The sequence below is a fragment of the Theropithecus gelada genome, chromosome 10, assembly GCF_003255815.1.
Source record: "Theropithecus gelada isolate Dixy chromosome 10, Tgel_1.0, whole genome shotgun sequence".
In the NCBI taxonomy this organism is placed as follows: domain Eukaryota; kingdom Metazoa; phylum Chordata; class Mammalia; order Primates; family Cercopithecidae; genus Theropithecus; species Theropithecus gelada.
Genome location: NC_037678.1, coordinates 82,279,522 through 82,423,700, shown reverse-complemented (window position 1 = coordinate 82,423,700; position 144,179 = coordinate 82,279,522).

The following is a 144,179-nucleotide window of genomic DNA, read 5'->3' as shown; positions in this document are numbered from 1 at the left end:
GTCTTCAATCTGAAGGCTCCTGTGCATACACATTAAATAAATTTGCATGTTTTTTCTCCTGTTAAAAAATAAAGAACAAAGTGAGTTTGATTTATGCAACTTACACCACTCATCTCAAAGAGACTCAAATTTGGGAGATCTCTTCGGGTTTTGGAAACAATACATAACACATTTGGGTGTGTTGCTCTGTACCATATATTTGATAACCCATAAGACTGCCAGTTTTGAATGGGACTCAGAGTACAAAAGATATTCTATAGTAGTAGAGGTTTTGGTATAAGCTTCTGTGTCTATGACACAGAAGAATCAATAATGATTGATTTGTCTGTGGTAGGCAGGACTGCTGAATGGCTTGTTTGGCATGTCCCAAGTAGAAAATCATCTACAGATGTCTAGGATTTGGCAGGATATACTCTCCTTTGCTGATAATTATTTTCTATTTGGAATGCTGCATTTAGATTGCTAGTAGGTCCATATACAAATTGGATATGGAGGCTGTGAATCAACAGCATAGTTTTTCTCTCATCAAGGCTGACCTGGCTACTACTATTGCTGTATGCAGCCAATAACAGAAGCAAATGCTGATAATCCCAGATTGTACAATTTCCTGCCAAACCCGGTCAGCCATCTGGTGGCAGTTGACTACATTGAGGAAAGAGATAACAGCCTCAAAATATACTATACTCATATAGACATATATTCAGGATACTGGTTTTACTTTCCTGCCCACAGTGCTTTCCCCTGTGTATATTTTTGTCGACTTTTCTGTAGCAGTATTCAAAATAGCAAAGTCATGGAATCTAAGTGTCTACCAACAGAGGAGTGGATAAAGAAAATGTGATATATATATATATATATATATATATATATATATATATATATATTTGTGTGGAATATTACTCAGTCATAAAAATGAATGAAATCATGTCTTTTGCAGCAACATAGATGGAGCTGGAGGCCATTATCCTAAGTGAAATGAATCAGAAGCAGAAAGTCAAATACCTCATACTCTCGCTTATAAGTGGAAGCTAAACAATGGGTACACGTGGACTTAGAAAAGGGAATAATGGATACCGGAGACTAAAAAATGTGAGAGGTAGGAGTTGAAAAATTACCTGTAGGGTACAATGTTCACTATTTGAGTGATGAGTACACTAAAAACCCAGACTTCCCTGCGATGCTATATATCCATGTAAAAAAAACACTGCACTTGTATCCCCTACATCTTTAAAAATAAATAAATCGCATATAACATAACACAACACAACATCAATGTGATCACAACACTTGCTTATTAAAACTCTTCCAAAAGCTAAAGGCTTCCTAATTTACTCAGATTAAAGACCAAAGTCCTTTCTGATCATGTAGGCCCATAAGGCCCTACGTGATCCCCCTCCCTGCCTCCTACTCTTCTCACCTTCTTTCACTCTGCCCAGATTGTGGGAGTTCTTGCATATGCCAGCTGCTTTCACATGAAAATCTTGTCCCAGTAATCTGCATGGCCCCTCCCTCACTTCTTCATGCCCTGACTCAAATACCTGGTTCACTCTTCTCTCTGTGACCTTTCTTGACCACAGTATCTAAAATTGCAATACTTCTCTAATGTGATCTATCCTCTCTTCACATTTTCTCCTAATCTATTCTTTTATGGTATTTATTTATTCTATTTATCTGTTTTCCTCTTTCCTTCTAGGATGTAAACATGGAACATGCAAAGATTTTGTACAGAACATTTTTGTGCTCAACATCTAGAAGTGTGCCTGTCACATATTAGGCACTCAACCAGTATTGGTTGAATTCATTCATTCATTCATTCCCAGTTCACTCAGAGTAAAAGACAACTTTTTTTGCTCAACTATTGATTGAACACCTAATCAATCTAAATTAGTTTGTGAAGCATCCAAGTTGTGAGCCATGGAAGAAACACACAGGCACTTACCTCTTTTTTAAAGAAAATTAGCCTTACTCAATTTGATAACCTACATTAGGGACCAGACTTCACATTCAATCATCTATCTATTTTTCAAAGGTCAAATCTGCCTCCCAGAAGATGATTTGTGTCAAGTTTAGGCTGAGACAAATAATCACGTTTAGGCTGAGATAAATAATCACACCTGAGACAAAATATGATTTCATAAAAGGAAGCCAAGATTGTTTTAAGCAATGGCAACATCCTCTACTTTTATGTAAAGTCCCTACACCATCAATTTTGAATGATAACACAAGTTTATAAGTGAAATGAAAAAATAAGACTCATTATTCTACTATAAAGTGTTTTAAATACCAAAATCTTATAAGTTAATTTAAAGTATATGTCTTTAATCTGTTCTTGAATTAAACTTGATTTAGAGACAGATGAAGACTTGTACTGTCATGAAGATTTCCCTTGTTCTATTAAAGAAAACCTGCAAAAAATTCTCACAAAAATAAATTGATTTTCAGAAATGTGTGGATAGCAAATATCCAAAACTGAAAGGTTTAATTTAAAAACACCATTTTATAGTCTATTCCTGTTATTAAAAGGCCTATCATTAGTAAAATATAATTCTGTAAAACTTGTGCTTACTAATAATGGCAGCAAAGGTTTATGACATCAAGGTTGTCGAATATTTCATGTTTGCATAAGACTAGCTGCAGAAGGAAAAATATGCTTTTGCAAGAACTAGATAGTTGGGTTACTGACCATGACTTTATGAAAACAACACATCTATAAAGTGAAGGTTGTAATTTTACCCACAACTTTCTCCCTCTTTGACTGAATTCACATCACTGGGAACTTTTTGTTAAAAAAGGAATAACTTATCTTTATACTCAGAAGAAAACCACGAAGTAAATATATCAGTCCATCAAACACTTCCTGAAAGTGTAATACATTAGAAATAGAGCGCATTTTAAATACTGAACTCATGACATTTACTCTATTATGTGGGCCATATCCTTTTGCTGTTTAGTGTTTTCCTAGCATTATGAGAGAGTTATGTGTATTTTCAATGGCCTTTTTCAACTAAATGGTTTTATTTACAAGGTGACCTTTAGAATAGGGAAATGACCATACCACAGATTGAACTATTCACATGTCACAGATACTCAGTGAGCCTGGGAGAGTTGACAGTTCCAGGGGACTTTAAGAAAGGATTTCAGTCTAACAAATAGAAATATATTCTTTGCTAAAAACACATCACAGCACATATCAGGAATTTTGTCAGTGTAATATGGAAAGTGCTAATGTCTGAGATGTTATATTCAATTCGGTTATAATTCACAGCAAATTGTCAGTTTAAAAAGGTAGCAGTCATCCATGAAACGTTTGTTAAAAATGGATACACTTTTGACTTTGTGATTCAGAAATGATAAGAGAATTTTATATAGAGTGGGTTGTATAAGTCCCTGAACCATTAATCAATGCTTTTCAACACAACATCATTGTACTTAAGGCATAGATTTCTAAGACCCCTACAAAGAGGACATAGACATCTAACAGTGCTTTGTTGTTGAAGGCACATTGAATTTTCAATTTGATGTAACAATATGATTATCCTAGACTTTATAGCTGGTGACGCAGTGCCAAATGTAATACAGTGTAAAGATGGGCCAAGTACTAAACATTCTTTCAATTGCCATTAAAGCACTCTACCAGTTAAGACACATGTCAGTACTCATTATTAGAGCCACTATAATGAGAAAGTTTATTGGCAAGCACTTTGGAAATCTATAGTACTTTAGAAAAATAAGATACTTCACAGGTTTTAAAAAATCCTTTGCCTTAATAATACTGTACATTTACAGTTCTGGATTTTCCTTTTCAGGCACTTTCCAATACTCAACCCAAACCCTTTATAGCTGTCTCTTGGGGTGGTAGGTTAGGCTTTGGGATAAGAGGCCCTGGAGGTGTGGGGAGGAGAGGGAGGAGAGATGACTTCCCAGAAGATCCTATGGTGGCATTTGTCCAAAAAAAGGTGGAGAAGAAAAAGAAATGCTTCCTTTGAAAACTAAAGATAAGAAACTTAATGTTGTGACTGAGCAGAGCTCTATTTTAAAATATCTACTGTCGATACCTTGTGCAAAGATGAAACAATGCTTAGGCGTTCTCAGGAAGTTGGATAAAGGGGTTTTCCCAACTCCTCCCCCATGACCCTGCCCCATATTTAGATATTAACAGTACCTTTGTTTCCCAGATCCAAACTACAGACCTTAATATTTATGCTTTATTTACTATCAATCTCTGGTTCAAAGGTCTTTTTAACTTTCTCACACACATAAAAAAATTCTCAAAGGATTTCACAACTGTTAAATTGATCTTTAAAATGGCAATTTTCAGTTTAGTGTAAAGAAATCAGAAGCAGATGGATTAATTTTGCCTTCAAATATATATGGTTTAAAATACTCTAGGAAAAAATAACGTATTTGTTCAAATGTGTTTATGTTTTGCTAAAAGATGTATATTTGATAAATATTTGAAAACCCGGTGTCTTTCCATACCAGATAATTACCCCCTCCCTCCACCATGGAAAAATGGAAAATAATTTTTAAAAGAAACTACAGAAAATGCTAATATTTTACAGCTTTTTATGTTTTAAAATTAAAAATATAAGTTTTAATCAAATATATTATATCTACATTGTACAGGAAAAACTGGTAGACATCCATGTTGAACCCAGGTTTAAGAGACATAAATCAAGAGATAAGCACCACACTACTCACTGTATATCAATATGGCTAGAACTCAAATCCTACCTTTGAGGCAATTTTAATTTCACAGATTTTAAAAATACAGTCCATGTCCAAATCTTATCCGTCTCTCAACCCCTAATTGTCAGAAGCATTTACAAACCAGTTACTCCAAAATGTTGATCTGATTATGATTGTTAATTATTTCAAATTAGAAAAGTCATTAGAATTACTCAAGGCAGCTATTGTCATAGGAAAATAAAGAATTGATGCTCTCTCTGGATAATTCAGTCTAGGAACCACTTTTTAAAAAATATACATTCAAGAACTGAGGCAAATATGGTCGTCTCTGTGTAAGTAGGTCTGGGGCTCAGTAAGACTTTGAAGACTGGCTTCACTGCTCCAACTACATTCAAGTATTCACAATAGCAAAAAAAAAATAAATAAATAAATGAAAATCTGAAAGCACCCAGAGCAGTGGTTCTCCAACTTCCATGAGTAACAGAATTACCTCAAGAGCTAATACAGAAGACAGAGAACCAGGTTCTCTGAAATGAGATGAAGCCTAGGTCTTTAAGAATCACTGACCTAGGCCGGGCACTTTGGGAGGCCGAGACAGGAGAATCATGAGGTCAGGAGATCGAGACTATCCTGGCTAACACGGTGAAACCCCGTCTCTACTAAAAAAATACAAAAAACTAGCCGGGCGAGGTGGCGGGCCCCTGTAGTCCCAGCTACTCGGGAGGCTGAGGCAGGAGAATGGCGTAAATCCGGGAGGCGGAGCTTGCAGTGAGCTGAGATCCGGCCACTGCGCTCCAGCTTGGGCGACAGAGCAAGACTCCGTCTCAAAAAAACAAAACAAAAAAAAGAATCACTGACCTAGAGTTGAAATTTATCCCCAGGTTTAAATCAGGTTCAAATATTTTATACATATTATCTGTAATGATATCCATATAAGAATTGAACATAAGAAATGAAAAATTGTATCTATACTGATATTCACATAAGAATTGAATAATTGAAATAATTATTTTAGAAACAACCTGGGGATTTAACTGATCACAAACTTAGCAGGAGGTAATACTGCAGCATCTCTGCTCAGGAGAAGACAAAAATAATGGAGTTGTCTACCACAGTAAAAGACATCCAATGTATTTAAGAACTTAAAATCTGATACAGGAAATGGCTCATAACATTGAGTAAGGGATAGAATAGTCAATAAACAATCTTGAGGAAACTAGCTTTTCGTGGAAGAATATATCACTTTAGAGCCACACTTTCCAGTATTGCATAAAATAAATTCCAGATGTATTTTTTTAAATATATAAAAGAAAGAAATAAAAAAAGTCAAAGGAATAGAAATATGGAAATACATGTGAATAAGATTGCGATGAAAAATAACCGCAAAAACTCAAAAGACATGACGTTGAAAGAATTAAAACTTTAGTGAATTTTTTTAAAAACACTATTAGAAAAATTAAAGACCATCAATAAATAAAATAGGTGATGGGTTCCTATGCTTCCTTAATACCACCCCCTCCCCAAACTATCATTTTGTACTTTTTTTTTTTTTCTGACAAACTTTCTGGAAGGGCAAGCTACTCTTTTTGACCTTACTTCTTTCAAACCCAAGCCTCAGAAAAGCCTTCCTTCTTCTTAGTCACACTCAAGAAGTGGTTCTTAAATATTAGCTTGCATAACAATCTCCAGGAGGGTTTCTACGACAGATCTTGGGCTCCAATTCCTGAATTTCTGACACGGTAAGTCTGGAATGGGCTTAAGATTCTGCATTTTTAACGGGCTTCTGGACGATGTTGACATATGTGTCACACTTTGAAAATCACTGTCTTACAGAATATTCTATCACTATTGTAACAGAGCTTTAGTCACTGATAAATCCTGTGGTCCAATTCCAATTTTCATTTTATTTATTCTCTCAGCATAATTTGTCATACTTTTCTACCCCCTCCTTTTTGAAACTCTCTCCTCCCTGGGTTTCCATGGCACTGATTTTGAATTGTGTTGTATACACCTCAAAACTCTCACTTATATACCTGGTATAGAATTCCTTCTGGGATCTAAGCCCTGATTATTACATAGCCTTAGCTTTTATCACTTTCAATTCCCAATCTTTATGCTATACCCACACTAGCTTTCCTCCAAAATTTGACAATTGATATGGTATTATATCTCTGTTCCTTTGGATAGCTTATTTTTCCCCCTTCTCTGCCTAATACATTTTTTATTTACCCGTCAAACTCTGCTTACATGACAGTCCCATTGAGAGGGATCCTGCCAGATGAAGTTTGGTTTCTCTAACTTTTCCCAGCACTTTATAGATAACTTACAATAACATTCAATGCATTTAAGTCTAATTTTTTGTTGTTGATCAATCCCCTTAAAATATGAACTCATCCCAGCACTATTTCATATACAAGAGCCTAGCACAGGGTTGACTCAAGGACATGCCAATGTTTATGGAATAAATCAATGGGCCAAAAGCACCAAGGCAGTAGTGGTAAGAATACATTGCTTAGATCCAATGTTTAGGGCAGAACTGTTTTCAGACTTACCCTGTTGCTGTGCTACAAAACACATTTTTGTAAACTGATTATAGGATCTGATCATCAGGCCGTGACTGATTAAGTCATTTTGCAATGTACCTGGCACAACAATGCCCATAAGAAGGTATTTAATGAATTCATATGAGATGAGAATGAGACAATCTTTTCCTCTTAATTTGTCACCATATTCACACTATTAAATTCACATCAATATTAATTTCTAACAGGCCAAAATGAGAAAGTAGGAGGGTAAAATTAAGAGATACTTATAACTCAGATACATTACACATTTTGGAAAAGAAATTAATCTGATACAATTTTCTAGAAGAGCAATTCTATTTAATTTTACAAAATGTTCAAAAAGTTGTTTCAAACATCCTAACCTTGAAGGAATTGAAACATATTTAATGGTTCCACAGAAGTATATAAAATAATAATAATTTTAAAATCTCAAATTTCTTCATAACTGATCTGTCTAAATTTTAAAAAACTTTCTGGAAGTGTCAGTTTAAAATACATGACACTTATTAATGAGAGAAGTTAATTAAAACTATTATATTGAAAAAAATGACAAAGTTTCTGGGAAAACAGTAAAACAACATTTGAAGTTTTACTGCAGATATAGAAATGAATGATTGTCTTTTAAAATGCAGACAAAAGCTGTTTCCAAAATTTGGTTAGAGGAGTATTCTTGTAAACTATCACTTTTTTCCAAATATTTTTGTGTTTATTGTGTTTTTTTTAAAAAAAACTTTATTATTAGACAAAAATGTTGATTCAAAAGCTCACATTTAAAGCTATTTTCATTTCGGTTAGGATTCAATTTGTAGCATTTGTTCTTTGGCATTCATTATTTACAAGATTTCAGAAAGATATCAGCATAGATAAGTGAGAAAATATTTTCATACCAACATGTTTAGAAGAAGTTAATTTAGTTGGGAAACTTTGGGCTACTTCTATTATCAGGGAAACACATTCCTAATTTCAAAATAAGGATTTGAAAAGAGCCCATCAGACAACCAGCAAAGGATAGTTATACTCTGACAAATGACATATGGTCATAGCTACTCACTTTTTTAAATATGGTGACATCTTCCATTTTTAATTCAAATGTTTTGGGTAGGGAGTTCCACACTGACTTCTCACACTGTACAAAATATCTTGCTGTGGTTACCTAGATATAGATGGAGAATACTTCTGTTCCTGTTCTTAATACTTGCTTCTATTTTCACAAGCTTAATGAACTTATTGAACAAAACTGACTTTTCTTAGTTCTATTCCAGCATGCAGTAACTGAAGTTTATTTCCTGATTGTTTTTACATTTTTGTGGATCCATGAATCATTTAGATGCCATAACCCTAATTTTATGTTTGCTTTTAAATTTTTTTATTTATATTTTAAGTTCTGGGATACATGTGAAGAACATGCAGGTTTGTTACGTAGGTATATACGTGCCGTGGTAGTTTGCTGCACCCATCAACCCATCAACTACATTAGTTATTTCTCCTAATGCTATCCCTCTCCTATCCCCTCACCCACAAACAGGCCCCAGTGTGTGATGTTCCTCTCCCTGTGTCCATGTATTCTCACTGTTCAACTCCCAGTTAGGAATGAGAACATGTGGTGTTTGGTTTTCTGTTCCTGTGTTAGTTTGCTGAGAATGATGGTTTCCAGCATCATCCTTATCCCTGCAAAGGACGTGAACTCATCCTTTTTATGGCTGCATAGTATTCCATGGTGTATATGTGCCACATTTTCTTTATCCAGTCTATCATTGATGGGCATTTGGGTTGGTTCCAAGTCTTTGCTATTGTGAATAGTGCTGCAATATACATACGTGTGCATGTGTCTTTATAGCAGAATGATTTATAATCCTTTTGATATATACCCAGTGATGGGATGGCAGGGTCAAATGGTATTTCTAGATCCTTAAGGAATTACCACACTGTCTTTCACAATGGTTGGACTAATTTATACTCCCACCAACAGTGTAAAAGCGTACCTATTTCTCCACATCCTCTCCAGCATTTGTTGTTTTCTGACTCTTTAATGATCGCCATTCTAACTGGCATGAGATGGTATCTCATTGTGGTTTTGATTTGCATTTCTCTAATGATCAGTGATGATGAGCTTTTATTCATATGTTCATTGGCCGCATAAATGTCTTCCTCTGAGAAGTGTCTGTTCTTATCATTCACCCACTTTTTGATGGGGCTGTTTTTTTCTTGTAAATTTGTTAAAGTTCCTTGTAGATTCTGGATATTAGCCCTTTGTCAGATGGATAGATTGCAAAAATTTTCTCCCATTCTGTAGGTTGCCTGTTCATTCTGCTGATAGTTTCTTTTGCTGTGCAGAAGCTCTTTCGTTTAATTAGAACCCATTTGTCAATTTTGGCTTTTGTTGCCATTGCTTTAGTCATGAAGTCTTCACCCATGCCTATGTCCTGAATGGTATTGCCTAGGTTTTCTTCTAGGGTTTTTATGGTTTTAGGTCTTAGGTTTAAATCTTTAACCCATTTTGAGTTAATTTTTGTAAAAGGTATAAGGAAGGGGTTCAGTTTCAGTTTTCTGCATACAGCTAGCCAGTTTTCCCAAAACCATTTATTAAATAGGAAATCCTTTCCCCATTGCTTGTTTTTGTCAGGTTTGTCAAAGATCTTATGGTTGTAGATGTGTGGCATTATTTCTGAGGCCTCTGTTCTGTTCCATTGGTCTATACAGCTGTTTAAATTCTTTTAGTGTTGTATTTCTCTCCATTGTATTTTTTTTCTTCAGTTCTGTTTATTGATTATCTTTTCTTAATGGTTCTAGTTGTTTTTACTGGCTGCACCCACTGTCTATCCCAGACTCACCCACCTCTGCATGTTTATTTGGCTAGACTCTCAAAAAGACCAAATAATCAAGCAAGAAAACTGAATTCTCTCACTTTCACTTCTTTGAGGGATTGCCATAGTTTGGATGTTTGTTCCCCTAAACCTCACGTTTAAATTTGATCTCCATTGTTGGAAGTGAGGCTTACATGAGGCGGGGGAGGATTTGGGTCATGGGGTAGGATGCCTCATGAATGGCTTGTTGCTGTCCTCTGGATATTGAGTGAGTTCTCACTCTATTTGTTCCTAAGAGAGTTGGTTGTAAACAAGAGCCTGGCATCTCCCCCTTTCTCTTGCTTTCTCTTTTGTCATGTTATCTCTGCACACACATGGGCTCCCCTTTACCTTCCGCCATGAGTGCAAGCAGCTTGAGGTTCTCATCAGATGTGAGTGCGGGGTGCCATGCTTTTTGCATAGTTTGCAAAAATCTTCTTTTCTGTATAAATTTCCCAGCTTCAGGTACCCCTTTATAGCAACACCAATGAACTAAGGCAATCAGTATCTCTTAAGACATTCACCTATAGAAAACCAAGTCTTTCCGTGGGCTTCTTGTTTCCCAAGCAAGAAATTGAATAAGAGTTCCGTTGATTCTGTGAGGAACTTTGTTCTCTGTTAACTCTCTTATGACTCTACAGACCTCAGGATCCCCTTTCTATCCATGTTAGCTGGGAAACACTAGAGATTTGTGTTTGCTCCTTGCCCCCATATTTTATTGATCTATGGCAGCTAAACCAGAAAAAGGGATTGCCAGAGGGGAAGGCCTGGAGGCTGTGTTCAATCTAGTGATTTTCAATAACTGCTAATTTGTCAAAAATTACCCCCACCTCCCTTTATCTGGCATTGGCTACACACATAATTGCCCTGTCTACACTCCAAGACCATCTGCACTGACTTTGATCATTAAGTCACTCTTTAGCCTTGTCTTTTGTCATTCTTAGCAACTGTTCCATGGTAAATTGATAAACAAATATGTCTCATTATTGTCTGTTTAATGATATGAGTGTAAATACCAGCCAGCATTATTTTATTTCCTCCAAGAAAATTTTAAATGGCCAGACTTTTAGTGCTTAACAAATTTCTTTCATCTCATTATTTAAATCCTTGCTGCAGCATCAGCTTGTGCTGGTCTCTTGTGCTAACCCAGTAATAGTGCCTACATCTTTTTTTTTTTTTTTTTTTTTCTGGAAGCCCTTTTAAAATTGTATTTCCCAAAGTGATTTTTTGCTGATTCCAGTATGTCTTCCTGGCTTCAAATATTTGGCAATGTATTCCCTTTCTCCTGTGGCCTTAGCAGCGCTTCTCAAACTATGCTCCAAATCAACACATATTTAAGGTGCTAATTTAAAATGCATTAGACCATGACGTGGCCCACTGCCGTGAGCTGGATTGAGAATCTCTAAAGACAAAGAAAAAGGATCTTTCTTGTAGTAAACAGGACCAATAAATCTCATATACTTCAATGCCAGTTAAAAACTACCTTTAGGGAATCAATAGGCAGCATACCTGGAATTGTCTTTCTTGGGCAGTTGCTGTTCTCTTGCTTGCTGATTCTTCCATCCTTTCTCCTTTCCCTATCAACTCACAGGAAATAAACTCACAATGGTTTTCCAAAAATAGTAAATAATAAATAAAGTTGCATCTTTACTCATTTTCTTCCATGCACTATTCATCCATTTCTACTTCTTACCTTAGAGTTTTCAATTTTTCTCTTCTTTTATTACTCTGTTACATACATACTCTGTGAATTTCTCTCTGATCTCCCAGGTTCACATGGCCACAGGGTTTACAATAAGGTCCATGGCAGCCGGTGAGGATTACCTCATTTCACAGCAAGAGAAAATGGATTCAGGTAGATAAATTGCTGAAAAATCAGCCAATTGGCTTTTTTCAAAAGAAAATCTAACTGCACGAACATCTCATTTTGTTTATATTATATCCTATAAACCTCTGAATCAGGAATATCACCATCACCTGGGAGCTTGTTATAAATGCAGAATCTCTGGCCTCACTCCAGACCCACTGAATTAGACCTAGATTTTAATAAGACTCCCCATGAGAACAATAATTGTGCACATATAAAAGTTTGAGAAGGATTTATAATACATAGCACCATCAAGGTTAACAGAATTAAATCATCTGTTTGTGGACAAATTAACAAAATTTAAACAAAGACAAGGTTTTTTTATTTGTATTGGATTCCAATAATTGAATAAGGATGCAATTATCTTTGATATGCTGTAGCTGAAGCTGCTATGTTTCAATTCAGCAGGTTGAACCATCTTTTTAATTGTGTTGAAATATATAGAGAAAATATTTTCATTTTAAAGTGATATTAATCATTTTGATAGGTGCTTTTCCCAGGTCTAACTCCCGAATTGACTGAATCTATAATGAAAGGCATTTATGGTAATTTGGAGTTAGGATATTAATTATTAAACTTAATAATAAAAGGATCTTAACAGTCATACAAATCCAGATATCTCTTTTTTTTTTTTTTTTTTTTTTTGAGACAGAGTCTCACTCTGTCACCCAGCCTGGAGTGCAGTGGCACGATCTCAGCTCACTGTAACCTCTGCCTCCTGGGTTCAAGTGATTCTTGTGCCTCAGCCTCCCAAGTAGCTGGGATTACAGGTGCCCGCCACCACTCCCAGCTAAATTTTGTATTTTTAGTAGAGACAGCATTTCACCATGTTGAGTAGTCTGGTTTTGAATTCCTGGTCTCAGGTGATCCACCTGCCTTAGCCTCCCAAAGTGTTGGAATTGCAGGCATGAGCCAGGCCAGATTCCTCATTTTTTTAATGTGGGAACTCTTTATTGGATTCCTGATACCTCTATTCAACCCTCTAGTAGCAATATGTTCCTAGATAGTCTCTGACAGGTCACACCAAACCTCTTACCCTGAGCTCATCATACGGTCCCACCTCGCCTTTCTTCTGCCCTTTGGTGCCATTATAAACCAGGTCACTCAAGTCAAAATAGTAGGCTCACCCTTCAGTTTCACCCTCTAGCAATCAAATCAGCTTCCAGCTCCATTATACTGCAGCCCATACATATCTGTAGATTTTGTCCGTTTGATACATTTCCACTGTTCACGTGGATTATCACAACCTCTTCCTAAGAGATCTGCTAGTCTCCAGCCTCTTATTCCTCCAAAACACCATTATCACACTACTGTCCAAACCTTTCACCTTTCCTCTCCTCCTCCTCCTTCTTCTTATTCTTTTCTTCCTCTTCCCCTTCCCCTTCCCTTTCTCCTTCTCCTCCTCCTCCTCCTTCTTCTTCTCCTCCTCCTCCTCCTCCCTCTTCTTCCTCTTTAGAGAAAAGTCTTGCTCTGTCACTGGCTGGAGTGAAGTCATGCCATTATGTCTCACTGCAACCTTGAATTCCTGTGCTCAAGTTATCCTCCCATCTAAGCCTCCTTCATAGCTGAGACTACAGGCATGAGTCACCATGCCTGGCTAACTTTTAAATTTTTTGCACAGACGGGAGTCTCATTATGTTGCCCAGGCTGGCCTTGAACTCCTCAGCTCAAGTTGTCCTCCTGCCTTGGCCTCCCAAAGTGCTAAGTTTACAAGATAGCTTGGGTCTGCTGGGACCGGGTGCAGTGGGTCACACCTCAACCTACCATATGTCTCTTCTAAGATACCTCCTTCACTTAGAATCCTGATGAAGCTCGTAGTTGATGCTATCGATGCTCCACCCCACATCCATCTGATCCATCTCTGTTTTTATCTGAGTGTGGGAGAGTACCCACAACAAGCTGACACCTCTTCTCTCTGCAGGCACTGTGTCCTCTACTTGCTGCCTGAAGGCTTTCCCCAAGTCTCTCTTTCCACTGGGTAGAGGAATCTTGAAAAGCCTCACGCAGCAGAAGCTTGGAAAAGCCAGGGATTACCCAGTGATTAAATTCTTCATGGGCAAACCAATAAGGGAAGTGAGTCAGTGCAAAGTAACCCAACGGTTTACTAGTGCTTAGTGAGCAATTCTGGGATGCATTCTACATGGTTCTTTCAATAGTCTCCAATAGGATCAAGCACTTCTTGCCCACTGTGCCCACACTCTTTGTGGGCATTTCCCTCTTCCCTGTCTCACTTCCTCACTCTCTCATATGTTCTTCCTGAAATCACCTCTCAAAGTATAAAAAAAAATGTATATGTGTGTATGTGTAGACCTGTCTATGTATATGTGTATGTGTTTGTTTATAAATTATATACAAATACTAGTATATCATACATATGTATCACATAGTCTTCTTGATCACCTCTAATTTTCTGCTTTTTTGGACCTACTTCTTGCCATACTTATTAATTTCATTGTTTATAACATCATGATATGATTAATGAAGAAATTACCCTAAGAGTAGGATTAAAGTCAGTGTAATGGCACTGCTGTTTTCTCATCATTGCTTCATTGGTATTCTCTTCATGATCATGGTTCTTTGCAGAAATCCTTTTCAAAGCATTTGTCCAGTTTGTGAGAAGAAGTTCAATGAAAACCAATAATTAAATCAAAGTTTCCACCTAACCAAGTGCACTTAACCAACAACACATCAAAATAGGCTCTGTGGGTGAATACGGAGGGTGTTTCTCGTGGCCACATCACCCTGGGATTCTCCCACCCTTTCCACAAGCTCCCTGTTAGTCATATGTGGCACCTAACTCTGGGGTGCCTCAACTGAAGAAAAGTGCTGTAGTTCAGCCATATATTACATAGTTGTCAGACTCAGTTTCTTTCCTTTTAAGATCAAAAATAGATATTTAAGAAATTCCACTTAGGATAACATTGACTTAGACTCTGAGTTCCAGAAAAATAAAACTTAAACTCCATAGAATGACTCTGAGGCTATTCACGATTTGTCTTCTGCTTATGATATACACCTTTGTCTGGACTCGCCAGTTTACCCATCCTGTGCTCCAACATCGGAGACTTGCTTAAATTTATGAAGTCACCCTTGCTCTTTCATGTCATTGAGACTTTGTAAATGCTCTTCTCTGTGTCCATTTCAATCTTTTGTCTACCAACAGACACAGGATTCACCACCCTCTACAGCAAATGCTTCTGGTGCTTCTGCCCCTACCCATGGCTCAACGCCCAGGGCAGCTGAATATGCATTGGAGATTTCCCAGTGAATTCAGACCTACCTATTCCCCATGTGGTCCAACCTCAAGGATGCAAGCATGTGTCTTTTACCTCTCTGCCCCAGGATATTCCCTACTGCTGGCTTTCAGGTGTATGCACAGCCCCTAGAGGAAACTCTCCAACAATGGGGATGGCAGCCAGTGGAAAGCACTCCAGTTTTCTGTCTTTCATGTGAACAGTTCTGGAAGGAATTATGTCCATTTCTCAGGAAGTCCTTGTGGAATCAAGTCTCACTGCCTACAGAGGAAACCTAGACAAGACACATTTACATTGTCTTTTTCTCTTCCCTGTCTTCCCTGCAGTCATTAATATTTGGGACCTACTGCCAAATAAATCAACTTTCACTCAAATCCTTTCCTTGGTTCTGCTTTCAGTAGAAAACAAACTGAGAAATTGAATTGCCTTTTTTTTGTAAAACTATCCCTGGGACCTTCAAGTTCCCTCCTTCCATCCCCGCAAATAGACTGAGGTATTTTGGGGGATTTTTTGCTACCATCCCAACTTTGTGTATGTCTTAACTTGATCAGTCCCTACAAACAGACACAAGTGTTGGTTATCACATGCATTCTCAGGCCTCTTATCCAGCCCCCTACAAAGCTGACCACGTAGAATATCACACATGCTTGCCCATTTCTGTTCCCCTTGGCTCCTCTGTCACTCACCCGATGTGGTATGGTGGGGACCTTGATGTCACTGTGCGTCCTGGGCACTGTGGATTCCGCTGACACTGACATTGACTCAAGTCTACCCCTACAGGCACAGCTGCACTGCCAGGCTTAGTGCTCTTTCACATTGCTTGCCAGGCAGAGCAGTCCTGGCTGGTACCCATGCCTGGTCCCCAAAGCATCTTCTTCACTCAATGGACCTACAGGATGCCACAGCACCAAGACAGGGGATTGCTTAAGCCCCATAAGTTCTTCCCATTTGGCAAAACAGTTGCTCAGCTTTAATTTCTCTAACACATTCTCATTTGTTCTAAGAGTTAGACAAGGGCTATGTTTGTTCAATAGCTACTCTTCTCTGTTTACAATCACTACTCTCCTTAATGTCCTTAAATGACATACTTTCTCACAAAGATAAATTCAGTATTGCCCCCAACCCACCTTCACCCCCAATAACCTGTGTGGCTTAGTCAAGTCACTTAACTTCTCCAAACCTTGGGGTTCATTTGTAAAATGAGAATAGTTACCTGCTTACTAGAAGACAATGGACACAATTAGATTGTCTCTTGAATTTTCTTAGAACTCTTGGCTAAGGTATATTATTATCATCACTTAACTGTATAGCTTCAAGCTATTATTCTAGTGTTATATCATACACATGCAATCTTCTATTGACTAATTCAAGAGAAGATAGACTTCCCTCGTCTAATTCCCATTCTTAACTAGTGCTGCCATTCTTTGAAGGATATTTCGGCTAAATGCCTAAGATAGATGCATGAATATAATTGCTGACATCAATTTATTCCCCAAAAAAACCTATCACAATGGTGCAAGTACATAGCTCCTAATAAAGGATGTGACAATTACGGATATAAATTCAGGCCTTGGCAGGCATGCCAGAGTTAGAGCATCCTCATATTTAGACATCAAACAAGACTTCCCCGTTGTATAAAGCAAAGGAAGAGGAAAACATAGACCACTCAGCATGACTGCACTGGCTCCAGCGGGTCAGGAGGCTGCTTCTTCAGAGGATGAAAATACTCTGTGCTTCCTGTGTTTCAGGAAGAACCTGGATCCATCTTGGCAGCATAAAGCTCTGTGGTGCTTAAAAACAAGCATGTCTCATATCCACATCATCAGTTCTGAGACTGGGGAAAAGACAAAATCCTTGGATTCGAATAGGAAAAAGAGATATCAAGAAAATTAAATCCTGACTATTAAAACATTAAAAGTTAGGGAGCAGGAATTAAGGTGTTTCATTTATTGATCCTGGTTTATTTACTCTTCCTGGTTCATTTACTCATCTGGGTTTATTTACTCTTCCTCGTTCATTTACTCATTCATGTTTTGGGATCCTTTTGCTCTCAAATCATGGGGAAAAGAAAGCCTTATTCTAACCTTGAATTCAGGGCTAAAACATTGGTTTAACAGAATGGCTTTGTGTTCAGTTTACTTTGAAGGAGATCGTCAGCATATAACAATAAAGCACAAAAGAAATTCTAAAAAAATAAAGATAGGGATTTGATAGGGTAGAATAATAATTATTTACTTACACATTTTTACTGCAAACATTTCAAATATACCAAATAAATGTAAAATGAACCACCACGCTCTATGTCTTCACAGCCTCAACAATTATCAGCCTAGTGTGAATTGTAGATAGTTAGGCCATACATAGCTTAGCCAAGCCTGACAGAAACGTGTTTGGTATTTTTTAGCTTATGACTTTTTTTCCTGCCCTTTGTAGCCACTATAAATGCACTAAAGGGAAAACTGGGCCAAAGTTATGTGAGTGTGTGGGTGTTTTCCCATGCACTCTATTTGTTTATTCACATAGTCCGGTCCCCAGGGAAATTAAAAAAAAAAAAATGTTAGTTTCACTGTAGAAGATCCAAAGAACTCAACATTTTACAAGCTTTGGGTTGTTAATCCTTATAGCTATTTCCCTATTATGTCAATAAGTGGGAAGTGTTATTATCCCCATTTCACAGATGAAGAAACTGAGGACTTTCATAATTATATGTCTCATTCAGAGCCAAACTGTGCTGGCAAGAAAATCAAGGACTTCCAATAAAGTCCATTTATTTCACCTTTAGAACCAGCACTGTCCAATACAAATATGACATTAACAACATATGTGATTTTCCAGTAGATATATAATAATAATAATAAACAGGTGAATGCTTATTAATAATATGCCTGAAAACCAATATATCAGAAAGATTATTGCAATGAGTAAGAATTTTTAAAAATTATTCATTATTGAAATAGTCTATGTTTTTTTTTCATACCAAATCTTCAAAATCAGTGCATATTTGACACTTATAGCATATCTCAATTTGGACTTGCCACAGTTCAAGTGTCCTATAGCCAGGTGTGGCTAGTGGTTCCCATCATGGGCAGCACAGCCATAGATTATATGTTCTCTTCTCATAAGGCCATACTTCCTCCCACTAGACAGTGTCACCAAGACATGCCTCTGCCTTTTGCTACCTGTTTGAGATGCCTCTGATTTTGCTTTAATATTACTTTGATTTGGGCTAATGAAACAAGCCCAAATTACAGATATGGATTAAAGTCATTGGAAAGTAACGTAAAGTCCAACTCTAGGAAAAAAAGGACAAAACAATCGAACAAATGGAAACAACTCACACATATACAAAAAGAATATAAGACAAATTGAATTCAACTTTCTCCAGTTGAAAGAGTTTTGTAAAACTGGGAATGAACCTCTGATTAGCAAGCAAATAAACTTATTCTTGTATGAAAGTTGTGAAGCTATGATTTTTGACATCAGTTAATAGGCTAATATTAAAAAACCTTTTTCTGTTGACAGTTCAATAAATTACACAAGTTATAAAAGAGACATAGTCATAGAACAACATGATGGGGGGGAGTGTAACTTACATTTGTCTCAGTCCTTAATGTCTATACAAATAGGGAGATATTTGCCTTTTATGTAATTAGAGCATACTTGAATTCCTCCATGGACGGTGGAGAGTTGACTTTTATGTACCACAGAAAACCAAAATCAGATTCATCTGAATCTCTAATTTATGTCACTGGAAGGTCCTAAATTTGCTGGTGCCATCAAACAAAAGATTTAAAGTCTCAAAGTATTTCACCAAACCCCAAATCCATGACAATCTAAATAAGGCTGAACATCCAGGTTAGAGGTGGATAGCGCCACATTTCCACAATAAAAAAATGTGAGTACAGCCTGCATTCTACAAGTGTGAGGAACCATGGCTTGAAGTGAGACAAGTCAAGTTTGCAATAATCAAAAACATATGACTTATTAGTGAGTGAATTTAGGGTTAAGGGAACCATTACACAACAAGAAATTAAAGGCTTACAAGGTAAAGTCAACCACACGTTTAGAACTATGTGTGATGGCAAACCATCAAAGTAACTAAATATTAGGACATACATTAAAATCTTCAATTATTTCAGAGACCTTTCTGATAGGGGAAAGAGTCTGAACCAAAGACATGTGATTGATATTTGCTATGGTTTAAATATTTGTCCCCTCTGAAGCTCATGTTGAAACTTAATCCCCAATGTGGCAGTACTGAGAAGTGTGCCCTTTAAGGGGGGATTGCATCATGAGGCCTCTGCTTTATAGAATGGGTTAATCCATTCATGAATTAATGGGTTAATGGATTAATGGGATATCCCAGGGGTAGGACAGGTAGCTTTGTAAGAAGACAAAGAGAGACCTGAGCTAACATAGTCCATCGCCTTACCATGTGATGCCCTGTACCACTTCAGACTTCTGCAGCAAGTCCCCACCAGCAAGAAGGACCTAATCAAATGCAGTCCCTCAGTTTCAGACTTCTCAGCCTCCACGACTGTAAGAAATAAATTCCTCTTTAAAACTTCATTACCCAGTTTAAGATATTATGTTATAAACAAGAGAAAATGAACTAAGATAATATGATATGTGAAAGGGGTGGCCAATTTAGAAGCATTGCTCCTATAAATGTATTATAATAAAACTCAACAAAGGTATTTCACTATATTTATGTATCTATCTATCCATCCATTTTATCAACCTATGAATGTTTATTCCCAAAGAAATAAATCATAAAAATAAACTGGAAGGCAAATGAATAGTAAAGGAAAAATAATAATATATGTTAGTAAAAACAAAAATAAAATGTCCCATTTGTTGAATAAAGGCCCATTTGAGAGACGAATATTCAAAAGAGCCTTATTTGGGAGAAGACTATTTTTTAAATTGATCATATACTCCTTTTATTAAAAACGCTTTTGGAAAAATAGCTCCAGAAATTTAAAGATCTATGTGAAAGTTCTGGTAGTGAATTATATAACTACACACTTACTTGAAAGTTCCCATCAAAGGCTGAAGCAAGGATTTTACAATTTTGTTTCCAGGATTCAATCACATATCATCGCTTTGGTTCTAATTCCTCAGACTGCTCCCAAAAACCTTCTTCCTAAGTGAAGACCTTCTTGTTCCAAACAAATTGTTTGGAATTTACAAGAACTCTGGCATGCAGTGGAATACATATACATACCCAAAAGAAGCATGAAAAACATGCATTTGCCCACACTGTCCCTGAACCTGAATAGATCATTAAGCCAAGTAGTGAATGCCAATGAAAACATAAACTCTCCTAGGAGAGCATCAGCCAGTGAGACAAAGAATAAATGATTTTTACCTATGTCATTCTTGATTTCCTCTCAGAAAATTAGATCATCCAAGCTTTAAAACGGTCTCTGTGGGAGTTTCTCTGACTCTCATTTGGACAAACTCTGGCACCTCAGTGACTACCTTAGAAAGCACTTGATAAATAACTTCACAGTTAAAGATTGCTCCTTTCCAGATTAACACACTAGGAAGAGTAATAAATTACCACATCATCAGGTTATGCATTTAACATTTAACAGGTTATGTTTGATTGCGCCTTGTTAAAAAAAAAAAAAAAGGAAAACATGTAATATTTATTTAGCATTTTGTCATTATAAACCAATTCATTGTTTTCTTTGGGCACGGATGTAAGTATAAGGGTTTGCACATTTTAAAGCGTTCTGTACTTACCAGGTATATGGAATCTGACAATGACAAATTAAAGATTTCTAAATGGTAAAGAAATTTTCCACCAATGAAAATTTTGCTTCCGTAGGAGCTTCCTTTTTTTTCAAAGACATTTCATAATCTGAGGATGAGAAGTAAAGGGGTCATTTGATGAGGTCAGGATATCAAACAGACAGGCTCTCTAACCCTTAGGCAGTTTACTTGGTGGCCCAACATCACATCTGGGATGCAAATCTCCCTCCAGCATAACCCATATTCGGGCCACCAGGTTTACACAAAGAGACCGCCCAGCTGCTAGCTGGTAAAAGGCTCCCAGGGTCTCACATAGCCCCCGAGAGCTGCGTAATTCAGTACAGAACCCGTCTATGCAATTACATGTCCCTGTAGATTACACTGTAATTACACTGAGGAGACAGAAAAATAATTGCTTGTAACTTACACTGTGGTTGAGAAGGCATAAATAATCACGTATGCACGATGTAATGATGTGTGATCACTTAGCCACTACTGTGTCACAGCTACCACATGTTTAGAAGACCAGCAGTGACCATAGAAGAAAAAAGCACTAGTGGGTTATTTGCAAACCGAAATGTAAAGGCAGCTACACCTTGCTTTTCCAGAGGACTGCCTTGGGAAAAATTTTATAAGACTCCCAGCCTGCATTCTCATCAGGAATAAAAAGTGAGTACTGTGTGAAGTGTTGCTTGATTTGCACATTTTAATTTGGCTTGTGTCATCTGACCCTTATTTCCCACTCCCTGATATTCGATCTCTAGAAAGATATAGATAAAACTATGCAAGCTGTTAAAAATTCAACCTGATGCAGAATTGATATCTGAGAGATTATTCTTAATTTTTAAACCATTTACATGCTTAATTCATAGTGTCCTAGATATTATTTGCTATGATTAAATCTTAATTCATGGCAGCAGCAATTCCTTAGACTCATTTATTTGTTTAAATAAAGAAAAGAAATATTCTATGTCCAAACAACAACATATAGTTTTAAGGTACCTTGTTATATATATATGGATATTATGCATAATTCACAAACAACTACAAATTAATTCATGTAAGAATAAAGTAAAAAAAAAGTACATGTTCGTATATTTTCTTCCAGATTTAAGAGTAATCTCTTTGCATCAGCAAATCTTGACCAATAATTGATGACGTTTGGGAATAATTCCAGCATTAAATTAGAAAAAGCTTTAGAATTTTAAAGTACATTTTGAAAAAATATTAAATTTATTTTTTAAAAAAATAATGACTTTTCCTTTCCATTGGAGAAAACAACTTGTTTTTTTTTGAGACAGCGTCTCACTCTGTGGCAGGGCTAGAATGCAGTGGTGTGATTATAGCTCACTGCGGCCTCAGTCTCCCAGGTTCAAGAGATCCTCTTGCCTCAGCTTTGTTAGCAGCTGGGACTACAAGCACATGCTACCATGCCTAGCAAATTGTTTTGATTTTTAGTAGAGAGAAGGTCTCATATATTGCCCAGGCTAGTCTTGAACTCCTAAGCTCAGGCTATTCTCCCAACTCAGCCTTCCAAAGCACTGGGATTACAGGCATAAGCCACCATGCCTGGACAAAAACAACATTCTATTATTTTAGAAGCGGTAATAAAAATGTCTACAAAAAAATAAGCTCTCTTTCTAATGGAGGCTGCTAGAGAAAACCAATGTCAATGAGAATAATAGCTTGAATTAAGAAGAAAACACTATCAAAACTAGTTTCAAAGGTGCATAGTTGGAAAGAATTTTTTTAAATAGCCATAAACAAAAGTCAAACATCTTAAGGTATTATTTAGTGTGGAAATCTGTGTCCTTTTTTATGCCATAAGTCTTTTGGCAAACTGTTGAAGCCTAAGACCCTTCACGAAAATAATATTTTCTCAAGCATAAGATAAAATACATAGGAATTCTAAGAAGGTCCATTCTTTAAATGCAATTTTGAAAAACATATTTGTGTGATGTAGTAAAAAGAATATCTTATATTAGTAAATTAATGAGTACCTAATAAGTTTAAGTGAATCTGTTAACTACCATGCTATTGCAACAACTGTCATTCAATATGAAGATATCTCTGTCCTGGTACTGCGGTTTGTGCTCACTTTCATTACTGAAAGAAATGTTCTGTTTGGGATGAACATTGTGAAATAAAATTTATAAGAGGGCATTGGTTTGGACGGAGCTGCTAAGCACACCAGACCAAACCAAAATGGAGCTACTATGCTAAAGTTCCACCCCACCCAAGCAAAACAATGTTGTTTATCTGTCCTTACAAAAAAATCAGGAGAAAGAAAGATCATTGCCAAGTCCCCCAATAGGCCAGCTTTAGCAGGCATAATAATGAAGTCCTGTCTGCTTTAACCTGCACAAGGAGTGTAATTTTGAAATGACCAATCCACTTTTTGTTCTCTGTTTCTGCTTTCCTGTACAAAGCCAGCCTCCTCTGTTTAGCTCATAGAAATACTCCTTGTATTTTATAGAATAAGGTGTTGCTTGATTCTAGAATCAGAAATAGAAAACAATTGAAATCTTTAAACTAAATTCGTTGTAATTTTGTCTTTTGGCAGAATAAAAGTGTAATTTTTTCCCATCTTAACCCACAGATCCCCTGGATTCTATTCATAGATTCTGGGAAGGTGAGCACTGGGAAGCAGGGTTGGGAGAGTGAGGCAGTTGTTGCTAGGTTAAAGGCCCCTGATTTCATACTGGCTTCTAAAAGATATTAAATGCATAATTGTTTATGGTGTCATTTCATTCTTACCATCCCTGGGATTGAAAGAAAGGGCAAAACTACTTATTTGTTTAAGAAAGATATTAGACATGAAAAAAACACTACTAAATGATCAATCAATAGAACCCTTCTGTGATTCAAAGAAAGGTGTTATCTGACATAGAAAGCCTATTTTTCACTATTATAAATTGTAGATTAGGTGACAAAATAGTACAAGTAATAACTTACTTTTTTCATCACACTTCCATTCTCCTGTCTACAAAACGAGGAAGTTGGGCTAGATGACCCTTATTTGATAAACTAATCTTAAATCTATGCTAATTTGAAACTAAGACTACCATGAAATAATTCCCCAATTCCTACCTTCCCTGTACCATCAGTCTGTTTCTTTAAACACATTTGTGTTTTTTTTCTACCTTCCAACAGTTTATAAAATAGTTACAGATATTCCTAATCTAATTTTCATCATTGCAGGCATACAACTGCAATGCCAGCATTTGAAGTTTCCACACCTGCTGAAAGATATAAAATACTGTCTGGTCATGTAGCCAAGTTTGTTGGCAGGTAGGGGAAAATTCCTATTCTCATGTATAAATACCCCCTCCCAGGGGATATTTTCTCCTGAAACTTCTAAGTGTCCATCTCTCAATTATGATGCTATTATTATTTATTGAGCTGTGAGAAGTGGTTTTCAGTACACACAGCAAAGAGGAACAAGCTTGCAACTTTAATAAGGTCCACAAGATAATTAAGACATACAATTTTTTCTTCTAATGCTAGGCCAGGAGGGCTTTTCAGCCTGTAATATGAATGACTAAATGCTTTCATGTTTGAATTTATATGTGACTATAAAATATATTTTGACTTTTTATTAACTCAGCCCTTTCATTTGTCTTTATTTCTTCAGGCACATGAATGAAACATCTCGCATCATGTTCCATTAAAAAATTGGGAAGTTCAAGCTGGCTGCAGCTTCATCTATTTCTTTTTTCAAATGTGCCCTGAACACTATGTGCCTAGTCATTCATCTGCTCAGGAAAAAATAAAACTAAATGGCATCCCAGAATAGCTCCATAAATTTATGTAATCCTGCCTCCAAATAAGGCATACCCATGTCCCTGTGAGGTAAGCAAGGGTAAGAATAACTAATGTCGTTTTATAGCTTCAGTCTTGTAGTCAACATAATTTTGGAGATCCTACAATGATGGGCTCACTGAGAAACCTATCATCTTGATAGAAACCCCCTTTTCTCAAGGCAGATGCATCCAGTCTGGGACCTAACACTCACATAGAAATGAATGCGATGCGAGTGGCTCTGTTAAAAAGGAACTGATCTTATTTATTTATTTATTTATTTTTTATTTTTTTTTTTTTTGAGACGGAGTCTCGCTCTGTCGCCCAGGCTGGAGTGCAGTGGCCAGATCTCAGCTCACTGCAAGCTCCGCCTCCCGGGTTAACGCCACTCTCCTGCCTCAGCCTCCCGAGCAGCTGGGACTACAGGCGCCCACCACCGCGCCCAGCTAGTTTTTTTTTGTATTTTTAGTAGAGACGGGGTTTCACCATGTTAGCCAGGAAGGTCTCAATCTCCTGACCTCATGATCCGCCCGTCTCCGCCTCCCAAAGTGCTGGGATTACAGGCTTGAGCCACCGCGCCCGCCCTTTTTTTTTTTTCTTTTTTGACAAGAGTCTCACACTCTGTCCCCCAGGCGGGAGTGCAGTGGCGCGATCTCGGCTCACTGCAACCTCCGCCTCCCGGGTTCACGCCATTCTCCTGCCTCAGACTCCCAAGTAGCTGGGACTACAGTCTCATGCCACCAAGCCCGGCTAATTTTTTGTATTTTTAGTAGAGACGGGGTTTCACCGTGTTGACCAGGATGGTCTCCATCTCCTGAACTCGTGATCCGCCCGCCTCGGCCTCCCAAAATGCTGGGATTACAGGCATGAGCGACCACGCCCGGTGGAACTGATCTTAAAAAGTGCTAGGAGGAAGCATGAGAAGGGAGATACAACTTCTGTTTTGAGGCATAAAAACACTCCATGGAGATCATTAAATTTGAAGAAGTCTTTGAAAATAAGGAGAACTTCATGAGGCAGGTACTGGGAATGGGCATTTCAAGAAGGGGGAGTTGCATAAGCCAGATTGGAGAGGGGAAGAGGCAATGTGCATTTAAAGAGTTTAAAGTTATCTAGTTAAGTTTAGCCTTATTATTCACTAGGCGCATTTGCTTAGATCATGGAGGAACTTAAGTACTAGAATTAGGAGTTTAAAGTTTAGTCGTAAGGTCTTAGAGAGTCATTGAATATCTTAGAGCCAGAGAAAGTTGTGCCTTGGTGGGTTTCAGCGAGACTTCTGAAAGCAGGGAAGTCTGTTGGGAGCTGACCTAACTCTAGCTCTAAAGAGGAGATGAGGACTTGAATAAAGTGGTATTGGGAGTGGAAAGGAATGAATACTCCCAAAATACACAAAAGACATAAAAAAGGAGTCCAAAAGATGTTAAAGGAAATGGGTAAGATTACATAGCTGTGATTGACCCAGGAATTACACTTAGAGACCTTAAACCAGTGATTTTCATTGACCCTCTTAGTGGACCATTTCCCTGCATATGGAATCAAGATAACTAAATAATAATCAAAATGTAGATCTCATTTAGAAGCTGCATTATCAACTGATGCAAATTAACACTCATAGCAAACTTAGAACTGTTGTAAACCTTAGAGTGGAAGAAAGGACTGGTAGCACAAAAGGCAAAAAAAAAAAAAAAGAAGTTTCTCAAGAGTATCCATTATAGCAACTACCTGAGGAAATGTAAAATATAATTTTGAAAAATAAAAGTATCTAGTGTTATCATAATCAATACACAAATTTATAATACTAACCACAGAGACAGTTAGTTTGTACCAGAATAAATGGCCTCAGTGGAGTCACAGTGTGCATCTTCCATGGATAAAATAGGTTTTAATTTTAATCTTCAAGAAGATTGGGTGATAGGGTGTATAATTCTCTCAATGAGAAAAATCAAAGGCAAGTAATAACTACAGGAGAAAAAGAAAATATTTATCTAAACAGGAAAGCAAACCAAATGTTTTTCATGGGACGGCATAGGCTACAGCCCTCAATTTAGAATTAAAAGGGAAATTGTATTTGCTCTTGGCACTAGACACTTTCTCCAAATAGCAATTCCAAATGAGTTTAAGACCTTGTACCAGTAGAAAACAACTGTAATTATAACTCACTACTTGACTCTACAATGAACAATAATTACATTATAATCATGTGTTATTAGTTTTCACCTGTGAGACTCAACTTACAGAAAGGGCAGGAAAGATTTGACTATAGTAAGAGAACAGAATATAAATGTTATCAAAGTTGACAACTATCACCCAGGAGATAGACAGTAGAAATGGGGAAAAGAGGTGTCAGAAAGAGTAAGGACGAAAGGTAACATAATATACATAGAGAGAATCAAAGAAATATTCAAATGATTAAAAGAAAGAACTTTAAAAATATAAATTAAAGATATATGCAGTAATTCAATAGAATAAAATAAAAATTAAAAATCTATTAAAATTGGGAATAAGTGGGGTGGCAAGACTCAGGTGTTATATAGGAGTTATCCCTCATCTTTCATACAAAAAAGTAGTATGACAATATTATTTAAAATTATGGAGGTAACCACCAGAAACCCTTGAACAGAAATCTTAAAAGAGATAGTCTGTAAGGGAATGGAACTAGTAGAGCTCATTGTGGGGGTGGGAGCCATTTATTTTCATGATGAAGTCTCCTACTTGCTTATCACTATGAAATATGTTAAAATTAATTATAAATTAATTCTAATAAGAGTTTTAAATTAAGGAATGAGGAAGGATGAAGGAAAGAACTCCAAAGAGAGAAAAATAACCATTCAGCTAGAGGCATAAGGGATTATGTGGGAAGAGAGTGAAGGAAAGATATATAAGAAGATGTGATAATTTTTTGTCAACAGAATGACCTTTTCTGCCAAGGGAAAAAAATTAAAGTGAGGCCAAGGAATGAGGTGGTGGAAGGGAAAAATATAATGAGAATTACCTAAATATGAATCTGAGAGAAAGCACTTGAAATTACAAGGTTTGTAAATCTAAAATTATTTGGTTAAAGATAGAAATATATTCCCGATGACAGCATAGGATTTAAAAACTCAAAACATGATGCTTAGAGGGGTCTCAAAAGATTGGCATATTACTACATAGACATCCTAATAAGCATTTATCGTGTTCTTTTAAGTCTTCAGATTATATTTCCTCATATAAATAGAGTGCAAGAACTAAAGTAGGAATCTTTTTCGGATTTTTTTTTTTTTTTTTTGATGGAGTCTAGCTCTGTCGCCCAGCCTGGAGTGCAGTGGTGCGATCTCGGTTCACTGCAAGCTCCACCTCCCGGGTTCATGTCATTCTCCTGCCTCAGCCTCCAGAGTAGCTGGGACTACAGGCGCCCGCCACCTCGCCCGGCTAATTTTTGTATTTTTTTGGTAGAGATGCAGTTTCACAGTGTTAGCCAGGATGCTTTCGATCTCCTGACCTCATGATCCGCCCACCTCGGCCTCCCAAAGTGCTGGGATTACATGCGTGAGCCACTGCACTCGGCTCTCTTTCCGATTTTTTTTTTTTAATCATTTATTAGATCAACAAAATTGGGTGGTGGCAGAGGAGCCAAAGGCTTCTTAAGAGAAATTAATCTCAGTTCCAAGCCTCAACTTGAAATGTACCAAACTGTCAGGTAGTAGATTTATTTGATAGAAAGCAAAAAGAGAATATATATTGAAAAAATGATTCCAAATAAAATAAAAATAATTTCCAGCGAAGATTAATATTATTGCTCTTAGAACTTAAGGTATGGGAAATTTTTTAAAAAACAGATTTCATACTCAGAAATATTCTCATAGCAAGAAAGTTTTCTAGAATCATATTAGAAAATTTCCTGAATATTATAGTAGTGAGTAACTTCATTTTCTTTTTTTTTTTTTTTTTTACTATTATACTTTAAGTTCTAGGGTACATGTGCATAACGTGCAGGTTTGTTACATATGTATGCTTGTGCCATGTTGGTGTACTCACCCATCAACTTGTCAGCACCCATCAACTCATCATTTACATCAGGTATAACTCCCAATGCAATCCCTCCCCTCTCCCTACTCCCCATAATAGGCCCCGGTGTGTGATGTTCCCCTTCCCGAGTCCAAGTGATCTCATTGTTCAGTTCCCACCTATGAGTGAGAACATGCGGTGTTTGGTTTTCTGTTCTTGCGATAGTTTGCTGAGAATGATGGTTTCCAGCTGCACCCATGTCCCTACAAAGGACACAAACTCATCCTTTTTTATGGCTGCATAGTATTCCATGGTGTATATGTGCCACATTTTCTTAATCCAGTCTGTCACTGATAGACATTTGGGTTGATTCCAAGTCTTTGCTATTGTGAATAGTGCTGCAGTAAACATACGTGTGCATGTGTGTTTATAGCAGCATGATTTATAATCCTTTGGGTATATCCCCAGTGATGGGATGGCTGGGTCATATGGTACTTCTAGGTCTAGATCCTTGAGGAATCCCCATACTGTTTTCCATAATGGTTGAACTAGTTTACAATCCCACCAACAGTGTAAAAGTGTTCCTATTTCTCCACATCCTCTCCAGCACCTGTTGTTTCCTGACTTTTTAATGATTGCCATTCTAACTGGTGTGAGATGGTATCTCATTGTGGTTTTGATTTGCATTTCTCTGATGGCCAGTGATGACGAGCATTTTTTCATGTGTCTGTTGGCTGTATGCATGTCTTCTTTTAAGAAATGTCTGTTCATATCCCTTGCCCACTTTTTGATGGGGTTGTTTGTTTTTTTCTTGTAAATTTGTTTGAGTTCCTTGTAGGTTCTGGATATTAGCCCTTTGTCAGATGAGTAGATTGCAAAAATTTTCTCCCATTCTGTAGATTGCCTGTTCACTCTGATGGTAGTTTCTTTTGCTGTGCAGAAGCTCTTTAGTTAGGAGCAAGATGGCCTCTTTCCGATTTTTAACCCAAACATCATTGAAACCTGTAGGGAAAAGAGAATCTCTTCCCAGAAGTGGATTTCTTGGGTTAAGGAGAACCAGCATTTGTAATTTGGATATCTATTGCCAAATGTATCTCCATATAACAATTTACAATTCCTCTTTCAAGGCAAAAAAAAAAAAAGGTGCTTATCAGTTTTATCAATACACATTTTGATTTTTGGAGACTATTCATTTCCACATTGTAATTTAGAAATGTTGGAGGCATTCTAAATGTTCAATAATATGAAAATGGTAAAAATGGTAATATATCATATAATGGAATGATATACAACTATAAAAAAGAATGACGAATATTTATATCTACTGAGGTGGAATGTTCTTGAGGCTATATTGCTAATGAGAAAGCAAGGTGCAGGAAATTTGCATACCCTTCTATCTGTCGTGTAAAAGGGAGAATCTTTATTCATATTTGTCTGTACACGTGTATACACATGGGAAGGTTATACAAAAACTGAAAGCAGTGGTACCTGTGAAAAGGCCAAGAGTGAGCTCTGAAAAGACAGGGGAGAGGAGGAAATGAGACTTTCATTATGTATCTTTAATTTTTTAAATTTTTGAATCTTATAAATGTACTAAAAATAATATAAAAAAAGAAAAAGAAAGAAGCAACAATATTTTATAAAGCTACATTATTTTTATATAGTAAATAATATAGTTGATGTTTCTGTTGATAAAATATTCACTCAAAAAAAATGATTTTGCTACAACTTAATAAAAGTGTAATCCAAAATGACTTGGTACAGATTTTGTCAAGCACAGGCAAGTTTTCAAAAGTCAAATACTGTGAGTTAATATTATATATAATTACATTCCAACTTTTAAAAAGAAGTCACTAATTTTAATGAATGTATAATGAATATAATTCACCATACTAATAGTTCTAAAAATAAAAAATACCACATTAAAAATCAACACAACCTAAAATCTCTTCTGATAAATGCATTCAACAAGATAGCAATAGGTTGATACTTTTCTAACCTAATAAAATATATTATCTCAACATTATGCTTAATACAGTATCACTGGGGACATTCCCAAAAATACCAGAAAAAAATACAGTGATGTCTGCTATTACCACTAGAGTTAACATTCTACTAGAGGTACTAGTCAATATAATTAGACAAGAGAAAAATGAGCAGTATAAAAATTCAGAGAAAAGGGATAGAAAGTTATCACAATTATCAAATATTGTGACATTTGAAAGATTCCCCAAAGATTCAACAGAAAATTTAATTGAGTAAGACAACTACTTGTTATTTGGAACATGATACTTCCATATTCATAAATAACAACCATATAGGAAATACAATGGAAAAATCCTATGGAAAACAACAATAGAAAGGCAAGTTACTTAGGAAAAAAATTTAAGAAATTTAAGAAACATGGTTTTTAAAAATTATGAAGAATTTATTTTTATATTCATTTTTCTAATTTTTAAGATTCTATTATTTATTTTATTTACAAATCAGAACCAATCATACGCATATGAGTTTGGCAAATAAAATCAATACACAGATGAGAGTTATTATTTGGCATAAAGGGTACTTCTGATATTACAGGAACAAAAAAAAATAAATTTTGATGGAATGACCTTATTTAAGGTAGTAAAAATTATTTAAAACCAATAGAGAGAGCTGAAAAATATTCTTGAAATTTGAATGGAAGGGATGGAAATTGGAAAGAACATAATTGTTCTTATCCATGAAGTTTCAAGCTTTTTTAATGCAACTTTGTCTTATCTGTCTTATGAACACATAAGAGTTTATGTTTAACTAGATGAAATTGATAAATAGCAATAATAGCATCTACTATCAACTATTAGGCAATGTCATGTACCAAGACCAAGTGTTCCTAAAGATTCTATGTACATTTTCTCATAAGATATTTACAATACCCAATGTAAATACCACAAACCATTATTTCCGCTTTGCAGATGAACTCTAAGAAAGAGACTCTGACAGGTAAATCAATCTCTTGCTAAAACCGTAAACCTGATACAAGGCACAGTCTGTTTCCCAATCCCAGTCTCAGCCTTAGAGAGGACACTTGTGTTCCTTCCACATTAGTATGCTGCTTTCCATTTTAAGCAACATCTAATCACTCCTTCACACATCCACTTTTTTTTTTTTTTTAACCCAGATAGATGTTTCAAAGTAAAGGGAGTCAGTTTAAGGTTTTCTCATAGCCTTCTAGGAAATGTTGTTAATGAGTGTAAGACCCTGCAAACATATGAAAGGCCTGGAAACTCTGTAACCGCGAGAGTAATTCCCACTGACAGTAATAGTAATAATATTTCCTACATCTTCTCACATTAACAATAAAAATGAAGGAAATCACACACACATTGATTGCTTTCATCTTACAAAAATATTGGGGAACCCTTTGTAGCCTGTTGGTTCCATGAACTAGGTACATCTTTGTTGGTAATAATATTTTTTGCATAATTACTTGTTCTTGGGAAATGTTATTTATGTTGAAATAACTCATCTTTATCTTAAATAGAAAAAGTGATCTAAAAATCACTCTATTTTTCTTTTGTGAAAGAAAGAATCCCCATCATATCAATAGCATGACAGGCATATCTTAAACCAAAGGAAGCCTTTTGGATGAAAGCCAAACATACCTTTCCAAGAAAACTTCTTTGATCATTAGGAAATGAAAATTTGTGCTTTAATATTTTTCTTATATAAAATTGTACTGAATTGAGCTGAACTCTGTAAAGCATTTACTGACTATGTTTATAGGTAGTGTGTTTAATACGCAATAATATTTGATTTGCTTTTTATCCTGCTCAGCCCCTTTAACCTCTAGACTATAATGACTTCCATATGACTAGCCAAGTCTATTTTTAGACTGTTAATTATATGTCCCTATTTTTAGCCTTCTTCTGCCTTTGGGTTGCGGATTATTGTAAGGCCTAAAGTGCCTTCTCAAATTTTAATGATGTTGTTGTTCTGTCAGATTGGAGACCAATTCTGTCATTGAATACTAGACTTTCTCTCCTGATACCAATCTCTTCCACTTTTCTTTTTCTCCCAGCAAATCAGCTGGGACAATAAGATTCAATGTATTTGTCAAAGAACTTTAAGTCATATAATATGTTAGATAAATATCAAGCATGATACCCATTTTCAAAAGGATTTCAGCCATGTGGCTACCATTAAGTTGAGGAATAGTAAATTTGCCTGTTAAAATACTTTTGAAATTTCAATTGAAAAATTAAGTTTTGCACATGTAAAGCAACTTGTTTAGAACTTCCATTCCTTGCCCTAGACAGATTTTTCTTATTTTAGCATACAAATGTGTAAAAAGAGATGCATTTAATATCAAAAAGATGCTCCAATTTCAGTCTTTAGAGACCTTGGCTCTTTCCTTTGAAAATTCCCAAGTATAATAACATCACAAATTGGCTAGCTTTAATCTGTTCTTCATCATAAGAAATTGTCAGGTTTTTTTTTTTCCTTTCTTGCTGCACTTGTGTGTTTATATATTTGTGTATGTATTTAAAGAACAATGTAGACTAAAACACTTAGAAATTTTTGCAAATAAAGTTAAAATCCAACATTTCTTCTTTTGTGTGCCTACTACAGATAGGAAATTAAAAGAGAGCAAAATTTTAAGAGTTATGTCATAGCTTAATCAATTAGATTTTTGTGTTTGTTTGTTTGTTTGTTTTTTAGAAATTAGTCTATACTCAAACAGGAAAATGGTAAGGAAATAGATCCCGCCCTAAACCCATGCTATGTTACATTGCAACCTTAAATTTCTCTCGTCAAACCTAACTCCAAATATCTAGAAGTGACATTCTCTCTGTTGGAAAGGATGAAGGAGGGGTTGGAGGACATTACGGAAACAACTGTGAAAGTGGGGAATTAGGCATCACTGTGGTTTATGTGAAACACTTGTGTTGACTTTTTTGGTTATTGCATTTAATGTTTTTAAGCTAAATATCATATTCCCTAAAATGTGAAAGTAATTCACCAAACACCTTAACAAAGGTCAAGTGAATGAAAATGCTTCATAAACTCTAAAACAACTTACAAATGGAAGGAGTTACTTTTTGTCCCTTCAGTGTTATAAGAATTAGAAATTACAGTACATTGACAAAGAGTATTTAAACATAAAGACATACTGATGGCCAAATTTTGAAATAAGAATGTGTTCGTTCCTGCAGTTGTCTAATTCATTCTTGGACTCTTGGAGGAATATGTTTCAATGAACCAAAATAATCATGAGGCTCTGTATCCTTTTTATAAAATATTCATCCCAAGAGAGGATGTCCCTTCAAGAAAGGTACTGAGTGATTATGTGGTCGTACATGCCTATGAGGCACAATTCAGGTTGCATGGACTACAATATAAATTTTGTGTTTCTTTTAAGAACATTCTCCAAATAAATCTTCATATGAAAAATCATATAACACACATCAAGATCACAACTTGCATGTCTCCTGGCAAAACGTTCTTTCCAAGCCTGGTCTATATTAAAGCCTGACAAGGCATTAATGCAAAAAAAGAAGAAAAAAAAGGTTTTGGAATTCTGTCTTTGTTGTTTGACATTGATATGGGAGACAGAGTCCTTATTTTGTAAATTTAAGATTTCTCGTAAGAAATATTTTAGAATAAAAAATTGTATTACAATATATTATACAAAGGAAAAGTTAAATCTGCCTCTCAACAAAATCCCTAAGAGATGATTGAGATTTAAAACAGGAAAGTTTATTACTGGATTCCCACCCTATATGTCTGTTAAAAAATAATTAACATAAGAAACATTGCATTTGGGTCTAAAACAAAATGCAGAGATGAGTCTTTTTTCTATTTTAATTTCTCTGTCTATACAACAAGGATAAAATGTACTGATTTTTATTTTCATGGCACAGAATATGATCTCACTGTCAGTTATATCTTCTTTGGTGTCTCACTGTCTGACATCCCCAGTTAGAAGACTATTAACTCATGCATTTACTTATTTAGCAAATTCATACAATTTCAGAAGAAGATTGAGGAAGATTTCAGAGCAATATTCTGTTACTAATAAGAAGTGGAGGAGTACTGTAGAGTAACAATAATTATACCAGCAACTATTTCTTGAATAGTTTCCCTGTCCTTGACATTTTATCATTATCTTTGATGTGTACAATAACTCTGTAAGATATATATTATTATTCAGTTTTTACAGTAGTAACACTGATGTACAGAATTTAGTAAGCCCAATAAAGTACAGTGACAGGATTTAAATTTGGGACTGAGTGTCCCTAAGTTGGTGCCTTTGCCGTCACACAATACTATTCCTCTAAAAATAAATGTGTTCTGTTTTCTCAGTCACATGCTCTGTGTTAGACATTCTACTAAGTGCTTTAGTTATTTCATCTTGTCTAATTCTTCCAACAACTCTGTGAGTTAGGTGCCATTATCACCATGCCCATAATTATTAAGTGATGAAACAGAAGCATGGAGACGTTAAGAAACCAAGGTCGTTAGGAAGCAATGAAGTTAAGATTTAAACACAGGCATAAGTCTACAAAATCCCTCTTTACGCTGCTTTTTCAACAATGGACATGATAAATCTAACAGCCCTATGAAAATGCCAGTGTAAACTTGGAAGAGTGATTTTGGCTTGCTAAATTCTCTTACAAGAAATAGGGGTTTCTCTGTGCCTTCTCCTGGAATGACATAGTACCATCTAATTGCTTGACATGTCAAACCCAAATGCATCTATGTAGTATGTGAAGTTCTCCCCCATTCCCATGCCCCATCCCCAGTCCTTGCTAAATTTTGCAGGACTGCTTGTTGTCTTCCAGAATTTTCCAAAATCCACTTTCTAGAATACCAATGTGCCTCAAGATGATTGAACAACATCCCAATGCAAAAGATGTCATAGTCACAATAGTTTTGAAAATGCTCACTTCCAAAGACTTAGTTTTCTGGGGATTTATTTTTTTCATGGCAGTACTTCTCAGGGATATTTAATGTGGCAATGTGTGCTGAGAATCTCTGAATTCCGAATGTAATATGCAACTTTTCTCAAATTTATTTTATTCCAAAAGTTTATTTTTTGTAGAACAATTATCCTTTGTCAACCATTCATAGGATGCCACTTTCTGTAGGACCTGAGTCAGGGAAGAGTGTCTCTATGCATCCGTACTTAGGTATCCACAGTCTAGAACTGAAAGCCTTCTCTCTCCCCATTCTCTGTCCATGCAATGCCTTTCTCTTTTTCCTCTGTCAGTCCAGGCCTTTTGCTTCATGTTAAATCTCATTCAAAATATCTGGAGAAACCCTGCCCTGGTGGGCTTTAACTTTTGGCTTCCTTTTTGATTTCCGCAGCACCAAATTGCTTTCTATAAAAGGTTATTTATAGTGTCCTGCGACAAACACAGGTATAACATCTTTAACCGAAGGAATTATATGTGAATTTCAGATATATCATTTGGCTGCTTTTGAAAACAATTTGTTGAGCTTCTATAATGAAATATCCAAAGAGGATAAACACTAGACAGCAGTGGTCTCTTCTCTTCCAACATCGTATCCCTCAGTCCCAGCAGAGAGTTTGTCATAAAGCAGTGGCTGACCATATTTGTCCCCAATGTTAAGAACCAAATTTTTTTCTTAGGAAAGATAAATCTATACTTAATTACCATAATATGAGGCAGCAAATCACATTAGAAGGAAGATCACTTAGGGTTTCATTTTTATTCATTTTGTTTTAGATCAAGTTCTCCTGGAAAGCAGAGTCTGAGACTAGAGCTTTGGGCAAATTGTGCATTGAGGAAATGATACCAAGAATAGGAACAGAAGACTGGGAAATCCTGATTCACAGTGCATTTAGTCCACAACTCTGACCAACTGGACTCAACACCATTGGGAAATGTTGAAAAGTCCTATAGAATAAGCTCTAGAATCATCTGCCTAAATGATGTTCTAACTCCTGTCTGCCACTGGTTAAGCATTGCTCTGGTGATTCTAACCCTTTGGCATTTCCACGCTATGCATATTTTAAATGCCCTGAGATTATTGCCCAAAGGCAGGAAGCAAGAATTACAGAATACAGCTGAGGTTAGCACCATCAGATTAAACCTGTACAAAGCCAGACGCTTCAGAAATGAACACTGAAAAAAGTGAACAGAGGAAGAGACAGAGCCCAGGAGGTGGCTGGACTTACTTCAAGTTCATTTTCACTCAACAAGGTGTTGTTGCCTTTTTGAAAGCCCTCCCTTCCATATGGCCCAGGTAGCAGGAAGAGTCAAGAGGTAGAAGAGCATTGAATGCCAAACCTCTGAGAAAGAGAAACAGGATTTCAGGGTGACATTTGGCAAACAATTTCAGCAAAGTGATTGGCAGAGGCAAAGACTTATGTATCATTGATTCCACTTTGTGTAACAGCCAATCTATTTTTGAAAAAGTGCATGATCACATGGAGATCTTTTGTGGTCAAGAAAAATCCTAAAAGCAAATACAGCCCTCACGGCTATTTGCACAAAATTATACATCAATTAATTTAAAAATAAGGTTTTCTACCAAAGGACCTGAGCAAATAGAGAAATTACCATGAACTTGATTGCATAATGTAGATGCTAGTAACTTACCTAACAAAGAAAGAAATGGCAGAGACTCCCGAGTTTAGACTCTCTCTGCATATCAGAAAATATATAGTACTATTGTAAGAGTCTCAGTCTGAATACCGTTTTGCTCTCTATATTTTGTCCCCTATTTCATATCTCCAAGTGGGGAAACGGTGAAAAAAACACAAACAATTTCCATATAAAAGGCCAAAGATAATGAAAGTGAGAAATATACAAGAAGAGAAACACTAGAGAAATAGATGCAAGTAAAGGTCTCAAAAGTGAGAGAGAGAGAAAAAAAGAAAACTTGCTGCTTATCCTTAATCACAAGTGACTTATTTAAATAGACAAAATGACAGGCTGACCTCCATCTATTTTAACTGCCAAATCCTATCAGCGGGGTGTGATTACCGCCCAAGACCACCTTGCGGGGAGGGGGTGATTTTCAACCTGCCCTGAGAATCCCTGACATTCTTTCCTCCATCCAGAAATCCGGAATTCTTCTAAGGAAACATTTGTGGCCATTAAACCAATTGGAGTTGAACTCATGTCCTAGAGGTTGACAGGACAATTTATGAATGTGCTCTATAACGAAGTCTGGATTAAAAAAGAAAATCATGCACAATTTTTTTCTTCTTTCTTCTTTTTTTAAAGTTTTACAAATTAATATCCTTAGATCTATATCTGAGGAAAACTAGCAGTTTCTGGCCTAGAATTTCCTGTTCCTAATTTAAAGAAATTAATCTTTTATATCAAAAACAAAAGTGAGAAAGACTTAAGCCTCAGGAAAAGTTAACTAAAATTGTGTGTCATGAGTTAAAAAGAGAGCTACAAACAATCTAAAATATTAGACATAGTTTTTGCAGCTATATAACTTTTTGTTTCCTTGCTTACTTAATGGAATATGTTTCCAGGTAAAATGAACTAACGTGTGTGTGTGTGTGTGTGTGCACACGCACGTGTGTATGTGTATTTTCTTACCTGGAAGAATAAAGTTTAATGTAATTCACTTTTACTTTTTTCCAAAAATTAGATTGGGATGACAAACATAAATATCTACGGAGAATTAAAATTAAATAAAACTAATACTCATTAAATACATAAAATTTTGTTCTATGCATTCAGCCTCAGCAACTTCCACTGCAAAATTCAAACCAAGACAAATAATTTTATATATTAATGCATATTTATAGAGACTTACATATGGATCTCAGAGGCGCTTTGAGTTAAATTTCCAAAATGTTTGCTCTGAAAATCAGAAATTCATTTTCTTAACATCAAACCTTAGTGCCTAAATTTCTCTGTAAATGCAATGCTAGTATTCCCAGGCATTAACTGGATAATTGAAATCTCTTAAGTCGGTGACTTAAGCTACCTTTATGTTTACAGCTGTTCTCCAGAGGGGAAAATCTCTTAGACTATGATAGAATGCCACTCTGTTGCTTTAGTCCCACCTAAAATATATTACCCATGGACCATCATGATTTCTCCCTTAAGTACACACTTTAGCATTCCAAGCATTAATCTCTGTTGGATTAACAAAGAAAACAATCCATGTTAAAGCAATGAAAAGTTGTTTTTGTTCAAAATGATGAAAAGGAAATTTTTCAATATTTTAACTTTTCATGTCCCTGGTTGGAAAAGAAAACATCCAGGATAAAATGACATTTCAATTATCATAAGTAAAAAAAGAAAAAGGGAACACGCACACACACACACAAACACACGGGAAACCACAATATATTCTATGTAGATCTGATGGTGTTTTCTTTGTTCTTTTTAGTTCAAGATGAAACAGCTGTTCATTGTTTAAAATAGCATCTCACATTTAGATCTTTTTCGCGTCAAAAGGAAGCCATCTTATCCTTCCAGTTTGCTAACATTAGAGAGGGGTAAACACTCATTTCCTACTTATATTATTTATAATGCAGACTCGTGAACTTTCGCATCCAGTGTCAGACTGACCCCTCTCCTACGAGGTTTTGAACCTTCCTTCCCCTGACCCCATCAACAGACCAGAGTAACCTGAAGGTCATATTTTCCTTTAATTCATCTTTTAAACACACATTTCCTTATTACAATCCAGCAGCTCTGGCTAATCCAAGGGTTGCTCTTATAAAAGGTGGGGATGGCAGTTATTTTATGACATTTTATCAGTGGGCTGATACCAGCGTCTCGAAAGAAACTTCTTAATGGTGGTAAGATCTTTATAAGAGTCTCATGTTTCCACTCCTTCGCTCAGAGCCATGGTTCTGTAAGTATCTGCCAATTTGATTTGAAAACCACATCTTAGTTCTTGACCAAAAAAAAAAAAAAAAAAATCTTTTATAACTAGGAGTTCTCAAGCTGTTTAATCTAAGTAGCTTGAAGCATGCCTGCAGGCCCATAAGGCAGAAAAGCAGAAAGATATATCTCTTTCAAAGGAGTCCTTTAAAACAAATTCTCTGCCTTTAATTTAGGGGACATTTTGGAACCTGTCACACTAAAACTCACTGGTCCACTCAGGTTCAATGCCAGGTCCATCCTGCCCAATTCCTTTCCCGATAAAAAAGTAAGCTGCCATTACATTAAAATGTTAAAAACTCTAGAAACTCTAAATATAGTTAGCAGCTAATGAGAAACCCAGGAATTTTTCTTCTTACACATACTTAGATAGTATTGCCAAAAGATTATAATGGGACTATTTTACATATAATTTTTAGAAATACAAATAGTTCCAAGACCTGCATTCAAATTATAAAACCCCTTTACTGAAATGTTGAAGGTGGAAAACGTTACATAATTCAAGGAACAAAATTTGGAAATCAAATAGTCACACACCATTAATTTGTAGATAAGGAAACTGAGGTCCCGAGAGACTAAATGTCTGGTTTATTGTAGATTAATAAGATTTTGTTTGTATTCATCAAACGAAGTGCATGATTACTCTATCACTCTCTTGCATAAGAGAGAGCCTGGGACACTGGCAATAAGCCTGCCCATCACAAATGTCAATTCAACTATTAAAAAAGTAACACTGAGACTGAACTGGTCATTTATCCCAACCTAGTTAAAACCATAACTGCTAGATGATACGTTTTTTATTTGTTTTTCAATTAGTTATTTTGAATTCTTGTAGGAGGTCCTCAAACTTCATGCAATTCTCCACAGTATTAAAGAAATGCTTGTCCATTATTCAACGTTTATTGCCCGTCTTTGAGTATTTATTCATTCAAATGTAGCTTTCATGTCCTCTAAGCTCCTCTAAAAAGCCATTTCTTTTTATAACAAATGATCTGAATTTTATCTCCAGACGGTTTTGGAGCTTATGAAACATGAATATGACAATAGTCAAAAAAGAATGGGAAATTCATTTCACAAATGATTTGTAACCTTTCCCTCTTTCTCATCTGTAAATACCACTGTTCTCTTCTTCCTACTGGTACCGAGTATTTATTCTCTATTTCTCATTTTGCCCACTAAGAAAATGGTGAAGAATCTAAAAGAATGGGCCATGTCTGAGATCCGGCTGGTTCCCACCCTATCGAGACCTTGTCTCGCCCACGCAAGTGGCACTCCATAACCTTATTTCCACTGACATTTTTTTTTTTTTGCATCTTAGAAAAACTGGGCACTAGGAAGTATGTACACCCCCAGGATCTTGAATTTACCCAATCAGACCTTACTCAGCAGCTCAGTGTCTTAATGACTCTGGCAAAATGACATGGGTCATATTTTCACATGGATGAACTATTCCTGAACAATTTCTCCAGTGTGTAAGGCACAAATAGGCTTTTCTTCAACATCAGGCATGCATGTCTTCCCCGCCTCTTGCTTTTTAACAAACATATGTATTGTGGACAGTGCAAGAGAAATTCTATTCCCCATTAATGTTTGAGTTTCTCTCCTACCCACCCGCTTTTTCTGTGCCTTTCAGATGTTTCTCTCTTTCTTGACATTTCAAGATATTTAAAAGGTGGAGGAACTCTGTCTTTTTTTTTTTTTTTTTTGCCTGTGGAGATAGATAAAATTGGGTGGCCAATGTATCTCCCACTTTACTCTTTCTACATAGGAATCTGGGGCAAAGAGTATCAATTATCATAGTCATCTTGACACTCCAGAATCTCTACTTTCCTCCTCCCTGGAAATGGTATTCATTCATTCTATTTCATGAGATGCCAAGTTTGGGACTGGAAGTGGGAACCATTGCAAATTAAAACCCTGGATGTAACTGTCAGTTCATTTGTGCTGCTATAATAAGATACCTAACACTCGGTGATTTTTGACTAATAGAACTTTATTTCTCACAGTTCTAGGGGCTGTAAAGTTCAAGATAAAGGTAGCATCAGGCTCAGTGTCTTGTGAGGGCTCTGGTCTCCAATTCCAAGATGCTGCCTTGTTGCTACCTCCTCCAGAGGGGCACACACTGTGTCCTCACATGGCTAAAGGCAGAAGAGCAAAAGGGGCAGAAGAGGTAAATAGCTCCCTTACACTTCTTTCATAAAAGCACGATTTCATTCATAAGGGCTCTGCCCTCATGACTTAATCACCTTCCAAAGGCCCTATCTTTTATTATTGTCACATTGGCAGTTATGTTTCAATATATGAATCTGGGGGATACATTCAGACCATAGCAATAACTATACCACAATTGTTGCTAGTTCTACTTCCACAACAGAATGGAATCATCATAGAACGTCTGCATCCACTACTTGTTATCTAAGTAAGATACTATACTATGTTGCACTTTAACTTGGTAGGCAATCGATAAATATTGTTGAATGAATGAATAAATGAACGAAGAATCAGAGTAGAAGGAATTTCATTTTTCTTATTTTTTTCCAATCATACCCTCTGATTATTCCTCATAAAATCAAACGACTATAAAGCAGTGGTTTCAGGGGGGAAAAAAAAGTGCTTCTTTATAGAGAAAGATAGTGCAAAGTATTTCCCAAGGAATCAGGTTGTTTACTCCTAAAAGCAATAAAAATGAAAATTTTCCCATGATGTCACACAATGTGTTGCAAAACATCATCAATCAGGCACTGACCGAGTGCACATTCTTGATGTTATGACTTGGCTGTAATTCAGTAGCTCTGTTCACAAACTTTTCTCCCATCTTTAAAGTCCTTCTAATGTCAACGTGATCAATAGTAAGAAATGGGTCTACAGAATCATTCATCTGAATGAAAAGGAAAAAGACCATTGTCAACCATATGAAATAAGTTATCAATTCCTTCTCCAAAGTCACTTCTATGAAAGATTGAAGGATAACACGGGTCATCTCTCAAAAGAAATAACCAAAGTGCAAAATTCAAGTGATGATATCAGGAAAACAATTTTAAGAAATATGCTTTCTCTCTTTTGAGGTTATACTACACCTATCGGTGTGTCCTGTGTGAACTGTGTCTGGGGTTTATCTTCCGAATACAGACATATGCCTCTGTTTTAAAATAATTCCCAGTTTGGTTTCCCAGCATCACTTTAATGACAGAAATTGTATGACTCTCTGGGGACCTGGAATATTGGGTGGTGCTTTAATATAAGTTATGAAAAAAGGAGAAAATATCACATTTTTGTTGGCTTAAAACAAACCAAAAAATGCCTTAATGGGACATACTTTTTTCTCAATACCAGCCCTACCAATGAGAGACTTTCTGACTTCTCCAGAATAAGTGTGAGCACAATCTAATTCTTTCTTAATGATAAAAACAAAATAATTGTTGGAAGACAAGATAGTGACTGGACCACTCAAAAAGCCAACAAGTTATTTACCACACTTTTCACAGCAAAGGGGTACAGTCTATCTGGGGAACCGTGTAAAAGAATCTAAGAACATTTCAGGTGTCTGTCCTGAAATATACAGATCAGAGAAAAGTTAACTTCAATATTCATTTTAGTTCTAATTGTTGGTTAGATGCTTTCTTTTATTAATAACATGAATTTGGGGCTTGACTTCACTCAACCAGACAGTTATAGATTGCCATAGGAGTTAGAGGTTTTGTGATTGTAATAACTGCATGATTATATCTCTGAACTAGACATCTCATAACCAAGTTGGTCAGAACATTGACGTTGAATCAATGAAAGCAGGCAGCAGTAGTTTTTATAAGAGCAGCTAAAGTCATAAAGAAAGGTACCACAGGTGCTTTGTGTCACTCTGCCTTTCTCCATTAACCTCAAAATGTCCCCAGAGGACTGCTTGCCATGTGAAAGGGAAACTGCTCACTGCCTGAGATCACTGCTCTCCAATTCTCCAACACAGTCACACAGGCCATCGTGTAGTGGCTTTCTATAGTTTTGCGTATTGTTGGCGAAATTGCCAACAATGACTTCTCATGGCAAGGCAGAGTAAACAGGTGCTTGGGCCTGTTTTCCATAATGTCTGCAGTAAGCACTCACTGGGATGCCAGAATAACACAGAAGCATCTCTTGAGAAAGTCACTCTGCAGTCCTATCTCCTGATCTGTAAGATGATGTCCTGATGTAAAATAATGTAAAATGATGCCAGGTTATAAATGCAGAGTAGCTTTTGTGTAGCATCACCAGCAGCAGGAATTTATGTACTATATAGTTTTATTTCCTCTAAAAAGTCACAAGTGAGTATATATCAAGCAAGTCTGGAAAATAATCTGGCTGGCGTCTTAAAAACATTGACAACCTTAAATATTTTAGCAAGAGATTTATTTAAAGGCATCACTCTGAGAGATTACAACATATTATGTCTGTTAATACAAAAACTTGAGAAATTCCTGTTCAGGTATTGGGACACTTTCTTCTATATGCTGTGTATTAGTGAGTCTGTGAGTATGGATTTGGCTTTTGGAAGTGACCAGTCATCATTAAGTATCAATTGTATAAATGAGATGGGTGATGAAAGTGGGCAGTGTGAATTTAGATCAAAAATGAAGTGTGACTATAAATATAACAAGACTGATTTTCCTCCACCAGTCACAAGTCAAACCTGAGGGCAATTCCAAGGCTGAAGCTATGGATGAGAGGGTGATGTGACAGGGACAGCTGTCATCAGTCATCCTGTTGACCTTCGAGGTTAATTCACCTGATCTGGTTGGCTGACTGAGGGTCATCTCCATCCGCCCTCACCACCTCATGGGCATAGCTTTTGAAACTCTTTGAATGATAATAAAAATAAGGAGAAGAGAGACCTTCTTTTACCAGGAATGGCTATCCATTCTTTCAAAAAGTGTCTATTGAGCTTCTTTTAAATATCAAACATTGTCTAGGATATGCTGGAAAACAAGACAGATCAGACTCCTATGCTCAGAGTTAGGACATACAGAATTTTTAAGATTAAATCAATGATAATTGTAAGTGCTGATAAATATAATGAAGAAAAAAATGGGGCCATCAGACGAAGAAAGCCATTACATCAGGAAGTTGGAGCAAGTCTCACTCTGAGAAGGTACTGTTTCTGCTGAGACCTGAATGATGAAAAGTTGCCAGCCATGAGGAAATCATGGGGAGAATTTGCAGGCTGAGGGAGGAGCAAGCCTAAGAGTTCTACTACAGGATGAGCCAGGTGGTTTATAGCACTTGGTGGAGTCAAGTGCCCTGTTCTTGAGTATAATATGAGCAAGGTCCATTATATATTCAAGCGGTTGTATTCTACCACAAGCGTCAAATTCAGGAGTTCCTAAAATGTTTTGGACAAAGCAGCATCCAAGCAGCAATAGGTATGGACTTTCCCATGGTGACTCCTTGGAAAGGGACAACACTCCCATGGTCACAAACGTTCTCAGGTGTTAGAATGAAAATGAGGTATTTCTTAAGAGTTATATCAATGGAAATTTCACACATTTTTAAAGATGATTTTGGCCAGTATTTAATTTGGGATTTTTTTTTTTTCTAGGTCTAAACATTTGCTTCCTGCTCAGGCAAGCTTGAGGAGACAGGATCAAGGGAGTTTTGTGGTCCAGTGAGCAAAGGATGGGAAAATCAGAAAGATTTTGAGTTATAATCCCAGTTGAGCTACCAGGTGACCTTTAGGCAAGTCATTCGACCTCCCTGTGCCTCATGCTCCCAGCTGGAAAATTGGATAAGACCAGCAGGATATCAGTGAAAACCAGATGCTACACCGAACTCAAGCTTTCCCAGCTCAATAAATTACCACCGAAGGGGCGGGGGTGGGGAGGGGCAATCTATCAGCCCATGTGAAATGCCCAATTAATGACATTAGGTTACTCTTTATATTTAAAAGTTATTAATTTCTCCCATATTCATCAAAACAAACTAATAAAATGAGTAATTCAAACATGAGTACTATTTCCTGAGATATTTAGAAGTGTCACTCTGGCTTGCCTTGACTTTACCATAGCGTATTTGTAGGTTAATAATTGTTACAATCCCAGTCTTGCCTCATTACACCTTCCCATGGCAAGTCACGCCAGTGTCAATGACACACAGCTAGAACAACAAAGAGAAGGTCAAAACAGGAGTTTATTTCCCCATGTTTCAAACAAAATAAACTTGCAGTTTCTGTATGAAACAGGACAATAATGTTTTGTGATAGATATTAACATGATATTTAGATGGAGAGTAAAAATTCCATCACTCATTAGAATGTTTTGTCTCTGTCAATAATGAACAACTTCTTGCCTACAAAGACTAATTCAGAAAACAAAAAAGAAAAATGAAACCACAGTTTTTCTTTAGTTTAAATTAAAATATCTTTATCAGCCTCATGGAAAAAAGTATATTAATTCAAGTTAAATAATCTACCTGACCAACTAGAAGGATGTTCATGATGAAACTGACATTGCTTTTCCCCATGATAGAGTTAACCTGTGAGTATATTTGAGAAGTAGCAGCTTTCTAATTTTTTATTAATTAATTTTTAATTTACAAATAATTATTTATATCTATTGGGTACAATGTGATGTTTTGATCTATGTATACATTATAGAAAGATTCATTAAAGCTAATTAACATATCCATCACATCACCAACATACTTTTTTGTGGTGAGGACATTGGAAATCTCTTCTTTTAGCAATTTTGAAATATATGATACAATGTTATTAGCTGTGGTCCCCATGCAGCGCTATCCATCACTACAACTTATTCCTCCAGTCTGACAGAAACTTTGTACCCTTTGATCAATATCTCCCCTTACCCCTTCTCTTCCTCTTTCCCCAGCCTCTACTACCTTTACTACTCTCTGCTTCTATGAGATGAACTTATTTACATTCCACATATGAGATCATACTTAAAATTGAGTCACAGATAGTAGCACAAGACTACAAACACAATTGATGGGTAGATGGGCTCCAAATAGGTTTAGGTCCATCTATGTGTACTAAATATCTGGATATTCAGCAGTATCCTGGTGTCTGGCTTAGTGGAACATTTTTAATGTTATATTAGTGTTTATTAGTAGATATTGATGTGCAACATGTATTTTCAACATATGTTGAAAGAAAATTAATTAAGCAAGCCGAAGACATTAAAATATTACTGTGGGTGCCAGTATATGCCTAACATTACTCCAAAGGATTATGCACAGAGAATGCATGTGGCATGAAAATTCATTTATGAAAATTTCCTTAAGTGCTCTCTTCTCTACTCGCAAATGTAACACACAACAGTTTCTTTCCTCTGAGCGACTTGGGTGGAAGCATGGATGCCTTCTTGTAGTGCAATACCTGTGAATAAGTCAGCTTTTGTGTGGCCGATTTTCTTTTTAGCTCAGTGAAGTGATGTTCCAGGCAGATATGATGGTTGTTTTTTGTTTGTTTTTTAATTAGATGTTGCCAGCTATTTTTTTTGGCCTTAACTCTGATAAAAGTATTTCTGCCTAAGCGAAAGTTTTTATTTTCTTAAAGATTCATTGACAGTATAGATAGGGAATGGGTGGCTGACATATATGTAATTGAGTGATCTTGGTAACAGCTATGTAACTAATGACTCATGAACTCACTCTCACTCACCTGTAAAATAGAGAAGGTAATAATAACTATCTTGAAAAGCTATGATAGGCCAGGTGCGGTGGCCCACGCCTGTAATCCCAGCACTTTGGGAGGTCGAGGCGGGTGCATCATGAGGTCAGGAGATCAAGACCATCCTGGCTAACACAGTGAAACCCCGTCTCTACTGAAAATACAAAAAATCAGCCAGGCGTGGTGGCGGGTGCCTGTAGTCCCAGCTACTCGGTAGGCTGAGGCAGGAGAATGGCGTGAACCCAGGAGGGAGAGCTTGCAGTGAGCTGAGATCGCGCCACTGCACTCCAGCCTGGGCAACAAAGAGAGACACAGTCTCCCCCCCCCAAAAAAAAGAATGACTATGATAATGATCAACAAAATAAAGATGTTTTGTGAATTACATGATGCTATAGGAATGTAACTTATGGTTTGAGACAGTTGGTTATCCTCATGAGTGTGTCTTAGGGAGTTACCCATCCAGGTAGCCGTCATCCCTTTCTATGGATAACCAAGTAGTTCCCTGACTGGACCTGAATCAGTTACTCCAGGTGAGCCATTTCCTAAGATGCCCCAGTCTTGGACAGCCAACTGAGGGACCACAGGGACCACATGGAGTCACAGCAGCCTTTGCATGTGTTAGCCACATCCCCTCTCTCCTCAATCTGTAATTATCAATTCCCTAAGTGGGAATCATCCTCCTTTCAGGAAACATAGCAATAAGTAATTGGTATTATTTACCACGTGCAAAAACAAGTTGTGCCACTTTTCCCTTACTTCTTTTCAGCTGAGTATCATCTGTTTGGTTCTCAAGCATGGATAAAGATTTGGAACAAATCCGTGCCCGTCCCCGCCAAAAAATGATGATAATAAGGGAGAAGGAGACAAAGAGACGTTGAGAGAGTGTGGTAATTTTTGGAAGAAGAAAGTGTAGGGAAAGAGAAAAGCTCACCTCAGCAAAATCATGAACATGTACGCAAAGGGCACATTTGGAAGCATAAATGGAAATACATAAATCAATATTAATCATCTTCAGAAATCAAAGACACTAACTGTCATTGTCATTGTCTATTAATGGTGCTTTAGGATAGAGAAGCATTACGATGTAACCAACACTCTTTATAGAAAAATAAGTTTTTTAAAGATCTTTTGAACGGAGGCTATAAAGGAAAAAGTACATGTTGCACATCAATATCTACTAATAAACACTAATATACGTTTTTAACAACCAGAAATTTAGTTAAGGCCCCAAAGGAAAAAAACATGTGTATGTTGTACTTAATCATTAAGTTACATGATCTTTTACGTCATTTTTCTTTTTTTATATTAAGGTTTTTAAAAAATTTTTTATAGTTTATTCTCTTGGGGCTAAACTCATTATTATCATGCAGTTGTGTATGTTAGCTAGGCTTAGAGCTATGGTAAATAATGCTAAACACATAACTTACTTTTAATGGATGATTGTTAAAGTAAGGGGACTATGGGAATGTCATTATAATGGAAATTTCTGTATAACACATGGATTTTAAAATCTCAGTCTGGCAACATTTAATAGATTATAGCTTCAGTAGAGTGAAGAGATGTGGATATTTCTTTGAAACATGTCAGTGTGGATACTGGTGTGCAACATGTATTTTTTTCAGGTATTATGTTCATATGCTCCTTAAATAACTGGCTTAAAACTGCATTAAACCAGGTATTTAACATCACTTAAAGGATTAAATCAATCTTTTCTTTCTCTTTTATAACGAATAATTCTTAAAACTAGTTTGCACATATAGACAGCCCTAGTCATAGGGTTACCCATAAAAAGATATGATAGAATTTGGAAAATTCCCATCGCACTGTGTTCAGTTAGGTTCAAAAGCCCTTAAGGGGTTCTCCCATCCCCTACTCACTCCCATGGGGTGGTGATAAAGAATAATGTTTTCCAGTTGGCATGTCTACAAACTTCTGGCATTTAGCTGAGAGTACATCACATTTTTTTACTATATAAAACAATTTTGATGAGACAGTACGAAGTATTTCAATGTTGCTCATAACAGCTTCTTAGGTTAATAATACACATTTAAGGCCTTCCAAAATAATAGTTGACATTTTATGCAATAGACAATAATGGCTGTAAAAGCCTGCACCGATTGAATTAATATGAAGGATATTTGCAAAACAAAAGCAACTGATTTTCTTTAGTAAAAATTTGTGTTAGCTGGTTTATGTCTAATACATCCTTAATTATTAATGTAAGCCTACAATGCCAAGTTGATCACTCATTAATTCAAAATAAGTATTCAAATAAGTCAGATAAAGTCATAAATGCAAGGCACCTATAATTAAAATGTGTGATGAAGATAAATGGAAAGAAACACAGCTTTAGCCTGTAAAACTTGGGCAGCTTTAATGGCAAAACTTCTAAAACTACTTTATTTCACAAGCAGACTACTAACTAGGTAACCAGAATCAGCAGTATATATTAGCTGATATCATGATACTCAAAACACAGCCTCCAATTTTGCCTATGATATAGTACAGCATCTTGCATTTTCTAAAGCAATTCGTTTAATATTTGGGTGCTTGCCAAGTTCTCTGAACTTTACTTAGTAGTTAAATGTGGCTTTTAACCATCACTTACATTCCTTAATACAATTTCAAAATTTACTTTTTTGGCTTCTGCTCTCTCTGGTAATAACTGCTCATTTGTGCTGACTCATATTAAATATTTGGTGCATAGTGGCTAATATTATTTTCTTACTTAAAAGAAGATCAATTATTCGTCATGGTATATTTGTCTACTTGTTTATTAAAATGTTTCCCTAATTTCTAAAATTCTTTAAGGTAATATGTTTTTCTAGATTTTCATCTTCACTTCATTTCTGGTCCCATTTGCCAAGAAGAGGAAATCTGCCCTTTTTTGCCCACCACATCCCCTGGCTCCCCTATGCACAACTTCTGACAAAAGCAACTAGAGAGCTTTCTATTTGTGGTGAAAGGGAATTGGCCTGGATTCTGCCATTACCAAGAGATTCATTATATATTTCAAGCTTATGATACCATTAATTTCAGCCATTCAGGGCAGCAATGAAAAAGGCAGTCCACTGTGCAATCCATATTCCCAATCTCGTCTCCAGGCCCAGTTATTTAACAACCTGGACGTCTCCACTGGATGTCCCAATGGAACTTCAAACTCAAACATCTGAAACTGATCCTTCACATCCTCAGTAAATTTGCCCACTTGCTATTTGCTGCTCCTCAGCAAAAGACACCACCAGCTACTGGTTGTATCAGATGGTGTAAAGTTTTATAGTCACAACTTCACTTTCCAAATCTGAAACTTTGGGATCAGTTGCATGATAGAAGAAATAGGCAGGAGCCTCTACTACATTATTTAAAGGAGTCTGTCAAAGTTTCCACCTGTTGACAAATGTCCAAGTGCTAATTATCTTCTGTTTGTGCCTAGAGACTTAGATTCCACCCTTCTCCATGCTGTGATACGTATAGTCCTTTGTCCACCAACTTTCATCTGGGTTCACCCAGTGGGAACCCCAAGAGGAAAGGGAAAGGAAGAGGGAACACAAGACAAGGTATTTTGTCTTCAGGCTGCCTCCCTGCAAAGTCACCTGAGGTAGGTTGTTTCTTTAAGATGAAGATTTATGCCCCTATCAAGACAGCCTCTTCTATATGGTCCACTCCTTGTGGGATCGTCTGATAATGACTCTTTTTCCCAATTCCTTCAAGTGTAAGGGTAGCTATGATGTAATAACTGATCACTAACCCCAGGTTACTTCACTTTACCTGGTGGCTAACCTCCACCCATCCACAGCTTTGTAAATGTCCCTCTGTAAATACAACTTCTTCAAACTCTTGTTCATTTGATTAAGTGTTCTGTCTTCTGTTTCCCACTGGGAGTCTGACTGATGGACCATCCTTCTTCTTAGTCTTTAAATGGCTCTTTATTTTATTAATGACATCATATGAATTATGCTTCTAGATTAAGGCAATAATGCTAAGGGGAAGAAGGCAAAATGTGAGGGGCGGGGGTGTGTATTAACTCCCTAGGATCCACTGATTGTATTAATAGATGTGCTATATTTCCTGGGAAAAATCTGATTATTTACAATGAAGAAGGAAGCATACAGATTGCTCCTGCCTTAGGTAGAAGGTACTAGGGAATTGAGTGGCTGCAGAGGGGTACTGGGAATTTAGGATGGAAGAGGATTATAGAAGAAGCAGACAAATCAAAAGTTGTGTGTATGTGTGTGTATTGAGCAGTTACCAACCTGTGTCTGAGTTGACTCTACTGCGTACATACTATGTAAGCTTTCCCCACCCCAAGTCTGCAACTGGTGCAGCCATTTCTGTGTCCCTGGTGTTCTGCACACTCAGTGAGTCTCTTTGAGACCTCAGATGGTTTATCTACCCTCAAAGGGACAGCCCTGGCCTGGGGTGAAAGATAGAGTTTTCCAAATTGTAGAAGCTTCAGTTTGCTTTGGCCGGACAGAGCAGTTTAAGTGTGAACTTCTATCTCTGTCCTACTTTCAGGAATAAAATCTGATCTGATCTCACTCTAGACTTGACTGGAAGCTCCTTGTGGCAAGAATCAGGCTGTGTATAGCATCATGTTTCCAACAAAACACCTTCGGGCTGATCCTCAAGAACATTTAGCCAAATAAATTATGATCTAAATGGTTTAATTGTTTAAAATTTTGCTTTTCGTCTAAGAAAATTGTCCTTATTTTTAATTGGGGAAGAAAGGAAAGAAGGGAAAGAGAGTGGTTGCAGGAGGGAAGGAAGAATGCTTAATAGGAGGATTTTAAAAACTGAATTCTAGACCTAATTCTGTTTATTATTTGATATTAGTCAAATGTACTTAAACTCTTCTTTTGTAAAATAAAATAATAACTCCCTTATAGGAGTTGTTTTATTAGATGTTGATATCTTCCTTTCTATTTTAAGCATTCTTCTAACTCTAAAATTCAAAGTACCCTTTTTAAGAAAGGTTATTTCTCATTGTTTCTTCAGTACTAGATGTCTGCTTATACAGAAACCTGCAGTTTTATTTGCTCCACTTCACCCCCAATATGTGATAATTTATAAAAACCAAAGCATTATATGGTTGTGTAAAATTCAGCTCTGTGTATAGTCTACTGGTAGAAATAAGCAGAGGAGTTGCTTTATAAAGCATCTTTGGTTTAATGGAGCCTTTCTGGCAAATGACACTGTGGAAGTGAGCATTTTCATTTCTTCTGAGCAGAAACCTTAGTCATCCAAATAGCATGTTTTCTTCTCTAAGCTTCACAAGAAATACCAGAGTAGAAAATGATCATTCAGTCATTCAACATTAAGTTGTTCTCTGAAGATACTGCCAACAAGGGAATAAATTGTACTGGTGGTTTTTGTGAATTGGACTCTGGTCAACTGAGCTCTTGATTTAAACCACCAACTCATTTCACATAAATCACTGCACAGCCCTCTGTCTGCAACACCATTTTTCCAGGACTTACCTCTTAGGTATAGGCAGGAATTGAATCAGTGCCCTCAGGGCAATAGGCTTCAAAGTACATCATTATTAACTTCTACATTCCATTTACGCTAGATAAGGCCTCATGGGCTAGGGAAAAATTCACAGGTTCTAGCTATCTGGGTTGGCACCGTCATTCAGCCAAGCTTAGGCTAGCCAGTTCAATTCATCCCAAGCCACAAGTTTACCTTTGGGAGAAATTTTTGGAAGGGGAAGTTTTACATATAAGAAAGCCACAAGTATCCTGGAAAAGACAAAAGTGAATACAGCAAGAACTTCTAGAAGAATCTTTCATTGTTTTAATAGTTGGGGTCCATTGGGTCTATGAAATCATCTCTATAATGAATTTATTAGACTATTACTTATTTATTCAAAAGCAATACAACAATTGATCAGATCATTTTTCTTCTTTTAATGTATGGATGATTTTAGAGGAATAAAATCACAGTACACATTTGAGCATGTTAAATGCATTTTATTGATAGTATATAAGAATTAATCCAGCAACATCAAAGGTCTGCTACTATTGACAAAAGAGGAAGTCACTATTATTTTTGACAGTATCAAGTCCTTCAGCAATTCCCAGTGCTCTGAAACACACAAAAAAAATCAATCTTGAAGGACAAAATCTTGTTTATTATTAAATATTTTATATGTTTATTTGATTTAAGTTGAGTTTTCTTTTTGCATTTTGAACACTGACAGTAGTCAATACTTAAGCAAGTTTTGGGTGTTTCCTTGATGAATCTTTGGTCTGTCCTCAACTTGGATTTAATTTCACGTGCAGCTCTACTATAAAGAAGTACAGATAGCCAAAGAGCTTTTATGAGTCTCTTTTTTAAAAACTGTCATCAAAAAAATACAAAACTACAATTAAAACAGATTTTGTTATGTTTCAATGATTGAAGTATCTTCTCAGTAACTGTCCATGGATTAAGGCAATCCATGACTCATTTTTTTTAAGTCATCCTGAATTTTTCCTGAAAAAAAGTAATAAGAGAAAAATCTTGCTTTTAAATGAGCTCATATTAAGTAAAAATGAGAACATCAAAAAAGTGACCAAAAATAAAAAGAATTTTATTAAAAACACTTATTTTAATAATATTTTCAACAGTCTGTTCTGTTAACTTCATTTTCTCCTTGGCTTTGAAGACATCAATTATTTACCATCCACAGCTCGCTTGATTTTCAAAGCTGGTATTTTTGCCTTGTTAATTCAAATCTTGAATAAACTGTCTGTGTTTTCTACTCCTAGAATATTCGACTGGTAATATTCATACAAAATGTTCCATTGCTAAGAAAAAAAGAAACATGCTTGATTCTATCCCCCTTGCCTACTATATGAATTTTGACTTATAAATTTTAATGCACTTAAAATTATTAACTAACTTTATGATACTGGACTATGGTGTTTTTAGTTACATAATGAAATGCTCAACTCGAAACTCGTCATTAGATTAATCAAACTGTGATGCCTTAAGATTAAGTTAGGAAAATGTCAGCACATATTAATTTATTTAATTTGAAAATTACATATCAGAGACCAAAGCAATTTTCGGGGTTAAATTATCTCTCTGCTTATCAGATTCATGATCTTCTGGGTTCACAGATCAAGTTCCCTTCTTCTCATGTGCCATGTGAAAACCGCCAAACACTGTTTAGCTTACACAATGTGTTATACACAGCAAGGACTGCTCCTTCAGTGGGTACAAAGAAGGTAATTCAATCTTAAAGTTCTACTGCTGTCATAAGTGTTTATGACATCACCACGACCTAGCAGCTGAATTGTAGCTTTGTCTTCCTTCTCCTAACATGCATTATTAGAGATAGACTGTCAATGTCTAAGCAGTCATTTTAACCCCTCCTTTACAAAAATCGCTGCTTATAAAAATTCCCTGAATTGTCAGGATAGTAGAACAAATGACTGCTAGTCTTCTAGTAACTCTATCAACAGAGAAAGGGACAATCCTTACTGTTAATTCTCTGAGTTCACGTACAATCATGCTTTTCATTTGTAGACTTCAAAAACTCTTACAAGTTAGTGAACATTTTACGATCACCTCCCTTTGCCCAACCCTGAAGGTCCAGCACAAGTCTCACTTCCTGGATGAAGACAGTGTAGGCATAAGGGAAAGAATGTGGGTGGAGTTGGAGATAAAATGGTCAAAGGCTATTTTCACCACCTACTAGACAAGGTGGATATTAATGGTCTTTTTTCCTTTCCTCTGCTACTGAGTGGGAGCTAAGGGCTCTAGATGGGAATGACCTAGGTAATATACTTGATCGTTTAAAATAGTCAGTATAGCCAGTATAGCCTGGTTTGGTGGTGTTTGCCTTTTGGCTAGTTGGGAGTCTGAGGTGGGAGGATACTTTGAGTCCAGAAGTTCGAGACCAGACTGTGCAACATAGGACAACCTCATCTTTAAAACAAAAACAAAAACTAATCAGTATAAAGTCATTGCCATCCTATCGTTTAAAGGTGAACACAACCAAGGCCTAAGCCAATTAGAGTATGGTTTTCTACAGCCACAGCAATCGATGCAGAAGTGGACACATGACCTAAGTTTGCTTGGTCTTAGTGAAGCTGAAGTCTTTTATACATTATTTTTAAAATTCTAAATGATATGTACAGTTCAGAAGCTTGGACCTGCTGCAGCTACCACAGACTAAGCTGCTAGAATACAAAACCAAAACAATGAGAAAGACTAAGCTAAAACAATCTCAGAACAAATGATTGGAAGCCCTGATCAAACCATAACTGAAGCTCTGCCTAATTCACCTTTTTGCAATTACATGAACTGGTCTCTTGTATTATTTAAGACAGTTGGAGTTGCTCTTTCTGTTATTTGTGATCAAAGTACCCAAACTGACTGACTAGCTGGTAATCTTTAGCTTTAATGTGCTTATCTATAAATGAAGATAACAGCAATCACCTTGTAAAGCATTTTTGAGGATTAAATGAAATGGCACACATGAAATATCTGGCACAGGGTCCTCATAAATTACACCTCTTTTTCTACCGGTGGCCCAAGAGAGGTACGTCTAAATCCTTAAAGCACTTGTCCACATTCTACATATCTATCATTCTGCATTCACACTTGGAATTTTTCTGTTTATCTTTTAGGGCTTCTTGACCTGGGATAAGAGTTGGCTTTTGGTAATCGTAATCCCTTGGAGAACCAAAAGAGAGCTACAAGCTCTCTCCACCAGGAAAACAAAAATACAAATATGCCACCCATCTATTAATGGAGAAAACAGCTGACATCATACACAGGAAGGCATTTCCTATAGTCAGAGAGAAGCTTAAAAGACCAGACAAATTGATGCAACTCTTTCATTTGATATTCATTCCAAACAAATGTTATAGCCCTTTTAAGCAGGTTATCATCTGCTTTTACATAGCACTGAAATTTACTAAATTAGTGCTATGGTCTCTGCTCTCCTGTTCAGTGCTACAAGTTTTCTGTTACCTATGTGACCCAGGTCCCCCTCCTTGTGAATCACAAAACTTTCCCTCCTTTCCTGACAAAAATAATTTTCATGAAAAATTTTAGTTGATTACATGTATTTTTAAAAAGCCTTTGATTTTGAGATGTTAAGTTGTCAAAGGAGTTAATGCTGTCTAATTTCAGGCACTGTACACTCACACTCTCTTCTTCCTATATCCAGTTTTTAGTAAACCACTAAGTCTTATGTTAACTTTCACCAGTTCAGGTTAAGAATACATGGATTAATTTTATTTCATCTGTATCAGTTAGGCTTTGCTACCTTATGAACTATGCAGAATTTAGTGACTTAAAACAATATCTATTTAGCTCATGGTTCTATTGGTCAGCAATTTGGGCTACACCCAACTGGTTGGTTCTTCGAGTTTCAAATAGGCTCCTTCATGTACCCATGTTAGCTGTTGGATTGATTTGGGTTGCAAATGTAGAATGGCCTCAACTGGGACTTAGGTCTCCTCCATGTTGGTCTCTCATCTTTCAGGAGTCTAGCTTGAGCTAGTTCTCAAAACAGCAGTGAGTTTCCAAGAGAGAACCTAGACGTGGATGAAGTTTCTTGAAGCCTGGTCCAAGAACTGGCACAGTGTTACTTCTGCCACATGCTACTGATATAGCCAGCCCAGATTCAAGGATTGGGAAATAATTTTAACCTTTTCATGGAAGAAGTATCAGAATCACATTGCAAAGAAGTATGGATACAAGAAGGTAAATAACTGTGGCCATTTTTTCAATTAATCTACCACACCCTCCTTTTTTCCTACACTTCATATCCTCAAGTACTCTGTCATGTTACTTGTAGCCAGTTACAGATAGTGTTTACCACTATACTTTCTAGCAGTATTCTTCATACACACTTTACTCCAAGTCCCCTATAGGACTTGGTGATGTTAACTTTAACTGACATGTTCCTTTACAACAAATCTGGCCAGCCAGAAGATCTATTCATTCATGTAGAAATAGAACCGCAGCCATTGTAAGTGGTTAGGTTAATTGGTTACAAAACAGTATTTATCTCAGTCATCGCACAACCCTGGCTGTACCATAAAATCAATTGCAGTGCTTTGAAAAGTACAAATGCCCACCCAGGACAATCAAATCAGAATATCTGAGGTTGGGGGGCCTGTATGTATTTAACAGTTTCCAAGGTGATTTTACTACACAGCTATATTTGAGAATGACTGATTTAACTATCAAGCCATCTATCCACTTTATATTGAGTAGTGATTCTCAGGATTGAGTGGGCATCAGAATCACTTGAAAAGCTTGTTAAATAGATTTCTGGGCTCCAAACCCAAGTCACTGATTCAGTAGGTCTGTCTGGCATGAGGCCCATGTATGATGAAGATGCTAGTTCAGGTATCATGCTTTGAGAACCATGATCCTGAAGAAATACGGTCCACTGGCATTTTTAAAAAGGCATCACCTCAGAGATGTATTTGTCCCTAATACTGCCAATAAGGCAGAAGTTCCTTTATTATAGACCTGTAGTCATTCCAGGGGAAGAAAATGATGGTTTCCTTTACACCTACCAATGTTTGTGTCCCACACCCAGAGCTTCTGATTAAATCGGTCTGCATTGAGGTGCAGGCATTACAGCCATTAAAAGATTCCTCTGGTGAGTCCAGTGAGCTGTCAGGATTGAGAGCCATCCAGTGGTTTTCAAAGCATGGTCCCAGAATCAGCAGCATCAGTATCACTTAAGAACATGTTAAAAATGCAAATGTTTAGACTCCTTTCGATACCTACTGTATCAAAAATTATGGGACTGGGGCCCAAAAATGTTTAACAAACTTTCCAGGTGATTCCAGTCAACATTGAGCTTGAGAAGCTCTGCACTTACGTATACTAACAATACAAGGAGGCAATTAGTTTCTGCCAAGAGAGTGAGACAGATTCCAACCACAGGTGTTCTAAGAAAGTTGTGAGCTAGAGATTTCAGACCACAGAGAAGGGGTAAAATCGAAGAGAAGACGAACCTCCAGTTCACCTAGCCCAAAGAAGTATGCAGTCAAGTACACGTGGGGTCAGAATCCACCAGTGTCCCTGGGACAGTGAGTTGACCAAACTGAAGACTGCAGGAGGTTTGTGTAGTGAAGTAGAGGGTAATCATCGTTCAATATCAGATCACAGTCTGTTCTATAATCTAAGAATTTCAAGAAGAGCTGGAAGGATGCATGATGAGATTTTTCCAAATTCCAGGTGAGGCAGCAAATGACCTTCAGAACCCCAGTTGTTACCTCCAGGGAGTTAGAAATAAAAGGATCATTGGTGGACAGGTGAATTCTCCTGCCATAATAAAGAGGAGAAAGAAATGGCTCCTTGTAAGAATATGATATTTTCCCCTTTCCAATAAAACAGATGATGCCAGGGGCACTTTCTCCTTTCCTCATCCAACAAGCCTTATTGAGTGCTTCCCATGTACTAAGAATCATGTTAGTCACTGGGAGTACATCTGTGAACAAAACATAATCCCTGCCCCGAAGGAACTAGTCTAGTCAGGGAGGAAGAGTCAAAGCCATCTACAAAGCCTGCATTGCTTTAAGGTGTTTCATCATATTCAGGAAACCACATGTTTACTAGCAGTGTCTTTAGAAGAAGGATTCTGCTCAAGTTGCGGCACCTAAAGCCTGTTCCTCATCTCTCCTCCTCTCTGAGGTTTCCCCAGGGAGCAACACACGTGGACAATTACTAAAATGGGTAAAAGTGCTATGAGCATACAGCCAGTGCTGCCCGATGCACAGTTCTCTGCTGGGAAAATGAATTGAAGGGTCTGGATTCTTGGCCAATATGAGTGTTCCTATTCCATTTCCTTAAATCCAGAAATGATTATTTTTTCAAAGGAAACACCAAGACAGTTAGCCAACCAGCTGTGGGACAAAAGGAGCTGAACGCCCGCACCACCCAGGGTGGAATGCTGGAAAATGAAACATCACCAGACTGGTCTAGACCACCCTTCTGAAGGTTAAGTCACTCTCTGTAGGCCAGGCTGCCACATGGGAAAAGAACATAGAGGAAGTAGAAAAATGGCCTGTCAAGTCCAAGGAGTAAGACCATTTTTCTAAATCCACTGTTTGGAAGAGTAGTGGTGGAAGAGAGGATTGAACTATGAGTGCATGCCTTTGAAAGCACAGTGACTCTGCCCTATAGTGACAAGTATTCCAATGAATATCTGGGGATATGAAAAATCACCTTTACTCCTCCTCCTCCTTAGAAAGGAGGTAGTAAAAGTATCAAGGGAGCTGGATCTTACTCAAGGTATGAGGGTGGTGATGGTTCTCATTTTAAATGACTGAGCCCAGTGATATAAAGCTATATCAAGCCATACATAGATTATTAGCCCAGAGCTCTTATCAAGAACTGGTAAACATCTTTATTTAATTACTTCATTGTTTAATTAATTATATCCAATCTCTTGGTTTTAGTTGCTATTTTCACATTGCTGACTCACAAATGTTTGTTTCCAGCCCATAGCTCTACCCTAAACAACCTTCTATAACAAATTGCCTCTTCAATGCTTCAGTTGAATGTGTAATAGGCACCTTAAACCTATGCAGTCTAGTTGTGAGCTCGGGATTCCTTCACCCGGAGCCTGCTCCCTGATAAATACTAGTTCTGATCATCCCGTTGGCCTAGTGACTTCCCATGACATTTACCAAAGAATCCTAGGAGGTTCCACATGAGTGAATCCCATGACCTAGTGGATCTTAACCTCTAATGGTCTTCTCCTTTCTGAATCCCGCCCAGCCACAGTAAAGTCTTTCCTGTTTCTGGAACATGTCAACATACCCACCTTAGATCTTTGGTTCTTCCTTTTCCTCTTCTCCCACAGATGCACATCATTTCCTCCTTCACTACATTAAGTCTCAGCTCAAATGTCACCTCATTAGAAAAAGCCTTTCGTGAACATCCTATCTAAAATATCTCTTCCCTTAGTCTTCAGCCCCTCATTCTGATTTAGTTTATTCTTTGTACTCATCAGCATATGACACATTGCATGTACTTTTTTTTTTTTTGAGACGGAGTCTCGCTCTATCTCCCGGGCTGGAGTGCAGTGGCCGGATCTCAGCTCACTGCAAGCTCCGCCTCCCGGGTTTACGCCATTCTCCTGCCTCAGCCTCCCGAGTAGCTGGGACTACAGGCGCCCGCCACCTCACCCGGCTGGTTTTTTGTATTTTTTTAGTAGATACGGGGTTTCACCGGGTTAGCCAGGATGGTCTCGATCTCCTGACTTCGTGATCCGCCCGTCTCGGCCTCCCAAAGTGCTGGGATTACAGGCTTGAGCCACCGCGCCCGGCCTGCATGTACTTTTAAAATCCACTTATAGAGTGTTTCACTCAACCAGAAGATAAACTCCATGACAAGGGAGCTTTTCTGCTTTGTTCTTGTATCTCCAAGTGCCTTGAAGAGTGGCTAATATTTAACAGATATTCAGTAAATACTTGTTAAGTAATGTGGCGATTGGTATACCCATTACTTTGAAAACTACATCTGTGGCATCTGAGAATGAGTCTTGAATGGAAGCCGGTCTCCTGTATGCACACATCCTCCAGCTTCACATAGCAGGGAACACATAACGATTGAAGAGCCCTTTGGCTCTAGGGCTTTTACAAATTTTCAGCTCAGCCTATCATTATCATTTGCTCCATTTTTCACTACACACTCACCTTCTTCCTGCCTCCCCAGTCTAAGAATGGTACCCATGTCTTTCAGTCTCCTGCCCCCTAATGAGACATGTGGTCTGGGAAATTACTGCCCTGTTACTTCCAGATGTGAGGCTCAGACTCTTCCACACATGGGAGACAGCATGAATGAGAAAATATTAGATTATCTGGGACATTTTTATGGTCAGTGGGAAAACCATAACACAATAGTTAAATTTGGAACTGCTGAGGGAATACAGGTTGAATAATCATCATGACTCTAAGGAATAAATGTTTATTTCTACTGAAAGAGAATTGAATAAACTGTTTTAAAACAACACTGCTAAAGACAGCTAATAAACTTGAGAAATCATGGATTTAAATAAAAATTTCTAACAATGGTTGACTGAAGGATATACAATTTTGGTCCATATGGCTGCTTATTTAGGGCCTATTTTAGCTTCTCATTGGAAAAGTTGACTGATCTAATCAAACTTCTTCAGAATTTCAGGGGATCTGCAATGTATTCAACTTTGATTTGACAATTCAGGTTTCTATTTATACTGGAAAAGTGTTTGCAAACCACTGGAAATAGGTTTATAGGCTGCCCATGGGAATGAACCTCTCCAGGAATAAACAAAAATAGTAAATTCAAAAGCACTTTCTTTTTTCCATACCCTCTCAATGCTTATCTTGTCACCCTCCCTGAGGTGACTCCAGCCTCACTTTTAAGACTGTACCCTTCATGCACTTTTGTCATTTGCTCAGTCTTCCATGCATAAAGAATGAGTACCAATGACACTAATCTCTGTAAGAAAGAAAAAATAATCCTATAGGCCTTCATTAGGGCCCCCTTTCCTTTAGATTGTCAAATCTAATCACCTCTCCCCTTCATTACTGCCTGTCAGAACAGTAAGTGATAACAAGTTTGATTTTCACCAAATACATTTAAATTTCACTCTCTGACATTTTTAGTAGCAAGGGTCTGGGCAAAGGCCAATTTTATCTACTAACACTTCCATCAAAGCATGAAGGCTGGCCGGGCGCGGTGGCTCAAGCCTGTAGTCCCAGCACTTTGGGAGGCCGAGACGAGCGGATCACGAGGTCAGGAGATCGAAACCATCCTGGCTAACACGGTGAAACCCCGTCTCTACTAAAAACTACAAAAAAATAGCCGGGCGAGGTGGCGGGCGCCTGTAGTCCCAGCTACTCCGGAGGCTGAGGCAGGAGAATGGCGTAAACCCGGGAGGCGGAGCTTGCAGTGAGCTGAGATCCGGCCACTGCGCCCCAGCCTGGGTGACAGAGCGAGACTCCATCTCAAAAAAAAAACAAAAAAAAAAAAAAACAAAAAAAAAGCATGAAGGCTTATCTCCAGTAAGAACTGAAGACATACATGCTTTACTGCCTTTTCCCTGATATAAAGACACCTGTTTTCTCACCTGAATTGTTTTTAGCAGGTCACAGACAGGAAAAAGTCAATCTTTACCTGAGCTCTATGTGGAAGTTTCGTGAAGTCTTTTCCATGTCATTCTTTGCTTCCAACTCCAAAACCTAAAAACTTTTTCGGGGATTTTTTTTCCCACCAAAATAATTTCTACTTTTCCAGCACATTATGTCACAATCTACTGGAGCCTTTGAATTTATAGACTCTATGAACATCACAAAAGTCCCAAAAGTATGACCAGAAATCTAGGAGGTCAATTATCTGTGTCCTCCAATTAATGACCAACCAAGCAATATTTATTGAGCACCTACTATGCACAAGGTTCTAGTAAAAGCAATAGTGGATGTTAGACACTGTGGAGAATTGTAAAACAGAAAGCCAGTGTTTCTTATTTCATTATAGCCACAACCTCAGACTGGCAATAAGCAAAGGTGTCATTTAGAAGGTGTGATATGAGCTTTGGGGAAAAAACACTATGCAAAACTGCCTTCCATATCCATGTGGCTGAGGTTCAGAAATGCCAGGTGATCAGCTAGAGCTTCCACTTGGCTCTTCTATAAATCTCACTTAAAACACCAGTGTCCCTGTGTGAAGGAGGAGATGGAGCTAAATGACTCTAAAGTCCTTGTCAATCACAGACTTACATTTCCCTAATGAGAGAGATGACCTTGAAAGTTCTGAGACTTTGGAAACAGCATGGGAGCCAATCCCTTCCTCTCCTCGCCTTTCAAGGGTAAGAAAGTAAAGACAGCCACTATCATGAGAACTGAAGCTATCCAAATGGCGCCTCATTTATATCAAATTGATACTTCTACACTATAGCTACCTCCCAGAGCCACATGTTACAAACATCCAGTCCAGGCTGAATTCTGAGAGTTGTCCTTCCCTCCCTTCCTTCTTTCCCCTCCTTCCTTCCTTCCTTCCTTCCTTCCTTCCTTCCTTCCTTCCTTCCTTCCTTCCTTCCTTTCCTCCTTCTTTGCTTCTTTCCTTCCTTTCTCTCTTCCTTTCTCCTTCTTTTTTCTTTCTCTTTCTCTATCTCTCTTCCTCCCTCCCTCCTTCTCTTAACCTATTTTGAAAACAAACGAGATAACAGCTGTTTCAAACAGCACACTCTCTCTAGCCACCTTCTACAGAGACACACTATTGTTTTTAATCATTGTAAAGCCTGGTTCTCAGTTGACTCCTTTGTATCTTGATTTTCACAAACTTTTGATGTTTTTTCTTATCTTAAGAATAGCTCCATCTTTTCCTGGTTCACACAAGCCTATTGAGGTCACCCAACTTCAAAGTTCTTCTCTGTGGTTCAAATGGTGAAGTTCTGTGTGTGAGTGTCTTGAGGACAGCTATGGAAGGAGGAATAATACTCTTCTGTAAGGCAATCTGGACCAACGACAATGCTGCACTCTTTTTTTCATGAATACTAGAGGTGATCTCGGCATCAGAGAGAGCCCGATAATGTCTCTAAAAAGCATCAGTGTTCTCTCAGTTGTTTCCCAGGTATCCTGTTGCAAGATCTAAAAGATCTCCAAACTGAATGCAGTTGCTCAGTTTGGCATAGGTTGTGCCAGAAATGCTAATCAATTTCAGATACATTCCCTGGATAGCAATGGAAAGTTTCTGTTTCAAATCTATTCAGCCAAAAGTTAGATGCAGAAATTCCTGTCTGTTTTGCACCAACTTTCCCTTCTCTTCCCTTCGCCTGGTTGAGAACACAATATGTAACTTCCTGACATTGCCTCCTTAATGTATGCATGCCCATTTGTGTGTACACACAAATCAGCTTGCATACAGCCATCTTGAACTCAGGATTTCAGCAATAACTACTTTCTCTTGGATTTAGCCAACAGACATCTCTAAAGTGATTCAAGAAACTGACTTCTCCGATACTCTTCCAAACTGGGCAAGTCTACCCGTACAAGACATGAAGGAAAAAAGAAAGAAAAGGTTCATAGAAACAAGCTGTACGTCTTTAAGAGAAGGATGAGCACAGTAAAATCAGGCAACCAAAAAGGCACTGCCTTTGAGCAGAAAGGAGAGTCATCGGGGCTGCCTGCAGGCCTAGAGTTGTGATAATGTCAGACAAAAACGATCTTCACAAGCTATCTTAAAGTTGAGACAGAGGGCATCTCCTTTTCATTTCTCTAAAGTGTTTTTAGCTAAAAGGCCAAGAGACCTTCTTCCATTTATATGATCAAAGCTTCACTTGCAGTTAGCATTGTTTGCTCATTTTATCATGGTTTATCACCCACCCCAGACGATGGCCTGGTGTAGAGGCTAAGTCAATTCAAATCCCAAATTCATTTCTTGCCAGCTGTGTGACCTTGGGAAAGTCACTTAACTTCTCTGTGCCTCAGTTTCTCATCTATAAAACAAGAATAATAAGATGAGTACCTACCTCATGCCATGGTTTGACTGCTAAATGTGATTATCTGGGAAAAGCATTTTGCAGAGTGCCTGGCAGATGATAAATGCTCAATACATTTTAGTTGCTAAAATTATTCCCAAGGGAAGGACAGAAATAGTCAAAGCATGGAAGAGGCAAATCATCTTAGGCACTATTAATACACACAGGTGCTTGCCTTGGTCTAGAGTGCTTTGGTCTGTCTCCTCATGACGGTGGAGGAGGCTCCATCCGTGGCAGAGGACGCCCTCAAGAAGGCTTGAGAACAGCATGTGTTTGCATTGGCAGGCTGCTGACTAGCCCAGGCCTCTGGAAGGTCATGACACCCACTTTTCAAAGTCACTGCTGTCTGTATTATTGAAAACATCTCAGAATTATAATAAATAAAATGAATTTTGCTCCCATAGTTTGAACTTGTAATCTCATTGGCCAGGAGACTGTCGGAGACAGAAGATTAGTGAGTGACACAGCAATCGCTTAACAAAGTTGGGCTATTGAGAGAAGAGCTTCAGCAAGAAGTTCATTTGTTAACAATAAAACACTTTTAATTGGGACAAACAGTCACTTCCCAAAAGTCCTAAGTCCTGGCAGGGCACACTTACCACAGTTTGGTACCAGGAATGTTTTCCAGCGTCACCCACATACTAAAGAGACACCACAGGTCTCCGTCTGTTCTGTGGCTATGGTAGATGGATCGAAAAGGGTGGAAATTCTCTGACCTGCCAACAGGGAAGACAAGCACAAACACCAGGCTTGTACGAAACGATGGGAAGCCTGACAAGTCCCTGGAATTCATGCTAGCTGTGGTGCCAAGCTGTGGGGCCACGGCCTTCTGAACTGGTAAAGAAAGTAGGATGCCAGAAAGGAGTGGGCTCTTCTCACGCCAGCAACATAGCCCACGGTGGGGAGGCGCAGCCCCAGAAACTCTGTTTTGAAAGTGGTGGAGGAAATTAGTCATGTGGCTTAACTGGGTGGAATTTATCACTGACCTAGAGATCAGTGCCTCAGGCAGCCAAGGAGGCAAAAGTTTCAAGAACAAAATAGAGCAACTAAATATGAGGACTGAGAGGCAAAGACCTCGAGTCATAAGGCAAGGTTTCCCGTGTGCTAATATACAGGGAAGGCTCTTGACAGACACATTGGACTCTCCACAGCTTCACAGCCTCAAGCTGGCACATCAGAGAGACGATGGAAGGTCCAGAAAAGGATTGTATTTGCACAGTTAATCAATCATCTCACCACAGGAATCCATGCATCAAAGAGACAGAGAAGCAGACACATGTCTATAGTGGGATTTGAGTCCATCATGACCTACGAGTGTGAGTTCACTAACATGCAAAAAATTATGCAACCAACAATGTCCTTGAAGGAAGGAAACTTGAATGGAGAGGGTGGCAATAGGCCACAGAAGTAAAAGGACCATATAGGAATTTGGATTTGAATCTCAGATTATATCAATTTTTAAGACTGTGCAGGGAAAGGATATCATCTGTTAACCCAGTGTCAACTGAAGCCCCTCTGATTATATCAAATCTGTCCTGAGAACAGACATTCTTCATCTTTCATTTTCAGATTCTTAGGGTAGAAGATTTACCATGTGTTCCAATTTCTCTGCTCCCTATGGACATTGTCATATTGATTTGCCAAGTTCACTTTCTCTACCCCCTCCATCACCTCCTCGACCACCACTACCTCCATCTTCACTGTCACCACGTCCACAACCACCACCTCCACTATCTCTACCACCTCTGTCTTCACCACCACAACCACCACCAACCACTACCTTCACCCCCACCACCACTGCCATCACCTCCGCCACCTTTACTTCCACCTCTATTATTATCAAGAGTCACTCTAGCACCTCCTCCACCACTATTCCCACCATAATCTCCACTTCCATTTTACTTCCACCATCATCTCTACCACTGTCATCACCACCTCCACCATCACCACCTCCATCTCCCCTTTATGTCAACCAGTACCACTTACCACCATCTCCACTTCCACGAGGTCCACCATTATAGTCACTTCTTTCACTTCCATCATTTTCTCCAAAACCAATTTCACTACCACCACCAGTACCTCTACCACCATCATCACCACCTCCCTATTATCTCTATCATCACCTCCACCAACTCCAGCAACACTTTCACTTCTGCTACCAATACCACTACCTCCACCACTACTTCCTGTACCCCCTCCTCATCATCACTCCTACTAGTAACCCAACCATTCACCAGCATCGGAAACACATTCATGTCTCTTATCACCTCCTCCACTATTGTCGCCAGCTCTGGCATTATCACCTCCATCACTACGTCACTGCTGCTACCACTTGAGTATATCTATAAGCCAAGAGCTAAGTTAAATACTGTATAATCATTACCTTTATTTAATTCTCACAGAAACTCTATGAGGTGGATATTTTTACTCCCATTTTACAGATGAAAGTCAGAGAAGTCATACCACTTGCTCCAAATCACAAAGATAAGAAAAAGTAAAGCAATATCCCTATGTCAAAAGTTTCCAATTTCATTCTCTTATGTTCTACTGAAGAGTAAAGTACTTATAAATGACGTAGTATGCCTTCTCCTCAAGTCTGTAAGGGCACAATGGAATGTAACCAGTGTTAAGAGAAGAGATAGAAATATGTGACTCCTGGGTGGCCATTCACTTCCTGTGCCAGTACACACTCAGACTGTGTCTAAGATAGCCTTATCAATACAAGCTGGCCTTGGAGATCAGAAAAATTTGTCACCCAGGGGTTTGGAACTATCAAAAATCTCTAGTTGTGTAATAGTTATTTTAAGTCTCTTCTTTTCTTTAAGTTAAAGCTTGATTATTATAGTTAAACTAATAGACACTTTGAAATGGAAAGCATATTTCAGAAATCAAACAAAAAACATCAAAATACATATGTTGACTGTTGAAATATATCTGTAATCCATATACTGGATTTTGAAAATTAATAGCTCATTTCCTTACTATGTTGTTGTCTTAGTTAATATCACTTTAGAATATCTTTTTACATTACAAGAAAGGGAAGCATCACCAGTGTTTGCTTATCCCACCCATATTACTGTACCAATTTTAGGAATTACAAAACAAAAGGTATCATATATCTTAGCTATGGTGACAGTATATCTTTCCAATGATAAACCATTCCCATGGTCTATATGCTAACACCCAGATAGAGTCACCACAAGAAGTAGTGGAAATAATCTAAACTTTGAAATCAAGCAGAATTGAATTCTTGTCAAAGTTTACTACTTATTAGATTTGTTATTCTAGGCAGTTTATTTAACCCAGTTTCCCAGCCGGCGAGCTGAGGCCCACTGTGCCATATATCAGTTCCAGGTGTGCCAATACACTGATGCCCCCAGCCATAAAAACAAATTGGTGGGTCTTGGGACCCACAGCCTCAGGCCAGTGGTAGCCTCCGTCAGGACAACTAGGATCATGTTCCATGTGTATGTCGACCCGGAAAACCCTCAGAAGTACTGATAACCTCTAAACCTAGGGCCCTCTGTCTGTGAGTCTGTGAGGTGGGGTAAAGGAACCCAACTCAGAGGACTACTGTTAGGATTCATGAGATATCACAGGAAAACTGTATAGCTCAGAAACCCACATGTAGTTGATGTTCAAAAAAAAGTGTTTTTTCCAATATTAACCTCTGCTCCTGGTTGACTTTTACCATAATTTCTGGTATTACTATCAGCTCATCAAGAAATAAAACAGCCTCACCCTGGGTGTTGAAGATGGTAAATAGACTGCACAGTTTTTGCTACTGGCTAGAAAATGATTGGTTTTGCATCTGCTGCATACAAAGCACAGTTTGACTAAGGGTATAGGAGATGTCACCATATGCACTCTCTTGCCTGCAAGTTCTTACCAATATGTGAATGACTTCAAAATTTACAGCTCTATTCTTTATTTCATGACTGAGCTCTACACCTAAATTTCAAATTTCTTTCTAGACACAGCCACATAGATGACCAGTTAACATCACAACTCTTCCACGGGCCACCAATCCCCACCAAGCCTGCTTTCTTTAGATCCCTCATCCTGACTAATGGCACCACCATCCCACTGGTTTCCCAGGAGTACAACTTCTATCTTCACCCTTCACCACACCATATACCCTTTAAAAATGCCACCAGAGCCACATCCTGGGGTTCTCCTTTTAAAATACCTCAAGTTCCTTTATACCCCAACTGCTGTGTTTCACTCTCACATTATTTTTCTCTGGTCTATTATATCAGCCTTTTCAATGGTCATCCTGTCTCAACTGTGACTTGATTCTAATCAATCTTATAGTCTTTAATCTCACTTGATCCCAATTAATTTTATAGTCTGTTCAGCATTTAATGGTTTGTAACAAAGGAATCATCCTAAAGCACAAAACTAATTGTGTGTTGTGTTTGAACACAGTCTTTTGCTGTTCCTTATGTCCACATCCTTTAAATTATGACTTTGCAGCCCCTCCATTAAGAGAGAAAGTCTCTTTTGCCATCCATTGAATATTCACTGGCCTTGTGACTTGCTTTGGCCAAAAAAATAAGTGTGGTAAAAATGTCAGTGAGTGGGTTCTAACTCTGGACATTAAAAGACCTTGCTCACTTCCACTCTCTTTTGAAATCCTTAAATCTCCAAGTGAATAACCCATACTACCCTACTGAAAAACACAAAACTACAGAGCATAGAGAAAAGTTTTGCTAGCTGATGCCATTTTAGACCACCCTCCCCCCAGCCAATCTAGCAGCTGACCCCAGATAGATGAACAAACTGAGCCAAAACCAGAAGACCAGAAAAGCCACCCAGCAGAGCCCAGTCCAAATGGTTAGCCCTCAGAATCAGAAGCCTGATAATTGATTCTTGTTTTAAGCCACACATTTATTTTGGGCTATTTGTTGAGCAGCAAAAAACTAACTGATACATTTATTCTCTTCGGTCTTGAGCTTGTGAGATCTCTCCACTGAGATGAAAACAGACTAAAATCAGTCTGATTTTCAAAGTACCCCACCTCAACCCAAAGTATATCCAAATTTATTTTTCGAGATTTATCTCCTGCTATGATTTCGATATGGTTTGTTTGTCCCCACCAAAACTCATGTTGAAATTTGATCTCCAATGTGGTGGTATTGAGAGATGGGGCCCAAGAGGAGGTGTTTGGGTCATAAGGTGACTTTGCCCTCATAGGTGGCTTGGCACCATTCTTATGATAATAAGTGAGGTTTTGCTCTTATAAGACTGGATTAACTCTCTCAAGAATGTTTCTGCAAGAATGGGTGGTTATAAAGTTAGAAGGCCCCATGGGTTTTGCCTCTTCACACATGTTTTTGCCCCTTTGGCCTTCTCTGCCATGTTTTGACCTGTGTGTGTTGCCAAGCAAGACCCTCATCGGAAGCCAAGCAGATGCCACCACCATGCTTTTCATACTTCCCAACCTGCAGAACTGTGAGCTAAATAAACCTTTTTTCTTTATAAATTACCCGAACTCAGGTATTTCATTATAGTAACACTAAACAGACATCTTCTGTTTTTCCATTCCTTCTCCTACACAGCCATTATTAAACTAATTGCCAAATTTCAATCTTTTTCCCCATAACCTTCTCAATTTTTTTCATATTTGTTTATCCCTATTATTACAGGTTGAGCATCCCTCATCCAAAAATTCAAAATTCAAAATGCTTCAAAGTCTGTAACTTTTTGAGCACCAACATGCCACCATAAGTGGAAAATTCCACACTAGCCTCAAGTGGAAAATTCCACACTGACCTCATGTGATGGGTCACAGCCAAAACTTTGTTTGATGCACAAATGTATTTAAAATATTGTATAAAATTTCCTTCAGGCACTGGGAATAAGTTGTATATGAAACATAAACAAATGTTGTATTTAGACTTGAATCTCATCCCCAACATATCTCATTATGTATTTGCAAATACTACAAAATTTGAAAAAATTCAAAACTGGAACATTTCTAGTCCCAAAGATTTCAGATAGTCAACCTGTATTAATTTAACATTTTTTTTATTGATTCTCATTACTTCTTTTTTTTTTTTTTTTTTTTCCGCTGGAGGGGGAAGGGAGAAGAGAGATTCCATATTACTTCTTACTTAAGCTTTTCTCTATACCATGCTCTCTAAACAACCATAACTTTGATAGGCTAGTCACATTTTTGAACATATTAAAAAATTCTTAACTATAAAAATAAAAATATAAACATTAAATTTAAAAAAAGATGCCTATTCATGTCTTAGCCAGTACATTCTCCAGAACATAACAAGCATTCTGCATTCTCTTGGAATTTTTAAAAATGTGTTTCGTTCCCCATTTAGATTGTGACCCAGTGTGTGACAGAGATCATTTATAATTTTGTGCCCAATCAGTTATTAAATGTCTCTGAACTTCAGGTGGAGCCATAGTTTTAAGAACTTTGAAATAAAAAATCAAGAAATTTGACTCCTGTGGGAACTTTTGCATCATGGATGTAACAGAGTAGATGTTAGGACAGACTACAAACAAAGAGAGCAATTAGGAAACAATGTCATTAGTCTAGGAAAGAGACTAAAATGAGTGGTAAATGAGAATTAAAAAGAAAAAAAAAAAGGAAAAGTACCCTGTTTTGAACCGAACTAGGCACGGGAAGAAAAAGTGACTCATGATTGTTCTGAAAACAGGTCAGGGAAGGAAATTATGTGTGAAAGACAGTACAGGTAGTTCTAGATATTGTTGAGTTAAAGGAAAGAAAATCGTGTAGGAGCTCAAGAACAATCCAAAATTTTGGTTGTGACAAATACATTAGTGAAGTGAAAAGGAACAACAGATTGAGTAGACACTAAGGTGTTAAAGAGGTCAACTATGGTGAAGAGCTGAGTTTTATTTTAGATGTAATGTTTATTTCAGGATTTAATCCTAGTATTTAACCCGCAAGAAGATGAAGAAAGTGATTTTTGAGGAGCATTGTCAGGGCAACTCCAAGAAGATATATTTTACCAGGATAGGATACCAAGTGATCCTGGTCTGATTTTGGTTTTCTTGTGAAATTATTTTTCATTTCTTCTTCAGCATCTTCAGCTTTTCATTGAAAGACCAGTTTTGTTTCTTGCTTCATTTTTGTTTATATTTAATCCATGTCAGATCTATAAGCAAGAAATACATATGTTAGTGATGTTTGTTCATGGAAGCCACTGAGAATCTAGGGTTGCCTGTGACACTGTATTATTGTAGCAAAATCAGATTAATACACTACCTCTAGGAAGAGGAAGAAAATAACAGTTGCTTGAGTATGAGTATAAGAAAAAGGAGAAAGAGCCGGCCGCGGTGGCTCACGCCTGTAATCCCAGCACTTTGGGAGGCTGAGGCGGGCAGATCACCTGAGGTCAGGAGTTCGAAACTAGCCTGACCAATATGGTGAAACCCAATCTCTACTAAAAATACAAAAATTAGTTGGGCGTGGTGGCAGGTACCTGTAATCCCATCTGCTTGGGAGGCTGAGACAGGAGAATTGCTTGAACCTGGGAGGCAGAGGTTGCAGTGAACAGAGATCATGGACTGCACTCCAGCCTGGGCAACAGAGCAAGACCCAGTCAAAAAAAAAAAAAAAAAGAAAAAGAAAAAAAGGAAAAAAAGAAGGAAAGAAAGGAAAAAGGAGGAGGAAGTCAAAATTTATTCTGAAATATAAAACTAGGTGACTGAGAATGAAAATGTCACTTCCATTGTATACTTATGTGCTGTCATGTTTAAAGATATGAAAGAAAGGATTCATATCTTTTATTAATTTTCTATGTATAGTTTTTTTTTATTTTTATGCATTTATAATAGTAAATAGCAGTACAGTTTTTGGAGGTTTCTGAATATATTGTGGGTCACATACCCTGCAGAGACTAAGATGAAAACCGTATATGTTTTCTGTGGGAAAAAAGAGCAACAAATTACCTTTTATAAATCATCTCCTCACAAACCTAATCTGAAAGGAGAGTTAAAAAGGACATAAAGAGGGAAGGCTTGTGTCAATATTCTCCCTACTGAATGTTGGAACTTTCTTTACCTTTCCACATGTCCTCTGTCGGTAGCATTTATATTGTGATCAGAGAAGAGTAGGTCTCCTTCTGCATTCTGAACAGGGCTATAAAAAGTGTCTTCATTACAGTTTGAAAAATGCCAACCAAGATCACTGTTTGAGAGACAAGTTAAGATATATAAAGCATTGTATCTAAAGTGAGTAGTGTGTGTATAAAATGGCACTCATTAATTTTCAAAGCATTGTATCTAAAGTGAATGGTGTTTATATAATGGCACACATTAATTTTCAATCTATTCATTAAAAAGTATATCAGAGGAAAAAGAAAAATTAAATTAAATTAACTTACTTTCCTCAAAATTGGAATACAGGAAAATATTATTTAATGGAAAAAAATGTGTTTGATATAAACTTGCAGAAGTATGTCTATTCCAGGTTAGCAATTTTCTCTCCAAGACTACTCATGAAAGGGGCCAATTGTAGCCAGTATTAAAGGTATAATGATTTGTCTCCTTCAACTAATAAGACCCTAGGGTCTCCCACAGGACTCCTTGCAGTCTTCTCCCTCAAAGCCTTCCAGAAGACAGAGTATAATATTAGGCACACCTGAAAGGCATAAAAAAAAAATTGAGCCAAAGCAAGATAAGGGGAATATTTATACAAATATCTCAACAGTTTCCAGGCTGACCCCATACAACAAGTTTCCACTTGTTCTTTTGACCCTGGGAATCTACTTATAATAATTTTTACTTGAAAGGTGGGAGTTATATTTGAAGCAATATGAGAAAATTCTCAAAGCAGCAAAAATAAAATTGTTCTTTGCCTTGGCCTGCCATAATTACTTCATTGCTATGACATATGACATCATAGTTAGTCCTCAGGCTCGGGGGTGTTTCTAATGAGCTGGAGTTGGAAGGGTCCCAGTGGAATGCAGTGAACCAAAAGGCCCACTGTTCTTCCAAATTCCAACATGATATCAGGAGGGAAAAACAAAGGGCTCTTCAAGATTCAGAGGTCAACCTGTTCGGCGTTGTATCAAAAGGTGGCAATAAGGCAAAACAAGGTTTCAGGACATAGGAAAAGGCCACTGTCACCTATTTCTATGTCTAATTCAAACAACAATGGTACTGAATATGAATATTTTCAGTAATTTATGAGACCAAATTGGAATATTTTGAAAATATTCTGTTAACTTGATATGTTATCACATTGGATCCTTGCCACAGGACTGTATCCAAGGGAAAATTATTGGTTGCCAGTGCATACATACTATTATAAATAAATGACTTTGTAATAAAAAATTAAAAACTATACATAGGGAAATAATGAAAACAATGACAAATATGTTTACCCAGCACATGAGCGAGGTCCTTTTCTGCTCCCTTAGCGCAAAGGACCTTCAGAGGTGCTGCCAACTTCCCTGGGGCCCATGTGAGCCATTCACCATGTACTCCCTTCTGGGAATATGTCTAATGGTTTAGCCAATTTATCAGCAAGACAGCCCAGTGGCTAACACCAGCATCAACTCAACAGAGGTCACAGAAGCTAACAGAAGCCTCTTCAATAGGGCAAAAGTCTTTGAATGAGTATCTCTTTCCTAGTCCTATCACTGACCCCCAATGCCCAGCTGGCTTAGGGTACTTAGACAAACTTCTTGCCTTAGATATCTCCAAACAAAAATGACCAATAGTATTCAGTTTTTAAAAACACTAACAAATTTCAGGACAGACTGATTCAACACACACCCTGTTACAAAAAGTTTGGAACAAAGAGGAGATATATATTACCTCTGGACTTCTCAGGCATGCTATAAATGTTTTTTGGTAAATCCCAAGATGAGATCACAATTATTGTGGAAGAGTTTAGTGCAATTACCTAAAAAATTAAAATTTAAAAAAAACAGTAGAAAAACATAACTAGAAATATAACAGATTTGAATAAATAGCAGCTTTGACATAATATATCTGAATAAACACTTTTATAGCCAATAAACATAGACTATATACCATTTTATTGTTATATAGTGAAAAATTTTCAAACACATGAAAGTATAGAGTACAGGATACTGAAATTTCAATGTGCCCATTAAGTGGCTTCAACCATTATTAATATCATGTAATCCTAATTTTCTTCATTTCTCACCAGTTACTTCTATCCTCCTCATGTTTCTCTCTCTCTTTGTCCTTTGATCTTATGGAGTAATGGTATACATATTTTTTAAACCCTTGCAGTCAAATGGTTGCAAAATACAGCTCCAATTCTTCACACACCTACACATATCCTTGCTCTTTTCCATGTCACTTTTCAATGCTGTCTCAACATGGGCAGCATAACCTTCTGACTCCTTGACTCTGAGCAGAGACATACAACTTATTTTAACCAAAGCAATATTAGCAAGAGTATCAGAGAACTGAAATATGCTTCTGCCTTTTCTTGGTCTCTGCAATCCCATGAGGAAATGCCTAATCTACCTCACTGGAAGTTGTATGTCCTTGTTATCCCAGCTGAGGCCAGTTTAGATCAGCCAACAGCCACCCAACTGCCAGACCATCAAATGATCCTAGCCAAAAGCAGTAGAAATTTCCAACCAACCATCCCTGGACTGTGAGTACTAGGTGCTTATTGTTACATGCAGCTGAGAATTTGTGGTCGTTTCATAGCATTGCATAATGTTAGATACCTGACACAGAACCTAAGAATTCAATGTAAGTATTATTTATTTCTTGTCAAAACATAAAAGGAAGCACGCAAAAACCCCACCCCCCATACATACACAAAAATATTGGGTAGAAGATAGATAGATAATATTTTAATTACTTAAAAGAAAAATCACCTAACAAAGTAGGTGTTAATATTAAAACAGAAAGTAAGTGAAAGCAGAGAGAACAAAGTAAGAGGTGGTAGTGTCGCCTTTTGAGCTTTGGGCCGGACAGAGGTGCTGGTAGCCTAAATTCAGCTCCTGCAGGAAAATGTGGCCCTTTGCACAACCAGAGACAAGAGCTGGGGCCACTGTATGAGTCGGGGTTATATTCAAGGCCACTGGAGAAGAAACATTGACTGAGAAAAACAGCCACCACCCCACATACATATATATGGTCAACTGATTTTCAGTAAAGGTGCCAAGACAATTCAATAGGGGAAAGGTGTAGTCTTTTCCAAACAAATGGTGGTGAGGCTACTAGATACCCACCTCAACAATAATGAAATTGGACTCCTGCCACATACCATATACAAACATTTATTCAAAACAAAAATCAAAATCAAAATTTTTTAGATCAAAAATCTAAATGTAAGATCTAAAACTATAACACTCTCAGAAGGAAACATTTGTGCAAGTCTTTATGACCTTGTATTAGACAATGATTTCTTGGATATGACACCAAAAGCATAAGCAACCAAAGCAAAATAAATAAATTGGACTTCATCAAAATTAAAAACATTTGTGCTTCAAAAGACATCATTTACAAAGTGAAAAGAAAACTCACAGAATGGCAGAAAATGTTTCAAATTTTATATCTGATAAAAGTCCGGTGTCCAGATAAAAATATCCAGCGTAAAGTACAGTTTAGTTATTATTTCAAATCAACAATAAAAGACAACCCTATTTTAAATGGGTAAAAGACTTGAATAGGTATTTCTCCAATGAATATATAAAATAAGCACATGAAAAAATTCTCAAAATCATTAGTCATTAGGGGAATGCAAATCAAAATCACAATATGATACATGTTTATACCTACTAGGATAGCTATAATCAAAGATACAGAAAATAACCAGAATTATCTAGGCTGTAGAAAAATTGAAATCCTTATCCATTGTTGGTGGGAATGTAAAATAGGCCACTTTGGAAAAATCTTAAAAAGTTAAACATAAATTTTTAGCCAGGTGCAGTGGTTCAAGTAAATAATCCCAGCATTTTGGGAGGCTGAGGCAGGTGAATCATCTGAGGTCAGGAGCTTGAGACCCACCTGGCCAACATGGTGAAACCCTGTCTCTACTAAAAATACAAAAATTAGTCGGGTGTGGTAGCACACACCAGTAGTCCCAGCTACTCAGGAGTCTGAGGCAGGAGAATAGCTTGAACCAGGGAAGCAGAGGTTGCAGTGAGCTGAGATCATGACACTGCACTCCAGCCTGGGTGACAAAGTGAGACTCTGTCTCAAAAGTAAACTAATTAATTAATTAATTAAAATAAGTAAAATAAAATAAGTTAAACATAAGTTTTCCATACAATCCAACAATTCTACTCCTAAGTATGTACTCAAGAGAATTGAAATCATATGTTCACCCAAAAATTATAAGTGAATGTTCATGGCAGCATTATTTATAACAGCCAAAAAGTGTAAACAACTCAAATGTTCATCAACTGATGAACAAATAAACAAGTGTGGTATATCCATGCAATAGAATATTATTCAACCATAAAAAGTAATGAATTATTGATTTATGCTACAACACGGATGGACCTTGAAAACATGATGCTAAGTAAAAGATGCTATACACAAAATGTCACATATTGTATGATTTCACGTATATGAATTGTCTGTAATAGACAAATTCATAGATGTAGAAAGTAAATTAATGGTTTCCAGGGGTTCAGGAAGTGGGGAATGAGGTGATATGGCTAATGAGTACAAGGTTTTCTTCCGGGTGATGAAAATGTTCTGGAATTAGACAATGATGGTGGTTGGACAACCTTGGGAATATACTAAAAACAATTGAATTAAACCACTGTAGAAAAACACTTCAGTAGGATGTGTTTTATGTTATGTTAATTATATTTCAATAATAATAATAATAAAGATACATAGGAGATAGATTGAGTAGCTTCATCAGTATCTAATAGGAGTTCCAGAAGGAGCCTAGAGAGGAAAAAGCAGAGTCAATATTCAAACAGGTAATCAGTGAGAAATTTCCAGACTGAAGAATTACATGAAACCTCACATTAACATAGCATAATAGTCCAGGTGTGGTGGCTCATGCCTGTAATCCCAGCACTTTTGGAGGACGAGGCAGGCGGATCACTTGAGGTCAGGAGTTCAAGACCAACCTGGTCAACATGGTGAAACCCTGTCTCTACAAAAAAATACAAAACTTAGTCGGGCATGGTGGCACATGCCTGTAGTCCCAGCTACTCAGGAGGCTGAGGTGGGAGAATCACTTGAACCTGGAAGGTGGAGGTTGCAGTGAGCCGAGATTGTGCCCACTGAATTCCAGCCTGGGTGACAGAGGGAGACCTTGTCTCAAAAACAAACAATAGCATAATAAGTGTTTAACAGGATTAATAAAATGAAATAAATCCATATATGGACATAGTTTGATGAAATTGCAAAAAAAAAAAAAAAAAAAAAGAGTAATCTTAAAGTTCCCAAAGGAACTTTAAAAGAATGACAAAGACACTAATTTCAACTTCTTAACAGCTCAAATAGCTGCTTAGAAAATAATGGAGCATTGTCATTAAATTATTCAGGAAAAATCATTTTCAGTAAGATTTCTATATATAGCTAAGGCAAGACTCAAGACTGAGATTAAAAAATGGTGTTTGTATATTTCAAATAAAAATTAGTAAACTCCTAAAAGTTAAAATTCATGCAGAACATATTATTTGGCTACTATAATAAAATTATAGATTTATGATAAACATAAGCTTTTTCAAGGAAACTACTTTAAAATTGGTTTTAAATCAGCCTTCTAATTAAAGAGGTTATCAGAACTGAAATTACGTATTATTCATCTTGAAAGAAAAGATGTATAAGTGACCAAAAATGGTACTTTCTATTACTTGTTATTCTTCTAAATATTCCCCACGTAAGTCAAGATAATTATATTTACATTTAATTGTTTCTATTTCACATCTATGTTACCTTTTTTTTTTTAATTTCAGTAGCTTTAGGAGTGCAAGTTGTTTTTGTTTACATGGATGAATTGTACAGTGGTGAAGTCTGGGGTTTTAGTGCACCCATCACTTGACTGGTGTACATTGTACCCAAATGGTAATTTTTCATACCTCGTCCTCCATCCATCCTCCTACCTTCTGAGTCTCCAATGTCCATTATACCACTCTGTATGCCTGTGCATGCCCATAGCTTAGTTCTCACTTACAAATTAGAAAATGTAATATTTGGTTTTCCATTTCTGATTTTAGTTACTTCACTTAGAATAATTGGATTCCAGTTCCATTCATATTGCTGCAAAAGACACTATTGCATTTTTCTATGCCTGAGTAGTATTCCATGGTATATATATACCATATTTTTTTATCCACTCATGAGTTGATGGGCACTCAGGTTTATTTCATATCTTTGCAATTGTAAATTGTGCTGCAATAAACATAGGTGTCCTTTTGATATACTGACTTTTTTCCTTTTGGTAGTGGGTACTAAATTGAATGGTAGATCCACTTTTCATTCTCTGAGAAATCTCCATACTGTTTTCCATGGAAGTTGCAACAGCAATGCATAAGCTTTTCGTTTTCACCATATCCATCTCAACATCTATTGTTTTTTCACTTTTTAATAATGGCCATTCTAGCTTGGATAAGTTAGTATCTCATTATGGTTTTAAACTGCATTTCCATGTTGATTAGAGATGTTAAACAATCTTTCATATGTTTGTTGGCCATTTTTACATCTTTTTTTGAGAAATGTCTGTTCATGTCATTTGCCAACTTTTTAATGAAATTACTTTTTTTTTTCTTGCTGATTTGAGTTCTTTGTAGATTCTAAATATCAGTCCTTTGTTGTATGTATAGCTTAAAAATTATTTTCTCCCTTTCTGTAGGTTGTTTGCTCTATTATATATACAAAATATATATAATATATAATATATATTAATATTATAATATTAATATAATATATAATAATAATATATATTATATATTATATATTTTTATATATATTTTTTGCTGTGCAGAAATTCTTTAATTAGGTCTCATTTATTTATTTTTAGTTTTGTTGCATCTGCTTTTGGGTCTTAGTCACAAATTATTTCCCTAGGTCTAGGTTTGCTTCTAGAATTTTTATTGTTTCAGGTCTTTAATTCATCTTCAGTTAATATTTGTATGCGGTGAGGGATAGGGATCAAGCTTCATTCTTCTACATGCAGCTATCCAATTTTCCCAACATCATTTGATGAATAGGATGTCGTTTCTGCCAGTGTATGTTTTCATCTGCTTTGCTGAAGATCAGTTAGTTGTAAGTATTTGGCTTTATTTCTAGATTCTCTCTTCTGTTCCATTGGTCTATGAATTACTTTTATACCAGTACTATGCTGTTTTGGTTACTAGCCTTGTTTAATTTAAAGTTGGGTAAGGCGACACCTTCAGAATTTTCTGTTTCATTTTGTTTTGTTTGCTTAAGATTGTCTTGGTTATCCAGGCTATTTTATTGATTCTGTATGAATTTTAGGATTGTTTATTCTAACTCTGTGAAAAAAAAAATGACATTGGTATTTTAATATGAATTGCATTGACTCTGTAGCATGCTTTGAACAGTATGGTCATTTTCCACAATATTGAGTCTTCTAATTCATGAATATGGGATGCCTTTTCAATTATGTCAGGTATAATTTATTTTATCAGTGGTTTATAATTCTCCTTTTAGAGATTTTTCTTCTCTTTGGTTAAGTATATTACTATGTATGCTATTTTTTGCAAATGGGATTGCAAAAACTCCCATTTTGTAAATGGGATTGAGTTCTTAATTTGATTCTCAGCTTGGTCATTATTGGTGTACAGCAGTGCTACTGATTTGTGTACATTGATTTTGTAACCTGAGACTTTACTGAATTCATTTATTAAATCTTGTCATCTTTTAGAGGAGACGTCAGGGTTTTCTAGGTATAAGATTGAATCATCAGCAAACAGGGATAGCTTGACTTCCTCTTTCCCAGTCTGGATGCCCCTTCTTTCTTTCTTTTTCTTGATTGCTCTGGCCAGGACTTACAGTACTATGTTGAATAGAAGTGTTGAAAGTGAGCGTACTTGTTGTGTTCCAGTTATTAGCAGGAATGCATTCAACTTTTCCCCATCAGTATGATACTGGCTGTGGGTTTGCCATATATGGCTTTTATTATTTTGAGGTATGTTCCTTCTATGCCTAGTTTGTTGAGGATTTTTTTTTTAATCACAAAATGGTTGTGAATTTTATCAAACATTTTTTCTGCATCTATTGAGATTACCATATGGTTTTTGTTTTTAATTCTGTTTATTTGGTGAATCATTTTTTTTTTTTTTTTTAGACAGAGTCTCGTTCTGTCGCCCAGGCTGGAGCGCAGTGATGTGATCTTGGCTCACTGCAAGCTCTGCATCCTGGGTTCACACCATTCTCCTGCCTCAGCCTCCCAACTAGCTGGGACTAGAGGCGCCCACCACCACACCCGGCTAATTTTTTGTATTTTTTAGTAGAGACAGGGTTTCACCGTGTTAGCCAGGATGGTCTTGATCTCCTGACCTCGTGATCCACCCACCTTGGCCTCCCAAAGTGCCGGGATTACAGGCGTGAGCCACCGTGCCTGGCCAAATCACATTTATTGACTTATGCATGTTGAATCATCCTTGCATCCCTGGGATGAAGTCCGCTTGATCATGGTGAATTTTCTTTTTGATGTGCCATTAGATTCAGTTTACTAATATTTTGTTGAGGATTTTTGCATCTATGTTCCTCAGAGATATTAGTACATAATTTTCTGGGGTTTTTTTCTTCTATTTATTTCTATTTTTATTCTATATTTCTATTCCTACTCAATGTTTTTCCTATTCTTTCATTTCTTTTTATATCAACTTTCTAATCTATATTTCTATTTCTAGCCTATCATCTATTTCTCTTCTTTATTCCTATTTCTACTCTATATTTCTAACTGCATTCTAAATCTTTTCTATTTCTTTATGCATTAGCTTTACATACCACATATAATGCTCAGATATAAAGAAGGAGGATTTAGTTAATTTGCATTATCTTTTTATCACCTCTTATTCTCCTCCAAGTATTTGATATCCATGTTCTTGCTGCTGTTGAACCCTCTTTTGATTTCCCTAAATGTATCTTCCCCTACCCTCCACCCTACTGCGGTTCTCTCTTGTCTCTCAGCCCATTCTCAGGCTTGTCACATTTCCACTCCTGCCCCTGCCAAGGTTGCTGCCAGTTTGTTCTGCTCTGGTCACCCATTTCCCCTCTTTTTGGGATGCCCCTCATAGTCAGGCCTCTGTGCACATTCCTACATCCAACTCTCAGGCAATTGCTTCTGCTCTGGGCTATTGCTCAAAACTCCTACTGGGCTGCCAGTGCTGGGGCTGTCATTGCCACTGCCCTTGTGAAGCTACCAGTGTTCACCTCTTTCAGCTGCACCTGGTGCTCTCATCCCCCAGAGGTGTCTTTAAATGTTTATGATTGTTTTCCTCAACACTCTCCTTCACTGTCATGCATACCTGTATCGGGCTGGTTACCATACTGCTTCGGTGACTGAACGTCTCCCTATCCTCAGATTCCATTAAGAAGCCTGGCTAATTTTGTCACAAGAGAGGAAGAAATATCTCTGCTGGAAGACTAAGGCAAGGTCCTGGAACAAGTGGTATCTAATTATTTTCAAAACGTAAATGGTTACAAAATAGTTGCTGTCGTGACTAAGCGTTCAATTTATGGAAATTTATCAGGCTCTACACTTAAAAATTTATGTACTTTTCTGTGTCTATAATATCATCAAGTAAACTAACAATTGTTTTAATCAATAGTTTTAAAGTTATTTTTAAAATTTTAAAATAATAAATACAATAGAATTCAAAGTTCAAAAAAATAAAACAGTTAACATTCATAGACAAAAAAAAAGAAAAGAAAAGAAAAGAAAGAAAACAGTATTTCTGTTGAGGCCAGGCAGATTTTGTTTCTCTCTAGTTATTTTTCTTCTTTCTATTTTTCAAAGTTTTCTACATTTTCTCTAATGAGCAGGCTTTGCTTTCTGTTTGTGGGTGTGTGTGTGTATGTATGTGTGTGTGTATGTCTGTGTGCCTCCTAAGTGAGTCCTTGTAACCTCCATCTCCTCTCTAAACTGCATTTTTCAGCAGAATACTTGGGTATAATCACATGGGGAGAAATAAGAAGAACCTTGTGCACAAAACCCATGGGTATACTTTTACTTATGCTTCATACTTATCTTGTACTCATTCTTTTCTCCTCTTCTTCATCTGTATCTTTCTTTCTATCTTCACCACCCTTTATTTCACTATTTCACTGAAATGAACTTTTTAACCCTATCTCCTGAATTGTTTCAACAATTCCTGATTTTAGGCACTCAGTACATCTTCAATATAAGAGATATCTGGAAAAACGCGTTTACAAAATTTTCATAACAACTAAATGAAGCTATTAAATAAAAGATGTGTTCAGCTTTACCATGATAATGAATTAAGACCATTTGAACAGGGAGAAGTCTCAAAACATTTTTCATTTTGATTCAGCCTTAATATTTTGCTTTTATCAGATATCAACTTGGAGATAAACCTTTTAGAAGTTCGTCCATTGCTTATAACAAACGCAGCACAGTTTTAAACAATTCCCCTTTATCTGATGGAGTGAAGATTGTCAGAGATGGGCCCCAGCTGGGGCCCAAATTAGAGTAATTAAGAAGCAAAAAGCCAGAGTACATTCCTATAACTTGTTTATTTTATTAGATGATGAAACAGTATTACTGGTGCAGAATTTGTCATACTTCTAGAAAAAGAAAGAGAGGATCATTGTTAAAGGGCCATGTGTAACAGATATGAATGTCAGAGCCCCACAAAATAAGAGTAGACCATCAGACCATAAGAGACATGCTTAAAAAGACACGTAATTTTACTTCTATGATGAGACTGAAACCATTACCAAATAAGGAAATGGTTTATTAAAACTATCACAAAATATTTCTCTGTGGTCGAGAGAAACGAAGAGAAATGAAGACAATTTACAATCAACACCAATTTACCTGAGGTTTCTTGAGAAACACTTATAGACTCCGACTATTCTTGGAAAAAAGAGATACGTTTATGCAATAATGAACTAAAATGTTCTGGGGACTTAATACATTTCCTTTTCTTTTTTGGAGACATCAAGTCACGTGTATAAAAATCAATTAAAATTAAATTTAAAGAAAAATCTTATAACATTCTATACTGTAACATCAGTATCTCCTGACTCAATATGAAGGCAATATTTAATTAATAAATATTTGGGTACCAAATTTTGCAGTCACATCTCTGGATTCATTTCAAATGCTTTACACAGAGACAGTCAATTGTCAATGTATTGAGCCCCTTCAGGGCCAAAGCTCTCTCTTTTCTTGAAGCATTCCTCAGACCTCCACAGTCTCTTATAAAGAGTAGAAACCTTGTAAAAAGTCTACCAAATAACTTTTAAATAAACTATCTTTTCTGCACCAATGGTGAATGTAATTGATGACATTACTTTTAGTCGATTTTACTTTGTTGATGACATGTTGTATGGATTAAGCAAAACCAATTTGTCCCGGCCATTCACATGCTGACAAACATTAGAAAGAGAAATTGATTCCAAAGTAGTTAGTGTCCAGGAAAGCAATTCACATTATTATTTTACATGAGAGTATTAAAAACTCTCACTTAATAAAAGTTGAACTGCACTATGAAAATTAGAAAACACCTTGAGATATTTATTAACTCATTGAATTATAACATCCCTTACAGATAACTATTATTACTCTTTTTTTAAGTGTCTATCTTAGATTACACAGTCTTGGCAGCAAAGTAATGCTTATAATGAGAATAAATATACCATTAAAGAAATTATCCAATCTCCCTTTCATATCTCACCTACCATTCCCCAAGGGTATATCTTCATTTTTAATTCTGATTCTTCTAAAGATCCCCCACATAACTACCTTAAAATGATGCTTATTCTATTTCTTTATGCCATCAATTAACTCTCTAATTTAAACAGGATACTTCAGGTCATTAACAATGCCTCCTATCTCTCCCTCTCCTTCTAATGTTTGATATTTATGTGGTTATTAATGCAGCTGCTACTATTGTTCATCTTATTTAGTTTCTCTTTGAGGTAACTCTAGTATAACAGAAGGGAAGAAGGAGATGATGTAGGCAGATGAAGAAAGAATGGATTGATGTCAGGGGAGATGAAGAAATTCTTATCTTAAAATTTTCATATTCTCTTTAAATTAGTATACCAGCATCGTTGTTTGGGGTAAATACCTGAAGTTTGTCATCCCATGCCAGGGAAATCGAGGATGCGGGCACACAAGAAGTGACTTTAAGAGCAGAGGTTTAATAGGCAAAAGAAAGAGAAAAGGGAATAGCTCTCTCACCTGCAGAGGAAGAGGGACTCCCGAGTGGATCTTCTGATCTCGTGGTGAAATGCATGGGGTTTTATAGATGAGCTTGAGGAGGCAGTGTCTGATTTACACAGGGCCCAAAGATTGTTTGAACTAGGTGTGCCATTTACATAGCGCCTGAAGAGGCTGGCAGCCCCACCCTAATATTTTATAATGTAGATGGGTTCTCTACCTGGCTGGCACCACATTGCCTGTTCCTTTACTGTACACGTGGTTGACAAAGAAAAGGGAAAATGGAGCCCTATGTTGAACCTGCCTAGTCCCCAGGTAGTTACTGGCACAGCTGCCGGTATTCACCTGTGCAAGGTTCCAGCTTGCTTATCTATATCTGTAGCTCGATTTTACAGGCAGCTCTTTGTTAGAAAAGAAATAATTTGGGGGCTGCTTTTTGTTAAAAGGGAAATCTTACCAAGAACTCTCTTACCCTCACTAGCTTCCTAATTTATTTCTATCTCCTGTATATCATTAGGAGATTAAAGTAAGAATAAAGAGGTGTGGTGTGGTCAGAAGCTTGAGAAGAGTTCAGCACACATTTATTGAGTTCCTCCTCGGGCCAGGTATACTGATAGACACTCCCAGCCTTGACTGGGGATATGGGAGGGACTTCATGGAGGAAATTACTCCTGAGTTGACTCTTCAAAGATAGAGATGACTTAGGCAAGTGAAGGGAGAGAAAAAAGAAAAAGAAAAAGAAAAAAAGGCTTTCCTACCAAAAGAAGAGTTTGCACAAGGGCTTCAAGGGTGAGAAAGGAAGGAGTGAGGAGGCTTTGGAGAGCATATGGTTAATGCTGCTGGAAAGGCGGTCAGGGCCAGGCCAGGGGAACCCTTTTAGAGTGTGCTATGCATCTGCAATTTTAGATGTCTATGAGGTGAAGCCACTGAACAATGATAAGTGGGAGACATGCCCACTTTTTAGTTTTTAGATACTTTACTCTGGCAAGAAGTGATATAACAGAAAGGGGAAATGGAGGCAGAAAGATCAGCTTGATGGCTTTTGTTACGCTACTGGTGAGAAATGGTGTGGAATGGAGTAGAAGGGGCAGGTTCAAGTAGTATTTGAAGACAGACTAGTGAGGGCTAGGAGACTGATTTGACAAGATGTGATGGGATCGATATGATAAGAAGGAGAAAGATTTACAAGTAGAACCTTGGTATTTGGTTTCTGTAACTGGATAAACAGTGATACCATTAACTGAGGAAGAGATTACCAAAAGAAATGAAGGTCTGTAATGGTTTGGGGAAGACAGATAATTGAAGGATGTGTTGAGTGTTCAAGAGGAAATATCAAATAATTATTACCATATATAAACCCAAAGTACAAAAGAGGGGTCAGTTATTATTTTGAGGTGGTGGTTGATCCATGACAGTGAGTTCTACTAGGGAAAGAGGATGAAGACCAGAACTTTGGAGAGTATCAACTAATAAGGGTCTAGTGCAGATAATAAGCCCATACTAAAATCTGAGAGAAGAACGAGGTGTTGCAAATGCCAGGCAGACCTAGAAATTAAAGAGTTACGAAGATGGAATGTTCAATAATGTCAAGTGCTACAGAAAGATGAAGGGGGCCATACAGAAACTGGGGATAACCTTTATTATGATAGATTTAGCAGCAGCGGAGAGGCAGAGTCAAGACAGACCTTGGGATAGGCAGTGGTGAGAAGTGCCCACAAGATGAGGAAGAAGGAATTGGGGCTCTTTAGCAAGTAGTTTTTCTGGGAGGGAAAAGAAATGATCATACAGCCAGATAAACAAAGAGCCTTATTTGTCCAAGGAAGGGGAAATATACACTAATCTTTTGCTAAGAGTCGGGAAGATGCCTAATATCACTCTATTTTGGTAAGAGAATATGAGGTGAGGTCACCTACTGGGAGTGAGAAGGGGTGGGTTGGGTAAAGAAGAGAGTAAGTAGTAAAGTCTTTGAATTTACTCACTGGAAATTGAGAGACACTCTAACTATGCAGAATTGTTATGAGGGCCCTGCTGAGGTTAAAGGAACGATTAAAAATTTGACCTTTTGTTCTTTTTCCTATTCTCCTTCTCCCTTCAGCATTTCTAGCTCCACTTTCTAACTGACCTACTTCCCAATTAGGTGAATGAAAACAGTGATGGTACTGTCAATTTCAAAGTGGCAAACAAGACATTGCACACCTTCAATATCACTAGACATAGATGTGGGAGGAAACCAAGACTTAGATAAGCCTGCTACAATGTGTAGATCCGAGCATTACTTGACAATAGTGCATCTCTAATTTCCCCTGTGAAAAACAGAAATAATATTGCTGAACTCAGAAGACTGTATGAATTAATAGAGATAATATATGGAAAAGCCTACAGCAAAAGATAGTCCACTTGACTTATAGTGGACTATCAACAAATTTCATTTTCTTACATAGGAGGAAAAAAATAATGATCAATGTATTGAAATGGGTGGAAGAGAAGGGAATCATATTCAGTGATGAAATAACAGGAAATAGGACAAAGGAGTAGAAAGGGGGGCTTTCTAAGGAGATTCCCATAGCAAAGAAAAACACATGAGAAACCAAGACATAGATGCAGATGAATGTTTCTAAAGAAAGATGCTCATAGTACAAAAGTGTGGAGAAGGGCAAGGGAAATACTCAAATATCATTAATCACAATCCTTGATGTCAATCCCTCCGGGGTTCAGAGGAAAGAAACAGGCAGAAAAAGCATGTGTAGTCCTGTATATCATTCAAAAAAGCAGCTGCTCCTCAAATCTGGAAAGTCAAGACTCTTTAAAAAAAAAAAAAAAAAGATACTGGAGCCAAACAAGATCCCAGAAATAGCATACTTGTAGAAAACCACTCACTACTTCTGGGAAAATAGATTTAGGGTTGAATTGAGGATAACATTGCACAATGAAGACTTGAAGAAAAAGGAAGCAGAACTGATTGAATTTATCTGGAAGGTTCCTGTCATTTGATTCATTCTTCAAATAACTAGTGAATACCTACTGTGTGCCAAATGCTGTGTCCTCTATAGAAAAACAATTTCTCTTTGAAGCATTTTTAAGTTTATCAAAACAGTTGTTTGTTTTATTGGTCTAGAAAACCGCACAATTTTTAGAATTAAAAAAAAAAAAAAAAACAGTCTAATGTGAAATAACATTGAACTGGAAATCCTGGTGAGGCAAGAAAGTCATTACATATCTGCCACTGACTAGTTGCATACCCATAGTTAAAATTCTGTGTACCTATATCTTTGAGCCACAGCCTTCTTCTTGTATCATAAATGCAAATGAATGTCTATTAACGTCTGTGACATCTGTTGCAAATATATAAACAGGCTTCTCTTTGGCCAACATTATTAATAATGTATAAGATTTTTTCTAAATAAGATGTATTCTGAGGAGAGTAAAAGAACCCTTAAAATAGGGGAGATATTTGGTCATTGATTAAATTTTGTATTTCCTTTGGGATACTAAATAATGAATAAAAGATCATGATTGTCATTTAAGGAGAAAGAGGGTTTCTACGAGATCAAAAGTTTGCCCAACCCCATGCATTATTTAGTATTATGTCTCCTAATGAGATTTCATATCAACTTACTCAGAATCAAAGCCTTACGTTCTAATTATGTTTTTAAAAAAACATAGAACCAAGTTGGTAAATTTACTGATGGCTCTCATTTATTATCTAGACAGTGAGTGAAAAGAAGATGGAGAGGAATTCAGATAGATTTAGATACATCAGGGGATTAAAAGTGCAGTGATTCATGAAGTTCAACTTGCTGGAACATTATGTTCACTAGGCATTTAAAGAGTGAGGGTATGGTGAGAAAATGGGGATGACCAATACAGATTATTGGTAGAAGAAGCAGTGAATGAGAAAAGTAGCTAGAGAAGAAGGATGAAAGGTCACAGGAAGGATTTGTCAATATAGAACCAGAAGACAGATAAACTGAAAATCATCCTCTAGTTCATTGGATGTTTTACATCTTGGCTAATAAAGTCCTCTCTGGCATCTTTTAATGGATTAGAGTTCTCTAATATAATTCTCTTTGTTGACAGTTCACAGAAAAGAGATGTTGAATGTGACTACTGGCAGTGCCCTGGCTGGCCAGTGCAGGTAGGATTATAGGAGAATGACAGCACTGGGTTGTCTAGTGAGACTGAAGCTAGAGATAAAATGAGAGTTATTGGAAGGCATATCTTATTGAAAGCCTGCTTCTTCCTTGCATATATTTCCTGCTAAACCTATCAACTCTCCCAGTGTCTCTACTTATTAAAGTCTAATCATCCTCTGATAGTTGGATCTGGCCAATGGCCAAGGTGGAGTCCCTCAACCAGAGACCTGAAAGAAGAGGGTAGTGAGGTTGAGGCATTTATTCTCCCACTTGTTTCCCTGGGGGACCACCTTGGGCTGGCTGCAACCCTTGACCAGAGGTCACTGCTTCTCTCAGGTGAACCTGTCTCCACAGCCTTGTGCTTCTAAGGTCTAGGAGTGATAGCAGCCTGGTTACTAGAAGCTCCAGGATACTGTACTACCCCTTGTCGGTATTGTCAGCCCTTTATATAATCCCTTTATTAAACCTTTTGTTTAGTTATCTATCACAGCATAATAACTCATCCTGAAATATAGTGGCTTATAATAATAATTATGTGTTAATTCTCTCTGTTCCTGATGATCAAGAATTTAGGAAATACTTGGCTGGGAAATTTTTGGTTAGGCTCTCTCATGTGATTGCAGGTATATGTTGGCTGGGGCTTCAGTCATTTGGATGTAGAATGCACTTCCATGGCAGTTCACTCACTCACACGGGCAAATAGGAGCTGGCTATTCATTGTGGCTTCAATTTCTCTCCATAGGAATCTCTCTGGGGGGTTTTTTGAGTGTGGTATCTGGCTTTCCCCAGAGCAATCATGTATACCAAAAGAGAGAGACGGGGGGAGAGAGAGGGAGAGAGAGAGAGAGAACATCGAGAGAGAGAGAGAGAACATCGAGAGAGAGAGAGAGAGAAATGTCACACTGCCTTTTATGGCATCACCTCTGAATTGATGGAGCTTAACTTCTGCATTCTATTCATCAAGGCAGTTAATTCACCCAGGTTCATGGGAGAGAATACAGAACCTACCACTTGATGGAGAAATGCAAACCACATCATAATGGGAGCATAGGATGTTGATATAGACATAGTGTGGCTGTCTTTGCTAAATACAATCTGCCACCTGCTTCTTGAATTCTCCTGATTTGACTCTGCCATCTCTTTTCTGCTGGTATTCTGCAAGATGCAGTCAAGATCATTACAGGGTCCTTCCAGATCTAGAATTGTAGCAATCTTCTGAATAATTGAACAATTGCCTAACCACCAGCCAGATGAAATGGTTAGTTGATCCAGTTGTGGCATGCTGAGCAGAGACCAGGTTCCTGGGGAGCTGCTCTGCTTGCTGGTGAAGAAATATTGTTCAGGGAGAGGTACATTTTAGGTCATATTGGCCATTTATGTAAACGACTAGTATCAGGCAAGTCTGTGAAGTCAATTAAGGTATGCAGAAGAGCGGGAATGAAGAAGATAGGCTCTTGAGTCAAAAAGAACTAGATTTTAATTCTAGTTCCATCACTTGTTTGTTGTAAGATCCTGAGCAAGTTGCTAAGCTTCATCAAAACTCAGTTTTGTTACCCTTTCATAAAGATATGGTCAACATACCAGCTTGTGTCAGGCAGAGTCTAAGCAAGAAAACAGAAATCACTTTATATATTTACAATAAGGGAATTTCTTACAGAACTTTTGTCAACAGGTGGTGGAGAAGCCAACAGAAGATATTGAGGAAACTCAGAAATTATCAACCACTGAAAACTGGGGAGAAAGAAGAGGTGCCCTCAGGAAAGCCGTGGGCCTGTCTGCCACAGCAAGATTTTCAAGAGAAAAACAGTCATGTGTCAACCTTAAATTCACTCTCTCTTCTCCTTTATCCTTGCCTTACAAACAGTAATATCCATGAAATCATGGGCTTAAAGCATATCATTTTTTCTAGTCTAATTAAAATAAATTTATAACTTTTTAAAATAAAAACATTTCTAATGCATATTAAAAAACTACAGAACCTTTAATATGAAAATATTTGTCTCAACTTTGGAAAGAATTGTGACATTAAAAGTGCTTAGTATTAGGTACCTGAAGTAAGCATTCATCCATTAATAGGTGGCTGCTATTATTATTATTAATTATTGTGAATAATAATAATAGTAGCACTCTTGGGCAATTGTGAAGCCCAAGAGTGCAGAGTCAGGCCCTGACTGTGGCTCTGGAATAGCAGCCTGGCATACTAAACACTGGTTCTAAGCATTTGTTAAGACAAGGACTCAAGTATAAGTGGGCCTGAGAGAGAAACCCATGGAAAATGGAACAAAGTTTTAGTCTGGGTCTCAAAAACAATAGAGAAGCTCACTTTCTAGAAATGAGCAATATGGTTGCGTTAGCACCACTTCTTCCACGGTCCTAAACCCCTAAGAACAAGACTAGTTCTGGCTCTTGAGTGGAACTTAACCTGCCTATGGGTGCGGGGGACCATCCACAGAGAAGGGAGAGATCTAGCCAGAAAATTCAGCCAGTGAAGACATTCACCACCTCGGTGGGAAATAATTACAAACAAATTTGACTGTGACTGTTTGTAATCAAGTAATATACACTTTGAGAGATGGACGAAACCAGATGGAACAGAATTAGCATGTGGGCCTCACACTGCAGAACTGGGTCCTCCAGACTGGGCTACCTCGCTGAGCCTCATCTGCCTGTGTTGAACACATGTGCACAGCAATGTTTGGAGCAAGGCTAATAGTCGTGGGACTTGTTCTTGGCATATGTGTTTAACAGGTAAGAGGAAGAATCTGAGGGCCAACCAATAACCATTACCAAGTCCACTTTTCTTTCTGCTGTCTATAGATCATACGTCCAATAAAGTGGGTGCTTTAAAATAACTGAAATTTTTGGATTAGTTCCTCTCATCTGAAACAAGCTTATGCTGCTGAAGAGTCTCCATCACTTTAAATGCAGCATGAAATAGCATCTAACTATACTAAAATACTAAAGAGAAGATGATGTCTTAGAAGGGATTAAAACTAACAAGGCATGAAAATGGGCATACTGGCTGGGGGTGGTGGCTCATGCCTGTAATCCCAGCACTTTGGGAGGCTGAGGCGGGTGGATCACAAGGTCAGGAGATCAAGACCATCCTGGCTAACACGGTTAAACCCCATCTCTGTGGTTAAACCCCATCTCTACTAAAAATACAAAAATTTAGCCAGACCTGGTGGTGGGTACCTGTGGTCCCAGCTACTCGGGAGGCTGAGGCAGGAGAATGGCATGAACCTGGAAGGTAGAGCTTGCAGTGAGCCGAGATCGCACCACTGCACTCCAGCCTGGGTGACAGAGCGAGACTCCATCTCAAAAAAAAAAAAAAAAAAAAAAAAAAAAAAAAAATGAGTATACCATTCTGAGACAGGGACACATCAGTTGGTAAAAAGGACTTTAAGGCTGTATTCATTAGAAAGGAAAAAAGGTCAGTATCACATGGAATGAAAAGTGCCCTTTCCAGGGAAATGCCTGAACCTAATTTATCTTGCTTCACTGAGACAGGAAATGCACTACAATATTCAGGATGGGGGGAAATGACAATTTAATGATTACAGAACATCTTTCACATTCTGTGGTAATTGAACAATCTCAACATCAAAGGCAGGGCTGGTAGCCTTTCAGAAAATGGAACGTCGTTTTGCTTTCCTTTTCACTTTTTACTGCATCAATGAACTTTAGCCTCTTCTCTGGCTTTATTTTTCCATTTTCATTTAGCATTGACACAAAACAGACCTGGCTTTAAGTGTACCATGTAAAGTAGTAATTTATGTTGGAAACTTTAAATGGATGAGACAGAACCACTTTCATATCTGTTACATTTTAATGACGTTAAATATATCCAGCTGAACAAAGTTCAGACCTTCGCTGTTGCAGGTGAGGGTAGTTTGACATAATAGACACCCTATTTCCCCACCCACCTCATAAAGGGGAACATACAAACTGTCATCTCTAAGGCATGTCATCCTCCCAACTCACCAATTTTCTACCTATAATGCTATCAGCACCACTGAATTTTGGAGCTTCCTTTATATCAACAGTTCTTTATATCTTCCCCAAGTATGATTTGCTAATTTTATGGGGTAGTGAGACCATAATACTGGACTCAGGGAAGATATTCATTTAAGACAACGGTAAATTCCCAATATCTTTACTTTTCTAGTATTGAACAAAAAATATCTTATTTAAGGAAAAATTCTCACACAACGGAATTTTAGGGATAACAAGCATTTCTGTTTGGCTATAACTTGATACCCATGATCATGATAAGAAGAGTGCCTGCAGAAAACTGGTATTGATTAAGTAATGGTGATCAACAGGTGAAATTGGGAGAGGAGGTGTACAGGGGTTTTATGTTTGTTTGATTTTTGTGGGTTTTGTTTTGGTTTGTTTCTACCATAATTAGCCACAACCCAACACAGATTTTGCAAATATTTGCATTGCAGACGATGACATTTTGCCTAAGGATGAAACTGAGGTGCAGTCAATATTATGGAATTCATGAGGGAAGTTTGGTAGTTGCCTATCTTACTGAAGTTCAAGTCCAGGATTTGAGCCCTCAATTCTTCCTACCTGCCCTCCACCTCCTTTCGAAAGGGGCTTGAAATCAGCATCTAGCAGAAAAATAGACCAAGGAAAGACAAATGTTTCCCCAGATTCCAGGAAAAAGATGGCTGACTTCCTCTCCTCCCTTTGTCCCTAGATATTGTGAAATTGTGGTTCACTCTTAAGTGAGAGAAGAGGCTGCTTGTTTTGTTTATTTTCCTTTTTGGAGTTATAAGCCATTTGATGTTGGGAACCACTTAGAATATCATGATTTGGCATATTCCTTAGGACTAGAGTGCCTTCAGTGTAGAAAACCCTTTTGACTAATTTTCTAAAAGCAGTATGAAAAAGCAAATGAGGAGCTGACTGCTTAACTGGTGGTCTAGGATTTTAGGGAAAGGAAAGCAATGAACACTCTGAGGTTTCCTTCTGCACTGCTCAATACAGCTTGCCAGAATAGAGAAGTTGATAGAAAGGGATTCATATATGATGTATCAGTCAGCTTTTGCTGTGTTAATGCTACCTAACAAAAAAACAAAAATCACAGTGGCTTACAACAGGCATTTAATTCATGCTCATTGATCTGCAGATAAGCTTGCTTCAGAAGGACTTAGTTGGGCTTCTCTGGGTCAGACTAGACTTCCCAATTTGGGTCAGGTATAAGTTTTGTTTCCAGGATCCAGGCAGAAGGAACAACGACTACTGGAGGCAAGATCTGGTAGTTCATGGTGGAGAACAGAGCTCCAAGAGGATTGATGGAAACCTGCAAAGCCATTTCAGGCCCTCGCTGCTAACTGGCATGCTATCACTTCTGCTTACATTCATTCTTCTGACCAATGCAAGTCATATTGCCAAACCTAAACTCAGCATGGGGAAAGAACATTCTACCTATAGGAAATCCATGATAAGGGCTAGAGGAAAGACGGCATTATGAACAAGTAATACAGTTTAGTGGACCTGTGGTTTGTCCTCTATTTCTCCTCCTCATGGCATTTTATTTCTGCTATTTACGGATGGATTCCAGATGATTATAGGAACCTGCAGAAATAATTCATGGAATTTGTGCATTCACATAATTTTTTATTCTTCCAAACATCCTTCCTCAAAAGGAAACAAGAACTTCAACTTCAGACACAACTATCTTTAAGGGTGAATGTCTGTAGAAGGCTGAAAAATTCCCGCTCCCAAGATATCAGGTCCTAACCTATGGAGCCCATGAATCTTACCTTATTTGGAAAAAGGGTCTTTGCAGATGTGATTAAATTAAGGATTTGGGCACAGAGAGGTTATCCTGGATTTTCCAGGTAGCATCTAAATACGAGTACAAGTGCTCTTATAAGAGAAAGGCAGAGGTGAATTTATACTACACACAGAAGAGGGAACAATGTGAAGACAGAAGCACATCTTGGTGGGATGCGGCCACAATCCAAGAAATGCCAGCAGCCACCAGAAGTTGGAAAAGGCAGGGAATGGCTTCTCTCCTAGAGTCTCTGGAGTGAACACAGCCCTGTACATACCTTGACTTTAACCCCAAGAAGCTGATTTTGGACTTCTGGCCTCCAGAATTGTGGCAGAATACATTTCTGTTGTTTTACCATGGAATACAATGCAGTCATAAAAAAGAATAAAATCATGTCCTTTGCAGGAACATGAATGGAGTTAGAAGCCATCATCCTTAGCAAACTAATGCAGGAAAAGAAAACCAAATATGCACGTTCTCACTTATAAGTGGGAGCTAAATGATGAGAACACATAAATGCAAAGTGGGGAACAATAGATACTGGGGTCTGCTTGAGGATGGAGGGTGAGAAGAGGGAAAGGATCAGGAAAAATAACTAATGGGTATCAGGTTTAGTACCTGAGTGACAAGCTAATATATACAACAAACACCCATGACACAAGTTTACCTATGTAACAAACCTGCATGTGCACTCCCAAACCTAAAAGTTTAAAAAAATAAATAAATAATTTTTAAAAAGAAAATTAAATTAAAAATGGAATTTCTGTTGTTTTAAGTCACGTGTATGTGGTAATTTGTTACAGCAGCCATAGGAAACTAACACAATGCCTTCCTTTAATGGTTACCTTCTCTAAAGAAATTTGAATGTTGAAAAAGAAAATGTTCAGGCAGATTAAATTTCCAAAAAAGAGGGAAAGCAGAAGCAATGTCCTCAAGTTCCCAGTGTGATCACAGGCCAATAGTTAATGAGCTGTGCGCATGACCTAGTGATCTCTGTCAATTTCATACCGGAAGATTTTATACATCTCTACATTACATTCTAAGCTGATTGGCCCCCTTGTTAGAATTACCAGCAAGGAAACCCACAAGAAGATAGGAGGTTTTTTTAAATTAACCATCTCTCAATGAGATGACACCTAAACTTACTTAAGTGGCTAAAATTAAAGACTTACAGTCTGTGTGTGCTGGCAAACAGGTGGAACAACTAAAACCCTCATAGATTTTCGGTGAACAACAACTCTGGAAAACAACTGGCAGTTGCCTACAAAGTTAAACATAGCTAAGCAATTTCACTCTCAGGCATTTGCTCAAAAGAAATTAAAACATATGTCCATAAAGAGATTTATACATAAATGTTCATAGAAGCCTAATTTATAAAAGCCAAAAAACTGAAAACAACCCAAATATCTGTCAAAGAAAATTGGATATATTCATATAATAGAATACTACAGAGTAATGTAAAAGAGCAAAATACTGATATATGCAACACAGCAGGTGAATTGCCTCTTTGTCCTGAAGGAATTTCAAAGGTCCTATGGTTTCCAGTGGGTACTATGCTTAGTCCGTGGGGTGACAAAATAATCTGTATGACAAACCCCCATGACACAAGTTTACCTACGTAGTAAAGCTGCACATGTACCTTGGAACTTCAAAGTTAATTAAAAAAGAAAAGAAAATGTTAGCCTGGGGTATAAGTTTGGATATTTACACTATGTTGAGTGAAGGAAGTCAACAGAAACATAAAAGTATATACTGTATGATTCCACTTGTATGAAGTTCCAGGACAAGGAGGGTTAATCTACAGTGATAGAAATCAAATCACTGGCTGCATAGGGCAGGGATAGGGGGCTGGCTACAAAGGGACATCCGGGAAGTTTCTGGCTGATAAAAATATCATATATTATGATATAGGGCATGGTAGCTCACACCTGTAATCTCAGTACTTTGGGAGGCTGAGGTGGGATTGAGCCTAGGAGTTTGAAGTTACAAGGAGCTGTGGTCACACCACTGTACTCCAGTCTGGGTGACAGAGTGAGAACCTGTATCTAAATAATAATAATAATAATTAATGTTATATATTTTAATTGGTGAGACAGTTGTATACATCTATCAAACTCCTCAAACTCTACATTTAACATCTAATATTTTATTGTGTATAAATTATATTTTAATGAGGTGACTTTTAAATCTCATAATTAAATGTGTATTCATCAAAGCTTTCCAGAAATTTAGCATGGAAATGAACAATGGGTGATTTGTTGCTCCATGACTTCTCCTTCCCGCACTAAGTTAGACATCAACTGAGGTTTCAGGAAGTGAGCCCTTCCATTCTCTATTTACCCTGCAATGGACAAACTAGGAATACCTATCTCAACTTGTTGGTATAGTTGTGGTAAGAAAGCCTTCTTCTGAATTCTATGCTTTCCAGCCATAACCAGAATTTTGTGTTATCATATATACTCAGCAGAGGTCCATAATGAAGAATGCCTTGGGAGAAATTTCCAGAAAAAAACAGGAGGAAAGGAAAGAAAAACAAAATACTATTTTGAAGCCACCAGGCAAAAGAATACATCAAAAATGGCAGCTAGTAACTTTATTCAGAGAAATCAAGAGAGAGAGAGAGAGCCTGGTCTAGAAGGCATTCAGTTTAGAAACTTAAGATTAGAGACTTAATCATTTCTCAAATATATACAAGGTGAGGGGATAAACATTCAATATATTTAACAGTAGCTCTTTTATCAGTCTTCTGCTGGGAAAAAGAGAGCCCAGGCTTAAGGAAGTTGCAGCTAATATTTTACATGGGTTTATTTTATACCTGTTGTCTTACTTCAGTATAAGTTGCCACCACTGAAAAAGAGAAGAAAATGATGAAAAAAAAGAAGAAGAAAAACCCAGAGATACTTCTTCCAAAATTTACAGTCTTACTAATTGAGACTGGCAAAAGCAATCTTTGATTTGAGAGAAGTTGATCCCAAACTGTAGCCTGTTTGAGAATTACCTGGAAGGCTTGTTAAAACCTGTTAAAAGCCCAGCCCCAGAATTTGTGGTTCAGTAGGTGTGCTTCTCTAAGAGGTCCTCAAGTGATGCTTATGTTGCTGGTCCAGGGACCACACTTTGCAAACCACTGTGGTAGGTTAATGGGCACTGGTTTCCCTAACACTAACTCCTCCATTCCTTCTCTTTTGCCATCAGAGATGGTAATAGGCCCTTCTTTGTAATAAAGATTAGGCAATAACTCCCTGATTTGGAGACACAAAAGGAATTGCTGAATATAGGAAGGGGGCCTGCCATTGTTGGAGACTTCTAGCTCTACAAGAAACAAGTTTAGCCTCTGAAGACAGACTGCAGATTTGTGAAGAGTATTCCTGCAGAAACCACCCTCCTCCCAACCACAATCCACCAAGAGGATGCCTTCTAATCTCCACACCCTTGAATGATGTAAAGAATACCAAAACAGGGGAAGGGAGACGGTCCCACTGCCGTGGAATTCTGAATATTGCTGAGAAAATTGTGAAAGTAGATGGAGATTATCTGGGGAACTCACAGATGAAATTCTGAGTGGCTCCATGCCAGAAAAAATAACCCACTACAATTAAAAACAAGTTAAATCAAACTGTCTGGGCTTAATTGAGCCTACTCTGAAAGTTTCTCATCAACAAACATGGTGCTTTCAGTAGGTGAGAATGAAATTGTCCAGTCCCTTGAAACTAATTTAGACTCCCACCTCTTCCACCCTTCAGGCAAGCGATGCAAGGATTTTTCTGAGTGAGTGGATGCTGCAAAGTCAAGAGGACAATTCCAGGGATTCAAAATGTCACCCCACTCATACACAAGGCAATACCTATTTGTAGTCAACCAATATCGGACGTTTTTGTAATTGCAAGGCTAGTTCCATGGAGATGCTACAGAACTAGCAGCACATATGTGATTGCAAAACCTAGTGCTGACATTTTACTAGCACACATACACACACACCTCTAGAGTAATGCCTGAAAACTAACTTGGGACAATTGGGAAAATGGTTTCCAAAAAAATCTCAAGAGACCTGAAACATCTATGCAGATAATCAACACCTACCACTTAAAGACTCATCCTATCCTTCTTGTTCACGTCTTATTTCTCTTTAGTGTTTTTAAGTCCTCCTTTATATTAATGCAATGACGTCTGTGCAAAGGAGTCAGAGGAGTCATAGGGAGTGAAAGGTGGCCAGGAAGACGGCAACACTCAAAGGCCACTTGGACTCGGCTTGAGCCCACATCTCCCCTGGGGCCTCTATTCGCACACATACTCCTCAGATTCTGAGCACATGCATGAACAGGCAGACAAATGCTAAAGGCCATAAATAAGCTAAGATTAATAAAATTTTTTAGAGGAAATGGAGAGGAGTGAGAGAAAGCTACATGTCTTCAAAATCAGAGAAGCAAATAAACAGAACTGTTCTGCCAATGTTTGCTTTCCCCTCTGGCTGTCAGAGGTTGCAGCCCAGGCCTGAACTTGCCGGGACTAGGGTGGCTCTTGGTGGCTCAGCCTGTGTCCAGAGGATTTGTCGATTAGTCACAAACTTGTGTGTCTGAGAAAGAGCCATGACTCATCTTGACAACTGTCAGTATATTACCTCAAATGGGCACAGGGAGAGATGAGCAACCTGGTGCCGGAAAAGAACACAAAAGGGCTGATGCCACTTCCTGCAGCATTTCAAGGTTTGGGCTAGAAGAGTTTATGTGGCAAGAATGCTAAGCTGGGAGCAGCCCCGCAGAAAATGACCGCATCAGCACACTCAACATCCTGCCATTCAGACGTAAGAACGGGCGATGTTAGCTCAGAGGACATTTAATTTATTTCCATAAATAAAAATGTTATGTTTCTTCACATTATTCACCTTCCCCAAAGATAACTTCACACTTCAAAAACTTAGCTTTTGGTTTTAGAATTCAGTCAAGTCTGCATACTCGACTCTAATACTGTGACTTTTAAAAATGTACCTCTATGACCCAGCAATTCCACACTTAGGCATATTCCCAAGAGAACTGTGTGTATGTGTTCATTGGAAGATATGCATTAGAATGGCTCTAGCAGCATTATTCATAATAGCTCTAAATTGGAAATTGTCCAATTGCACATCAACAGTGGAATGGATAAATGATTAGTGTATATTCATGCCATTGAACTACTACACAGCAATGGGAATCTATAACCACATACAATGATATTGATGAATCCCATAAACACAGCTTTCAGAAAAAGAAGCCAGACACTAGAGATTCACCTCGTATAAAAATAAAATTAAGCAAAACTAACCTATTCTGCTAGAAGTCAGGAGAGAGATTATACTTGGTCAAGGCGGAAGAAGAGGAGAGTTTCAGGAAGGAGGGGCTGAAAAAGAGCTGTTTCTACATCTCGATGTTGGTTACATATATGTTCAGTTTGTAAAAGCCATCAAGCCATTTGCTTACGACAATGTCACTTCTCTGCATATGTGTCATACTTCAATACAAAATAAGCACATTCATGTAAAATTCCTATTCGGTTGTCTTTGTCAAGATTTGTAAACTAAAATGTGAATGTAGTAAGCAGTGCATATAAATGCTAGGAAAATTTGCCACATAAAGTATCCTGCTCCAATTGTCATATCAGTAAAATAGAGCAAAAGGATACGTAGCACAAGGGGTTAGTTCCCTGCACAAATCATTGTCCTTTTAAGCATCTCACACCAGTGAAGGGGCATCTTCTAACACAAGCTTCGGGAAGTGATGTATCATTTTGCCATCCACGAAAAGAGGAAAGGACTGTATGGTAGAGTATGTCTTCCTCCCAAGCTTTCCTGGGGAAAAAAAAGCTACATTTATCATGAATGTCTCTTTCTTCCATCCTGAGATCCCACTCCAAAGATTAAATGTAATCAAGGGAGACATCCAATCAATAGAAAACTCATTTTGCCTAGATAAATAACGAGTGGGTCAACTGAAGCCCATAAATCATTGCTTAAGCCTTAGCCAAAATTGATCAGAGACGTCTTTTCCCAAAAAGGAAAGCTTTCTTCTCTTTAAAGGGCAGCATGCTCTGGATAACAATAAAACCCTTGACTAAACCTTCACATGGGGATGTGTTTCTGTAGAGATAGCCTAATGGAGTTGCTAAAAGGCCTACTATCCTTTGATAAGAAGTTCAAGGACTAGTGAATCACATGAATTATTTCAAGCCTCTCTAATAAAAAACTCCAAACAACTGAAGCATACCATTTTAAGCATAAAAATTTTCACTTTAAACATGTTAAATGGAAATACCTCTAAATTATTTCAGGATTGATATTCATTTGCAAATACCACCTGGATATGAGCCCCAAGGCATTAAGGACTTTTTGAGTTCAAAGCCTTAAAGGTGGCTAATCAAGCCAGGGTAGGAGGCAATCCTAAGGTTCTTTAGCCTGTTTTAGCTCTTGAAATAAAATAAGTGAAAATTGTAGATACAGTGGCCATGTCTTCCAATGCTGCCCAATTATTGCATAATAAGTAGTTATAAAGAAACATAAGAAGTTGTCAACTCCAACATTCTCCTTCCATAGGTGAAACAGGGGCTAATTCGTGAGCTATCCAAGATCATTCAGTAAAAGGTGGAGCAAGAGCAAGAATTACAGCAAGGTTTCCTAACCTCCAAATTAGCCTCCATTCTGCCATAGGACATGGACTTTCCCATGAGTCTATCAATGATTTTCCTGGACCCCAGAGTGCAGGACAGGTGTTCCTCTCAGCCTACATTGTGGGGAAAACAGAGAATGATGCTGGCAGAAGTGGACAGGGGGAGAACCACTATATCCCCAGACAGAAAACCAATGCAATTCCCAGATGCATAGACCTCTTCATTGACTGAAAATGGATATTTCATGAACTTAGCAAATAACTCGTTTTAAAAATCAAACAGAGTTTAATTTTAAAATTTTTTATGTCTCAGCCTTGGGATTCTGATGTGTAAAAATCCAAGTATCTTCAAAGATAGAAAACATATACAGATATCATTAAAATGGCAGAACTCAGAACATAGAATCATGGCGCAGTGATCTCCACCAGCCCTCCCAGCTAACTGCAGCAGCTGGAAGCATGATTCTCATGCTCTCTTGTACCTAGTGTTCAACTAGTAACCCAGCTTTCTCACTCATGGGGAAGGGCCATCAGCAAAAGGCACTCAGGCATGGGGGCCTGAAAAAAGATCCCACACACTCAAAGTCATGTTGGAGACATTTCAGGAAAGGATTAGGTGGTTTACCCCTGGCTTCCTCCCCTAGCATTTATTGAGACTAATAATAAAGTAAATGCATTGTAAGCCACACATACAAGGTTGTGGAGTGAAGGAAACAGAGCGACTTTTTTGTGTGTCCTGTTTTATAGGTTTTAATTAAATTATTTGTGGCCTTGGATTGGGAGCGGGACTTTGTGATTATTTTTTAACAGAATGAAAATTTATGTTGGGGCCTCTTTGTCAAAAATCACTCCTGCTGATAAATAACATGCCACACAATAATAAACTCAACATGTTCCTTTAAATTTCTACCTAGACAACTTATTGGTACTTAGAAACCTCTCTGTCTTGGTTTGAACCAGGTTAATTCGATATTACACTAATTATAGTACAATAAAATAGCAGAGGCTACCTGTTGCAATAAAGTATAATTTGTGTTCAGAAACTGTATTTTTAGTTAGCATTGTCCTCACAAGGCTAATTATTCAGAAGGAGTCTCCTGACTCATCCCATAACATGTATTAAAGTTTTATTCTAAATTATTTTAAAGTTTCTCAAATCTTATTTTACCTGTTAGTTAGCGGTATGTCCCAAATCATCCCAAAATGCAGTGTCTTTAAACAACTATTTATCTAGCTTACAATTCTGTAGATCAGCTATTTAGGCTGGACTCAGCTGGATGTTTCTTCTTGTCTTGGCTGGGCACTATTATGTGTCTGTCATCCCTGTGGTAGTCTAGGCAATGGTGAGTCTGGAAGTTGACTAGCTATTGGCTGAGACAATGGAGGTAATTGGGCCATGGGTCTCTCATCCTCCAGTGGGCTAACCAAGAGGGAACAGAATCTTGCAAGACTTCTTGAGGCCTAGACTTAGAACAGGCACATCATCACTTCTCCCACATTCTGTGGTTAAAGAGAATCAAAAGACCAGTCCAGAGTCAAGACTAGGGAATTAGATTCTATCTCTTCAAACGAGCAGCCACAAAGTCTCAATCACCAAGAGTGTAGATACAGAGACGGTTATCAATAGGGACCAAAAATGCAATCAATATTTCACATTTTAGTCTCAGACAATATTACTTTTTCCACTAATTATATAGTTACTTAAATAGTATTAAAAATAAGATATCAGCAGGACCAGGTGGGCATATAACCATAACCAAGTTACAATTTTACATTGAAATCAAAACCATTTTTCCTAGAAGCATTACCTCAGCAGACCTGAGACTACTAAGAGAGCAAAAGGATTGTCTTCACAGCATCTACTAGAGAGCACTTAGTAGTCACTCCATAAATGTTGATTAGTTTTTTTACATAAGTGGAAAACTCCTCTACAGGAAGGAACTCACCTCTCTTCATATCCTATTTTCCACCAGTATCTTCCTAACATGTCTTCTTCTCTAAATGCATGTATTAGTAGCTTATCTTTTAATAGCATGTATTAGAAGCTAATCTGTTTTGTTCATTCATATAGTAAATACATTATATTACACAAGGGCATTATACATACCCAAATCTTATGTCTTCTTGGTCTTTTTTGTGCTATCAAACATTTTGTTCTGACACTAACTTCTTGCATGGCACTCTTCCATCAGGCCTACATATCTCCTCTATAGCCTTAAGTTCAGGGAGTCTTAAACCTGGGCTGCAAACTGATATCACCTGAGGTGACTTAAAAATCAATTGACCAGGCGTGGCAGCTCACACCTATAATCCCAGCACTTTGGGAAGCCGAGGAGGGCGGATCACGAGGTCAGGAGATTGAGACCATCCTGGCCAACATGGTGAAACTCTGTCTACACTAAAAACACAAAAATTAGCTGGACATGGTGGCAGGCGCCTGTAGTCCCAGCTACTGGGGAGGCTGAGGCAAGATAATTGCTTGAACCTGGGAGGCAGAGGTTACAGTGAGCCGCGATTGCACCACTGCACTCCAGCCTGGTGACAGAGTGAGACTCCATCTCAAAAAAATAAAAATTAAAAAATGAAATACTGTTTCCTGGGCCCCAACCCCAACTCTCTGGTTTGATTGGTCTGGGATGTAGCCTAAAGGTTTTTAGGCCTCCCCAGGAGACTGCAATGTGCAGCCAAAGTCCAGAACCATCAACTTTTTCTTATACGTCATCACTCACTTATGAAAGACTTTGACGACACCACCCCCACCTCTTACCCACTTCTTGTCATGTGCTCTGGTATCACACTTCTTTTCTTTCTGGAAATTATCAAATGTGATAGCTGGGATCTTGTGTTTATTTATGTCTTTATTTGGCTGTTTATTTCCCAAGGAATACTTTACCTTTTGTTCTGCATGGTAACACCTACAAGCACAATGGTAGCTAGCACAGAGGAGTCATCCAAAAATCACTTGTTCACTGCATTATTCTAATGCACCTTAAGAACCCAATTTATGAATTATAGCTTAAATTTAAGGAGCTAGGGCAGGTGTTTTCAAACTTTATCCTGAGTAAGAATAACCTGGAACAGACACCCCCAACCTTTTTGGCACCAGGGGCCAGTTTCACAGAAGACAATTTTTTCATGGACGAGTTGGGGAAAGGGGGAGATGGTTTCAGGATGAAATTGTTCCAGCTCAGATCATCAGACATTAGATGCTCACAAGGAGCACACAACCTAGATCCCTTGTGTGTGCAGTTCACAATATGGTTCTTGCTCCCGTGAGAATCTAATGCCATGCCACCACTGATCTGACAGGAGGCAGAGCTCAGGCAGTAATGCTCACCTGCCCTCACCTCCTGCTGTGCAGCCTGGTTCGTAACAGGCCACAGACTGGTACTGGTTCTTGGCCTGGGGGTTGAGGGGGACCCCTGATCTAAAAAGTCTGTCAACACATAGCTTGCTGGGCCCCATCCCCAGAGCTTCTGACTCAGTAATTTGGGGAGTAGCCCCAAGAATTTGAATTTCTAAGAAGTTCCCAGTTGATGCTGATGCTGTTGGTCCCAGGGTCACAGTCCATGGACTTTGTCAAGAGGCAACAAAACACATGTCAAAATGTATGGCCTGTAGCACCAGACTGCCTGGTTCAACTCCCAGCTGTGCTGCTATGTGGCATTGAAAAAGATGCCCAGTCTTCTGAGTGCTACATTAACTATGTGGCCATGGGAATATGCTTGATCCATGAGTGCCTCCATTTCTACACCTATACAATGGAAACAATACCAGAACTTACCTCCTCAATTCGTTATAAGGATTAAATAAGTTAATATTTACAAAATGCTTAAAAGAGTGCTTGACAGGTAGGCAGCACTACATAAATATATTAATGTTTAATGCTTCTAATGGATACATCTTGATAACACCCCTGAGAAATGACTTTAAAATTTTAATCCTACATGTTAAATTAAAAACAACTCCCACACACAGAGCGAATCATGATGGCATCCGAATCTCAAAGTATAATACATCAAATTCATAATCATCATAATAAATACCTCTAATTGACCACCTAGTCTGTGCTGGCACTTAACCAAGCGTATCTTATTTAAATTTCCAAAAACAAAGTAGTTGTTTTCAATTAAAATCTGAAGAAACTAGGGCTCAGAGAGGTAGTGACCTTTGAGTAGCTGAGCTTGAAAATTCTAGAATTGAGGTATTAAGACATTCTCTGGAAGTGTGCAACAAGGAAGAGAGTTAGATCATGTATAATTCAGAATTCTTTCAGTCACAAGTAATAAAAAATCCAATCAAATTGATTTAAGCAGAGAATTACTGGCTCATGTGTCTAAAAATTCCAGGGCTTCCTGCAGGCTTCAAGTACAGCTGGATCCAGTGACTCAAATCTGGATTTCATGCTCTCTCTCATCCTCCCCTGCCCTCATTCTTTTCCTCCCTCTCTCTCTCCATTTCCTTCTCTCTTGGGCTCTCCTCTCCTTGTGTTAACTTCACTCTCAACTAAGCACCTCCACATGGTGACCCCCAACAGATCAAAGTTCACACCATCTTTATGGCTAATGATCACACAGAGTCTTCACCACAATTCAAGCAAAAGTTCTGGAATTGAGTCTCACTGAGCCAAGCTGAATTTCAGGCCTTTGACAAACTCATTGGCTGTAGTCGAGGGTATCAGACATGCTAATTCAGCTGGCCTGGGTTGTGAGTCTACCCTTAAGGCTGGGGAAGTAACCCTCTGGGGAACCAGGAGGACTTATTGTTGAGCAAGCATGACTTCCCGAAAGAAAACCAAAGAACTGTTAACCACAGAAGGAAAATGGGTGCTGATTTCTGACATTGTGTCCTGTGACACAATGTGTGTTCCTCACAATGTCTCCTGCTCTTCTGGAAGGACACTGAGCTGGAAGTCAGACAATCTGGGTCTGGTTATGTTGACATTGTCAAGCCTGTCATTTTCTCTTGGCTTTATTTTGCTCATCTATTCAATGAAGGAGTTGGCTTGGAATTCTAGGCTTCCTCTTATCAGCAAAGTTCAAAAATTTCTATGTGCATATGTCTTCTTGGCCCAACCTGAATGTAAACAAACATTTTTTTTTTTTATTCTGATTGAATGAAAGAAACTAATGAGCCTGGGAATCACAAGAAGTGAGCAAAGTAGAAAGATGTGGAGGCGAATTAGTCAGAGGAATAATGCTAGTAGCAGTAGTAGTAGGTTCCTATGCAGTAGATGAGTGTTAAGGCAAAAACAGGGACATTTGGCTTGCAGTATAAAGGCTGGAGGAGATGGAGGAGAGATGCATCAGCAGAGAAAAAGCTTCTAAGAGAAAGTGATGCTTGAGGTGATTCTTGAAGGAATAGTGGAAATTGCCTTGTGAATGGAAATGGATCGGGCATTTCTAGCAAAGGGAACGTGAGACATGGTGGTGTACAGCATTGCCAGGGATTAGAGCCTGTGCAGTAGGGAGCTTGGTGAGAGACCTAGCTGGAAGGTAGGCTAAGGGCAGACCATGGAAGGCCCAGCATGCCATGTTGGGAAGTGTGGACTGTATTCTGCAACAGAGGATGTGAAAACAGGAGGGAGGGAGGCAAGCAAGGGTGCCACGTGAAACACTGGGCATAGATTATCCATATAATCCTTACCACAGTCCATTAATCAAATGGATATTTATTATCCCTATTTTACAGATGAGGAAACTGAGGCTTAGACAGAGTTAAATAATATTCCCAACTGCTGGAATGCTGGAAGCATGTTGATGGAATTGGAGCTCTTACCCAGATCATCTGATGAGTTCAATGCTAGTATTTCTTCCATTATGCCTTTGACATCTCACCTGTCTCCCGTTTCAGAGGATTCCTGCAGGGACTAGATTTAGATCTCAACAAGTAAGGATTTGGACGTGATTGGCTGAAAACATCAGCATTTATCTTAGTGTCACCCATAACACTCTCAATATTTTCAGCAGTTAGAATTCTTCTTCAATCAGCTCAAAAGAAATTATTTTTAACTCATGACAATATAGTGTTTGTGAAACTTGGTTAGTAACTAAGAGAGACACCCTTGGCAATTTCACAAAGTGTCTAACTGGTTACTTCTGCAAACAAGTCACTGAACAAAATTTCTGGAAAGAGGGCAGGCAGTCTTGGAGAACAACTACAACTCCAAATATAGAAATAGCTTTAAATCAAGTAACTTTTGTAATTGAACCAATGGACATAGGCCACCATGTGAGCTTGCCACAAACCATTGTTAGGGTAAAAATTTCCCAATTCTTGTTAAGTTCACAAATGTTTGGGCTGCCTAAGAATTAGGAGATTTAAATTCAGATTTAGAAATTAAAGATGACAGTCCTCTCGTATCCATGGGCATGAAACCAATTAGCTACCAGGTTTGGAAAGCTTAACAGACTAATTTTCTCTTTTCCTTTTATCAAAAATTAAATTTTTAAAGAAAAGTTAATTCAATTTTTCTCACTTAACATCATCTTGTCACCTACATTTGCACTGCCAGGATGTGGACATGGAGGTCTGTTTCACCCATTTCAAAAACACAGTGAACGGCAGCCTGTCTCAAACCATTCTTTAAAAAGAGAGCATTCTACTTAAAGTATTGATTCCGTATCTCTCAAAAGAATCAAAACGATTACCACAGTAAAACTTAATGTCCCAGCTCTAAGTATGTCATTTACAAATTGCTCCTTAATTTGAGATGTTTTATAACAGAGCAGCAAGATTTTCAATACAGTGAAAGTATAAGAACCTATAAAGAATTATGTAATCACTATGTCCTGTACATGAAGTGTTGGTTTTGGATTGCTAACAAATGTTCAAACTCCCTTGGAAAAAAAAAAAAGAAAGAAAAAGAAAAACAACAAATTGTGAGGCCAAGAGGATGAGTGGATCGAGTGTCAGCGTTTATGTTCAAGCAGCATGGATTGGCTCCAGCCTGAGGTTAACTTAGAATTAAAATGGAACTGGTGGTCTTGCCTTGGCAGACAAGAGGTTATAACAAATCTATGACCACATACATACAGACACCACGGTCGCCAGCTAAACCACACACATGTGGCACACTCAAAGAGCTTCAGTGAGGCAGTTACCAACACAACCGGGATCCTTTTTCTTCCCTTTCTAGGAGACAGAGCAAACCGTAGCCTCTCACACAGCAATTAAAGGAACCTACCTCATAGTTAACACCCAGAATTTAAATTAACATTAGTAACGGCTAGAGAAAGTTTACCCTCAGTAGAAAGCACCCTATGTATTATCATCCTATCATTTACCTGCCTAAAAAAGTGATAGTGAGTTTCCAAAAATGCACTATCTTCCAGGCTGTTTACATAAAGACTTCTTTGCTTTTCTTGAATCTAATGAGTAAGCGTGTTTCACACTCTCTGGGTATCTATTTTGGAAAGTCAAACTCATTGACCACTCCTGAAGCAATCAAGATTCAAGACACCACTAATTAAAGCTTCACAGAGGGAAACCACATGCAGACATGGTTGTGTTACTGAATACTCTTTACAAGGCAGGAGAGGTGGACGGAAGCCCCACCATGAATGGGAGGCCAAGGTAAGTGGCAGGGACAAGATCTATCATGGCGGGCTGCCAACATGTTCACATGATGGGTCCCAGGTTATGCTGGGCCCTGACAATTAATTCTTGTATTCACCGAACAAACATCCATAATAATAAGAAGAAAGTGGGCTCTAAGTTCTTGATAAAGCTGAATAGGGTATCACACTCTACCAAGACAAGAACAGAGGAATTATGAAATATTCGGAGGGTGGTCTCAACTGTGCTGTTCTATCAGAATTCTGTAAAGTTTAACTGGTTTTTCCTTGAATCATGCAATGTATCAGCTATCCCTTGTTATATAACAAAGTACCCCAAACTTATTCCCCTAAAACGACAACCAAAATTATTACTTACAAGATTGTATGTTATCCAGGCAGTCTTGCTCATCTGAGTCAACCTCACTTGATCTTGGCCATGCTCATCCATGGCAGATCAGCAGGAGACTGGAATGGCCTCACTCTAGGTGTGATGGCTGGGTACCTATTGGCTTGGACAATGGAGGTGACTAGGCCATGTAAGTTAGTCTTAACTAGGATTCATGGTGTTATTAGCACCCCAGGAGAGTCAGCAGAGGTGTACAAAATCCCCTGAGGACCAGACTTCACTTATTCTGCATTTGATCGGTGAAAGCAAGTCGCAAAGTCAAGCCAGATTCTGGGGACAGGGACATAGACTCTTCTTTCTGAGAGTTGCTGCAAGGTCACATTATAAGGAATGGGTTACAAAAAAGTAAGATTTGGTGCCATTTTTACATTCAACCTACCACATCCATCTAATCAGTGGTAAAGTTAGGAGAGAATATTTCTATTTCAAATTTTCAGACTCTTTCTACTACCCCACACTAAGTTACAAAAACTCCAACCCATATTTGATCCAATAGGCATCAAGACATATAGAGTATGCTGGCTTTAGGGTTAGATTCCGTGGCTTGTTACATGCTTTCAGCATTTCATCAGTGTATGACTTTGTGTAAATTTCTTAACTCACTTGTGGTCTTCTAAAATTGATTTAATAATAAAGCCCAGCTCTCAAGTCTACTATAAGGACTACCATAAGGACTGAGTAATATACATGATGTTTTGAAAGAGTGACTGTCACTTAAAGTGCTTGAAATACACATATCCTCATCATCATCATTAATATTGACAAAATGAACTTCCGCTCCATTTTCTTTTCTCCATTCATGTCTCTCCCTCCATTACAAGGCCTGGAACACAGATCTTTCTCACCCAACATCAAGCTAACCCTTTTATTTTGCCCTGTACAACATATCCCCTAATTTTAATACATAAACACAAGCAGAAAAGAGAGCAGCCTTCCCCTACCCTGACAATTTTCTGGACAGTTTGTGCACTTAAATTCGCAAGTCAACCTTCAGGCCTGGGGGTTGCCTGCCAGGAGCTTCTTGCCACTTCCCGTAGCCTGAACTCTAAGGGCCTGGGGTTTGCCTTATTTAACTGTGGTATCGTCTGGGATTCCTCAGGCCTGGGAGCTACACTTGGGCCAAGACATTTGTGGCCTCTACTGGCTCAGAAATCTGTTCTTCCTTGCTTTCACTCAGAAACTCTGTGTGTGTGTCTCTGTGTATGTCTCTGTGTGTGTGTGTGTGCGTGTGTGTGTGTATCTGTTAACAACCCCTTCAGAGTGGTTGTATCTGGCAAATGTACTAACACAAACTTCGTGATTTGGGGAAAAAAATACTACACTCATTCTGCCATAGGGGAGACAATAATCAGAAAGCCAATTTCTATATAGATTTGTTCTAGAATAGCCTTGTCTTAAAATCATAAACACAAACTCAAATAGAATAGATACAAAAATACTTTTGTCTTTTGCACCTCAGCGTAAAAACATCCCACTGATTCGGATGCACGTTAAAGTTTGAAAAGCACTAGAGTAGGCCAATTCTTCCCCAACATCTGAACGCTGCATAATCACCTGGAGGGCTTGTTAAAATACAGACTTCTAGGCGCTGTCCCTAGAGATTCTGATTCCACAGATCTGGAAAGAGGCCCTGGATTCTGCGCTTCTAACAAGCTCCTTGATACTGCCAATGCTACTTTTCCAGGAACCACACTTTGAATTGTGAGGACTAATACCTTCCTTTCACATTTGGGAAAATGAGACCCGGGAAAAATGAATAGGTATAGGTGCTAACTAAAGAGCCAGTGTCTTAACAGTTATACAGAAATTGAGACAGAACTCCAGGTTCAGTTCAGTTTTTTTTGTTTTTTGTTTTTCCCAAAGCATTTTCTGATGACTGATACTGCTTTCAGCTGGATTTGCATCTTTTTTCCTCCTGTTACATGACTTTGATATTTTCACCTTTGCCATTTGACCTGTGAAATTCTTTTCAGTTTCTGACTATTCTGTTTCATTTCCTCACTTTAAACTTACATTTTATTTTATTCTCTGATTATTTTTAATCTTGGCAGAGAATTGAAATATTTTGCTCAAATAATGTTGATTGAATGGAACCATCTTCTATTTCTTTCCTCTTTCTTAAGTCCCCTATTTTAGCCTCCTTAGTCCTTCACACTTCAGACAGGTATTCATCTTCCTCAGAATCATCACTACTGATCATCTAAATCCTCTGTATCATCATCATCTACATCTACAACATCTATATTTTCTACATTATCTACATCTACATCATCTATATCTGTATCATCTATATAATCTATACCTACATCATCTACATTATCTATATCTACATCATCTATATCTACATCATCTACATCTATATTATCTACTGCTACATTATCTACATTATCTATATCTGCATCATCTATATAATCTATATCTACATCATCTACATTATATCTACATCATCAATAGCATCTACACCTACATCATCTACATCTATATTATCTACATCTACATTATCTATATCTACATTATCTATATCTACATCATCTATATTATCTATATCTACATCATCTACATTGTCTACATTTACATTATCTATATCTACGACATCTATATCTTCTACATCTACATCGCCTACATCATCTACATCTACATCATCCTTGTCTTCTACATCTATATCATCTACATCTACATCATCCTTGTCTTCTACATCTATATCATCTACATCTACATCATGGACAGCAGCCACAGCAACAGCTGTTTTTAACTGTACTTTCAAGATACTCACTCCCTCAGTGGACACAAATTAGTGAGTTGAAAGAAGAAGAAATTTAAAACTTGACTTTGAAGAAACAGTTTAGAAGTCTGAGGGAAACAAACAGAGGTGACAGCTGAGGCACTAAATCACTTTCCATTTCAACCTACACTGTCCACTGAACACTGAAACTCATGGTTCAGAATAAAAAAAATAAAATAGTCAAAATTGAAGAAAGTCACACCTGTAAGACTATTTGTCCAGTAATAACTCTTTGGAAATAGTTTAATTAGAAGATATAGTTTAAGACATTATTAGAGCAAGATTCAAAATCCTTTAGTGTATGTTAGATGGGGCTTCAAAACTTAGAGGTTCTAATTGGTTAAGTAAGTGTCCCCATTCTCCCTCAGGGCTTGGTGTTGCCACTCTTGAAAAGGTTTGTGTCCTCAAAGAGGGGGGATAAAAACCTTATAGATAAGTTTACCAGATTTGGCAAATAAAAATACAGAACTCCCAGTTACATTTGAACTTCACATAAAATAAATGATTTTTACCAAAAGATGTCTCATACAATATTTTAGGTATAATCATACTAAAAACCATTTTTTTGTTTAGCTAAAATTCAAATGTAATGGATAGTCCTGTACTTTTCTGATAATTCTAAGAAAAGCCATGACAATTTTACCAAGATGAAAGAAAGTCATGGAGTCGGAGAAGGAATTTAAAATTAATATATTTGGCAAAAGATGGATTTTCAGTATACATAAAAAAATGCTTACAAATCACTAAGAAAAAGATAACACAGTTTTTAAAAAATGGACAAAAAATAGGAATGTGCACTTCTTAAAAGAAGATAAATTAAATGGCAAAGTCAAAAGGTGCTCAACTTTACTGTTCCTCATGAAAATGCGAATTCAAACTCCAATGAAATCCCACATATGCCACCAGAACAAGCAGACTATGCCAAGTATTGGTTAGAAATAAAAGCAAATAGAGGCTTCATCCTCTGCTGATGAGACTGTAAATCTGTGCAACCACCCTGGAAAACTGGCAGTATTGATTAAAACTGAGCACGTGCCTATCCTGTGACCCAACCATTTTACTCTTAGATACATAACTAGCAGATATATGCACACTTGCTCACCAAAGACATATTCAAAAATGTCCATGGAGCATTAATCATAATAGCCAGACCTGGGAACAACCCAAACACCTACAATGGATAAAACATTGTGGAATGGAATAAACAATCTGTGGTGTATTCCTGTAATAAAATGGACCATCCAGCAATGAGAATGACTAATCTACATTAAAATGCTACAAAATGGATGAATTACATATGTGCACGCATGCATGCACACGCATACACACACACACAGCAAAAGAAGCCAGACACAAAAGAGCACATACATTACGATTTGTAACTAGTCTTAGGTGCTAGGAGTCAGAATAGCGGCTCTGGTAATCTGAGTTTGCGAACTTTGGAGCTGGCCACATTCTGTTTCTTAACCACAAGTTTGCTCTCACTTTGTGAAAGTCATGGTGCTGCACACTTAGGATCTGTATCCTTTGCTGAATTTGTTATACTTCAATCCCATTTACCTTAATACCTCTAAAAGACATGATCAAGGGAAAGACTGGTACCTTCTGACCTTAATCAGGATTGTGTAACAGAATCAATATAATTTTCATCATAGCAATCATCACCATAATCATAATACCTCATTATATGAGAATTACCGCAGGCTGAGCTTGGTTTTAGATATTTTGTTTACACCATCTCACCTGATGTTATTAATCCTCACATAGCATTTGCCATTATTCTCCCACTTTTATAGATGAAGACATGAAGACATGGAATCTGAAAGAGGATACATGGCTTATCCAGGAAAATGCAATTTTTATGCGTCAGAGACGAGTTTTAAAAACAGGAGCTGATTCAGGAGCGGAAAAAGCAGGTGCTCTTTTCTCTATAGGAGGCCACAAGTCATCTACAAAATGGGGAAACATTTAAACTTCTTCTCTCTCTTTGTACTTTCTGAGTCCAGAGATGGTGTAAAACCTCAACAGTCAGTCTTTTATGCTGAGAAACATACATATGACTTCTGGACTTAATCCAATTACCTAGAATTAACTGACAATTCCTACAATCAATTCCCAACTGAACAAAGGAGAAAAGTAAATTCCCCCTCCATTATTTCAGCTATCTTCATAGCCAAGTATCTAAGGAAAAAAATAACAGAATTTAACACTCAAGCAACAAGACCTCCTATATAGTTTCAACAAATGCACACCCACTTTATGAGCTTGCGTTCATGCATCCATAATACAAGATCTTTTTGCCAATGATTCTCAAACTTTAGGATAAGCAAGAAATAATGAGAGCTTCTTTAGACAGATTTCTGGGCTCCAGCCCCAGGAGATTCTGATTCAGTAGGTCTGAAGTTAGCCCTGAGAATCTACATTCCTAACAAGTCTCCAAGCAATACTGATGCCGCTGGTGCTTGGACCACACTTGGAGCAGTACTGCTTTATGCCAACACAAACAATGTGGAAAAGATGCTCACATTGTTTTTTTTAGAGACTGAATCTTCTGTCTTGCCACTGACATCTATGGCTACTACTTCAGGCTAGGTCCACATGACTGAGAGGCAACTGACCTCCCCTCCCCTACTCCAAGCTCTGTTTTCATCATCATTAGTGTCAAGGCCACCACTGTGTCTGTCACAATGGGATGATTGGTCACATGGCTTCCCCAGGGCCTGTGTTCTGCTTTCCCTTTGTTCTACTCTAAACTGCAAGACCTCTAGGATCCAAATTTCTTCACAGCATGTTCATAATGATTGCATTTTGGCTTGTTTTATGCCAAAGGGGAAAAAATCTAAATCTGTAAGATTAAATCCATGTCTTAGGATTTCTTATAGTTTGTCAAGTTTGCTTCCTGTTTAATCCCCACATCTGGGCATTTTGAGAAGAGAACAAACACCTACGTGGAAGGTGAAGGACCCCGCCTCCGCCACTTCCATGGTGTCCTAAAGCAATTCTGAGCTCCTCCTTTGCTTTCTACTCATCTTCAATATTCCCCAAGGCAGGTTCTTTTTTCCCCTACAGATTATGAGCTCCATCAACTCTCTCCCCAAGAGTTTTGAGTAATTCTTGGTAGAAAATCATCTCTGTTGAAGGATGTGAAGAATAAGCTTCCTATGTCAAGAAGTAGCTAATTATATCACAACCTAGAAAGTATCTAGGTTAGGAAGCAAGACTTTGCCTCTGTCTCCCTGCACCACAACTGGTTAAAAACACAGGATATCATATGTGGAGCGAGAGATCACCAGATCCTCGTTCTTTCTTTTAGCTGGCTGTGTCATTCTAAGGGGGACCACTTCAACCACATTCCTCTTCAGCTGTAAAATACAGTACTGTTTTAAGTGATCCCCAAGATCTTTAATCTCCAAGAGTCTGCAAACCCATGAACCTACAGAAAAAACCCAGAGGAAACGCCCTCCTTTCCAACCTACTCTTGGCACAAGTGGTGGTTTTTCTGTAGGAAAATGAAGCCTCGTGATGTGTGAGTCACAGAGAGATGATGAGCCAATAAAAGGTCAGGGAAAAGAAATAGAGGATGGAAAGGGAAGATACAATGTGCCATCAAAGGAGAAAGTGTTTGGGCTTCTTTTCTCCCTCTGAAGTCCACAGAGAAAAAAGCAACAAAATCCACCACTGGGTTAGCCAAAAATAATATCAATCAGGAATCACTTAGTCCATTTTCATATTTCATTTCTATAGTAGCAAAAGAAAGTAGCCAGCTTCTTTGCAGGAGTACATGGGTAGGTAGCATCCATTAGCTCACAGAGACACACCCACCCATCAAACTCAATTTGGCTAAAATGACTTTTTTTTATAAGGACTCATGAGAAAATGGTTGACTTCCAGCCCTTATGTTATCAGAATTGTTTGACGTTGAATTACATGGGCCTGGACTATAAATCTTGACTTCAGCCTCAAATGCAAGGCATTTGATGTGTCTGGGAACCTGCTGTAAGAAAGAAATTAGCTGTAAAACAAAGTAAAATGCCTGTTCCCATGGGAAGAACCGGCAGGACTGCTAATAGATCATGTGCTCGTTTGGAAGACACTTGTTCCTTTGGTCAAACAGCAACTAATATTTTCACTTTCCACTGCCTTGAACAGGAAATGTGGTACTAAGGACCAATAGACAGGGCAAGGTATCATATTAATTACATGGTCAGTAAACATTTGCTCACCCGTGTTTCCTAACGTCTGAACGCTTCCTGGTTGGAGCTCAGCGATGCTACTGGCCTCTGTTAACTCATTTTACTCTTGTATAAATGTCTGGGAAGATAAAGTGCATTTTCAGAAAGCCCCAGATGAAGAGGAGGATGGGGCTGCAGGGAAAGACAGGCCCTCTTCCAGCTAAAAATGTTGAGAGCAGCCCTTGTTTGCAGCCTGTTCTGCAGCTGCCATTGCCTACGGCCCCCATAAGGATAGGGCATCTGTGAACCTGAAGGGAGTGACATGGTGAGATGATTTGATAGCCTTTAGAATTTCTCTTTCTACTTTTTGGGGAGTATATGTCAAACAGAGGTTTCAGGTTCATTCTAAAGAAAGGAAAAAGAAAAGCAAGACATCTTAGGAAAGATAGGTAAGTGGCAATCACATTGGAACACCTGCCACTGAAACTGCTCTACCTGGAATTCTCTTCTTTGGGGTAATGGCAAAGGATGGACAAAGGCCACACCCACCTCCAGCTGCTCCTTAGAGCGATAGTTCTCAAGTACAGTTCCCTGGGCTAGCAGCACGGGCATCCTCCCAGGAACATGTTAGAAAGGTACAATCTGAGGCCCTACCCTGGCTCGCTAGGTTAGAAACCTTTGGGGTAGGGCCAGCAATCTGAGCTGTAACAAGTTCTCCAAGTGATTCCAGTACCCACTAAAGTCTGAGAATTCCTACTATGTTGAAATGTTTATATACCTGCTGTACGCATGCTATCCAGGCCTGAGATCAAGCTCTGTGCTATGATCTACAAGGCCTTCATGACCTGGCTGCAACATACAAGCTCCAGTCACAAATGTCACCTTCACCTAACTCTGCTAGGCCCAGTTTATGCCCTCCTTGAGGACTTTTCCTGGAACCTACTCATGCTTTGCTCTTTAGCCCATTCGGTTTTTTGTTCAGATGTCAAACCATTTGTAAAATAGCTTCCACCACAGACACCCTTTAAGTATCTGCCAATAGATACTGTCTAGGATTGTTCTTGCAGCAGCTTTCCAAGATGAGCGATAATATTTCTCATGAGTTTGTTTGTACATTTAGGGCCCATACTCCTCATATAAAGCTCTAGTAGAATAGGCACCGAGTGTTTTATACCTACTCTTCCAATATATGCACCTCCCATGTCCAAAACGTTCAGCATAGGCCGGGCACGGTGGCTCATGCCTGTAATCCCAGCACTCTGAGAGGCCGAGGCGGGTGGGTTGCTTGAGTCCAGGAGTTCAAGACCAGCCTGGGCAAAATAGAAAACCCCATCTCTACTAAAAATACAAAAAGTTAGCTGGGCATGGTGGCATGTGCCTGTAATCCCTGCTACTCAGGAGGCTGAGGTGGTAGGACCACCTGAGACTGGGAGGTCAAGGCTGTAGTGAGGCAAGATTGCACCACTGCACTCCAGCTTGGACAACGAGATTAAGACCCTGTCTAAAAAAAAAAAAAAAAAAAAAAGTTCAGCATACATACTTTCTTCTCCCACCCCTTCTCAGAACCTATTCTCACTCACATTGTTATAAATAAATGCAAATGTAGAGAAGAGAAAATATTTACATTAGGAATTTTTTAAATTCAAATTTCAGGCATCTTTCAATAAGTGCTATCTAGCCTTATAAATGTTTGGCAAGGTCAAGTGGGGCCCCTAAAATACTATCCCTCAGGCATCTCACAAGGGGCCTATAATGTTTTCCAATAGAGGAGCTCTGATTTAGTCATAGAGCAAATTTGTTCTTATAGAACAAATGTTTCCATTACCACAAGCAGAAGATTGCCTTTGCTCTAAGAAACTGTTGTCTGTTAAGAGCTAGGTAGGCAAGTCATAATCAAAATTCAGAACCTATACTAACTACATATCTAATTATGGAACATGTATTTGTACTTTCTCTCTCCATTTTATCTTCATATGTTTCTTAAAGCTCAACTTCGAGACAGAAATGTGAATTCAAAGAGGTGTGACTGAGGATTCTGGGGCTCAGCCACAATACGGCAGGTTATTTTATTGGTCTTTCAACAAAATATGCTTGAATGGCGTTAATTTTGCTTCCGTAACGGCTTAAATGCATCCAAGAGGCATTAGAGTCACTCACTCTTAGCAAAGATGGAAGAATAACACAGATGACAGTGCGTTTAGAAAGAGGCAGACAGTGCCCATGCTGGCTCCAGTCCTCTGTCATCAGAGATATGAGCTCTAGGTTGGCCGCTGAGCATTAGCCCATGTAGCCTGAGATGAGTTCATGGGGCTGGAATTCAAAACACTAACCAGCTGTGGGAACCCAGTGAGAAGCCTGTCACACTGAATGGTATCCAGATTAGAGCTGTGAGAATCTGGGAAAACCCTTCTCGCTAAATAAGTGTACTTCTTCATCTTCTTTCTTTCTTTCCTTTTTAAGTTTGCACTGTTTGACACAACCCTGAACCTATAGCCATGCATATTAACAATGGAGAAAAGGCAACTCTAAAAATGTTTGTTGAAGCAATGAGGGGACACCGTAAGACCGAGTGGATGTTGGATGACCTTGTAATTGTAATTTTTAGGTGTGATAATAGCATTAGGTTTATGCAGCAAAATGTCCATAACCCTTTAGAGATGTGTAATGTGGAATGTAAGGGTGAAATAAAAAATGTTACTTGGAATTTGCTTTTAAATAATTCAGAAAAAAATAGAGAGGAAAAGGAATAGATTAAGCAAGCGTTGCAAGCCCTCAGTAATTTTTGAATCTGAAGTGGATTGTGGGGGATTAAAAGAATATTCTCTCTCCTTGTAAAAGTAGGTTTCAAAATAAACACAATAAAATTTATTATAAAAAAGGAAAGATAAATAATGCTAGACCAAAGGAAAAGTTATTTTCTCAGGAATGTAAAAATGCCTTTTCAGCTAAGGATTTTTCTCAAGGCCAGCCACTGTCAAATAAATAATCCACAAATTCAAAAAATGATGAACTTGTGTTCTTGGGTTTTGGAGTCTTAAGGACTCCCTTCCATGATTTATGCATTGATAGTTGTAGGCAGAAAAACTTCAATAAATGAACCAGAAAGTGGAAATGGCACATTACTTTATTTGCTACTAGATTGTCAAATGCTGATTACAGCATTGGTTGTAATGGGAATAGCACAAGATAGAGATTTGGGGTCCCATGTCTGCTTCTGTAATTTTTCCCATGAGTCCCTGTCTGACTTCTGTGAACATCTTTACACTTTAGTTTCCACAGCTGTAAAATCACAAGTTTCTACAATGTTAGAGCTAAGATTTCTTTCAGGCCTGAAAGTACAAATTCCAGATTATATTAGTAAATCTGCTTCAGTAACATGGAAGATAAAAAAAGGTCAGGTTCTAGATATGAACTGGCAAATCAAGAGACAGCAAATTTATTCAGCCCTATTGAATTCTCAACACAGGAAACCCAAGTGTAACGACCTTTGCTCTTAAGAAAGTTTGGCTGGCAAAATAAATAATATGGAAAATAAACAGGTTTCAAAAGAGATCCTAGCCTCAGCATAATTCTATTAAGAAAAAAATATATATTGCCAACTAAAATATTTTGTGCCTTTCTAACACTGAGAATAATGGATATAAATGGTCATTATTTATGTTTCAAAAAAGTTCAAAAATAATTTTTATTTGCTTCCCAGTGATTGAAAACCACATGAAAACATGTACTTCTAGTGATATTAAACTGTTTGAGATAGGAGAGATGGGAGGGAAGAATGAGATTTCCAAGACCAACCAAATCATTTTCTATTAGTCTCTGAAAAGGTTAGCAGATGTTGGCTCTGGAAATACATGACTACTTTCACAAAGATGCCCCACGTGGGAGCAGCATTTGGTGTACAAAGCTATGGCCCATTTTATTCTGGGGTCTTGCTTTCTGTCACGTGGTGCCTTCCATAGTTTGCCACTTCTGGCTCTGGGTTTGAAATTTGAGGTTAATAAGCCACACTTGACCAAGCATGCAGGACTACCATCGCTGTTCAGAGACACTGGGACTGTCCCCTGGGGAGAGTTCATTAGGCAAATTTTTTAAGAAAACACACAAAACATTGATTATGTTACAAAAAGATTTATGTCAAACAATTCATAAGTGCCCTAGATCTCATATTTCCAAAAATACATGTCTCTTAAATTTACCTCTTCACTTAGAATCTGGTCCCTCTTTTTTCATTCAGATCCACCCTATTTCTTTCTAAGAGCAGCCATGCAACACTAGGGAATGGTGCCCGAGCAAGGGAGAAAAATGCTTGTTATTTCAAGGTTATGAGAAACCTTGCAAGGCGGAAAGAGAATTTTTCTCATCTCAGTGTGCTCTAGTACCTTAACTGTCATGTATTGCAGAACATAAAAACACAAAATGATGCCATCTATAATGTGACTTACAGCAAGTATTTTCTGGTCCCAGAAAATGATCACTTTTCTTCTTAGAAGGTTCTTAAGAAATTTTTCTTAATTGCTAAATTCTAAATTGCTACTTTCTAATCTCCTGAGACCAGTTCTTTTACCTAGTTAGAAATGTTTCTCCAATTTGTAAATGAATGTTACTGAAGGTAGTAAGATGCAGTATACACACATGCATTCATTCTAAAGTAACCCTGTGACAATGAGCGCAGTTCCATGTGGTTGGTCATAATTGTATTCAAGTCCATCTCAGTTCTGTATTAGCGACATTTCATAAAAGTTTCAAGCTCCAGAATAAATATTTTCCGCCGCCTGATAGAAGCTATTTCTTGAGTCTCTATAGTTTTACCGTCGAGTCTACAATAAGGAAACACAGTCTGTTTTCTGAGTTATCTAAGTCAGAAGTTCTCAGTTTTGAGCCTGCATCAGAATCACCTGGAGGATTTGTTAAAATACAGATTCCATAAAAAAATTTAAAAATAAAAATACAGATTCCTGGTGCCCACCTCCAGAGTTTCTGATTCAAAAGTTGTGGGTTGGGCCAGATGTGGTGGCTCACGCCTGTAATCCCAGTGCTTTGGGAGGCTTAGGTGGGCAGATCACCTGAGGTCAGGAGTTAGAGACCAGCCTGGTCAACATGACGAAACCCCATCTCTACTAAAAATACAAAAATTAGCCACGTGTGGTGGCGCACTTCTGTAATCCCAGCTATTCGGGAGGCTGAGGCATGAGAATTGCTTGAACCCAGGAGGTGGAGGTTGCAGTAAGCTGAGATAGAGCCACTGCACTCTAGCCTGGGTGACAGAGTGACTCCATCTCAAAAAATAAATGAATAAATAAAAGTTGTGGGTTGGAACCTTAGACATTGTATTTCAAATAGGTTTCCAGGTGAACACTGATACTGATGTTGCTGGTCTGGATAGCACACCTTAAGAACCACTCATCTAAATATATGTGGAATAGATGTTTCAGTAACAGAAAAGGACAATTACTCCATCCACAGCAATATAAACATTTGGAGCAGCCCAGTAGGTAGGAAAGGAGCCTTCCCTACCCATTTTGGAAGCCAAATCTTGAACAAGCCTTGGTATAAAGAGAATCACTTCAGGTTTGAGCTCAGCAATCGCAGAGTGCAATCAACTCAAAATTAGGGGAGATCTTGCTTAATATTCAGTCTAAAAAATCTTATTTGGTCATCAGATAATTCTGGTTTACATAGGTGAACAAAGCATCAAGAATTTATGGGGAGAATGGGGAAGAGTGCTGTAGTTTTCACACCCCCCACACACCCACCCATCATGACTGTCATTAGCAACATGACAAAGTGCCTAAAACTCTCTGAAGTTTCCGGGTTGATGTGAAGTCCCATTGATGTGACCCTGGAAAGTGAGGTTCATCACCTCGGCTGTGACCACTGACCTCTGTGGATAATCAGTTTCATCTCTATTACCTCTGGGTCCTTGGACATCCTCGCTGGTCCAGGCCTCCTCTTTCGTCACTGGGCCCTCTGGTTGTCCCTCATACTAAGGTGATGATGACACCAAGAATAAAGGAGTCTTTCAATAGTGATTTCCTGTATCTCGCTTATCCCAGCTCAGAAAAATCTTGCCATTCAAATGAACTGGCGTCATGGATGGAGTGGAAAAAGGGAGGGAGGGGAGAGGGGAGACGGGGCAGGGGGAGGGGAATCCCTTTCAAAGCTCTCCCTGTGAGTAGAGGAGGTTGGAGCAGGAAGAGGAGGAGCCCAAGGCTGGCTATTTTTAAGTTGTAATGGGAGCCTTTGGTCCCCTCTCCTCTTTCTCTCAAGCCCTTGAACAACTTGCCAAAGGCATAAATCGCCCAGGCAATTCATTCTGGCTGCACTTCCTCCCTACTCAAATTGGCAAGCAAGTGCATGCAAAGCCATGCCCAGGGCAATTTGAGCCTTTCCCTCAAAATCTGCAACCTGCTTTCACAAAGTTGTCTTCCATCAGGATCAAAGCATTGCATCCCAAATTATGTTGCTCAAGGAGGGATGTTGGGGAAAGAAAACACCACAGCTTGGGGTGGAAGCTAAGTCTTCAAACACAAGAGACCAACACGGCTCCTACTCTACCCATGACACAGGGGAAGGGACCGAGTAGCCACTGTGGCTCCAGTGATGAAGTAGCAAGTTCATTAAGCACACAGATGGGCATGTTGGCACCTCTCCTGGTCTCACTCTGGAGGTCAAGGGAGGAAATCACAGCAATGATTATGCTAAGTCAATTGGAGGAAAGAGAAAATTAGTCCTGGGTTGACACAGAAAAGTCTCAGACAGGAGAAAGGCAACACTCAATTTACCCTTCTGGGCTACTTACTCTTGGCGTTAAAAGGGACATTATCTGTTCCAGGAAAGACAACTAATGCCTGAGTTAACACTTGTTGCCTCTGTATTATTTTTAGGCTCTTCCATCAGACAAAGGAGAGCAGGGCCTGTCACACTTCAGGCTTCAGACCGCACTCAGTTTTCTCAGGTTCCCCTGCACACAAAGGCCCTAAATAACTTTCCGTAGAGACCTGGCAAGGCCGTGTAGCCAGATCTCAGGGTGGCCACTGAACCTGGGCATGTGAGCTCAGTTATCTATCCCCAGCAGCATCTGTATTATTACCCCATTTGATTTTCCCATCCAGTTGGTGGTCTATTCCTGCTGAAGCAATACTTAACTGTAAGAAAACATATATATATATAATCAGCATAGTGTGGCCAATCTAAGAAAAAATGAATAGTTCCAAGGCCCAATCATTGTCTCTGGTAAAAAGTGTCAGTGCATTAGCTGGATATCAGCATTAAGAGGCCAGCACTGGGGACTTCCTGGGATATATTCACCTGTGTCTTCTTAATTTTTGTAGAGAAAATGCAGTTGTCACCTGCGACACCTGGGAAGTCTGAAAAGGCCCTTGGCAATCAGTCTGATCTACTCCAAGAAGAGGCTTCCAGTTGTGCTTGTCAAGGGCAAGGCCATTAGACTGCCCAGAATTATAGGAAGGTGATGCACCCAAAGACACTTGAGCCCACTCCTGCCCCAACAGCCTCCCCTCCCCTGCCAGTTCCAGACCACCTCCAGGATTGTTTGCCATAGCTGTACTCTTTAATATTCCTTCACATCAATTTCTTTTTGCTTAAATCAAGTCAACAAAAAGGAAAACAATAAATCTTCGTAGGTCAAAGTGGAAATCGAAATTTGGAAACTGAAGTATATGAGAAGCTCCAATAGAACATAACAGAAAATAATCAGAAACTCTTCCTGCCCTAGACTCCAAGGCTGAGGCCTGCTCTCTCCCTTTAAAACGGAGACTCACAAGAGTTAGGGAGGCAATGGAGACGCATTAGCAGCAAATGGAGATTGTCTGTCTAATCAGAAGAAAAGAAAGAGGTGGAAAAGGATCAAAAAGGCATCTCACAACTGGGATTCAATGTTATTTAGCTCTGCTCTGGGTCAGCATCCCAAATAAATCATTTCAAGAAATAACTAAGGCTATACTTTTCAAACTCTTTTTTAGCCATGACCCACTGAAAAAAATGGATTTTATTTTACAGATTACACACACACACACACACACACACACACTTTACAAATTGTAATGCACTCTGATATTTCTTGTTCTATCCTATTTGTTTTTCTAAAAAGCACTAGTTGTTACCCATATTAGTGTTATCAGCCACAGTTTTTAAAACACTGCCTTCAACCTTGAGAGACATTGGTTATACCCACATCCCTAACCCCCATTCAGTGTAAAAATCCCTTGACACCATTCTCAGTTATCCTATCATGGCTTGTTCAGCACACTCAATCCCCTTTATTCGGACGCTCTTCAGCTTCCTTTCTTTACCACTGAAATGTATTATCTTTCTCCCCTGAGCTAAATAGTGTCAATTCTTTTAGCTCTTGAGAAAATCAGATGTCCCTTATATTTTATTGTGAAAAATGCAACATAAATGCAAAATTGACTAAATTTAATCTTGACAAAGCTGGGTATCTGGAAATTTAAATACCTTTTTCCTACTGCTTTGGTCCTCACAAATAAATAGGATACTGTAACCAAGCGTATCTGTCACTGTTGTCGGTGATGGGCACAAAAGAAGAAATAGTGATTTTTCCTTCCTCCTGATGGACTACCTCCAAGTGCGTACAAGTAAAACTTGTCCAACATGGAAATCGGTATGCCTCAAAAGTGAGGTACACAAAAGACACATTGGGCTGGATGAGCAGCCATACTCTGATCATGTAGCCACCCTGGGAGAAATAACACCATGCAACATTGCATCATCGGGCTTGCCAACAGCAGGACTGAAACTGAGGCGTATCCTGGAAAACAACAACTTTCTTCTGACATAAAATCCTGAAATAAGATCATATCCCAGGGTCTTGCAGTTTCATCACTTAGAGAACAATGTCAGAGACTTTCATCCATGGATTCTGGTTTTCTGTTTTGTAGAATAACAAATGTAGTCGAATCTTATTTTTAGATTCTTTCAATTGTATACCATTGTTCTCAATTCAAAACCCCAGGCATAAAATTATATCATATAAATGGCAAGACAATGAAATTGATTGTAATCCTGCATTTTATACCCAAAATAACTTCAATAACAATAGCTAACATTTCAAAATCTAATTATGTGCCATGGGCCTTCCTAAGTATTTTCTTGGCATTTAGCTCAATTAATCCTAACATTAACCCTATGAGGTAGTGCAATGGACTGAATGTTTTGCATCCTCCTCAAAATTCATATGCTGAAATTCCAGCTCCCAAGGTAGAACCTTTGGGAGGTGATGAGGTCATGAGGGCTGAGTCCTCATGAATGAGATCAGTGGCGTTATAAAAGAAACCTGAGAGAACTAACTCATCCCTTCCACCCTGTGAAGACACAGCAAGCAGGTGCTGGCTATGAGAAAGTGGACACTTGCCACACACAGAATCTGCTGGCACCTTGATCTTGGACTTCCCAGCCTCCAAAACTGTGAGAAATAAATTTGTGTTTGTAAACCACCCCGTTTAAGATATTTTGGTTAGAGCAGCATAAAGAGATTAAGATAGGTATTCCTGTTATTGCCAAGTTACAAAAGAGGAAACTGAGGCCTAGAGATATGAGATGAATTTCCCAAGGTCATGCAACTCATTGACAGTTTCCCAAGGTCATGCAACTCATTGACAGAACCACCGCCAAACTTAAAACCAATATTCTTAACCACCTTTCTGTATTGTTGAATTCTCTCTCAAGTAATTCAACAAAGACCCTAATATGAGGATGGAAGAATAACAAGGCTTTCAGAGGAGGACTCAAACAGGTGGTAAAATTATTTAATAAGCACAACAGTGTAACGATTAAGTGGATGAAAGAGCTTTGACAAAAATCTCTATTTTCTGTAGGTTCCCAGAGGACACCTCCATCAGATTCTGTCCCTCATCCTCCTTCCCCACTAACAGACATGAACACAGCTGTTTTTAAGTGTTTTAGGAAAGTGGTACTCAAAGTGTGTCCCCAAGATGAGCAGCATCAGCATCACCTAGGAACATGTTAGAAATGCAAACTCTTATATCTCACTTGTTTTAATACAGGTTTTATTGTTGTTTTGGTAAGGTGGGGCCAACAGATCAGAAGACCACTGCCACTGAAAAGACAGTATATTCTGCAGTTTCCCAGAGAAGGGGCCACTCCACACCATGGGCAGGGCCACATGGGAAAGATCTGGGTGACTCAGAAGGCAGAGGGAAATGGGAGAAATGTGGACGAGAGCCTTCACTGTGGTTCCCATGGGAAGGAACTGCCAGGAAGGGTACGCAGGCTTAGGATTGAATAATTCCCACAGAATTTGGGGTAGAAGAGTTATCCCTAATTGTTTGGTCCCTGACCCTGGGATAGTGGCCTGGAGCGTGAGAACCAGACAAAGGAGGTAGGTGGGATGGGGGCTCTGAATTGATTGGTTTGCATTTGAAAGGCACGCAGCAGGTGAGTTATTCACTGTCCCTTGGAATTGACAAACCCTTGGAAGGGTAGTGACCCCAGGATCAGCAAGGCCCCAGATGTCAAAGCATCAGAACCCCAAAAATAAAAGATGCGGCTAGTACATCACTCTAGATTGCTAATTGCAGCTTGTGATCCACAGTTTTAAAATTTACTTTCCCACATGTAACATAGCACAAGGAGCTACATGTATTTTGTACATACCTGAATTTTTCCTTTCCTCAAGAATTAACAACTTTAAAGAAGCTTTCTTTAAAGACATTAAATACACATGAAGACTTCGAATAATACTATGTATTTCTTTATGTCCCCCAAACTGCTGTGTATCTAAATGAGAATTAAAACAGCCAACTTTTTCAATAATAAATAGTACACAGAGACATTCCAGTATACCCTTCAAAACCTGATGCTTAGCACTATTCACAATAGCAAAGACATGGAATCAATCCAGGGACCCATCAAGAGTGCACTGGTTAATGAAAATGTGGTACATGTACACCATGGAATACTACACAGCCATAAAAAAAGAAAATCATGTCCTTTGCAGCAATATGTATGCAGCTGGAAGCTATTATCCTAAGCAAATAAACACAGAAACAGAAAACCAAATACCATATATTCTCACTTATAAGGGGGAGTTAAATATGGCGTACTCGTGGGCATAAAGATGGCAACAGTAGACACTAGGGACTACTAAAGAAGGGAGGCAGGCAGGAAGAAAGGGTTGAAAAACTAACTCCTGAGTATCACGCTGAGTGCCTGGGTAACAATCAATCATATCCCAAATCTCAGCATCACACAGTATATCCAGGTAACAAACCTGTACATGTACTCCTGAATCCAAAATAAGAGTTGAAATTATTTTTTTCAAAAAGAGGAAAATAACATTACGTAAAACCTAAGGCAATATGAAGAAGCTATGCATTTTAATTAATAAGAATGTATCAATACAGTTTACTAATTGTAACAAATATACCACACTAATTTAATATCGCAATAGAGGAGGAAACTGGGTGAAGAGGTATATGGGAACTCTTTGTACTATATTTTAAATTTTCCTGTAATTCTAAAACTTTTTTAAAAAGTCTATTTTAAAAAATTATTTTTAAAAACTTAATACTTAGTCGTCAGAATGATCAGAAAGCTTTGGGGCCAAGGGCACTAGATAGCCTTTTTGGAGTTTGACCTCAGAAAACTTCATTCCATTTGTTTTTCTGGAATTTTCCATTAATTTCTGAAGGACCTGCTTCTAAGCTTGGTCAACAACAAGAACTGCTGTTTCATGTATATTGGGAAAATTATAGAACTTAACTTTTTATGACCAAAATTTTTATTTTGAATCCATGATTTGAAAATAGATTGATGTTAAAGATGGAAAAAGATGACAGATTTGGAACCCAGTCCTAGTTGTGCCTTAATTAGTTGTATGATCTCGGGCAAGTGAATAAGTCCCTATAGGATTTGAGTTCTCTCTGTGTGGTGCCATGGTGTTGGATAAGAAGATATCTCAAAGCAAATGTGCCTCATCTATATCTAAAGGCTTCTCACTGAAAAATTTCTTGAAGAGGACAATGCTTTTACTATAGTTAAATACAAATGAATTTTTCTACCCGCTTTAAGTTCCAAAATCCTAAGTGCAATTGTTACTTAAGATACCCTGGTCTACATGTCTGTGTATCACAGGAGTTCTCAATCTTGGCTGTGCATCAGAACTGTCTGGGGAAGTTTTTAAAATGTCAATGTCTGGAATTGATTCCCAGAGATTGTTCTTGGATTCATCTCAGGCCTAGGAATTTTTTAAAGCTCCCTGGGTGACTCTAACTTGCATTTGGCACTGAGAGGCACTGACCTGTAGTAAGTGCTGGAGCATTCTTTAAATCAGGAGAGAACGCAGGTTGGTTAATTCTATAGGTATTGGAATACACGGTGGGTGAGTGGGGAGGATACTATGAGTTTGGCCTCACCCATGACAAGAGAGGAGTTGATGAGCAGATAATGATTCATACATTATTCTATGAGATGAGGAGTAGGACACAGTGGGTAAGATCAATATTCTCCCCTCTTCCAGTAGGAAACAGAAAGGGTATTTAGCTTCTAAAGTCCTGGCAAAAGCACATCTGCCAGACATTAATGTTTTCATGAAAGGTAGCAGAGGGAGCTCAGGAAAGTTCCTATCTATATGAGAGTTTGCAGGCAGCAGAGAGCCTGGAAGGGATGCCACAGCAGGGGAAACACCCAGGATTGTGAGCACGTGTGAGACACCAAATGGAACCCTTGGTTCTTCCAGAAATGCTTGCCAGAGGAAGAGGGGGATGAGATTTATGTAGGCTGAATTTTTGGATTAGGCAGTTGAAGTGTTCATAGCCTGAATTCCTCACCTTTCCTCTATCCACAACCTTTACTGTGTAACTTTGCAGTGTTTGCCCACTCTGTCTCTGAACCATGTGAGGTAGTTTGGCAAATGGGATGTTATCAGATGGGATGCAAGCAGAGAGCTGAAAAATCACTTCTCCCTTTCTACTCTCACACTTGCCATCTCTATGTTTGCATGTGAACATGCTTTCCTACACGTGCAGTCAGTTCACTGATCTCAAGACGTGTAAGCAAGCCCAGCTGAAGCAGATAGACCCAAAGGTGACTCCCAGTGATTCCTACTTTCTGGTGTTCATCAGTTTGTGCAATTTCCTCCTCTTGAATGTGGGTGAGACCTGTGACTTGTTTCTAATCACCAGAATATGGCAAAGGTGATAGGATGTCAGTCAAGTGGTTAGCTTATTTATACAAGACCATCTCACTAGAGTGGTTCTTATGCTCCAGCTAGCCTCAAAGAAAGAAGAAGCCACATGTGAAATGTGGAGAGGCCCATGTGGCAGAAGGAAAAACAATGTGGAAGGTTTTAGGAACTTAGAGCCTCAGGTCTACAGCTGTAGGAAACTGAATTCTGCCAACAACCAGAGTGAGTTTGAAGCAGACCTTTCCCCAGTTGAAACTCCAGGTAAAAGCACAGCCTAGTCAGTACTGATTGGAGCCTGCTAAGACACAGAAGCACAAAACCCAGCTGTTACCCAGATTCCTAACCCACAGAAAGTGTGAGATATAAATGTGTATTGTTTTAAGGCACTAAGTTTGTGTAATTTGCTATGCAGCAATAGATGATTAATACACCAGCCAAGATCAGAAGAACCACCCAGCTGACCCACAGCTTTATGAAGTAAATAAATGCTTCTTGTTGTATGCCACTGAGTTTTAGGGTGGCGCCAAGTTGCTCCCAATTATGTCAGCTATGGCCATCCTAGATGAGCCAACCTCCAGATATATGAGCAATCCAGCCAAGAGCATCAGAGTGACTTACCTAAGCCAAATATGACCACAGACACGTAAGTCCAGCCAAAATCTGCTAAGTCCAGCAGAGATCAGCCGAACCCCACAAACTCGTAACCTAACTGTAAATGCTCATTTCTGTATGTGACTGAGGTTTTGTGAATGTTGCACAGCATAATTGTAGCAATAGACAGCTGATACAGTGACAGTGAAATTCAGTTGTTTTTCTTTTAGTACCCAAAAGACACATGAGGATTCTGGAAATTGGAAACTGATTGTAATATAACATGATAAAAATAGCATTAATTGTAACTTATGTCAGTGGAGAATTCTTGAAAGCTTTCGTCAGTCATACCTAAGACAAATATCCTTGTCCTGGGACAACCTGAATACCATTTTCTTCATTATTTTTTAATTTGTTCGTTCTGTTTCTCCCACACCTGTCCCACTAGAGTGATCAATTTCTTGTATCCAGTTCTTAATACTAATTACAGGGAAATAGCTACTTTTAATTCTCAAAGTAAATTCTTTATGTATATACATATACTCACACAAACACACACACACCATTGATTGAGCATCCAGGGTTCTTGCTACTGCTCCTTGTAAAAAATCAATGCCGTAATTTGGGGATTTTGCTTCTTCAGTACTCACAGTAAATTTTGATCTACTAGCACTAAGTATCAGGAAATGTCAGATACTACAAGGTTACAGACTCTGTTTTGTGACCTCTGTAGTCTCTGGATCTTTCTCTCTCTCAAATGCATGCGCACATTCTTCATTATGGCAGTTGAAGAGAGTGATACTCTCTGAGCTCAGTGGATGAAGGAGAATTTCCAGGTTGAGTCTGCCCTGAAAAAGAACTTTATGATATGGAGCAATGACAAACCTAGACTGCTTCCTGTAGTGAAATGTTTAATCTTTACCCTGATGCAGCTGCCCTGTGAGTCATTTTAAATTGTTTTAAGTCATTTATAGATATGGACTAAACTATCCATCCTGTGGTGATTACTCCCATAAGAGAACAGTTTCCTTAATATAAAATGAAACATCAGTACTGGGGCAAGGGGACTTCTGTGCTGATTTTAATGGTATTTTTGGTTTGCCTTACCCACCAAAATGGCTACAATAAAACCCCAGTCAATATTAAGTTTGGACAAGAATGTGGAGGAAACGGAAACTCTGATTTACAGCTGCTTGGCATGTAAATGGTACGACCACTTTCGAAAGCTGTTTGGCAGCATCCAGTAAAGATAAAAATGTATGTACAACTTAAAACTCAGCAGTTACACTCCAACAAAATGTATGGATATATTCACCACAGACTTGTGCAGAAATGCTCACAGCAGCACTATTTCTAATAACCAAAACTAAGTATAACAAAAATGACCATGACACTCTAATGGGTAAATAAATGTGGTTTATTGATACAATGAATTACTATCAAGCTATTACAATGAATGGATTGCAACCAACACAAAATGACATGAATGTACTTTACAAACATGCTAAATGCATGAAGCCAGACACTGAAGATAACATTCTATGCCATTTAATTTATGTCAGATTAAAAAACATAGGCAAAATTAGTTTATGGTGGTAGAAGTCAGAACAGTGGTTACCTATGGGGGAAAGGGGTAGTAGTGACTGGAGGACAGCATACTGAGGGGTGGGGTCCCGATGATGATATTGTTTCTTGGTCTGAGTGTTGGTTGCATGAGTGCGTTGAATTTTGAAAATTCATCAAGCTATATACTTAGGCTGTGTGTGTCTTTTCTCTGAGTTACATTTTAATACAAATTTTATATTTTTAAAATTTTGTACTACTACCAGAATGCATCTGATTCAGTATAATCTGCTATAATTCTCCTTTGCTAACTTCAAGTTCATCTAGTAAGCTACTGACAAAGATCCTACAAAGAAATAGAAAAAAATGTAATTATACTTCTTTTACCTAAATCTGCTTCTGTACCAAAATCAAGACTTCTGCCCTTGATGGAGATTTTGATAGCTCACCCGTCATGCATGTCAACGAACATGATGAAATCAACAGCCTTAATACAGCTTCAAAGGATAAAGGGAGATGTCCCTATGACATGATAATACCTTACCTTGTAAAGATCCCCAGGGAAGGAGATTTTCCATTCTACGTTGCACAGCATTGTCACTGCCCCCAAAATGGAGACAGCAACATCTCAGTCCAGAGTAACACAGCAGAAAAAGAAGACAAACCTGAACCTAATGAGAAGCAACCAATGAATCCATCATAATTTACATATTTAGCAGCCTTGAACCTCCCAGCAACTCCATGTGTCTGGGAAATTTTTCCCATTTCACAATTGAGGTAACAAAATCCTAGGTTTTGCCAAAAAGTCACAAGCTGAAGAGTGGCATAACTCAGTGCAAAGCCAGCAACCAATGATCCACTTCTCCTTCTCTTGCCAGGGCTTCTCATATAAGCCCAAACAGAAATCATATTCACACTGTTGGGATTACTCTTGAGCGCCAGAGATTCTTTACAATACTGATGTGATAAATTTAGTGTACCTGTCCAAGCCACACTCTCATGTTTCTATCGTAGAACTCGGAAGTTGGGAACATGGAAGCATTTCCTCTCTGTTTACCTAGGCCATGGCCTACATGAGAACAGAATCATTCATTGAAAGGGTCCCACAAATATTTTGGAATATAAACTTCCTGCATAAGAAATGCACAAAATCCCACGGATTTACCATATTAGATTCTATTAAAATGTTCTGTAATAACTCTATTCTGTAAGAAGAGAGACAACCCAACACAGGAAAATAGAGGCCCAAGGGAGGAAATATTCAACAATATTATTGAAAATTAAAGAAGTGGTTCCTCCTGAACCAGCAGTATCAGCATTTGTTCAAATAGGAGGTTATTGGACCACATCCCACAGACTAGAAACAGAATCGGAAGCTCTGGAGGTGGGGCTTAGTCATATGTGTTTTAACAAGCTGCCCAGGTAATTCTGATGCAGGTAAAACTTGAAAATAACTATGACAAAATGAATAAAGCACCAGGTAAAACATTAGAAGTGCTTAACGAATAGTACAACATGTCATCCCAAGTCGAAAAAATAAAAGAGAGCTTACCATTCCATCAGAAGAAAAACATAACAAAACAAAAATAATACATGTAAGCAATAATTTATAAGTAAGAAGAAACAAATTCTGGAACAATGAAGGCAAGTTTGGGAGGTGTTTTAAAAACAGATTTTTACTCACATTTTTATAATTTCTGGTTGTACACACTTCATAAAGTCCTTTACAGGGACGAAATTATTTGGCAGGAGGTGCCTTAAACAGTAACTTCAGTGGACATTGGTAGCTATACAGTACTTCTCATTACATTTCATTCCAGTCTTTTTCATTTTCACATCTTTTAATCCTCTTCCTCTTACTTACTCTTTCTTTTTCCTTTCCTTAGTGAGGACTTTTGCCTACAAATAGCAAGCTTAGCGTAGTTGACTGCCTTCTGGAGGTCCTCGGGTTAAACATGTTGACATTCTGCATCGTCCCTCAGATCCCCTAAGTAGAAAACTAATATTTACCCACCTCAACTGCAAGTGTAGCCATTAGGAAAAGCCCATCTGACTTTATTACAGTATTTTAAGTAATAATTTTCAACTCAACAGAGCATTGCAAAGTGTAGTCTGCTTTCACATATAGATTATCTTTAAGAAGTTGCAATCATGTCAAAGACAAGAATGCTGTCTTTATATTTCTAATATGAGACCTAGTACATAGGTGAACTCAATAAATAAATTCTTATTCAATTAATATAGGTGATTTCTCCAACTACTCTACAAGGGAAGCAAAGCAACTATGCTAATTTTAAAGATGAGAAACAGGGTCAGAGAGGATACAGACCTTACCTTATGCACCAAAGGAATACTAAATCCAAGCATCTATGACTCAGGCCTATGCTCATTACACCACCAGTTATAGCTACAAAAATAAAATCGTTTACAACAGCATTGAAGGAAATGCAAAGCAATTGGCTTCAAATGCCCGAAATGGCTTCCCAAGGCCATGAGCAGCATGCTATGCAGTCCAGCTGGGAAGTCTATCTCACTGACCTCTTGCACCAAGGAATTCCTCTGGTTTCTATTTCTAACTTTTTGAATTGTGCAACTCTGTTCCTGGGATGGGAGATCTGTTAAAATGCTTGAGAATGTGTTGCCCTTCTCTTGAGTTAAACCATCAATCTTTGGAAAAGAGACATTTCTCATCAGTAGTCTAAGTCCTGGGCAGAACCTTTGGGCGGATATTAAACAGGCCAATAGACTAGAACTTCATAAGAACAGGATCTCCCATCATTTAAAGAGAGAAAAGAAACAAAGCTTGCTCAGAGAGTGATTGTCCCAATTTTAAATAGAAAAAAAAATTATAAACACAAATCTCGGTAACATAGAAATAAGCAAACCAGTGGACCCCATAATAAGGAAAATGCATTCAGGAGACCTGATGTGATGCCCAGAAATTAGCATGTTGAATTACCAGCACAATTGTTTCTAATGCAGGACTCCATGACTACCCTTGAGAAAAACCGAGGAACTGAGGTGTATTAATAGTCTACATCTAGGTCCAGACTAAAAACCAAGCCAAAATCCTCAACATGCATGGCAAACATAAAGAGGACCTTTGATAGCTCAAATTCTTCAATGTCACCTACTTAGTTGACCGTAATAGTTTTCCTTCTTCCTCTCCGCACTGTGACCATCACTTCATTGTTCTCATGACCTTCTTGGCCCCATCTCCTAATCTGCTCTGCACACCATGGAGGTGGGGCCTGCAGCCTCTGTTCTCCAGGCTCCTGTACCAGCTGACTTCCACCCAGGTTCACCCAGTGAGAGATGCTGGCAGGAGGCTAAAAAGCAGAAAGAAAAGAGAGTCCAGGGCATATCCCCCATCCTTCTCTGTCATAGGCAATGTCTCAGGTAGCAACTGTGCCTTCTCCATGGCTCTGGTTCCTGTCAGAGAGGCTGGTAAGGCTCCCACTTTTGCTAGATGGGCTGAGCTCCCAGCTTCAGAGACACTACCTCCTTCTTTGTGCATCTAACCTCAGGAAAGATAATGGCATCCTGCTTTTGCAAATCTTTGCGTTTCTTTTGCAGCTTCTATTTGGCGTCGCAGATGTTCCAGCCACTATGTGTTCAACTCTCTGTTTTAAATTTTTCTGGTTTCAGATTAGATCAGTTTCTGTTCTCCTGAATGACTCCTAACTGATACCTAGAGGAGCTTTATTTCAGCCAACTTGGGCATCAACCTTGGACTGCCCACCACAGCATTCCACAAAGATGTGATGGAACTCTCATTCTAACATTCATCACCTACTATTCACCAGTTGAATCTGGCAATGTGGTTGGCCAGGTAGGTTATCTCCTTCTCTTAGCATCCCATTCTCATCTCTCCTAAAGCTCTGAAATCAGAGACAAAACATACCACTGAGTTTCAGCCTGTCTTCTTTGACTGATTCTTCCTGTGCCTCATATCCCAGAATCCGATGTCTAGGAATCAATTGCTAAATTCAAAGTGTATAATGACTGACACTTTTGCATTTTACTAGGGGCCTTCACCATTAATTCCAGAATGTAGTTAAAAAGAAAATTTCAACAAGGACAAAAGGATAAATATTTTAGTACAAGAGACATCTTTCTGAGGCATCTCAAATTACACTTTGTGGGGAGCTACCTGTTATAGTTAGCAAAGAAAGGGATAAACCTAGCCTGGGTTGGGAGAAAGAAGAGTGGTTGGTGGGAGGAGGAAAGAGAGAAACTGTCCAGCCACTAAACATCAGCTGACCTTAATCGAGTACTTACCATGTTCAAGACACTGTCTTAAGTGCTGTAGGTGTATTATCTCATTTAATTCTGACATCACCATGAGGTATGTATTAATAATTTTTCAGCAAATAGGGGAATACAGCATAAAAAGTTAGTTATTTGCCCAAGATAGTATTCTTGGTAAACAGAAGAGCCAGGATTCAAGATAAAACCACAGGGCCTGCACACTACATCACTTCCTGAAAGTGAGTCAAACCAAGAAGAAATAAAGTTAGAAGTAATTAAAGCTATCATGTTATTACTAGTAGAACACAAAACACACCTCCCTTTTCTCTTTCCTTTTTTTCTGAGGTTTTCCTGATTGTCTACATGTATAGCACATGTTGTGTTGTGTTTGTTTCAGGAAAAGCCAATCACTCAGTGATGAGGACACTACAGAGGTGAGTGGCTTCAGCAGGGAGAAAGCATAATTCACAGCATGGGAGGGATCTGTTCTGTTATCACAGCCTGGTGGTGATGTTTTCAGTCTTGATGACTTTGCAAGGCTGGAGACATGCTTCCTCAGGAAGAGGGAGAGTGACAGAAACATTTCCTCTCTCTGGAGACAGGATTCAGCCAAAGCATGGTAATGAGGGAGGGACTTCACTGATGCACAATTTAACCCCTGGCTCTAACAATTATAAATTAATAACCTAAAGTATAACAGGCGTGTTCTATTCACAGAAAAAAATAATGATTAATTGGGTAATTTATGCAGCATTTACTTTATATGAAAATACCAAGGAAGACACCAAGAAAATTAGTAGTTGATAGTAAAAACAAAGAAAGATATACTAGAAAACACTACTATATTTCTAATTTATGCTCTTCTCTAAAATACAGATGTGGGCGTGCGTTTGAGGGAGATGCATTTGTCTAAACCCTTCTGGCAAATTAACAGCAAACCCAATTCAACAGGCATTTAAAAAAGTGGCAGGCAGTGGGGGGACTTTTATTGTCTCAACAGCCAATATCTTGTTTCAGGAACCAGTATCTCCAGAAACTCAGATGATGTCTTCAGAACATCTTGGAATCATGGACTTTCTTGGTGAACTCCTTTCAAAAAGGACCTCAGCACCACAACTCAAGGTGAAAAGATGACACACCACAGCCCCAGACCCATTTCTTCTCCCTTTAGCAATGCTAGTGGACAGACAAGACCTCTTATACCACCTTCATCCTTGACTTTCTTCCATACTTCCTACACTGCCAGCAAAAGTACTGAGATTCACTGTAATTGGACCGGTGTGGGTCACATGTTCATCTAGTGAGCCTGGGCCACTACATAACCACCCTGAAACATGGGGGCAGGTCAGCTGTAATCAAATCACATGACCTGATTGTGAAGGAAGAAAGGTCTTCAAGAAACAATATTTTTAATAGAAGAGAGAAGAGATTCTGGACAGAAAGCAACAGCAAATGTCCAGTCCACCAAATGGGTAAAGGTTAACAAAATATTTTTTAAATGGATGGGAGAAGAAGCTATAGTAGTTGACAATTATTTTTGAAGGGAGGAACACAGAAAGAAAGATGGGAAAAGAGATTAAATGGCAAAGAAATCAAGTAGTAATTAATTTATTCATTTATTTACTAATGTGATAATCATTTGAGTCTCTAGCAAGACCTAACTCCTTCTATGCATAAATTGTTTTTACCTTTTCAACTAATTCCAGGGGATGCTTCCAACACAAGGTTTACACATAATAAAATAAACAATTTCAAGTTAAAACATTTAATAACATGTTAAAAAGGAATGTTCTGGTGAAATATTAAGTGATTTCAGTTCTCCTCAAATGCCCTGCTCATTCCTTCTGCATTTCCTTCCCATACTTAATAGTATTTAAAAATAGTATTTAACAATAGTATTTAATAGTGTTTTTTTCAAGAACCATCCACAAAATTAAGTCGAATTCGTTTCCTGGCAAGAACTAAAATTCTAAATTTGTAGAATTGTTTAAGCATTTTTGTGAGAATTACTGAAACGTCTAAATCTTCTCAATGTTTTTAAATTAGTCAGACATGAAGGTATATATTTCATGCATGTTTTCTTCATTGAGTCAAAGAGTGTGGAGTAAACAGAAAAAGAAAGGGGACACAGGGGAAATACACCTCCTCCATTCTGCATTTGTTCTACATTTCTCTTTTGTACAATATCATTTGCGTCTGTAAACCCCAAGCAACTTAGGGCAGTACTGTGTCTGTTTGTTTTGGCACTGCCAGAGTTATTGTATGAGCCACTTTTGTTTGCTGAGTTCAAGGAACAATAAATAATAATAATGAGAAAGGGCAGTCTGATGGCATGACTCCGTGGAAGTGGGGAGGTCGTGTGGCAGTTTCCCTCCAACTGTAAAACTCAGGTTTCACACCAGTTACAGGACTGGAGGTAGATTAGGCAAGAAGGGAGTAGACTCCACTTTCTTCTTTTCAATAACACCATAATGTTGTGATGTCTTGAAAGATAAATTGATGTCCACGAACACGGTGTTCAAGTATTTCTCTGCCTGGCCACAGCATGGGAGTGGCAGCGCAGCAAAGTGAGGGTAATAGCGCCCGCATAGACGTCAATTTCTGTTGGCAGAAAATTTTGCAGCCAGGATCAATCATAGAGAATCATGTTCACTGAAAGTATTTCCCCTGTCATATTACCTTAACATTCTTCTGATTCACAGACAGCTAATTTTACCAGCAATACAGAATTTGGAATGACTCTTGTCTGATTAAAAAACTCTCTATCCTGAGCTAGATTTATTAATTTCTTAAGCTGCTCTCATGGTACAATCTTATGCAATATCCAGTAACAACCTCACGCCGTCAAAATGAAGTATCAAGAGTAACCAGGATTTTTTTAATAACCCCTTTCAGACTGGCAGGATGCTTCCACCCTCTCTTCAATAGATTTCTTTAATGAGGATCTCTAATGACCAGTGAAAATGTTCATTGCACAAACTGCCAAGGATTTGGGGATCTTTCAATATGTGATACAGGTGATCAGTGTATCTTCGTTATGTGGATGGTGGGGGTAGACCTGAAGAAGACACACATTCAGAGTGCACTCCTCTTCTGGCTAAAGAGGAATAATTCACGCCTCTTTGCAGTAAGCCTTTAAAAATTATCACTTTCAAACTTCATTTTGTACCCATCACACGGTGGGATACAAAGTGCTTTGACTTTGGCATTTTGTCCTCATAGAAATGGGGCAAGAGAGAAGCTTCGCTTCCATAAGCCCTCTATATATTCTTTATATTGGTTCTGCAAGTCCATCTTAGATATGCTTCTGATTTCCTTGGCTCTTCCAGATTATTTTATATGAGCTCGGGATTGAAAGGTGTCTAATGACTCTTTCTTGAAGATGTGGGTACTCTGCTTAGGTAAAGAAACAGTTTGATTTAGTCATTCATTAGAGTGGAAAATTCTTAGAGATAGTTTGATCAAAGGGAGAAGGCTATTGGGGAATTAGAAAGGTTATTGCAAAGCTAACTAGAGTTAGTCAGGAAGCCTTCTTTCTATAAATTAGGCTGAGGCTTAGCGTCAAAAATGTCCCCCCTACACCTGATGCAGTCAACACAGCACATTAATTAGTCTCCTCTCAGCCAAGCACTTGGCTTCATGTGCCATATGATAACCTCTTAAAATCAAAACGGACAGAAACTGCTATGTTTCAACAAAATCATTTCCTCTACCTCCTGGGCATACAGATAAACTATATTTCCCAGCCTCCCTTGCAGTAAGAATAGCCACGTGACTGAGTCTAGCCAATGGAATAGAAGCACAGGCACTATTTGCCATTTCCAGCCTGGCCATAAGAATCTCCCAAGCAGTTCTCCAAATTCTTTCTTTACTCTTCTGCCATCCAAATGTGGAGAGTCTGGCAAGGTCCTAGGAGCCGGGGAGCCACAATATAATAAGCCTGGGTCTTTGAATGACCATGTCAAAGATCTCCCCTGGTAGGGAACATTTACATTATACTTTCCATGAACAACAACAACAACAACAACAACAAAAACTTTTATTGTTTTAAGCTACTGAGACTAGGGTATTGGTAGTATTTGTTATAGCAAGCTAGTGTTACTTACTCCAACAATCCTCCCACCAAAAAAAAAAAAAAAGATTTAGAAAATAGAGCAAAAAAGAGGTCTATACAAAGATATTTGTAAGTGGCAGTAAACCAAACTAGCCTGTGGACACAACAATTAATATATTTCAAAGTGTTTTAAGGAAGTCTTTGCAAAATTATAGGGTGCTAAACAAATGTTAGTAATTGCCACTATTATATCTAGCAGCCAATTAAAGTTAAAACCACCTCCTAAATTATAAAGATATGGTATAGCCCGATAGAATTGTCTTAATAATTCCTCTGAGTTCATAGTTTCTCCCAAAGCAACCCTGGTTTCATCTAGTAATTAGAGTCTAGCATTAGGACTACATAAAATAGAATCTATGGGTTCACAGCTGACAATAGGAATTTACCAACTCTAGTTTACGCTCCTGAAAAATTCATGCTCATCATTAAGAGACAAGATTGGAGATCTAGTCAATCACCATTTGACCATCACCATACTAATAACTGTTAGAATCAAGAATCATCAGTGGATGCTAAAAATAATGAGTGAAAATTTTTTGAGAAACAGTATTATCAGGCAAAATCACCATTAATCAATGACCACAGTAATAATTGTTGCAGGTAATATCCATCAATAGATGCTATAATCGATGGTGAAAGTTTCAGGAGAAATAATATATTTGCATAGTCTCAAAGTATCTCCCCTAGGATATTGATCAGTTCCAAAAGGAGAAAATAGCGACTTTATAATGGAGAAACCCAGCAGACACTACTCAGCAAAATGAGCAAGGTTAACATCACCAGCAATAAGCTATATGAACATGATGTTTCCCCAGTATCACACACTGAGAACACAATGCCACTTCTGTGGCATTCCTGCCACAAATGCATAACCTCAATCTAATCAAGAGAATACAGAATACAAACCCTAATTGAGAGAAAGTCTACACAACAAATAACCCGCACTCATTAAAGGTTTCATCATCATGAAAGGCAAGAAATGACAGGGAGAACAGTCACAGGTTGGAGGAGACTAAGAAGACACAACCATAAAAAAAGCAATGTGGAATCCTGGAATAGAAAAAAGTACTAGGGGGAAAACTGATGAAATTGCAGTAAGGTCTGTAGTTTTGTTAAAAGTATTATACCAATGTTAATTTTCTCATTTTGATCATCGCACTTTGTTTTTATGAATTGCTAACGTAGGGGAAGCTAGATACAAGGTATATTGAAACTTGGTATGACTTTCACAACTTTTCTGTTAAGTCTAAAATTATTTCAAAAACAAGTGAGGGGAGATATTTATCTACTCTCAACATATCTCCTATGAGATATTTAACTACAAAGAGGAAAATAGTACCTTTACAATGGAGAAGCCCAGCAATCACTACTTAAGCAAATGACCAAAGATAATATCACCACTAATGGGACAAATGGAAATCAAATGTCTCCTGATATGACACCCTGAGACGAATTTAACATCACTTCTGTGATATGCTTGCCAAAAAAAAAATGTATAACTTGAATATAATCACGAGGTAGCACAGACTAATCCAAATTGAATGACATTCTACAAAACGCCTGGCATGTACTCTCTAAAAATGTCAAGATGTGCAAGGCAAGAAAAACTGAGGACTCTTTCCAGATTAAACAAGACATAAGCGATACGGCAACTAAATGCATCCAGTGACCTGGATTGGATCCTGGACATGATTTCTTACTCTTTTGTTAAAAGGGAAATGAGTGGGACAATTGGGGAAATTGCAATAAAATCTGTAGTGTAACTCTTAAAGTTCATCAGTCTTAAGATTATTATTTTCATTATTGCATAATACTATGGTTATGTAAGAGAAAGTCCTTTTATTCAGTGAAATATTTAGGAATGAGACATTGTGTCTGCAACTTGCAAACAGATCAGATATCTTAACCATCCACAATCGCATACATTTATATATAAGGGAAAGAAGTAGAGCATGAAGCTCCCGGGTGAGAACAACACCCTGGGAGAGGAGAAGTAATGAGAATGCCCATGTAAGTTCTCTAGACAAAAAACGGGTCAGGTTGACTAGTTTCACCATGTGTTTAGAGAAGTTGGAGATAACATTCGTCTTATCTTATGGAAGATAACATTTCCAAAGTCATTCGGATGAATTTATGAAGAACATCAGCTTCTAGATTTCTTTAACCATAGGAAATAAGGAATCAATGAAAGTATTTTTGAGTTGATATGCAATGCACCAATTACACTATAGCTAATACACCTGTTGAAGATTGGATTCAAGTGGGGAAGAGTCTGAAGGTAAAACAAACTATAGGCATATTTCCACTATTATAAGGCAGTGATGGAGACAATAGATTCCTGGACATGGAAAAGTACATGGAATTAGCATATGTAAGGTACCTAATAACCTACAGAAATGTGTGACCAGCAGAGCTATTTACATCTTGTCATCAACATACAAAATTAAGTGTTTAATTACCTTTATTTTCACAATGTTCTTAATTATTTTTCAAATCGTGGAAAAGACAGACCTGGAGTTATAAGCACACATTCATTTGGAGCTCACCTCCTGGAACTGCCAAAACATTCAGATGTATTTTAAACCATTAAAATAAATACTATTTGTCCTTGGGAAATAATTAAAGACTTTAACAGAAGGAGGGATAAACAACAACAAAGAAATCATTTGACATGTTCATTGACATTGGCTGATGGCTAAGAGTAATGCCTGATAATTGAAACTATGAAGAGTTCATGGTGTTCAGTGAGGTATGCCACAGTGGAAAACAACCAAAGGCAAGGTGATGGGTGTTCTCCACTGGGGATAACACTGTGGGAATGGGGAAAAGGGCAAGGCATTGCTGTAAGATTAAGGATAAAGCACACATTCTGAGAATTGGACTCATATGGTTCTAGTCAAAACTATGGGAAAAAGAATGAGTTTTGTGAAGAAGGAAGTGTACACAAAGGAACAGATTTTAGGAAGTTTCTTAGGGGATGTTCTTGTTTAGGAAAGAGAAACAGCCTAAAAGGCCACAGGCGCCATGCATAGAAGCCAGGAAAAGTTCAATATTTCAAAAAGAAGCTGATCAAACTTAATTCATCTCTAGAATAGGAAAACTATACTCACAACCTTGAAGATGCTAACGAGAAAATAGCTAATAACAAAATATGTTTAAGTGTCCTATATAGTGCTACACAAAAACCAATTTGGTTCAACTTATGTGCATCTCATATTCAGTTACCTTTTTTTCTTTGAACTTTTTGGAACTATTTAAGTGTTCATAGATAAGAAGGCCAGAAAATCTATTTATGATTTAAAAAATTATTTCTGAGGACACGTAATTTTTCCTGAAATGTTTGAGTACCTTTTTTTCAATATTTAATTTTCATTAATATATTTTAAACAGAGCATCTCTTTCAGACTCTGGAAGATCTTTTGTCATATGAGATGTGATGAACATAAATATATTGATCACAATTCTTCAAATTGCAAAACATGTCATCATGATCTAAGTAAACAATGTCAGGATTTTCATATTGTGGGTCAAGGTACTGAATCTCTAGACCAAAAACTAGATCTGTAACTAAAACCAGGAATCTTCTAATCATGGTCATCCTTCTCTGAAACAAATCTAATCTACAGGCGTGTTTTGTTGGGCCTGTGCATTGTTCTTCATAAACTAAGTTTAAACATTTAAAAAATATAAGAGATTTTCTACATCATTAGAAAAAAATGGGAAATGCATAAAGGCTATGCTGTTAGGGTAGAATACAAATTTTCCATCTGAGAATAGTCTCCACCATTTGTTAGTCTTGTTCCAGCCTTTTCACTCAGTTGTTTTACTGGCCTAGCCCCTGAAAACAGTTAAATTTGCAGCTCCTGTGTAGACTCTGCCAAGGAGGGTGGGGGAAATTACC